This window comes from Ochotona curzoniae, unplaced genomic scaffold (genome assembly GCF_017591425.1).
Source record: "Ochotona curzoniae isolate NIBS_2020 unplaced genomic scaffold, NIBS_Ocur_1.0 contig_3643, whole genome shotgun sequence".
Lineage (NCBI taxonomy): Eukaryota > Metazoa > Chordata > Mammalia > Lagomorpha > Ochotonidae > Ochotona > Ochotona curzoniae.
Genome location: NW_024465933.1, coordinates 1375148 through 1503049, shown reverse-complemented (window position 1 = coordinate 1503049; position 127902 = coordinate 1375148). Strand labels below are relative to the sequence as shown.

At 45.9% G+C, this 127902-nt stretch overlaps 2 protein-coding genes across 2 annotated transcripts; one reads left to right on the top strand and one right to left on the bottom strand.

Moving 5' to 3' along the window:
- Positions 1-6896: 6896 nt before the first annotated feature.
- On the bottom strand, positions 6897-14739 carry MRPL44 (mitochondrial ribosomal protein L44). Its single transcript, XM_040982807.1, has 4 exons — positions 14541-14739; positions 11978-12446; positions 10063-10241; positions 6897-7186 (listed from the first exon to the last, which is right to left on the bottom strand). The coding sequence occupies exons 1-4, from the start codon at positions 14717-14719 to the stop codon at positions 7015-7017; spliced, it is 999 nt and encodes a 332-aa protein (XP_040838741.1). The 5' UTR covers positions 14720-14739; the 3' UTR covers positions 6897-7014.
- Positions 14740-35818: 21079 nt separating this feature from the next.
- On the top strand, positions 35819-102801 carry WDFY1 (WD repeat and FYVE domain containing 1). The gene is made up of 12 exons (XM_040982806.1): positions 35819-36021; positions 63393-63460; positions 68989-69062; positions 77673-77727; positions 81800-81950; positions 83489-83601; positions 85555-85681; positions 86504-86609; positions 91918-92019; positions 95195-95325; positions 98767-98875; positions 99598-102801. The coding sequence occupies exons 1-12, from the start codon at positions 35885-35887 to the stop codon at positions 99655-99657; spliced, it is 1233 nt and encodes a 410-aa protein (XP_040838740.1). The 5' UTR covers positions 35819-35884; the 3' UTR covers positions 99658-102801.
- The last annotated feature ends 25101 nt before the right edge of the window (positions 102802-127902 follow it).

Here is a 127902-nt window from a genome sequence, read left to right as displayed (position 1 = left end):
GTGCCCAGTGAATGCTGAAGGACGCTGAGTCCTTGTCGCAGCAGCAAGTCCACTGGGGGGCCCACAGAGTGTGGAGACAGCACTGGCTTGAAGCCCTGTCTCTTGGTCGATTCCAGACTGTCTCTTTGATCACATCTCTCTGATCTTGAAGGAGAGTCACAGATGTCACCATTTAAACAGCAAATTGCTAAATGTTAAGTCCCTGTTCCTCAACATAAAAAGTTCATTGTTAGCGCTCGCAGATTAAATTATTAAATATTAGCTAGCAAGATGGAAATGCATTTCTTTAGAAGTTTTCAATTCTATTGTTTTTAAAGGTTTATTTAATTTTGGGGCCCGGCGTGATAGCATAGCAGTTCAAGTCCTTGCCCTGAATGTGCTGGGATCCCATATGTGTGCTGGTTCTAATCCCGGCAGCCCTGCTTCCCATCCAGCTCCCTGCCTCCCATCCAGCTCCCTGCCTGTGGCCTGGGAAAGCAGTTGAGGACAGCCCAAAGCCTTGGGATGCTGCACCCATGTGGGAGACCTGGAAGAAGCTCCTGGCTCCTGGCTTCAGATTGGCTCAGCTCTGGCTGTTGTGGTCACTTGAGTGAACCAGAAGATGGAAGACTTTTCTTTTAGTCTATGCTTCTCTCTGTAGATCTGCCTTTCCAACAAAAAATTATATATATATATATATATTTATTTATTTATTTATATATTATTTTATTTATAAAATATTTTATTTATGTAAAATATATTTTTTATTTATATATTCTTTATTATATTATTTATTTATATATATAAACATTTAAGAAAATACATTTCTTACTGCTCTGCCTCCTTCACCTTCATGGAACCACCAACTGTGAAATTCAGCATCCCCTATTGGGACACCTGTTACAGTCCCAGCTGCTCTGCTCTCCATCCAGTTCCCTGCTAATTCAACTGGAAAAGCAGCCGACAATAGCCCAAGAGCTGCAGCCCTCACAATCCTTGTGGGCGACCAAGACGGCTCCTGGCTGCTGGGCTCCAACCTGGCTTAGCCGCAGCCATGGCCCGCACCTGGCAAACAAAGCAATGGTCAGACAATCTCTCACTCACTCTGTCCTTCCATCTCTGCATTCTGCCTTTGAAATCAAGAAGATATTCTTTTCCGAATTTGTAGAGACCATAGAGAAAGATGTCAGGCCTTCTGACTGTCCTTCTCATCCGAGCTGAGCTCCAGAGGCAGCCTCAGAAGCCCAGGGAGGAAGTGGCCAGGGCAGTGTGGCGGGGCTCAGCGGGCAGCGCCCTGGCCTCTACTGACATGCTGTCTGTAGGAAGATGTAGACGTGAAGAGTTCATGCAAAAGAAGCATGATCAGAAGGGCGGCCTCTCCTGTGGCGGCTTAGAAACACTCTTCCCCAGTTGTCAGTGACCTCACTGCTCACCTTTTGTGCCGAAAGACGCTCAGAACAGCCAACTCATGATTGTACCATCTCATGTGCAGTAGTTCTGATAAAAAGATTCTGCAGATTATCAAATAATGGGGTTCCTAGGAGAATTAAGCGGAATTAGTCAATATTTCTAGTTTTTCATTGCTTTTCTCCCATTTTTCTTAAAGCATTCGTCTTCTGTCGCTAGTCATTCAAATAAATGAAAAAAAACACGGCTATTAATAGGAAGTATATAGACTACCAAAGGCAAAGCAGCACTTTCAGTAGGATTTTTGTTTGTGGTTGTGATTTTTTTTTTTTGACTCATAAATTTTCTCCTGGATGTTTTGCTCATAGTTTCCAAGCTGGCCTCCAATCTGCCAATCACTCTTGGCATTCTAAAGCGAGAACAGTGGTTTCAGGTTGTCCCAGTATCCAACCAGAGAGCCTAAATCGAGATGCTGGGGGACAGTGGTGGGGGAGCTCAACAGCTCAAGGTCCAGAGAGGACGCAGGGGTCAGGTGCAGCCGCAAACTAGGGTAGGCTTGGGGATGCAGAACCCGCTGCCAGCCGAGCGCCCTCGCTGCATCTCAGCTGGGGAAGTCTGCAGGCTGTCCGCCTCCCCACCCCTCCACGTCCTCGGGAAGAATGTCACTATCTGAGTTGGGACACTAGGATCCCCTAGTCCCTGTAGTGCACTTTCTCCCAATCTAGGAAGGCAGGAAGGAGAAAGGAACAGCATATTGTCTTTGTCTATGACGGCTCTGCAGTGTTTTCTTTCCAGCAGATATAAAAGCAACTCAAACATCTCTGTCTTGGATCACGCATCAAATTCTTACAGCATCTAAGAGGCATGTGAGTTATCTGCTGCAGATGTTCTTATAGGACATGACAGCTGTAAAAGGCCTTGAAACGCCGTGTTACACCATAATTATAGCCCATATGCATGCATACTTTTGTATATACTTTTCCCATAATGGCGCTGAGGGCACTAAACTGCAGAACGGGACTAGAGCACCACCTTGTGGCCAAAAGTAATATAATGCTGAAAACATCTATAATTTTTGCCTTTTTTGGGAATTCTATTACTAATTTCAAATTTCTCCTAAATTGTAGTTCATGTTCTCCCAATCTAATAACACATTTTGAAAATAATAATCCACAACTTATTTGCACACATAGTAAAGTGTGAATTGAAAATGATAATGCAAAAAATTCATTTTCAAAAAAAGTTTTAGAAAAAAATGCTTATTTTTGAAAAAAAGTTTATTTGTGAAAAAAGTTTATTTTCAAAAAAGTTTATTTTCGAAAAAATGTTTATTTTTGAAAAAAATGTTTATTTTCAAAAAAAAGAAAGAAAAGTATAATGCTTGTATACTGAGTCCTTGGAGATTAATTTTATTTTTATGGTTAAAATATCTCAAATTTTTCTTAAAGATTTATTTATTTGAAAGGCAAAGCTACAGACAGAGCAAGAGATACAAATCCTCCATCTACTGGCTTAGTCCCCACATGGCTGCAGTAGCCAAGACTGGACCAAGTCAAAGCCCGGAGTCAGGAGCTGGATGAGTCGAGCAGGTGAGTCGCGAACCGGTGTCCACAAAAGATGCTGGTGCCTCGTGCGCCAGCTCTACCCGCTGCACCACGATGCCAGCCCTGAGGACATTTTTATGCAATTACACTCTCGGCTTTGGAAACTAGAAAATGGGCACAGGTGGGAAAGAATTTGAGAATTTCATTATTGGGCAACAACCCAAGTTTAAAGGTAGAGGGATATGGAGTAATTTTTTTTTGAGATATTTTATTTTATTATTTTATTTCATTTTATTTTATTTTGAAGGCAGATACAGAGACAGATGTAAAGACAGAGAGAAAGATCTTCCGTCTGATGGTTCACTTCCCAAGTGGCCACACAGCCGGAGTTGAGCCAATCCAAAGTCAGGAGCCAGGAGCTTTTTCCAGGTCTCCCACGTGGGTGCAGCATCCCAAGGCATTGGGCCATCCTCAACTGCTTTCCCAGGCCACAAGCAGGGAGCTGGATGGGAAGCAGGGCTACCGGGATTAGAACCAGCACCCATATGGGATCCCAGCGCATTCAAGGTGAGGACTTTAGCTGCTACACTACCGCTCTGGGCCAAGACATGGAGTCTTTCTGAGTGTCTTTAATGATCACTGCGTGTTGCTTGTCACAAAAGTGCACCTACATGTTACTCTCACTCACTTGTCAAATGTACGCACTGTTCATTCTCATGGCACAAATACATCATCCAAGTTTCAAGATAAAACAACAAAACTATGGACTAATGATCGTCTCCCTCCAGAGACACAGGTTAAGGCCCTGCAGACTGAGCCAAGCAGGGTCAATCTGGAATGTTCTCTGTTAACTGCACTGTCTTTGTGGGGTGAAAGGATGATCAAGTTAGCACCTGGATTCCTTAAAGATGTGTAATTGTCAGAGCCGCTGGAAGCGTGTGACCTTGGCACATGGAAGGGAACTGCAGACTGTTGGGCGAGAGGGGGGTCTGGGGGTGCGTGGGCGAAGGGGCTACCAAGGTAAGTGTTTGATAAATGTGGAATGACTTCTGGGGCATTCCATGGACCAGGCCACCACACTTGCAGGTGGGCAAGGGAGCTGAGACAGAGTGATTTAAGGAGGGAAACCTTAAGGCCAAGTCAGGCAACCAGAACTGGGCTAAGGAGCAGTACCGTCCACCCAGCAGAGCAGCTGAAAGCTGGAACTGGGGGGTCTGCCTGACAGGGTTAAGCCACAGGAGACCCCTGTGACTGTTGGTGCAGGGAGTGGGCCACGTCAGCTGGGTTGCGGCACCTAGCAGAATGTGAGAACCGGATCTGGGGACAGATTCTGAGGGGACCGGTGAGCTCTCCCAAGAGCAGGGGATGGTGATGGGCCAAGCCAGGCAAGACCAGAGGTCACCAACACTTCTAGGGGGTGGGGCTGGGAGTAGGCTGCGGTGTGTTAGCCCAGGCTGTGGCACCAATGGCAAGTGCCAGGAGTAGGTCCAAGTCATGTCAGGCTGGACTGCACTACACCCTGGCAAGTGCAAGATCTGAGCCTAGGCGTAGGACTTGGCAGAACTGTCAATCCTTCCCTACGAGGCTGCAGCTCCCACCGGTGAGCATGAGAGCCAGGGCTGGGAGAGGGCAAGGCTGGACAAGGCAACAGCGTCACTGTCAGCATACATGTGGGTCAGGTCAGGGGGTGGGTCGGGCTGAGCCAAGCTGCAGCACCCATGGGTATGCGAGAGCCAGACGGGATGGAGCACTGAACCGGCTAGGCCACACCACATGCATACATGTGCAAAAACCAGGGCTGGGTGCAGGCCAGTTGGAGGTTATTGGGGTTGCCCCAACTAAGACGTGGCACCCTGCTGTGTGTGAGGCTCGTGCCTACGGTGGGCTGGGCTAGGCTAGGCCACAGCACCCATGAGTTTGCGTGAGAGGTGGGGCTGGGGCGGAACCCACCAGGCAGCTGCATCCCTGATCCGTGTTTCGGCTGGTGCAGGTGATGGACCTAACCTGACCCCACACTAATTGATGAACACAAGTGTGAAGCCACCTCAGGGACGGTTCCCTGGAGTGCTCTCCAACTGCTCACTGGACTCAATCCCTGGCCCCAGGGAAAGTCACGAGGGATGTGGTCCAACTCGGAGTTCATGTACTGGGACTGGGCTGTGGTTGCTGTGCAGTGGAGAGCCAGCTCATCCAGAGCGCAGGAAGCAGGACAGACTGCACAACCCTCCTGCCCAAGCTTTGCAGCAGTGCCTCGGTCTGTGCACGCGCTACGGTGGCTGTGGAGAGCCAACAGGGCTTGGGAAGATGTTCTCAACCCTGGTGTAACACCAACCCAGTCTCATGACTGTCAAAACCACTCAGGTAGCAACATTTGTCCCATCGGGGTCTCTAAAGGTGCCATCAAATGACTGTCGCTCACCCATGGGTGCTGGTGTGCTCTGACAGCAAGGAGTGGCCCTCTTCCCTTCCCTGGTTGTGGACTCGGGGGGAAAAAAACAAGAAACCTGAAATGCTTGTCCCACCCACCTTGCTCCACACCTCGACCCTGTCCATCCTAGACAGAGGCTCACGGGGGCATGCATCCCTCTCAACGACATAAACAGTATTATGCATTAAAAAAAAAATTTTTTTAAAGATACTGCTCTGCTTCCCAGAGCTTTCCCAGCCTCGTTTCTCTTCGTTCCAACAGGATGCTTATGAAGCTACTTGCTGCGGATGACAAACAGCGGTGTTTCGCCACCACCAGGTCTAGGCTTGGTCCGCGTTCTCGGGCTTGTTACCTCTTAAGAGAAGTAGCTAAGGTTTCACCTAGCAGTCCAGCCAAGCTATCCTTCAACCTTTCCCACCCATGGTTCCTGCTCGCTGTGTAGCAGCAAGCTCCCCGAGCGGGCACTTGAGCTCTGCTGTGCCCCGTCTCAGGAAAGGAGCTGCCCGGGTCCTTCCCCTCCTATATGACTCCACAGCAAAAGCGTTGCTGGTGGCAACACTTCACATCTTCTCCCCTCTCATCTCCAGGAACTGCTTTTCCTGTTACCCCCGATGACTAGCAGACCTACACCTGTCAAGGGGAATCCGAGTCGGAGTACTGAACCGAACACAAAGCATTAAAGAGCCCAGAGTGCCGGAAGGCCTGCGCTCTGCTGTCTGAGGGTGCGCAGCACACGGCACCCGTTACTACAGAACATCAAACTCACTTGGTAAATACATCCTTTTTCCATTAAGCTGCTTTTGGATTTCATTTTCCTAATTCTTAAAACATAAAATTTACCTTTCCCATAAAATTTACCATTTATTTTATAGACACTGAATTACCAGGAGGTATATTAAAAGTGCTTAAAATTCAAACACACAAAATGTAGAGAGCATGTAAGTCATGATCTGCTTAAAATCGGCAGTTTCCAGGAGCGCCGTAACAGACTGCCAATCCCATGCCAAGATCCATCAGCTTCCTGGCACTCTCGGGGAAACCGAGTTAAGTTGCATCAGGACATTTAGGAAGAGTCACTATTCAAAAAAAATTACTTCGTTTCTATTTGAAGGCAGATTTACAGAGAAAATGACAGAGAATGAAATCTTCCACCCACTGGTTCACTCCCTAAGCGCCTGCAAGAGCCAGAGCTGAGTCAACCGGAAGCCAGGAGCCAGGAGCTTCTTCCAGGTCTCCACGCAGCTGCAGCGTCCTGAGCTCTGGGCCGTCCTTGACTGCTTTCCCAGGGCACAGGCAGGGATGCCAGCCCTCCAGGCTGAGGACTGATATCCCTGGCACTGGCCCTAGGAAAAGTTCACTTTTTTCTTCGTGTTATAACAAACCTAATACGTCACTCAAGTTATGACATCACAAAACTTGAGGGGAATAGTCAACTGTGTAAATAATATATGAGGACAAAATGAAAGACTTCCCAAAAATTTCTTAAGAAAATGTTTTTTTAAAAGAGGACAAAACAAACAAGACTTAAACAACATGTCACTCACACGGATTTAATCTCAGTGACCAAGCACGAAGAAAAGACCAACATGCTGGGCCTGGAATGCCGGGGACGTCGGCCTCGGGGCGGGCTGGCCAGGCGAGGGCCACGTCGCCCGGCTAGCTGGCAGCGACGGTCCTCTCCACGCTCGGCTTCTCCACGGGCTTGGAATAGTCCCAGGGCCGTCTGTTCTCCGAGAAGCCATACAGCTTCCTGAGTGCCACTCGAGCAGCTTCTTCTTCCGCAAGCAGTACTGTTTCCCCGGGTCCTTCTGCGATCAACTTCTTATCACTGCAAAGAAGCGCAAACACCCTAAATGACACGGTGCATGAGACACAGCACAGAAAACAGTTACACCTTCTGAGTCGCACCTTAACAGTCACAAACAACACATACTTTAGATACTATCAACTTTTAGAATAAAAAAAAAAATTAGGGGCCAGTGTTGTGGCATGGCAAGTCAGGCCTGTGACGCTGACAACCATAGGACACCGGCTGCAGGCCCAGCCGCTCCACTTCTGATCTAGCTCCCTATTAAAGCCAGCAGCCGGGACAGCCGCAGCAGCCAGCCCGAGGACTTGGGCTCCTGAACTCATCTGAGACCGGGATAAAGCTATGGCTTCTGACTGGCTTGGCCAACTGCTATGGTCATCTGAGGGTGGACCAGCAGATGCAGATTTCTGCCTCTCCTCCTCTTAAAAAAAAAAAAAAAAAAAATATATATATATAGGTGCCTTTTTTGTTTTGTTTGTTTTTTAAAGATTTATTCATTTTCATTGCAAAGTCAGATATACAGAGAGGAGGAGAGAAAGAGAAGAAGATCCTCTGTCTGATGATTCACTCCCCAAGTGAGCGCAATGGCCAGTACTGCGCCGATCCGAAGCCAGGAGCCAGGAACTTCTTCTGGGTCTCCCACACAGGTACAGGGTCCCAAAGCTTTGGGCCATCCTCGACTGCTTTCCCAGGCCACAGGCAGAGAGCTGGATGGGAAGTGGAGCCACCGGGACCCTAACCGGTGCTCATATGGGATCCCGGACGTGCAAGGTGAGGACTTTAGATGCCAGGCCACACTGCTGGGCCCCGTTTTGTTTTTGTGTTTGAAGATATATGGGTGTCAGACACAGGCATGCCAGCAGACAGGGTCTGGAACACTGGACTCAAAACTGTCCACCTATGAGGGAAATTACGGGATCCAAGGTCTGACCATACAGTGCATATGGCAGAACTGGGTCTCCTCAGCTGATGAAGCCTGGGCAGGGACAGCATGTCCAGATGACCTTGAGGGACTCGACAACCAGTTCACTGAGGCCTGAGGAGGACATTTAGTACCGCGGACTACAGAGCAAACCGGACATCTTTCCCGGCCAAGCTTTGACAGCAAGTGTCTGGACGAATTGACTCAAAGGTTGCTCGTGTCAGCGGAAGGACCTTCCAAGGATTTCCTCATCCTTGGAGCAACAAATTCAACAGCATTTTAGAACTAGGAAAACCACCTTAGCAGTGCCCTCAGAACACGCTCCACACCGGGACCCTGGGACACAGGGCACCTGTCTCCCATCCCAGGGCAGGGATGTGGTTGGCTGCTGGGAGCGGCCCTTTCCCAACTCCCCAGATGAATAAAAGGAGACTGAAGACAGCTGTCTCACCCACTCTCCTCCACTCCTCCCCCCCCTCGCATCAGTGCTCCACATGGCCATGCATCCTTAGCTGTGTGAACATCCCCCCAAATCAATTTATTATAAAAATTATAAATACATTTAAAAGACTGGTAATAAAACACTGAAATACAAAATCAAAGAGTGGGGAAAATTTAGACTCTTGGTATTCTACCAAAGTTACTCACAGCAACAATGTACTTTTTTTTTTCCAGGTCGCAGTCTGTGAACTGCTGACAAAGGATGTGTTTGAGGTTTGTCAATGAGTAAAAAAAAAACCACTATCTCATTATTTGTCTTTACATCTGAATTAAGATGAAGCGTTACTATTTGCAATATCTTCCATTGCTTTATACAAATTGTTTACTTCTTGGAGAGGCACACAGACCAAGAGGGACTGGCAGTGACAGCCGCCATCCACAGGTTACTCCCCAAATGCCCCGGAAGGCGGACACTGGCCCAGGACACGGTGGGAAAACTGAATCCAGTCGTTGTGGGCTAGCGGCAGCAGCATGAACGGCAGTCAGCAACACGTGTCCCACAGCCTGCACCGACAGGCAGCTACGATAGGAGACGAAGGCTGCTTTCCACCCAGGCACCCCGATGGACAATGCAGCCTTAACCTCCAGGCCAAAAGCCACTTCTCCCACTGAGTCCTTCGTGGATGATTACAAAAACACCAGAATTGCAATCTGCTTATCTTAGACCATGTTTATATTTAATATTTCAACCAAAAAACATCTGAAATCAGTTTAGGGCAGGTCAACTTTTACTAACAAAATGAATAAGCTCTCAACATGGTACAATTTATATATTTTTCATGGACAATTAAGCCCTTTGTTTTCCCGTTTCAGGTTCATTTGAAGCTACCAACAAAAACAAATTAACATTTAAGAGATCTTTCATCTTTAAACAGAAATATGTAGGTGCCCAAATTATATAATTATAAATTATATAATAAATGACTGGCTCATAGAAGCTTTCATTTAAAAAAAATACAGGTTGGGGCCACAGCCATGGTGTCATAAGCTAAGCCTGCACCTGTATGTTGGGGACATCCCACACGGGCGCCGTTCATGTCCCGGCTGCTCCACTTCTGCTCCAGCCCCCTGCTTGTGGCCAGGAAAAGCAGCGGAGATCGCCCCAAAGCCTCGGGCCCCTGCACCCATGCGGAAAACCCACAGAAAGCTCCTGATTCCTGGTTTCTGTCCGGCTCAACTCCAGCCACAGCTGCCATCTGGGGAACAAGCCAGCGGATGGAAAAGCTCACTCTTTCCTTTTCACTGTAACTCTGCCAATTCTAAGTAAACATAAAATAAAACTTAAAAACATGAAAACTTTAAGAATAAGTTGCTTACCTTCCCCTAAGAGTGACTGGCAAGAGAGCCATCAGTCAACAGATAATATGTGGCAATCACAGGGTGAGATTTTAGACAATCTGCAATGCAATGTGGCTGTTACGGAAATGTCTTCCAGCCAAAGCTAAGAAACTAAGAATAAAAGCTTACTAACCAGTACAAGCCGACAAAGTACACAGGCAAAGCCGTGGTGCTCCCAGACTGCCTGGTGAGTCTAGACTCGGGAGCGGGAACGTTCCTTTTCTTCAGTTCTCCGACCAGAAGTCCCATGGGGTTTACTACCTTCCACATTTCAAAGAGCTCCTTTCCCGTCATTTGAGTAATTAAGAAATCCTGAATGTAGAAAATATGGTTTAAATATTTAAATTAGTAGAAACATAGGAGTCAATTCAAAGTACATTTTTAACACAAGTCCCGAACTTTAAAAGAAAGTAAAAATGTGCTATAGGTTGGGTATTCCTAACTTAACAATAAACAAAATCTACATTGCTGAGCACTGAGCATCCTCAGCCTCAGATTTCGGGGTTAGGGACCCTCAAGCAGTAAAGCCTATGCAAGCATTCCCAAATCCAAAAAACCCCCACACTGTAAGTTCATCCGCCAACGGGTTGTGGCTCTTTCTACTCCACTTTTGGTTCCAGGGCCAGGCAGAGTGCCTCGCAGTCAATACCAAGTAGATCAATGAAGGAAATACTACAGTTCCAACTTGTGGATTCTAAGGAAGACTTATAAACACCAGACACTACAGAAAGTTCTAGTCAAGCCGCCACCTGTGACACCCATCTGTCCATCTGAGTGGCTTCATTTCCAATCCAGCTTCTGCCAGCTAGTGGAAGAGGGCTCAAGTATGTGGGCCATGCCACCCAAGTGGGACTGGCTGAAGCTCCTGGCTCCTGGCTTCCGCCTGGTCCAGTGCTGGCCACTGCAGCCCTATGGGTCATAAACTAGAAGATGGAGGATCTTCTTGTCTGTAACACTTCCAAAACAAATAAATCTTTAAAAAAATTCTTTTTTTTTTTACAGTTCAGGGAAAATCGAAATAAAAGTTTAGTACTAAAATTTTCTTGCACAGGTTTTTAATAACACATTTTTCATAAACATAAACATGAAGATCCTTCATGTGCATGGACTTCAAAAAACTTTGTAACGCAAATAAATTAGCTTTCCAATTTTATTTTCCATTAAGCTTCTGAGGTATTCTGGTTTACATCCGGACTGTCAATGTTTAACAGGATCTTTAGCTGAAATTGCTAATGATGGTCTAAAAAAATGCATTTCCCAAGGAGTCTCTTGAGTATCCTGTAGATTTTTCAAAGCTGTGACCAAAATTTCTTCACCTTTAAAATCCCACAGAATCTATAACGATAAAGAGACTAGAAATTAAGAAAGGACTTAATGAGAATTTATTGAGAAAAAGCTGTAACTGTAGGACTAGGGTCTGAGGCAGGCGTGGCCTACCCTACTTGAGATCCTAGCCAGGACAGGAGGCAGTTGTCACCAAGCAACAGAGGCCAACCTGCCGGTCAGTGAGGTATCCCTCCCGAGCAGGTGACCAGGCCTGGCACAAACACGGAACAAGCAGATTAACACAGCAAGGGCTGAAATCCAAGGATCTGACAGTCAAGCATTTGAATCGAGACCTTCTCAGGACTCAGTGCGATCATGTGGCCTCTTTGCCATGAGAAAAAACTGTTCTCTAACAGCAGATGGTTAAACTGCTCCCACTTCATAAACTCCAGAACAACCAAGCTATACCAATTACACATAAAAAAAATATTGAGTTAAGCTCCTGGTTAACAAAAATCTGTACTTCCCGGGGACTTACAAGAGCCGAACAGCAGCTGCTAATTCAGCATGAAGTTCCCAACCTGCTAAGTCCTTGCAAAGCGTTCTCGGCCCTCACCCACTCCTGGAACACCCAGGAAGCACTGACCACGCACCGCCCTTGACCCTGAGGATCCACTGCTTAACGGCCTTGACATTTCCAAGGAACACACCTCAGGGAATTTCACAACCCACTTCTCTTCCCCTCAAGCCCAGCCAAGCATGCAGGACGAGTAACCACCCACCCTGATGAAGACGGCGGTCCTCTGGGGTCCGCTGCTCTGCAGCAGCGCTCCGAGGACGGCAAAGAACGTGCGCTGCAACACCGCGGCCGGCACGGGGAAGGCGGCGCTCAGGGTCAACTGCTCCACGGCCAGGTTTCTCGCCACGTGACACACGGTTTCCTCACCAGCGAGGAAGTCAACCAGACTCTGGATGCCTTCCGCGGGCAAGTCTGGGAACTCATCTTCCAGCAGCTGCGTGAGGCAGGCTCGGGAGAAGCGCTCCCCCTGTTCCGCCAGTTCCTGGTTGTCCTTCAGGGTCAGCAGGGCAGCCTCTTTGTCCACCCCGAGCTTTTGGCGTCTGGCCTCCTCGCTTTGAATATAGCAGCGATTCACAAATGCGGTTTTCAGAAGATCTAAGGAAAAAGTCTCTTGCAAGCGAGGCCCGAAGGCTTGTATTTCTGCGTGGTAATCCCAGTTGGGCTTCTCTGAACTAAAAACGTAAAAATGGAAAGAGATGGTTAAAGCATCATTACTAAGACGCTTTCAAGGCTCAAGCTGTTCTCACCTCACCAAGGGACAGAGAGGGCTCCTCGTGGCACGCCCTTCTGGTCCCTGGGGTCCCTGAGCGCTCAGCCGCCTGCTGCCCTTCTGATCCCTGTGAGACAAGGCAGGCAGCAAGAGCAGCCTGTCTACTCATGTTTGGGGGAACTCTTACCTGAGGGGATGTGGAATTGAGGATTGCCGGGCCAGTGCTGGAACACTCACCAAGCTCTTTCCCTACTGTTGAGTGCCTACTATTCTTATTTTCTTACTTTCTTTCTTTTTTTTTTTTAATTTACTTGGGCCTGGCATGATAGCATAGTGGCTAAAGTCCTTGCCTTGGATGCACCAAGGTCCCATATGGGCTCCGGTTATAATCCTGGCAGCTCCACTTCCCATCCAGCTCCCTGCTTGTGGCCTGGGAAAGCAGTCGAGGACGGCTCAAAGTCTTGGAACCCTGCACCCGCGTGGGAGACCCAGAAGAAGCTCCTGGGTTTGGATTGGTTCAACTCCAGCCATTGTGGACGGAAAATCTTTCTATTTCTTCTCCTCTCTGTATATCTGCCTTTCCAATAAGAATAAATAAACCTTTAAAAAAAACTTATGCATTTTTATTGGAAAGACAGAATTACAGAGAGGAGGAGAGACAGAGAGAAAAGATGTACCAACTGCTAGTTCAGTCCCAAAATGGCCCCAACAACCTGAACTGAGCTGATCTGAAGCCAGGAATTTCCTCCAGGTCTCCCACACAGGTGCAGGGTCCCGAGGCTTTGGGCAGTCTTCGACTGCTTTCCCAGGGAGCTGGATGGGAAGCGGAGCAGCCAGGACACAAACTGGCACCCAAATGGGAACCCAGGACATGCAATGGGAGGATTTTAGCTAACTGAGTCATTGTGCTGGGCCTTGCTTTTCTTTTCAGTATGTGACTGCATTAGCTCCTTTCGTAAGAAATAGTTTTCCTTACCTATATCTAAAAAATGTTTTTGCACTGTATTGTAACATTAATTACTAAGAGGAAATTCAAAACTTTTTTTTTTCAATGTTAATTGACCTGGAAGGAAGTGTGAGGCGGTCGGTCAAGAGGGAGACACACGGTCCCATGTACACGGTCCCTCAACAAACACCCAGAACTCAAGGCGAGTGACCTCTGTGGACGGCAAGAACCGGCCAGCTGGGCCACCACCTGCTGCCTCTGCGGAAGCGGGAACAGCGTCCAGCTGGTCTACCACGAGCCGCGGGCATGCTTGACACCAGAGGTCCAGCCGGCTATCTTCCTTCCTCCCTCGTGGCAACCCTGCCCCTGCGTGGGAGACCTGGAAGGAGCGCTTGGCTCCTGCCATTGTGGCCACTTGGGGAGTGAACGGGCGAGCCAATGGATGCTCTCTCCTCTTCTGCAAATCTGCCTTTCCAATAACAATCAATAAATCATAAAAAAAAAACTTCATTTTATATCTTGGTATGAAACCTAACTCATAACACAGATTGAGGTCCTGAACAGTAAATACATTATCTGATGTTGAACCTTATGGCGTTTTGAAAGTTGCTCCTGAAATCAACCATGAGATAATCTACTGTCGACAGCATGTGGTTGCAATTCATATGCAGGAGGTAAGTTCACAATCATAACCAATAGTGAAGTCATATGCTAAAAAGGTCACACCTAAAATAGGTTCTCTGCCGCTGGACCTAACCTCCCCTCGCTGCGCTGCCGTGGGCATGCACTGCCCTTGTACCTGAGCCTGACGACACAGGACCCCTGCACCCCATGTCCACCAGCGACCCCACAGCAGGAGGCCACGGCACGTCCAGCACATTCCCGCACGTGTGCACCCCGCCAAAAACACGCTCCCGCAGATGTCCACACATCCCACAGGTGTCCGCGCCACCCACCCACGCATCCCATGAGTGTCCACGCATCCCGCGGATGTCCACGCATTCCGTGTGTGCCCACGCCGCCCGCGGGTGTCCACGCATTCCGTGGGTGTCCACACCTCCCACAGGTGTCCACACCGCACGCCCCAGCCCTCCCGCAGCACGCTCCTACCGGCGCACCGGCGGCGGCGGGCACCGGAGCAAGCGCCAGCGCTCCAACTCCTTCTGGAAGCGCCAGGCGGCACGGAAGCCCTTCTTCACTCCGCGAGCCGGCGGGGCGAGCGCGGGGCCAGCAGGGCCCAGGAGGCGGCGAGGCCCCTGCCGGAGCAGCTGCACCAGCCCAGACGCCATCGCAGGGGCAGTGAGCCACCGCGGACGGAAGGAAAGACATCGGACCGGTGCCCCGGGAACACAGCCCGGCGGAACTGGGCAGCGGAGGCGGGGCGGCCGCGCGGCGTCGTGACGCGACTGCGCAGGCGCAGGCGCCGGCTGCGCTCCTGGCGAGGCTGACTGACAAACTTTGGATCCTGGCTTTTTGTCCAGTCGGTTGCTTTCTGGTCCCTTTTCTCGTCAAACTGAAACAAACAAAAACTTGTTTCGCGCTTGGTTTAAGCACTTAAAAAAAAGAAAACATTGCATGTTTATGAAGTTTGATGAAGCGGTTCCAACCGACGCTGCAACCACTACTGGGCAAATATTTACTGACTTTGCACTTTTTAAGCTGACATTCAAAAATCCTTCCTTTCAGAAGCCCCTAAACTCATAAAACGTTTGCCCCTTAGTCAAAACACAGCGAACTGTGAAGATTTTAAACCATTCTGGGATTTCAGATATTACTTGGGGTTTTCTTTGTTTTATTTTAAAGTGTTTTATTTTGGGGGCCTGGCACAGTAGCCTAGCAGCTAAAGTCCTTTCCTGGAGTGCGCTGGGATCCCATATGGGTGGTGACTCTAATCTCAGCAGCCCCACTTCACTGCCCATCCAGCTCCCTGCTTGTGGCCTGGGAAAGCAGTGGAGGATAGCCCAAAGCTCAGGACCCTGCACCTGCATGGAGACCTGGAAGAGGCTCCTGGCTCCTGGCTCCTGGCTTCAGATCAGCTCAACTCCAGCCACCGTGGCTGCTTAAGGAAGGAACCAACAGATCTTCCTTTCTGTCTCTCCTCTCTGTATGTCTGACTTTGCAATGAAAACAATAAATAAATCTTTTCTAAAAATAAAATGTTTTGCTTTTTATTTTACTTGAAAGACAGTTCCCTCTGCTCATGAACTCCCTTCAGTGCCCACAATGGCCTGGCTGGACGCCACGGAGGCACATGCCGGAACAAAGAGGGGTCTTCCATCTGGGAGGCAGAAATCCAAGCACTTAAACTCAGCACTACCTTCCAGAATATGCATGTGCTGGAAACTAGATCAAGAGTGCAAGAACCGGAACTTGGGCCAGGCACGCTGCTAGGAACCGTGAACATTGCTGGCAGCATGTTAATGGTTACACCAAAAGCCCAACACACTTTCCACTCTACTCAGAAACGTCACGCTGCCTACTTGTCAGATAATGTAAGTTTTCAAAGATCTTATGTGAATGTCCTGAGGAACTTCCATACTGCTTTCCACAGTGACATCACTAGTTTCCGATGACACAGCTATCCTGGTTCCAAGCCACATGACTCAAACAGCAAGCAGAGGCAGTGGGACCTTAAAGGGCCAGAACAGCCAGTGTCTATTGTTCTATCCCGTTCCCTCTGTGTTTCCTCGCAGCCCTCCTTCCCAGGGAGTGAGAACCAGGGAAGGCAGTGACCCCGGAGCTACTCCAGCGCCCGCCCTCCTCCCATTTCTCCATTACCCTCTCAACACTCCAAGACCCTCAAACTACAACAAGCGCAGCCTGCTGGGAGACCGGGCTCTGTCATATGCTGCTTCTCTCTGCACATCAGTAATTCGCCTCTTCTGTGGGTTTATTAAACTTTAATAAATCTGATCTAGTTGTGAATTTGCTGCCTGTTTCCTCTCTGGTCTGTGCCTTTTTCTCAACAATTTTCATTCCCATAAGTCTGCATAAGAATCCCTTTTGGGGGCCGGCTTGTGGCATACTGGCTTAAACTGCTACCTGTGACACCATCATCCCAAACAGGTGTCAGTTCAAGTATTGGGTGCTGCACTTCCAGCCCAGTTCTCTGATGATGGCTTGGGAAAGCACTGCAGGATGGTCCAACTGCTTGGATCCCTGCATTCAATGACGGACCTGGAGGAACCTGCTGACTTCTGGCTTTGACCTGTCCAGACCATTGGATCATTTAAGAAGTGAGCCAACAGAAGGAAGATCTAGCTGGACAGAAGTTATTTCTCGTTGTGGTTTTAATTTCTATGTCTCTGTAAGGAATTAGATGAACTAATAGATTGGGTCAAACATCTGTTGGAATAAAGGTAGAGTTTCTTTTTTAAATTTTATTTTATTGGAAAGGCAGATCTAGAGAGAGAAGGAAATACAGAAAGATTTTCCATCCACTGACTTACTTCCCAAGTGTCCGCAGTGGCCAGAGTTGAGCTGATCTGAAGCCGGAGCTTCTTCTGAGTCTCTCATATGGGTGCAGGGTCCAAAAGTGTGGGCATTCTCTACTGCCTTCCCTGGCCACAAACAGGGAGCTGGATGGGAAGTGGAGCAGCAAGGACACAAACTGGCACTAATAAGGGATCCCAGTGCATGCAAGGTGAATATTTAGCTATTAGCCTATTGCACTGGGCCCCAAGGAGTTTCTTTAAATGTTTGTAAGATTGGGACTATGTCAGCCAGTGGACTCTGAATAGATTTCATCGCGATTGGAACGGCAAGATTGGCAGCAATTCAGAACTGTTGAGGAGTTCCAAGAGAGGTGAGACCTAGCAGTGATGGAATGTGGGCAGAGAAGCCAGGGAAAGGTGAGTGTCTGCAGCTTTGTGTGTCCAGGTTATTCATCGCATGTCTCTTAGGACAACGTATATTGTTGGCAAAGCTGGGACATAGGTCTTCAGCTTAATGGATGGATGTAAGGATAATGACCAATTGTTCCTCTTTGGATTATGTTTGGTTGGATTATGATTGGTTGGATTGCCATATGGACTTGTGATTTGCTATTGTGCTCTATTGTCACCAAGCTAGATTAATAAAGACTCCTTAATAAACCATAGACATGTCTGGTGTGATCTCGCTCGCACCCCGCAACATTAGTGCAGTTGTTATGTAACTATTTTTAAAGATTTGTTTTTATATTTGAAATGTAGAGTTGCTGTTTCACTTTCCAAATGGACACAAAGGCCAGGACCGAGCCAGCCTGAGACCAGGAGCCAGGAGCTTCTTCCAGGTCTCCTGTACTGGTGGCGGGTGACCGAGGACTCGGGCCATCTGCTGCTGCTTTCCCTGGTGTGTTAGCAGGGAGCTGGATTGAAAGTGGAATGCTAGCACTTCAGGTAGCAGCTCAACCAGTAGGGCCACAGTGCCAACCCCTTGATATAAATGGTTTGATTCCTAATTTAAAAAGGATATGTTGTAGGCTGAGTTGATTAGTGCTCGTTAAGCTGGGCCAGAACAGGAACTGGGCTTACTGTAGCTAAAAACACCCAGACTAATTGGACTCATTTGTATCCAATTCCCTGGCTCAATTAGGAGGGGAGAGAGCGTATAAGGAGGGATGAAGAAGCAATAGAGACTTTGGAGAGACTTCTACTGGTCTCTTGTCAGTGCTTCATCTTCAGACCCTCTCCCCGTCCACGTTATGGTCAGAGCAAGGATAAACTTCTTTGATGTGGTTGCAGAAGGCAAGCTGACTTTCAATCTATCATAGCTTTATATAGTTCTTTCTCACACTGTGTTAGGATTGTTCTATGCAGTCAATATACTATCCAAGTTATACCTCTTTCTGAGGTTTAGTAATACACCACAGGCTCCTTTTAGGTAACGTGCCATGTGTGATAATGCTCACCAACCCATGAGTAGCCAAGACCTTTTGCCAATACCGCGTGAGAAAGTCGTACTAGGAATCGGTCTTCAGCCCAGTCAAACCTTCAGTTGACTGAAGCCTTCTGCGAGGTGCTGAGCCATAATCCCTCAGCTAAATTGCTTCCGAATTTCTGACCTTAAGGACCAATGTGAAAGATCATTTGTTACATTGAGTCACTAAGCTTTGAAGGAATTTGTTACTCCAAATAGTAAGTTGCAATAAAACTGTACTAGTAGTAAATTGTTACTCCAAATATTTCTACTGAAATAGGGAACTAATATCCTTGGGATCAAATCAATTGGAAGAAAATGAAAAATGGAAAAATAAATATTATTGTAGTACCCGTTGGTTCCAATGGAAGACAGGGATGAAAACAGAACCAACCCAGCAATTGCAACCACCAGCTGATCAGGACAATGGACTGTGCCAGGTCCTGTGCTTGCTAGTACATACAAGAATCTGGTCTGGGAACACCTCAGACAAAGTTTCTTTGGGGAGCCCCCCAATCGCACTTCCGGACTCAGAACCCTAACCATCATTGTCACTGTCCCACAGCGATGGACTTGGTGCACAGAGCCAATAATAACACGTGCGGACCCTGACTGATGGTCAAAGCCAAAGTTTGTTAGTGGCATCAGACTTTATACATTGAGGGTCATATGGGATAAGGGAGGAGGTATTGAGCTTATCAACAAAACCCATTAGCTATTTCTATACTTTTGTTTGGAACTCCTTTTGTCTTGTATATTCCACCAAGTGTTGTCATACACATGAGGTCCATTCAACTGTTTTTTCTTTAAGATTTATTTTTATTATTTTTTTATTGGAAAGGCGGATATACAGAGAGGAGAGACAGAGAGGAAGATCTACCGTCCAGTGATTCACTCCCTAAGTGAGCGCAGTGGCCAATGCTATGACGATCCGAAGCCAGGAGCCTCTTCCGGGTCTCCCACGTGGGTGCAGGGTCCCAAAGCTTTGGGCTGTCCTCTGCTGCTTTCCCAGGCCACAGGCAGGGAGCTGGAAGGGAAGCGGGGCTGCCGGCATTAGAACCGGCGCCCATATGGGATCCCGGGCGTGCAAGGCGAGGACCTTAACCTCTTGCGCCACTGCGCCGGGCCCACATGGAGTGTTTTTATACAAATGATATCCAATCAGGAATATAAAAGGTAGCCATTTGGGTGTTTTCATATAAATATTATCCAATCAACTGTAATCCTGTGCTCACTGACCTTCTAGGGTCACAGTGTCTTCCTACACATAAGACAGAGGACAGAACAAGTCAATCAACCACCTCAGCAATATGTTGGCAGTGAAAAACTGGGCCAATGGAGACTTTATGATGGACTATGTCAATCAGTGGATTCTTCAACGACCTCATTGTGCTTGGAGTGGTGAGAGAGGCAGCAATTCATAACTGTTAAACTATCAAAACCACTTGATTAAGACCCTTGGAGCATGCCCCATATCGGGGACCTGGAGTGGGTGGGAGCCTAGGTGGGGCTTCTCCCTTAAAATCCCCTTTTACATCAGATATATTAAGGAAACAATATGGAACTAGTTGTTTTGCCCATCTTCCTGTAGTGCTTGAACCTTTTTACCCTAATTATGTCAAGATTGTCAAAAAAAATTTTTAAAAAAAAGAAGAGGAAAAATCATATCCCATACTCAGGGATCTATTTGGAAGTAGTCCCCTAACATGAGGTATTAATGAAAGAGGCTTTTGTAATTTATGTGGAAATTATGGTTCCTTTGGGAATCTCATTACAGAATTTGCTGACTTTTGTGAAATTAAATCTAAATTCTATAATAAAAAAAAGAAAGAAAAATAAATATTGTGTGTTTGTGAGACCGAGGGGAAGGCCTTAGAATAGTAGAATGAGTTGGATGGGGAAATTTTTCTAGATGCAGGAAAGATGCAGGAAGGGACAGCCTTGCAGAGCACGTGCAAAGGCATTGAAGCAAGAACGGTTATGACTCAATTAGCAAAAAATATTCCAGAAAGAAAACGGCTCCACCCTCCGATCACTGTGCTGCAGGTTCACTTTCCAGTCACTAGAAGAGCTTCCAAAAAACAAGTTCAAGAAATGTTGAGGTTGGGGAGGTGTGGTGACTCAACGCTTTTTTTTTTTTTTAAGATTTATTTATTTTTAATTAGAAAGGCGGATATACAGAGAGGAGAGACAGAGAGGAAGATCTGATGGTTTACTCCCCAAGTGATAGAAATGGCTGGAGCTGAGCCAATCTGAAGCCAGAGCCTCCTCCGGGTCTCCCATGTAGGTGCAGGGTTCCAAAGCTTTGGGCCGTCCTCGACTGCTTTCCCGGCCCACAGGCAGGGAGCTGGATGGGAAGTGGGGCTGCTGGGATTAGAACCGGCGCCCATATGGGATCCTGGGTGTTCATGGCAAGGTCTTTAACCACTACACTATCGCTCCGGGCCCTATTCAACAGCTTTAATGTTCAAAGTGCAAATGCTGGTTCTAGTCCAGGCTGTTCTATGCCAATCTAGCTGTCTGCCTATGGCCTGGGAAAGCAATAGAGGATGACTTAAATCCTTGAGCCCCTACACATGCGTGGAAGACTAAGAGGAGGCTCTAGGCTCCTGGCTTCAGATTGGCTCACCTCAGGCCATTGTGGCCTTTTAGGGTATGAACCAACATATGGGAAATTTCTCTCTGTTTCTCTTTGTTTCTGTAATCTCTCTGTTTTTCTTTCTGTAAAACTGCCTTTCCAGTAAAATAAATCTTAGATCTTTGACATATATATATATATATTTCTAGTAATCTTACTAAGTTGATTAGCGTACAAAGGGTCAAGGGCTACAGGGTGAGAGTGGGTAATGCCATTGCTTCCACACTAATATTATTTTTCCCTATATCTGGGGTCAGGGGAAAAACAAAGAAAAAAGCCCCACCCAACCTCTCACCCATCCCAGATCCCCAACAGGAGGCGCGCTCCAAAGGTCCTGCTCAAACAGTTTTGATAGTTCATCAGTTCTGGATTGCTGCCAATCTCGCCATTCCAATCAAAATGAAACCTATTCAGAGTCCACTGGCTGACAGTCTCTTTGTGGTTGGGGTTCTAAGATCAGCACTTCAGTTGAAGGGAACTCCAAAGAAACTTCATCTAAGATGAACCCAGACCTGATTCTTGCATGTGTTGGCTCCTACAGAGTCCAACACCATCCGTCACACCAATCAGTTTATGCACATGCAGGTCATTTCAATTGCTGGGTCTGTTCTGTTTGCAGCCCTGTCATTCTCGTGAACCAACAGGTGATGTAGTCCAGCTCAATCCTACCCACTTCATACTCGGTCCTCACACAAACCAGTAGGAGCTGTAGGCTAGTTGGGGCGACTCCCCATAACCCCCACCAGTTCTGCTCCCTACCCTGGTTCCCATGCTTGCCAGTATGAACCGCAGGCTTGTCTAGTCTGCCCCACATCCCATTTAGCTCTCGCACATGTCAATGGGCATTGAAGCCTAGTTCAACCCAACCAACCTACTAACCAGCTCACACACCTACTGGCAGGTGCCTTTCTGTCTAGCCACCCCAGCCCCTGTCCTGGTTTTTGTGCTATGCAGTGAGAGTGGTAACCCGTGAGGGAGGTGCCCACTATTTCCCTTCTAGGCCACATCCGCTCCCAGATTATGCACTCTCCAGGTGGTTCTGGCTTTTGACTTGACAGAATTGGCTCCCATTGCAAGCCTCTGCCAGCTAATGCTGCGGCTAAGCCCAACCAACCTTTACCCAGTCTAATTTTGGCTTGTACCAGTTGGAACAGTCAGCCCACCATAGCCCTTCCCTTATCTCTTTCACATGAGGCCCACAGGTGTTGTAGCCCTGCCTAGTCTGATCTGCACCCAACCCAGCTCACGCTTTCCAGCAGGAGTAGCTGTCCAGCAGGGGAGCCCACATTCCCCTGCTGACTTTGCCTCCTCCCCCTGAGTGTCACATGTGCTGTTTGGGTGCTGCAACCATATCCGGTACGGCTCATCTCACCTTGGCATTCCTTAATGTGTCCTGGTATGTGTCGCAACCGAACCTGGCTCGACCCACACTGTTCTGGTGCTCGGTTTCGCCAGTGGATGATGTGAACTGATTCAGCCTGGTCTGCCCCCAACCCATGCCATGTGTATGCCAGTGGGTAACTTTCCATGGCTTGTTCTGGGCTATTTCCTATCATGTTTCTTGCTCTTACCTGCTCATTCTGTGTCCTGCCAGAGGAGTTGCCCAGGCTCCTCCATCAGAAACCCTCCCAGTGCCAGATTTCACACATACCAGTGTGTCCATGAGCCAGCCCTACTCAGTTCACCTCTTGTCCTAGCAGGAACAGTGACTTTTCCTGACTGGCCTTCAACCCAATCTGGTTCTTACTGTTGGATGTTTCAGCCCAGCCAAGGCTCTTCCATACCCCCATATAGCTCACACATGGTTCAGTAAGGGCTGCGACCTAGCCTAGTCTGTCATACATCTTCCCTGGTCCTCCAGAGCACCAGAGGGTGTTGGAGTCTGGCCCGGCTTGGTGCTTCCAGTCCCAGTCCACACTTATGCCAAGTGAGATTGCAACCGTATCCTGATCAGATTGCAGCCCCAATTCCAGCCCATGCACTCTTTGGTGGGAAACTCAACCCAGCTAGGGCGTCCCCTTAGCTCCCCAACCAGGCCTATTCCCAGCCTTAGATCATGTGCAGGTCAGCAGTTGCTCCTATTTAGCTTGGCAGAGCCCCTCACTTGTCCTGGCCCATTAGATGCTGTGGCTTACGTCCCTGTCTCACGCAGATCAGTAGGTGCAAGGACCTACTTGGCATGACCTGTGCTTCAACCTAATTTCTGTTGTTTCTTGTGAGTTAAGGTTTGTTCAGCCCTGCCCATTCTGCCCACTTCCAGTGGCAGCCCGGCCCACCCCACATCCTGTTTTAGGATGCACATTCAGGTGCTGCTGCCTTGGCCTGCTCTGACTGTTGTGTGTTCCTTTACCCGTGAGTGATGGCAGTTGGCATGGTCACACCTAGCTTAGTCCATCACAACCCCAGCTTGCGAGCTAACCAAGGGGACTTCTATTTCCACAGGGTTGGGCCCACACAACTCCACAGAGTCTACCCCCAGACCTAGTTCTCTTGCGTGCTGGATAATGTCTTGACCCTGCCAAATGTGACCACTCCAGCACTCTACCACCCAGTCGGGCAATGGTATCTAACACTGCCAAAGAGGCCCCCATCCATAGCTTTGGTGTGGCAATCAGTGATGTTCTATGCTAACAGCCCATCTCTGGATTCCTAATTGGGCTGGTGAATCTGTCTAACCCAAATTATTTTCTGCATACTTCTCTCCAAACCACCAGGTATCAGTCCCCACGCATGCCTGAAACTTTCATGACCCTGTCACTGGGAATCACCCAAAATTCACTCTCACCTACACTCAAACTGGCCTTAGTCATGGATGTCCCCCGGCAGCAAAGCCTAGCACCACTTGGTGTACTGGCCGCCCAAGGCCGAGGACTCGTTCACTGCCTTGCGGCAGTGTCTTTGGCATGAGTCCCCAGCATTGAGTCCAACAGCAGGAACACCCCCCCACAGCTGCCACACTGCAGGGAGCAGCAGTTGCCTCCAATCCCAAGGCCCGAACGGCTGAGGTCAAAGATCTCAAAGACAATATCTCTACCACCTTTATGGAAGCAATGAAAAATGTTTCCAATAGTGATTTAAAAAATAAAAATTAGCAAAGAGGGAAATTATAGATATTAGATCACCAATTTATAGACTTAAAGGTTTAAATCCCACTGTGTCTAACTTCAAAAAAAAATCATTCACAAAGAAGCAGAAATGATTTCAGTTTTTCTCTTTGTAACGTGGCTTTTTATGTTAGCTTACAGAATAAGCCTTTGTGACACACAAAGAGCCATCTATAAGAAATCCTGGCAAAGTTTCTAAATAAGCGCACACAGGCTTCCTTCCTGTCTGGGATGAGACCATTTCTTCAGATGTTCTGGCCAGCTCTGAGGAGACCTTGTCCCAAAACAACAAACCTCCGTAGGTTCCATTTTAAGTCTGTTCCCCAGATTTCATGTATTCTGAACAGGCATAAGCGTTGATTAGCACATTTAACAATAATGGCTGAAAGATGCTGATGTTAACAGAGGTTTATATCAGCCAGAGACAAGTCAAGAAAACAAATCCCACATGTAGAAAATTTAATACAAAGAAGTAGTGACAAAGCTGTCAGAAAAACTGAAAGAGTGTGGCCAGCACCACAGTGGAGTAAGCTAAGTCCCCACCCCACTGCCACACCATGCCAAATGGGTGCCAGTTTGAGTCCTGGCTGCTCCACTTCCCACCCAGCTCCCTGCTTGTGGCCTGGGAAAGCAGTGGAGGACGGTCCAAAGCTTTGGGAAGCTGCACAAGCATGGGAGACTTGAAGAAGCTCCTGGCTCCCAGCTTTTGATCAGCTCAGCTCCAGCCATTGTGGTCTTTTGTGGATGGAACCAGAAGATGGAAGACCTTCTTTGTTTGTCTCACGGTAAAGTCTGCCTTTCAAATAAACAAATCTTTAAAAATAGAGGGCCTGGCACCATGGCCTAGCAGATAAAAGTCCTTGCCGTGAACACGCCACGATCCCACAAGGGCATCGGTCCTAATCCTGGCTGCCCTACTTCCCATCCAGCTCCCTGTTTGTGCCTGGGAAAGCAGTTGAGGATGGCCCAAAGCCTTGGAAATCTGCACCTGCATAGGAGACCTGGAAGAGGCTCCTGGCTTTGGATTGGCTCCGCTCCAACCACTGTGGCTGCTTGGGGAGTGAATCATCAGACGGAAGAACTTCCTCTCTGTCTCTCTTCTTCTCTGTATATCTGATTTTGCAATAGCAATAAATCTTTTAAAAAAATTTTTAAAAAAGAACCAATATACTTTAACTTATGTCAATATTGAAGGTAGGACCCCTATATTAAAATGAATAATAGTGGTTATTACCCTGAAACTGTAAAACACTCCTTCAAGGAGGTCCAGAATAAGGCACAGGTGTATGGAATCAGAGGAGGTAATTTCTGGATGGACATTTGGAAGTCAATTTCAAGGTAAGGAATCTGAATAAAAGTAATAGATACTACATGTGATTGATACCCCCTATATCACCAATAAAAAGTATGTATTATTCTCATTTCGGAGATGCAAATTTGGCAAAGACTTTACTTAAATTGCCAACAGTTTCTCTGTTAGTGGGAAAGCTCTGTGACTCTGCAGGTCGTCTCTTCCCACATGGTTGGCAACCACCAGTAGGAAATCTGCTAACAGACGGTGTCTTCTAACTCAGTAGTCCAGCTACCAAGAAATCATATCCATCCATTCTTTTGTGTGCCTAGAGTCCATCCACTTTAAAAGACTTAGTGATCTACTACCACCATTTGAAAGTTTGTCCTTAAGGGCCCAGCACAACAGTTCAGTGACTAAATCTGGCCTCGCACGCACTGACATCCTAAATGGGCACTGGTTTGTGTCCCGGCTGCTCCACTTCCCATCCAGCTCCCTGCTTGTGGCCTGGGAAAGCAGTCAAGGACGGCCCAAAGCCTTGGGACCCTGCACCCATGTGAGAGACCTGGAAGAAGCTCCTGGCTTTGAATTGGCTCAGCTCCAGCCATTTCGGTCACTTGGAGAGTGAACCATCAGATGGAAGATCTTCCTCTCTGTCTCTCCTCCTCTCTGTATATCTGCCTTTCCAATAAAAATAAATTTAAAAAATGTTTGACTTCTAGGCAAACTTTTAGTTTTCATTTGTATCTGCCCATTTGTTGAGAAAAAAAATTTCATAAGAAATCATTTTAAAAATAAATTATATACTAGTGACAAACCTGACAACCAAACTGCCATAGCTATATGATTCTAGGACAGACCAATATACTGACTGAAATAGTGCATAAATAATTGTAAAAGATTGTAGCCTATGTTATCTCATTTAGGCCTCAGAAAAACTTGTGCTAAAGAAAACTGAAATTGAGAGAATTGGAGTGAAATTTCCATGCTAAATGGTGTTATTTTAGCTAATAAAACATAGTGACATTTTATTTGTTTGAAATACTTAGGCTACACCTCCCCCATGCCTTTCACTAATTCTGTCAAATGTACCAATAGTAACAGGTCTGGATTTTCAAGCATAAATGAGAGTAGGTAGCAAGGTACCAGGGATCATTTTCATACGCTGTGACATGATGAACGCCAGTCTTCGAAGATGGAGTGGAGAACTCGTGGTGAAGGAGACAAAGGCCGCACAATGACAGAGGAAGCAGTTCTTCACGTGCATGATGGTTTCATTCTTCACGAAATTCAAACCGTATTTTCCTCTGTGGAAATTCAGTGCTATTCTAGTTTGTCTACTACTGTGTCTAGTTTTCTGTCTGGAGGTGACAATGAATGATGGCATTGAAAATACATTTACTTAACTCCAGTGTGAGATTGTGATTTTTGAGTCTTATTTGTCATCTGAAACATTGTTTTCTAAGATTTGTTTATTTTTATTGGGAAGTCAGATTTACAGAGAGAAGGAGAGACAGAGGAAGTTTCTGTTCTGGTTGCATATGTATTTTTTTTTAATATTTATTCCATGAACTTTAACAAATTGCGCAAGGAAAATATTTGATTGCAGTTATGAAGTGCCATATTGTACCTGTCCTAATGAATAGTTCTAGTTATATTAAGTGTCTTAACTGCTTGTGATTGGTTGAATTTATGTTCTGTTGCTATTTAGAATAGGCAGTTAAAACAATGTTCAAGTTAGGGCTGGTGCCAAGATAGTAGGGCAAACCTACAGCATCCATATCGCATATTGACACTGGTTCAAGTCCCACTACTCCACTTCCGATCCAGTTCCCTGAAAAGGTGCCTGGAAAAGCAGAGGAGGGTAACTCAGGCCCTTGATCCCAGGTACCCACATGGGAGACTTAGAGGAGCACCCAGGCTCCTGGCTTCAGATCAGCCCAGCTCTGGCCTACTGTTTTGGTCATGACCCAGCAAATGGAAGATCTGTCTTCCCTCTCTGTAAACAGTTGGATTTCAAATAAAAATAATTTTTTTAAATGTTTGACATTTTCTTTTTAATATCGTTTACCAAATTGACAGGGGTGCATTCCCATGTGGGCAGCATTAGGTTGGGGAAGGTCAGGAGTGGAGGAAGGTGGGCGGGACAAATATTTCAGGGGTATTTTTTTCCTCCTATGTCTTCAGGGGAGGAGGAAGAGAAGGTTGTACCTTGCTGTGAAGCTATATCAGCACCCCAAAATTGGGAATGGTCCTCTGATGGTGTCTTACTGACCCTAATGTGGGGAAGAGTGTTCTAAGGATGTTACTTGAGTGGTTATTTTTTTATTTAAAACTTTTTTATTTATTGATACAATTCCATAGGCTCTGGGATTTCCCTTACCCCCCAAACTCCCTCACCACTACTGATTTTAACAATAGTATATTCCTTCATAAGCAGTCTTAAGTCCATCATTCTGCTAAGTGTATCCTGACATTGCGGGTACGGACAATGGCAGACGGTCCAGCATCCTATTGTCAATATATATATTTTCACAGTTTCTTTGGGAGTTATGAGGAGGTGTTGGTTTCATTGCTCCAGAGTTGAGAAAATCTTTCCAAAGGTCTATTAGTTGACAAAGTCTACCTTAGTGCATCCACAGGCCCAGGAACATGCTGCAAAGGTTGGCCAGGAGAATTGTCCAACCTGTTCTGCTTTCTGTCCTCTAATGAGGCAACTGAAGTCCCCTGCTGGCCTAGATAAGCTGGTCCTCATGTCCCCTGTGTGCATTTGGGCATGCTGTCTACTGTGCAGGAATGAGCAACTGAGGAGGCCCAGTTCTGATACATGCCCTCTAAGGTCAGATCACATATCCTGTGATTTTCCCTGTGGCTGGGGTGTGAATCCAGCGGTCTAGCTGGGGAATCCCCAAGACACCTTCCCCAGGGTGATTTCAGACTTGACTCTTCTGTGCACCAGACAGTCAATGCAGGCTCAACTTTGATATGTCACCTGTTCCAGCCAATACACATTGCAGTGGATGCAGCTGCCTGGTTAATTCTTCCCTAGCCCCACATCTCTCATGAACCGATGGGCACTATAGCCCAGCCCAGCCATCTAGCCACAGATTTGGTTCTCATGCACATCAGCAGATGCTATAGCATAGTTGGCTAAGTTGCAACCCATTTCACCCACAGACCAGGCCCACATGTATGCCTACAGGTGCCACTGCCTTATCTAGCCTGACCCAACCCCAGTCCCAGCTCTCACATTCACTTGCATAAGCAATAGGCAAGCAGGGCAGTCCAAGAGACACCTCCAACTAGGCCCACTCACTACCAGTCCTGGGTCTTACACGTGCCAGTGGGTGCTACGGCCCAATCTGAGATAACCTGCCCCCAGTCTTGACATTTGGCACCAGGTGCTACAGCCTAGCTCAGCCCAAACCTGCTTCCAGTTTAGCTCTTGCCAGCGGGTACAGCAGCCTAGCCCAGCCTGGTCCACATCCAGCCACATCCAGCCCTCATGTGAGCTGGCAGGTGTTGTGCTCCCACTTGACCTGGCCAGCAACCCTTCCTGGCTCTCACTTGTGCAAGTGTGTGCTATGGACTGACTTGGGGGCCAGGTTGGGGTGTCCCTGCCCAGTGTTCCCTACCACCCCTGTGGGGAGCCATACAGTTGGGTCAGATGGCATGGGTGTGTGATGAGCACCACTCCTCAGTTAGCAAGGCTGCGAGGAGTTTCTGGCTGCGAGGCAAAGGCCCGGCAGAATGTCTCTGCTCAACTCACTGCTGCCTCACCCCATTGTATGGACACTCAGTCACATCTCTGATGTTTCATAGAATTCTTTTGAGGGTGTTGTTGTTGTTTTTCTGCTAATGTGAAGTGATTCCTGTAACTGGTGTAAAACCTCAAGTTGATCAATCATGTTATGATACAAACATCTTTAGCGATGTGAGGCAAAGACACACAGCTAAAAGTATACAATAGTACAATTGAGGCCACAATGCTTCCAAACATCCTGTTATGTGCCCACCTTTGTCCTGAAGTTTGCCCTAATATAAGTAATGTTTTCCTTAAGAAATGGCTTGATAATATCTTGGAACAGATGGCAATCATGGAGGTACAAAGAGTTTGTTTACCATGTGCCTCGAATTGTTACAACGCATGATATGACACATTTTGGTTTCTCACAATGGAAAGCAGAAAGTATATGGGGCATTTTCTAAAGGGAAACAAATGTGAAACCCTGCCCCCCAAAATGGCTTAAATTATCAACCTTTTGGGCCCAGCGCGGTGGCGCAGTGGTTAAGGTCCTTGCCTTGCACACCCAGGATCCCATTTGGGCACCGGTTCTAATCCCGGCAGCCCCGCTTCCCATCCAGCTCCCTGCCTGTGGCCTGGGAAAGCAGTCGAGGACAGCCCAAAGCTTTGGGACCCTGCACCCGTGTGGGAGACCCAGAAGAGGCTCCTGGCTTGGTTCGGATCGGCATAGCATCGGCCGTTGCGCTCACTTGGGGAGTGAACCATCAGATCTTCCTGTCTGTCTCTCCTCTCTGTATATCCGCCTTTCCAATAAAAATAAAATAAATCTTAAAAAAAAAAAACCAACCTTATATTGGCACTTATATTTAGGGAAAGAAAACAGTTTATAAAAACTTCTATCTTATATTGGCACTCATATTTAGGGAAAGAAAACAGTTTATAAAGATAAAAGGAAGTTTCTTGTAAAGGCCCTCTGTTTGCAGATTGGCTGAGCTGCCTTGATCCCTTTCACTGCCCTTTACCAAAAGAACAAAAAACAATTAAATCAGCATTAAGAACAAAAAACAATTCAATCAACATTAAGAACAAAAAACAATTGAATCAGCACTAGGTGAAGGTGATGGTAATTAATGCATGATTTGATTATAAGATTCAGCAAAGAATCTATGTTATATACTTGTATAAATTCTTTTCCTTTATGATCTTTTAACTCTGTACTCTTAATATTTTAAGCAATATTAGTTTGTGTTTAGTAAAAATTGATTTTGGATATAAGTAAGCCATTTGTCACTATGTAACCGCATGTGCTGCCAACCGTGGAGTTCCTGGCTTCAGCTGAGTGACTGCAGGTTTGAATGAGTAATAGCTCACTGAGAATATTTTCTCTAAAGTAAAATAATAATAATGTTTTTTAGGATTGATTTTGTAATTATTCTTTTATAATGAAGTAAAAATGAAACAATTGGATGTTGTGCAAAAGCTTGTGATGATTTGTGTATAAATAAAGAAGGCAGCTTTTCTCAATTGTCCATTATGAGCATCATGCCATAATGGTCCACACCTCTTCTGCCCCTGCTTATCTGTTCTTCAAATCATCTCACCGATCCACGATCCACACATCCTTTGATTCACACATCCTTTGCAAGCTCTCCGCCCGGAGCAGGTCTCTGGCACACGCTGACATATTAAACAACAACAACAACAACAACAACAAAAGTAACTGTTGGCATACTGGTATAGATAACACAAATTTGGCATTAACCTGACTCAGAATGCCCACCAGCTACTAGCTGCTCTCAGGGAAACCCAGCCAATTATCTACAACAGGGGAAAAATAAATCTTAAAAAAACAAAAAAAACCCCACAATAATTCAAATAACTTTTGTTCATGCTTGCAATCAAGCAAGGTGAACCTAATTATCAGGAGTTGGAATTGTGAGTAGTAGGTAAAACTACTGCCTTCAAGGTCAGCATTCCATGGGAGTGCTGGTTCCTGTTCCAGAAACCCCACTTCCTATTACATTCCCTGCTGATGGCCTGGGAACAGCAGTGGAAGATGGCCCAAGTTTTGGGGTTCACTGTCACCCACATGGAAGACCTGGGCTGGGTCAGATCATTGTAGCCATGTGGGGAGCTTACCAGAAGATGAAAGTTCTCTGCCTGTCTCCCTGTCTCTCTGTAACTCTTTCAAATAAATAAATTAATTTAAAAATGTAGTGCATTCATCAGACCTAATGAGATCTTTCTGCCCAGGGCTACTTAAACAGGCCAAAGACCTGAACACATATATTTGACAAAGAGAGAGAAAGGATGAGGGAGGAGGAGGCGGAGGGAGGAAGGCCCCTCCCTTCTACCTGAGTGGTCCTTGCATGCCTGCAAAGGCCAGGGCTGTGCCGGGGCCAGGCTGGCACAATCTGAGTTTGCCAATCCTGATCTCGCATCCTACTACTTTCCAGAAGCTGCACTGGTAGAAAGCTAGCGTCGGGAAAAGGAGCAGGAGGCTGTGATTGAAGCCAGGCACTCCAGTGTGGGGTGTGAGCACTTAACCATTACGCTGAAAGCTTGCTCTCTGGATAATTTTGAACAACTTTTACACTTGGTTTCTAGCTCATTTAACCCACATAGTCCTGCTGCTTTGAGACCTAGCCTCATCTTAGGTCCTCCCCTGGCTGCCAACCGGTGAGCATCTGCTGAGCCTGCCAAGAGCAGTACACACACTTCCTAGAAACTTCCAACTCCTCTCAAAGTTAATGAGGAACATTAGGATGAGAAACCCAACCATTTGCTCATGGCTCATTGCTAACTAAGAAACTGTGTGAGCTTGTAGGCCAAACGGCCTAGGTGAACTTTAGCACCAGTGGTGTCCAATTCTCATGAATCAAGGCCCACCCAAGTCTGATTACCCCACAGGTGGCTCCAAGTAATGCAGTGGGTGGTTACGCTGGACCAGAGAAGAGCCAGGCATAGGATATCCAGCTGAGGTAGGTAGGGAATGTGTGGCCTTTCCCCCTCACCTTGCAGGCTACCGTGAATTGCCCCTTTTCAAGCTATTGTGGACTGCCCCTATAAAAACCCTGTGATTGTACTGTTTGGGGCTGCACTCTCTGTAAGGGGTTTTGGTCCCAGTCAGCCAGCCAGCCCATGAGTCGGCTGTCTGCTCTCAACCAAGAACCCAAGCTCAGACATGCCGAGCTTGAATAAACCATCCTTGTGCACTTTCATTGACTTCAGACCCCTGGTGATTTCTAGGGATCTCAAAATCTGGGCACAACAAATGGGGGCTCATCAGGGATCCCCAAGATCATCAGGACTCCTCTCAGGCAGTGTGTGTGTGGTGAGTCTCACCTCAATTCTTTGCCAGTTAATTACTTTGTCTTGTTTTTCTTCTCCTTTTCTTTTTGGCCTGTCAGCAACGCCCATGTTGCCACGTACCCCAAGCTGAGCAGAGGGACTAGGGTTACAAAAAAGACAACACACAGTGGATCATTCTTATAAAGAGAATGCCACTTATTTGAGGTTAGCCTGCCTCTTTTATAATCTGCCTAGTTCCTCCCAGTATTATCCCAATCAAGCAACTCCCAAGCTCCCCTGAGGGCATCTTAAAAAAGGGGAAGCAGGGAAGAGGGAATTTGTGGTCAAGCTAGGGGCTAAATGTATCAGGCCAAGATTGCCCATCCTGTTACACCTTGAGAAACAAGCTAAGCTGTGGAGTTAACCCTTGGGAGAGCGGGGCCTACATCAGGCCAATTTTTGGTTTATTTTGCTCCCAGTGAGGGGTCTGGCATTTTCGCCTAAGGAATGGGGACGTCCCCTCCAGTTTTTGTTGTTTGTTTTTTTAACTTGGCCTAAGCTGTTTGTCCTTGTCTTGTCCTTAAATTGTTGCGTGTTCTGTGCTGGCTAAAGGTTAAACATTAAATTGGATAGCCAAATTAGGTGCCAAATTTTGAACTTTGAGGGACTGTGAGAGACCCTGTGATGATTCACTACCCAAGTGATTGCAACAGTTAGAGCTGCACTGATATGAAGCCAGAGCCAGGAGTTTCCTCCAGGTCTCCCACATGGGTGCAGGGTCCCAAGGCCTTGGGCCATCCTCTACTGCCTTCTGAAATCATAAGCAGGGAGCTGGATGGGAAGCAGGGCCACCGGGGTTAGAACTGGTGTCTATATGGAAACCTGGCATGTGCAAGAGGAGTTTAGCTGCTAGGCTACTGCACCGGGCCTAAATATTATTAATGTTTGTATGGAGGTGAGGGGATTGCAGACCCAAATGGATTACTGAGTAGGATGGGTGGGGGGTGGTGAGTAAGGGAAAAGCCTCTGCCCTCTTTCCTGTAACCGTGGTGGTGGTCATGGTGACATGAAGTGCCCCCCTTGACTGCCAGACTACGCCAGCTGCAGGGGACGAAGATGGGTCCCCAATATATTAGCCCAGGGATCTCCTTGGCTGTTCATATCTATCTTGGTGTGTCCACTGACATAGGTACTTGGTACAGCACTTGGTCTGAAGTACTGTTCCACTTTTAAATGAAGCGCTTGAGGTCTTCCATTGAATTAGAGCGGCCAGCGGTCCTGTCTTTCATGTGCTTCTGGGTGTGTTCATCCTCATGGAAACTGGCAGCAGAGGAGGGCCAGCCTTACAGCATGCGCTCTGAGGGCACGTGACATCCCCTGGGCTTGGGGGTTTGGTGGAGCAGTCCAGTCAGGAAGACCCCCCTCTAAGAATCCCTAACTGGGCTGGTCCTCAGACCTGACTCCTTAGCTTGTTGGCAGGTACAGCGACTTGCCCCTCACCCCTACCATCTTGGCCATGCACATGCTGGTGGGTGCAACTGCCTGGCCCTGCCTGCCCCTAGTCCTGGTTCCTGTGCTTATGGTGTAACAGCAGCATAGCTAGGGAGACCCCTGAGTACCGCTACCAGTCTGGTCTCCAGACCCTGAGCTTGTGCGCGGCAACAGGAGCATTGGTGAGATCATCTTAACTTTAATACCATTTTACTTACCTTGATATGCCTGAAATAGTATCATTTCAACACGTCATCAATATGATTACTAATTAGATGTCTTATATCCATTTTTCTGTGCTAAGTCTTTCAAATTCAGTGTTCGTTGTGTACATATACCATATCTCAATTTGTGCTAAGCACATTTCAAGAACTCAGTAGTCAGACGATCCAGTTCTAGTGCAATCATGATATAATACGTTTGGGGAGGGGAGAGTCAGGAGTGGGGAACTTTCTGGATTCATAGACTTTCTGTGTCCCCATCACACCTCTTTATCACCTGACAAGCTATTACTATCGGGCCCAGCGCAGTGGCACAGTGGTTAAGGTCCTCGCCTTGCACGCCCCGGGATCCCATATGGGTGCTGGTTCTATCCCAGCAGCCCCACTTCCCATCCAGCTCCCTGCCTGTGGCCCGGGAAAGCAGTCGAGGATGACCCAAAGCTTTGGGACCCTGCACCCGCGTGGGAGACCAGGAAAAGGCTCCTGGCTTCGGATCGGCATAGTATCGGCCCGTTGTGCTCACTTGGGGAGTGAATCATCGGACGGAAGATCTTCCTGTCTGTCTCTCCTCTCTGTATATCTGCCTTTCCAATAAAGAAAATAAAAAAATAAATCTTTCAAAAAAAAAAAGCTATTACTATCCTCAGAGGGTTTGATTTTGGCTTGTGTCATTTGGGAAGAAGGAAGTGGGACAATTCAGACACTGGGTATCTCAGGAGGTCATGTCTAGATATTTGAATAACTCCTACAGCAAGACCACGTAGAGGCTAGAGGCTGTCATTGGTAACCGAGTAGGGGTCATCTATGCGAGCAGGCTAAGGGGCTGTCTGTGCAGTTCTGTTTATGCAGGCTCATGTCGCGGCTGTGCTGAGACAGGACTGCAGAGGCCCTGTCTAACATCTACATTCCACAAGAAGAAGTGATGGCACGCAGCCACCTGCTGGCTTGGGCGACCGTTCCAGGCCGGCCTCTGGAGGCCCAGGGCTCCTTTCCATTTCTCATAGCAATGGCTTTCAGTAGATGAGCTTTTCTTGTCTGTGAGTGGGAATACATGAGCACCTACCTCTCCATCTCTTTGTTAAATTTTACTTTGTTTTTACTGGAAGGCCAGATCTGCAGAGAGAAGAAGAGACAGAAAGATCTTCTGTCCGATGATTCATTCCCCAAGTGGCTGCAACGGCCAGAGGTGAGCTTATCCGAAGCCAGGAGTTTGCTCTGGGTCTCCCACGCAGGTGCAGAATCCCTGGGCTGTCCTTGACTGCTTTCCCAGGCCACAAACTGGGAGTGGCCAGGATTAGAACCGGTGCCCATATGGCATCCTGGCGTGTGCAAGGTGAGAACTTTAACTACTAGGCTACCGCAGCAAGCCCTAGCTCTCCATCTTTTAAGACTATCGGTACTAAATAAGATAATACACATAAAGAAACGAGGGCAGGGGCTGGTGCTTAGTCACCACTCAAGGAAGGTCATCTACTTTCCAACATGCAACAGATCTTTCACATTTCTAAAAGCAGGGTGTATCTTGTAAACAATGGCTTCTTAGGATTATTTTCTGAAAGCTCAGTAACTGCTCAATGCTGAGTGAAGCCGCCCTCCCAGGCCCACCCCCTTGCTGCGCGCGGCTTCTCCGCGCAATACGGGCGCGGGGCGCGGCGGTACTCGGGAGCTTACGGCGGCGCGGCGCCCACGCGGCCCGGGTAGTCCCGGACAACCGGCGCGTCCCCGCCCGCCCGCCGTCAGCTGCTGGGCCGCCCGCCGGACAGGCCGCGCGAACATGGCGGCCGAGATCCACTCCAGGCCGCAGAGCAGCCGCCCGGTGCTGCTGAGCAAGATCGAGGGCCACCAGGACGCCGTCACGGCCGCGCTGCTCATCCCCAAAGAGGACGGCGTCATTACCGCCAGCGAGGACAGGTAGGGCCGGGCTGGCGCGCGCGGGGTCGGCCGGGGCTCCTGCGCGGGGTGCGGGCCTGGCAGCGGGGTGCGGGCCCCGCCGGAGCCCTCCTCTCGGCCGCGGTGGTCTCTCCGGCCCCCCGACCTCGGCTCCGGCCCGGCACCCCGGGGCCACAGCGCTCCTCCAGCCAGGGACTCCGCACCTGGGACTCCGTGCCCACCACGCCCCTCCGGAGCTCGGTCCTCACCCCACGCCTCGGCTCCCGCCCCTCGTCCGCCGTCTGTCTGTCCCTTCCGCAGGACCCTCTCCGGGCGCGGCCAGCCTCCCTGGGCTCAGTCCCCCCGGCGCTGCTCTCCGGGGACTCCGGAGTTTCGGCTCTGCCCTGCCCCCCATCGGTGCCCCAGAGGACGGGCCCTGGCTGCTGCAGGTCCCGGTGTCTCGAATTTCCTCATTGCCAGGATCCTTCAGGGCTTGCCTCTCTCTTCCTTGTAGTTTGCTCTGTGGCTTACTCCCAACTTTGCCCAAGGCCAGGCCACCAGGTGAGTTATTTTTGCCCCAGCTGCTAGGACCAAGTGAATTCTTACTTACTATTTTTTTTTTTTTAAACTACAACTCATTTAAAAATAGGTGCGTTTACTTTAAAATTCTTTTTTACTTACATCTCCACTATTGGGGAAAATTACATCACTTTACCCTAATGGAGGAACTAGTAACTGCACACAGGGCCATTCTTGAAATAAAAAAGTCTCTGCTTTTGAAATTTTATTTGTGCTTTATTGGGGAGACAGAGAGCGAGCAGGCGAGCTAGCTCCCACGTGCTGGGTTACTCCTCTGATGCCTACATTGGCCGGAATGGACCAGGGGGATGACTGAGCCAGGAACCCATCCTGCTCTCCTGCGCAGGCGACAGGGGCGTTCCCTGGGCCATTGCCTGTGGCCTCCCAGTAAGCTGGACTGCAAAGTAGAGCTGGCAGTCCGGGCCGGGCGCTCGGTGAGGTCCTGTGGGCACCTGCCCGAGGGCTGGCTGGCATTGCACTATTGAGCATCTTGCCCTGGACGGCCAGCACAGCCGGAGAAGCCCCAAGTTTTCTCGTTTTACGAGAGAGGGGACAGAAGCCTGCGGGGCAGCAGTGTTGAAGCAGAGGTTGGAGAAACTGAAGAGGCTCCCTTGGTGCCCCCTGGCTGTGGGATTGGATGGGGTGGCTTTCTAGTGGGCATCTATAAAGGCAGTAGTAACTGGGGTTGCTTGGTGAAGCTGTGCAGTGGTCTTGGCCTAGGGGTATGTACAGGCTGCACAGAAGCAAGCAAGGAAGGTTGCTGTCTTGAACCTGGACGTGGGGTCCAGCCTGTTGCAGTGCAGCCTTTTGAGGGTCTGTCCTGGAGGGGAAGCCGGAATCTGAAAGGGCCCAGCTCCCGTTTGACTTTTGCCCTTTGCTTTTGAATGAGTACAGGCCTTTTTCTGTCCATGACTGAGCTAGGGTGCCCAGCCGCCACAGCAGGTCTGTCCCCCGGGCAGTGAGCTGCAGTACCCTGTGAATGGGGCATGCACAGGGGCGGGGTGGGAGAGGGAGGAGTGTAGAGGATGGTGAAGGGTACGAGACAGAATTAGGAGATTTGCACAATAGGAACTTAGATGCAGGCAAACCTCTCAAAGTGAGCAGTCTGTTCAGTACGATATTTTATTCATGACTCATGCATGTTGAGTAAACTGCTGAATATTCGAGATTACTGGCCAGGAGCCGTGCTGATAAATGTTTTATGAAAAGTTATTACTAAGCTGTCCTGGGACCGAAATGTTCTGGCCAGCTCACTTCACTTGGACACAGCTGTTACTGCGGGACCCTGGGGAGCTGGAGCTGGTGCCTCAGCTTACCCAACTAGTGTTACAGACCCGTGGAGCACCCGTGAAGGTAGGGTCCTGTCTGGGTGGTGCCGCACTGTGAGATTTAATGGAAACACACAGTGGAGGCGTTTTTGTTGCTGGTGGTCATGTTGGTTTTCAGATTGAATATGACAGAAATATGTGCCATATTCTTCATTCATTTCTGCTGTATTTATTGAGAGCCAAGCCCTGGGGAAGCCACAGGGATCAGAAAACCACACTGTCTGCCCCCGTTTCACTTGGGATTCATCAATCTTGATGGCTCTTGACTTGATGAAACCAACTTGTAGGTCTAAGAACGCCCTCCCTCCCCATTCATGCAGGGCCACACTGGCCTTGAGGGAGGGAGAGATGGTTGACTCCATAGTCGCTCTCTCCCAGGGGCTGGATGGTCCCATGATGAAATGACGCCGTGTGCCTAGTGTGAAGGATGCTGGGAGACACAGAAGAGGAGACTGCTAGGCTGGGGCCAGGGCTCAAGGGCGTCCTGCCAGGAAAGCCATTGGTACCGGTCGTCAGGGATGGAGCCATGTTCTGTTGCAAAGCAGGAGCATGTGTGTCCCTGTCCCAGGCAGGAGAGGCGGGAGGGAGCTGTGGATGTAGACCTAGAGCTGCTTGCAGGGATACCTTGGTCCCCGCTGTTTGCCGGAGAGGACCAGGTGGAGTGTCACCCCTTGCTTTGGCCTCACCCAGCCCTTGCTCTTGTGGCAATTTGGGGGAAGTGACCCAGTGGGTAGATCTTTCTCTCTCCATCTGTCTCTGTGTATGTCCCTATCACATACATGGAGTATTTTATTTTTTTTAAAGATTTATTTTTATTATTTTTTATTGGAAAGGCGGATATACAGAGAGGAGAGACAGAGAGGAAGATCTTCCGTCCGATGATTCACTCCCTAAGTGAGCGCAACGGGTCGATGCTATGCCGATCCGAAGCCAGGAGCCTCTTCCAGGTCTCCCACGCGGGTGCAGGGTCCCAAAGCTTTGGGCCGTCCTCCACTGCTTTCCCGAGCCACAGGCAGGGAGCTGGATGAGAAGCGGGGCTGCCAGGATTAGAACCGGTGCCCATATGGGATCCCGGGCGTGCAAGGCGAGGACTTAACCACTTGCGCCACCGCGCCGGGCCCACATGGAGTATTTTAAAAAAGAAATCGCAAGGCATTTAACTGCAGCTGTTCTCTTATGTTTTGTTGGAACTGTTATGGAACATAGGATGCAAGTATATGCGTCGCACTGTAATGGCCATTTGACAGAAGACTGAAACACAGAAGCAGTAGCTGCACGAGATCCTGGGGTCGTCAGCGGTGGGACCGAGGACTGGCTGTGTCCGACTCAGGCCCCGCCCCTTTCTGCTGTGTACCTGCTTTTCCTGAACATCCAGGGGAGCTGGCGTCGGGCAGTGTTGACCAATGATAGACTCCTCTGGAAGCAAGGGATGAGATGTCAGGATTCTTCCTGTTTATTACTGCGTTTCACCTACTTCTTCCTTACCAGGATTTCTTTTTTTAAAGATTTATTTTTATTTGAAAGGCAGAGCTACAGAGAGAGAGAGAGGTCTTCCATCCCTTAGTCCACTCCCCAAATGGGTGCAATGGCCAGAGCTGAACCAGGAGCTTCTTCTGGGCCTCCTCTATGGGTGCAGGGGCCCAAGGGCCTGAGCCATCCTCCACTGCTTTACCCAGGCCATAGCAGAGAGCGGGTTTGGAAGTGTCACAGATGGGACTGGAAGGTGTGCTCGCCTGGATGCCAGCACTGCAGGTGGAGGATTTTAGCCTGATGAGCCACTGTGTTGGCCCCAGGAATTCTTGAGCCTGTCAGAGCTGTCTTTCTGATCTGGATCCTGTAAAAACAAAACCTCAAGCCCCTTCAGTAGCGAGTTTACCCAGTGCAGCTGCAGCAGAAACTGCTGATGAGAACAGAAACCGAGACCCTGCGTTCAGAACAGAAGTGAGACGTGGTGAGACAGCAGCCACCTGCGCCCTGGATAGATTGGCCTTTTGGACTCTGCTTGGGAACAGCACTGAGAATTTAGGCAATTGGTGGAGTGATGGACTTTTGGAGTAAGAACTTGATCATAAATCCTTGTAGGTAAGTTCAAAGTGTAGGCCTACTGTTCTCAGCCCCCACAAGTAGACGTGGGAGGTGAGCATGTCCACTTTGCCCTCAGGTTTCCGTGAGGCTGTGATTAAGATGGGCTTCTATAGAAAAGAGTCTGTGGCCCAACAGGCAAAGACAGCTTCTCAGTGTTAACTATTTTAGGACATTGTAATTAAGCCAGTAATCAATGGAATACAGAAAAAGAACTTTCAGGACCCGGTGTGGAAGCCTAATGGCTAAAGTCCTTGCCTTGAACGTGCTGGGATCCCAGGATCCCATATGGTCACTGGGTCTAATCCCGGCAGCCCTGCTCCCATCCAGCTCTCTGCTTGTGGCCTGGAAAAGTAGTCAAGGATGGCCCAAAGCCATGGGACCTTGCATCCGTGTGGGACCTGGAAGAGGATCTGGGCTCCTGGCTTTGGATTGGCGCAGCTCTGGCCGTTGTGGTCACTTGGGAAGTTGAATCAGCAGATGGAAGATCTTGCTGCTCCCTGTCTTTCCTCCTCTGTATATCTGCCTTTCCAATAAAAATAAATGAATCTTAAAAAAAAAAAAACAACTTTCAAATATTTTAAAATCATATTTGTTTTATTTAAAAAGGTATAATAAATAATATATTTCTTTTTAGGTATTTCTAAATGCGTTGAGATGACTTGGGGGAAATAGGTGTCTTTTCTGATTGTTAATGTAGAAACATCCCAGAATAAACATGTTGAATGTTGAAGTGTTGTGCCCAAGACGGAATCTGGTAGAGCTGGCAGTTGATGGTTATGTAGAAGGCCAGGGTGTTAGCTGGCATATTTTAATTGTCAAACAGTGTTAAAAAGTGGATTCTTCAATTTGTCCTGTAAAATCAGTGGACATGAGAAGGCAAGGAACTGGGTGCAATTGCATTTATTCCACTATTGTTAGTGAGTAATCCTTTATTGTCACACTTTTTTTTTGTTGTTGTTGTTGTTATTGTACAGTTAGTAACATGGGTTTACAGTTAAGAGGTAGCGCTGGCAGGCTTGAGTCTGAATCCCAGGCGTGTGACTTAGGCCTCTCATATTGCGATTTTCCCATCGGCACAGTGGAGATAGTAAGAGCGTCGCCTCATAGAGTTGATCGGGTGTGGTTGAGTTCAGTGGAAGAGCCCAGCCTGGCACAGGGCACTGTACGTGTAGTACCTACAGTGTTATTATTTGCATTTCTATTTATTTTCCATTTAATTATTTAAGTTTTATCAGATGCTAAATGTGTTTCTACTTTGTATATACGTATGTTGAGAAAATAACACTTCCCCAAAGGGAAATAGCATTTTGGGAGCTATTTATAAACTTAAATTCTTCTCATTGACTCATGCCTTTTGTTTGTTTCCATATTTGGTCACTTACAAGTCATGTCAGTCATGCTGGCTTCTCTTAAGAAATCTCCCTGCTCTGTTAGGGGTCTCTGAGACCAGTTTTGTTAATTCACTAATTCGCTGGGAGAATGGCCCCTCTCCCTCCTCTTCCTGTCCGGCTGTGTCAGAGCCAGAGGACATAAAAGGAAAGAACCAGTGCGTGGAACGCACTCCCCAGCACAGGACATGCTTAAGTCCTCCAGCACTTAGCTGTGACAGCACGAGGGAAACATGTATGGGGCGGAGCAGGTCATTAGAATCTCGCTACTTAAGGTTTCTGTTGGGGGCTGGATCTGTAGGCACCTTCCTCCTGGCATGTATCAAAACTCAAAGCCCCAGAAGGAAGGCCAGTGTTCAGTGTCCAACACTGAGCGCAACAGGCCACCCTTGGCGTTATAGAACGGTGAGACCCCTTTATGACTCGGAGGCTGAAGACACCAGCCAAGGGCCGGCCTTGTAGGCCCGGCTTTCTATGGACAGCAGCGCCAGACCTTCCTTAGCTTGTTCCTGCATGCTCGCCCCTAATTATCTAGGGCTTGGCTTGGCTTGTCCCTGTCCTCTTTGAAACCTGCTACTGCAGTGTCCTATTAATCAGGCTCGCTGAGTTCAGAAATGCCCTACTTGAATTTGTCTTACCAAGCCCATCTCTTCAACATGACTTTTATCATGTCTTTTTCCTGTCTATAACCCCTCATTTACTCCTTATTTCGTGTCTGTAAAAGAAACCCTGCTCAACTTTTCTTTCCTTTTAAAAAATATTTATTTATTTTTGTTGGAAAAGGCAGGTCAGGTTTACGGAATGAAGGAGAGACAGAGATCTCCTATCCCCTTGTTAACTCCCCAAGTGGCCACAGTGGCCAGAATGAGCCGACCCAAAGCCAGGAGCCTTTTCCAGGTCTCCCATGCAGGTGCAGGGTCCCAAGCCAGGAAGCAGAGATGACCATCCTTGAGGTGCATCCTAATGGTTCCATCCTAGGCGTTTCCCCAGCCGTTGGAGCCAGTCCAGTCACTTCCCAAGGGCCCCGCCTTCACATGCTCAAGCATCCTTCCTGGATCTGTTCCCGTGAAGCCCCCAGGACATGGGCCTTGGGGAGAATCCAAAGTCCTAGTGGTCTGTTTTGTGTTGACTTTCTTCAATATTTACAGTATCTCATCAATTATGGTTCATTAAGTTACAATCAGGAGTTAGTGTTGATTTGTGTTTATTCTTATCTTCCTATGTGGTCGCCATCGCCCCAGGACAGATCACGTGCCTCTCCTTATGGAGCCGCCAGCTGATGGATAAGTCCTCAGCCTGTGCTGTGTGGCATGCGTTTCCCCTTTGTGATTAACTTGAATAGTTTATCAGTTTTTTTTTTCCATGAGAAGCAAATTATAATTCAATAGGTGGTGTTTGCTTTTAGAATTCAGGAACTTTCTTCCCTTTTTACAATGTGTGTTCAGCAAAGCTTTCTGAGGGTTGGGGCATTAATGAACAAATTGACACTGATGTGATGATATGTTTTTGTCATACTTCGTGTTGAAGCAGTATTCTCGATTATTTGTTTTTCTTTGCTAAATTTATGGCAGCTTGCTAAAAAGAGTTAGCTTTCAGAAGATCAAGGTGAATCTACAGTGGACTGTTCTCAGAGAGCTCTTAGGGGCAAGTCATCGGGGCTTTCCTGTCCTCCTCATCCTCTTCCTGTTTGATCTCCCTGCCTTCCACCTGCAGAGTCCAGGTGTGAAGCCTCGTAGGAGAGCAGGCATGCTGGGGGTGCCAGCAGTGCCAGCAATGTTGATGAGGTGCGTTTTGGTTTCCAGGCTGTGAAATGTGGAGAAGCTCTGCTAATAAGGCCTTGTGCGCACACCTGCCGCTCCCCGAAAAGGCTTCTGTGCTGTGCTTCGCTCCCTCCTCGGAGCGCTCTTTTGTGTTATGTAAGCTTGACTCACTCCTCCTGCACGTGAACTTGGTAAAGTGGCATTTCTTTTCAGGCAGCCTTTGCCAAATCCCCAGTCCACCACGCCACCATTTCCTGACGTTAACCCCTTCTTGCCACACTATGTTATTAATGTTTATCTGTACTAATTAAATGATGACCTTGAAAAAGTTTTAGTACCTCCCCAGGTGTAGGCACCTGCCCAGCTTGCATTGCACCTAGGCAAGTGTTACACTGCTGAGAGAAAAGCAGCCAATAGCTTGTGGGCATTCTGGGCCTCGTTAGTGCCAAATTTGACTGTCAGTATACAAGGCATAGTTATTATTATTATTATTATTATTATTATTATTATTATTAAGATATTTAGGGAAGGGGGAACAGCAGCCAGAGCACATCACCCCGGCCTGCTGGGCACATCACCCCAGGTTTGGGGGTGTTGCAGATTACCCCGGAAGGGAGGTCTGGGGACAAATTGGAATGGGAGCAGTTTAGCGCATGTTTGACAGGGAAGGCATGACTTCTGATCTTCCATGGACCAGGCCACTGCATTCGTAGGTAGGCAAGGGAGCTGAGAGAGGATGGTTCAGTGGGGGCAACTGGAGGGCATGTCGGTGTCAGGCCAAGGCATCCACCCGTGTGAGAGACCTGGACTGGGCTAAGTAGTATTGCCTCCTGCTGCCTGCTAGCATATGCAAAAGCTGCAAGGGGAACATGCCTGGCTGGGATAGGCTGGGGTACCTGCCATGTCAGACTTGGCTGCAGCAGCTCCTGGCACATGTAAAATCCTGGGCCTCAGAGTGGGCCTAGTAGGGGAACCTCTGGGACTGCCCTACTGGACTGCTGCTTCCTTGGGTGAGCAGGAGAGCTGGGACTGGAGTCAGGCCAGACTGGGTTGGGCCAGGCTACCATACCACTGACATTAGAGAGCCAGAATGGATGTGAGCCAGTGGGCTAGGATATAGTATCAGCTGGCAAGTGCTGGAATGGGGTGTGAGCTATGTCAGCCAGACCACGGTATTCTTTGGCAAATACAAAGCCTGGGCTGGGAACATGCCTTGCAGTAGAATGTGGTGTTGCACTGTTAGGCTGAACCCTGCTTCTGTTGAGTACCAGAAGCAGAGCTGGGGAGGGCTAGGCTAGACAGGGCAGCAGCACCTGGTGGCATATATAAGGACTGGGTCTGGGTGCAGGTCAGGCTGGGCTAGGCTGCAGCAGCCATGAGTGTGCATGAAAGCTGGATGGGGTGTGGGTTGGGTTGGGCTAGGCTCAAAAGAGGCTGGTATGCAAAAACCAGGGCTGGGTGTGAATCTGGTGGGGACTATTGAGACTCTCCACAACTAGGCCACAGCACTCGCTGTTGTGTGTGAGGACCTTGTCTGTAGTGGGTTGGCTGGGCTGGTTTGCAGCACCGATCAATTAACATGAGATGCTGGGCTAGGGCAGAATTGACTAGGCAGCTCCATCCACTGGTATCTGTATTGGCTAGTGCAGGTGAGGGACCGAACCTGACTCTGCAGAAACTGGCACACACTGGGGTCACTGCAGGTGAGGTTCCTTGGGGGCCTTCCCGTGTAGACTGCTGGACTCAGACCCTGGCCTCAGGGCAAGTCTCATTGTATGTGGTCTGACCTTGGAGTGCATGTATCAGGACTGGGGCTGTCTTGGTTGCTGATGCCTGTCTAGTGGATAGCATGCCCAGAAGCACCCGGGGGACATGATGCCTGGCTCCTCTGGGCCAGCAGGGGACATCAGTTGCCTCTTCAGAGGATGGGAAGCAGAACCGAGCTGGACAGTCTGGCCAACCTTTGCAGCATGTCCCTGGGTCTGTAGATGCACCTTAAGATGATCTCTCTGAAGCAATAGGCTTCTGGAAAGGCTTCTCAACGCGGGTACAGTGAAACCAGCAACTTCTCAGAACTGTCAAAACCTCACATACCACCTTCAGAACACTCTTCCCCACATCAGGGTCTCTAAGGCGTCATCATGACTGTTCCCCAGCCCCAGGTGCTGATGATGTAGTTTGACAGCAAAAAGCAGCCCTCTCCCCCACTGCTACCTAGGAGAGAGAGAGAGAGAGAGAGAGAGAGAGAAAGAGAGAGAGCTGAAACATGTGTCCCACTCACCTTTCTTGGTATCTGACCCTCTCCAACCTAGTCAGCAGGCCACATAGGCGTGCATCCCTCTCCACTGTGTAAGCAATATTGCAAAGAGAATAAAACATAAAAAAAAAAAAAAGCTTCAACACCCCATAGTGTAAAGCTCCCAGTAGTGTTTTCTGTACTAGGTTGGCAGAGCTGTTGGATATAAAGCATGGACTAAAATTAAAAGTAGGCTCTTCCTTATGGCCTCCAACTGCGTTTCTGTAAGCTTGTTTCAAGACTTCTAGGCTGTGGAAATTGAGATTTTTTTTTTCGAAGAGTTTATTTATTTATTATTTGAAAGGCAGAATTAGAATCTTTTGGCCTCTCGTTCACTCCCCGGAAGGCCATAGGGCTGGCGCTGGGCTGGTCCAGGCTGTTGTGGGAGGTCCTCTGGGACTCCCATGTGGGTGTGGGGGTGCATTCAGGTCCTCCTCTCTTGCCTCCCTGGCCATTAGCAGGACACTGGATAGGAAGTGGAGCCACAGGAACGCCTCCCCCTATGGGAAGCTGGTGTGCAGGTGCCCACCCCTCCCCTTTACACTTTAGCGTGTTGCATGGGCTCCATACTTATGCAGCTTCTCTAGATTCCTTGAGTTCTTCAGTACTTGGGATGGGTTTTAACCACCTTTGTGGCTTAATACCTGGAAAAATCATGTTGAATCATGCCCATGGTGAAAAGGATACAGCAGGAATGATCCCTTGACTTAAAAGCAAACATTTGTGGTAAAAGAGCGAGCTTCTGTCTTCTGAAGGGTGGTACCCACTGGGGAAGGTGCAGATGTTGGGGTCATCTAGAGACCCTCCTCTGATAAAAATAGGTGAGGAAAAGAGCAGTCCAACTCAACCGAACCCGTGCCGTGGATCCTAGAAGCTGCCATGGTGGTTGCTGGAAGGAAGGGAAATTTTTCTTTTTCTCAGCTAGTTGTCTACTCTTGTATGAAAGACTGGTCTCTGTGCCTTTTAGTTTAGAAGATCAGGTTGACTCATGCCTTGCTTTTTCTGTTGCCAAAGGAGAAAGGATGCTTTCTGCAGGAGGAACCAAGTGCTGGAGGACTGGCTATAGGAAAGTCGCATAAAATATAAAAATGCATTCACCCAGGACCTGTTGTACTCATGGTTATTGAAGCCATGTGCGGTACTAGAATTACTTTTTTTTTTTGGTCTGTATTCTCTGGATATGCTGTCAGAGTGGAAAGAAAATATCCTTTTCCATAAGGGATAGAAATATTTGGAGGTATACCATGATATGAAATAGTAGCAGTATCCCTAAGAATAATTAGAAAATCACATTTCTTCAAAATTAGTGTTTTGCCCAGATCTTAAAAAAAAAGTCAAGCCCATAGACTTGATTTGCAATTTGTGTTGTTTACTCTGAAATTCTTTTTAATTAATTGAATAATCCCTAAATATCAGGTGAAAACTTAAAGATGCTAAAACTGGTAGTTTAGGATAACAATAGTTTTTGGAAAAGTTTTCAAAACATGTTAAATGAAAATGCTAGGGCCTGCTGCAGTGACTCAATGGCTAAATCTTCCTCTTGCACGCGCCAGGATTCCAAATGGGCTCAGGTTCATGTCCCAGCTGCTCCTCTTCCCATCCATCTCCTTGCTTATGCCTGGCGGGACAGTAGAGGATGGCCCAGAGCCTTGAGACCCTGCGCCTGTGGGGGAGACCTGGAAGAGGCTCCTGGGCTCAGACCCGTTGTGGCCATTAGGAATGACTGACTGATGGGAGATTGTTCTGTCACTGTCTCTCACCCTCTCTCTGTAAATCTGATCTGCCTTCATAATGTAAATAAATATATATTTTAAAAATGACATAGAACTTGACTTCGTGATTTTTACAGAAATATTGCATGCTTTTGAGTTTATCAAACCATGAGCATCAATTTCTTTTCTTTCTTTCTTTTTGCAAGTATTTGAAAGTTACAGAGCAAGAGAGTGAGAGAGAAGGGGTGGGGAGACACACACAGAGGGAGGGAGGGACACAGAGAGCGAGGTTGGCAGAGAGAGTGAGTGAACGCACACAGAAGTGTTTTCATGCTGTTGTTCACTCCTCAGATGGCCACTAGAGCTGGGCTGGGCCACACTGAAGCCAGGAGCCGGGAGCTTGGTATGGGTCTCCCATGTGGGCTGCTGAGGCCCAAACACTTAAACCTCCCTGCTTTCCAGGCTGATATCAAAGAGCTGCATCAGACGGGGCAGCCAGGATGTGAACCTGTTGCCCTTGCCGGCCGATGTAGCAGGCAACGGCTTACGCTGCTATGACACTGTGGACATGGACATGATTTTTAGGGTAATCATATCAGTAATACATACTGAAACACATGTATTGAACTCAAATGTATGTATGTCTTTGTGGAATTGCAGATTTGAAAATACTAGCTCTTTTTTTTTTTTTTAAAGAATTATTTTATTGGAAAGTCAGACATACAGAGAGGAAGTTCTTATAATTCACTCCCCAAGCGGTCATAGTGTCTGAAGCTGAGCTGATCCAAAGCCAGGAGCCTGGGGCCTTTTCTGAGTCTCCCACATGGGTGCAGGGTCTCAAGACTTTGGGCCATCCTCGACTACTTTCTCAGGTGGACATATGGGAGCCAGATGTGTGCAAGGCAAGGACTTAAGCCACTATGCTACTGTGCTGGACCCAAGCTGGTGCTTTTCAAAGGGGGGAAAAAACCCCCTTGATTCCCCCTGTGTTCCTATTACATGTGAACTGAAAACAGATGAGGCTTTACAAACTTGGCTGTTTTCTAATGTATATTTTAAAATTAACTCTTGAGAGTCAAGCAATGGGACTATGTGAAATTTTTAAAAGTCCCTCCACTTACTCTGTGTTCCAGGTATCTGTCTGTTTCAACATATCAAAGATCAGACTTCCTCAAATAAAATTGCAGTCTTACCCAGGACTGTGATCTGATAGATGCTGTTCCTAGATGTGCTGTGAGAAGGTGAAGGCACATCCGGAATCAGTACCTTCCAGAGAGGATGGAAAACCTTACTGCACAAGCGTGCTTCAAAAGCCTTGTGCAAAGTGGATTAGAAGACAATGAAAGATTGGAAAAGCATACATAGTCTTTTACATTTAAAAGTTCATGGAAACGCATACGATTAACAACTTACAAGTAGATTTCAAAAACAATTTTCCTAACAGAATAGTTTTTGCTGCGGTTGCATTTTGAGTTTTTCCCATGTATTATTCAAGAGTAAGAACTTTAATTCTGCTTCTCTTTTGGCTACTTTAACTTTCCAGAGACTCAAATTAGCACCTGGACAAAGTGAGACTCATACTTTATGTACTAACTTGCTTCTTTCCTAAGCACTTGGGCAGCCGGTAAATGCCAAAAGCCGGCTTGCTTTCTTTCTTGTTTTAACTTTTCCCATTTCTTATTATATTTTTGACAATCCTTACATAGTTAATTAGGGTAAAAAGGTTCAAGCGCTACAGGAAAGTGGGAAAGACTATCATTTCCACATTGTTTTTCTCTGTATCTGAGGTAAAGGGGGAGATGAAGGGACAAGTCCCACCCAGTCTCCCACCCATCCCAGGTCCCCGATGTGGGGCATGCTCTGAGGTTCTTGCTCAGGTGGTTTTGATAGCTCAACAGTTCTGAATTGCTGCCAGTCTCTCCATTCCAAGCACAATGAGGTCGCTGAAGAATCCACTGATTGACATAGTCCATCATAGAGTCTCCATTTGCCCAGTGTTTCACTGCCAACATATAGTTGAGGTGGTTGATTGACTTGTTCTATCCTCTGTCTTTTCTTGGTTAGGGCTCTGAGGCCGGCAGTTCAATTGGGGATATTCCCAAAGAAACTTTGTCTGAGGTGTTCCCAGACCAGATTCTTGTATGTACTAGCAAGTACAGGGCCCGGCGCAGTCCATTGCCCTGATCAACTGGTGGTTGCAATTGCTGCGTCAGTTCTGTTTCCAGCGCTGACTTCCACTGGAACCACTGGGTGTTGCAGTCCAGCCTGATTCTGCCCAGCACACACTTGGCCCTCACATAAACCAGTGGGAGCTGCAGCCTGATTCTGCCCAGCACACACTTGGCCCTCACATAAACCAGTGGGAGCTGCAGCCTGATTCTGCCCAGCACACACTTGGCCCTCACATAAACCAGTGGGAGCTGCAGCCTAGTTGGAGCGACCTACAATAATCCCCACCAGGCCCGTCCCCACCCTGATTTTCCAGTCTGTGTAGCAGACTAGTCCAGTCTGTCCCACATCCCATTTGGCTCTTGTACATGTCAGTGGGTATTGAAGCTTAGTTCCATCTAATCAGCTCCACTATCCAGCCCTCCTGGATGTTGTTGGGTGCCAGCCACCCCAGCCCCTGTTCTAGTTTTTGTGTCCTCCAGTGGGAGTGGTAACCGAAGAAGGATGTGCCCACTATTTCCCTCCCAGGCCACTCCCACTCCCAGATTATGTACTCTCCAGGTGGTTCTATGGTTTGATTTGACAGAATTAGCCCCCAATGCCAGCTTCTGCCAGCTGATGCTGCAGCTAAGCCCAACCAACCCTCACCCAGTCTAATTTTAGTTTGCACCAGTAGGAATAATCAGCCCAGCCTGGCTTTTCCCTGATCTAGTCCACATGAGGCCCACAGGTGTTGTAGCCTTGCCTAGTCTGGTCTGCACCCAACCCAGCTCATGCTTTCCAGTGGAAGTAGCTGTCCAGCAGGGGAATCCCCCCATATTTCCCCTGCTGGCTCTGCCCCCTCCCTTCCTGGTTCTCAGCACTGTGGGCACATCTGGTACAGGTAACTTCACCTTGCCCTTCTGCATTGTGCACTTGTTTTTGTTGCAACTGAACCTGGCTTAACCCGCACTGTTCTGGTGCTCGGTTTCGCCAGTGGATGATGTGAAGTGATTCAGCCTGGTCTGTCCCCAACCCATGCCATGTGTATGCCAGTAGGTAACTTTCCATGGCCTGTCCTGGGCTATTTCTTATCATGTTTCTTGCTCTTACCTGCTCTTCTGTGTCCTGCCAGAGGAGTTGCCCAGGCTCCTCCATCAGAACCTCTCCCAATGCCAGATTTCGTGCATACCAGTGGGTCGATGAGCCAGCCCTACTCAGTTCACCTCTTGTCCTAGCAGGAACAGTGGCTTTTCCTGACTGGCCTTCCACCCAATCTGGTTCTTACTGTTGGATGTTTCAGCCCAGCCAAGGCTCTTCCATACCCTCATTCCAGCTTTCTTTCTAACTTCAAGGTTAGATTGCTAAATCGTCTTGAAGGGATGCAAGTTATTTGGAACAGATAGCATTGTATTAGTTAGCTCCCGTGGTGGAACCAGCCACCTCAAAGCTCCCTGGTGGCATGGTGCTTGTCATTGTCTGTGAGCCTGTGGGCCAGCTGGGCAGTGCTCACTTGGACTGGGCTCACTCATGCTTGAGGTTCGGCGTGCTGATCACATCTGGTCTCATTCCCACATACTGGCCACAGGCTGGAGAATGACTCAGCTGGCACAGCTGGCTCCCCCTTGCCATGGTTCACCCTGCAATAGGCTGTCTACTCTGGCTCCTCGCACTCCGGCAAGGGTGAGTGCAGGCTGGGCCTCCGTGCTGAGAAGTGACTTGGGCACACTCTGCTGCCAGTGCATTGCCAGCCACCCATAGCCAAGGTCAGAGAAGTGGATTCCATTCTTGTTGGGAAGAGGGGAGAGGCACAGGGTGGGGAGGCGTTTTGTAATGTAGCCACTTGTCCACACTTCCTGCTTAGCAATAGGCAGGATTTCTTTTAACGAAGTAGCAGCTTTGGAGGGAGAAGACCTAGCCTTTAGCATGTTCTGGAGTTATTTCTGAGGAAAAAGTCACTTAATGCTTTGTTTCGTTATTGTTAAGGAGTGATTACTTTGAAGGATAAGGTATGGCAATAAAGTAATTTATAAATCTTATTGCTTAGGAGTTGTTTGTATTTTTTCAAAATTTGCTGTAGAAGCTGCTTTTCTTTTTTAAAGACATGTATATATTATATGTTTAAGAAGGACATGACTGTATTTACTTATTTGAAAAACGGAGCGACAGGATTGGTGGGGAAATAGAGAGATCGAGAAGCTGATTCAGTCCCCAGCTAGGTGTATGCCAGAGCTAAGAGCCAGGAACTGCACCGGGGTGGCCCACCTGTGTGTCCCACCAGGGGTGGCCCACGGGGTAGCCCACTGGGGTGGCAGGGGTCCGAGGACTTGAGTCATGCTCTGTCTTCCCAGATGCTTTATTCGGGAATTAGTTGCACCGTATGGGATGTTGGTGGCTTAACGTGCCAAGCTGGCCCCTGCTGCTTTGCTTTGGATGGCTGGCTTCTGTAACATTTTGAATCTGAATTGTAAGCTTCTTCTAAGAGATATGAAACTGAACAAAATAAGCGAGTGGAGTCAATGGAATGCCACACTGACATGGGTTTCTGCCATTTCCGTGCTGGTTCTCGCCTTGCTTCTGCCTCTTGGAGTACAGAAGGAGGCAGAGGTGTCTGTCGTCTTGCCCTGAAGATAGATCGTCTGGTCCCTGACAGACCACAAGTCTTTCATGAGCCGCGGTGTATGTCTGTGGTGCAGGAAGCAGTCTGGTGTGTATGGCCACAGCTGTGACCTGGGACTGAGTTCAGCAGAGGCACCTGTTTGAAGAAGCTTCGATCATGTACTACCCCTAGTCTCCTAGGATACAGAGCCTCTTTCTCCCTGCTTTTCTGCGTCTTTGCCCAGCTCTGCAGCCTTGCCCTCTGCTCTGGACTCCTTTGCACCTTCTACTCTCAAGGCCTCCGTCTCCCCAGGCACCTCCTGCCACCAGCTACCCCCACTGTGTCTGGGTTTGTTCCGGGGCTCCCTTGCCCCTCTGCACCGACCTTGACCGATGCGGTGGATTCCCGAGGCTCAGGCTGGCCCCTTGTAGTACAGACTCAAGCCTGACCCCAAGGCCTGAGTTCATATCAAAGGCAGTGTGGACCCACAGCTCCAGTCTATCTTGTTAGAAAAAGAAGTTCTAGGGCTCCCAGCTGGGCAAGAGCTTTAGACCTTGCCTACTGGTGTGCTCCTCAGTCCGTGCCCTCCCTGGCGACCATTTAACACGCACCCTCATTGGGAGTGCAACATTTCTTCATTTGGAATTTTAGTTAGCCATACTTGCAGATTAAATGAAGTAAGTGCCGGTGTGCTGCAGAGCTGGCTGCTAGACATTTAGTCATGGCCATGTGGGGTGGTCACCTGTGGATTCTTCAGCTCTCTGAGTCTCCAGCCGCCCACAAAGAGCCTAAGTCGTCTCGTGCCCTGCAGGTGTGCCCCCTTGGCCTCATCGTGCAGCTGCCACATGTTAACTTCCAGCCTAACCATGATTATGGCAGCCATGTGATTTGATCTGCCTTCCAAAAAAATTTCGCAAGCTTTTTTCCTATCTCTAAGGCTGAAAGCTGTTGTTAATGATTATATAAGCCTTTGAATTACTGTATCACATAATTTGATACATTTTCCCCAATATTTAGTTCTTGTTTTAGTATAAATTTATTTTATTTTTGATGATGTTTACATAGTTGAGAAAGATGTATACCCATGTGGACCACATGCTAGCTTACTGCCCGAGTGGCTACAATGGCCAGAACTGAGCTGGTCTGAAGTTAGGAGTCAGGAGCTTCCTCTGGGTCTCCCACATAGGTGCAGGGGCCCAAGGTTTCAAGCCACCCTCGGTTGCTTTCCCAGCACACAAACAGGGTGCTGGATTGAAAGTGGAACAGCTGGAACGTGTACTGGCACCCAAATGGAATTCTGGTATCACAGGTGGTAGATTAGATTACTATTCTGCTCTGCCCCCCCCCCCAAAGAAACCATTTAATTTAATTTTTGATATTGTTTTCATGGTTGAGAGGAATGTATGCCCGTATGGGTCTCTGATTTGGGGAGGCAGAGTCCAGGTTTGGAGGGAGGTGAGTGGGACAAATGTTTCAATTCTTGTTTTTTTCTCCTGTGTCCACAGTGAGGGAGTGAGAGGGGCACTCCTTGCTGTGGAATTACATGAGCATGCATGGATGGGGAGCAGTCATTTGATGGTGCCTTAGAGATGCCAATGTGGGAAAGAGTGTTCTGAGGGTGTTATTTGAGTGATTTTGATAGTTCTGAGATGCTGTTGTCTTTGTCGTCAGCTTTGTTGCACCATGATTGAGAAGATCTTTCCAAGATCTGTTGGCTGACTAGGTCCATATTCATTCAATCCCAGGCCCAGGGACACATTGCAAAACTTGGCCCAAAGAGTGGTGCAGCTTGGTCCACTTTCCATCTATGACATCCTCTGCTGGCATGGATGAGCTGGCTCTCATGTCCCCTGTATGCATCTGAACCTGCTGTGCAGTGCATAGGCATCAGCAGCTGAGGAGGCCTAGTTCTAATACATGTGCTCCAAGGTCAGATCACACATCCTGTGATTTTCCCTGTGGCTGCTGTCTGAGTCCAGTTATCTAGTTCGGGAGTCCCCAAGAAATCTTGTTTGGATGACCTCAGAGTTGATTCTTGTGTATGCCAGCCTGTGTACTAATAGATGCAATTGGCTGGCCAGTTCTGTCCCAGACCCATATCTCATGTGAATTGATAGGTGCTGCAAACTGACCTAGCTTAGCCAGCTTACTGCAAGATGGTATTTATGCACACTAGCATGTGCCATGCCTAGTCCAAGTGACCCCACCAGGCCTGCCCCTAGCCTTTGTTTCTGTATGTACTGGTGTGTGCTGTAGCCTAGCCTGGTCTGGCCTGAATCCCATTAGGCTCTTGTGCATACCCATGGGTGCTTCAGCTTACTCAGTCCCACCCGCCCCCAGACCTGGCCCACAAATGTGCTTATGGGTGCTGCTGCCTTGTCCATACTGCCTGGCCCCCAGTCTTGGCCCTCATGATCACAAGTGGTGGTAAAGTCTAGCAAGGGAGTCCCCACAGTTCCTAAGCTGAGATCTTGTGCTTGCCAGGGGACACTGCAGTCCAGCCTAGCATGACTCATACCCAGTCCCAGCACTTGACAGTGAGTGTTATTGCCTAACCCAGCTGGCCTGCACCCATTCTGGCTCTCTTTCGTGTCAGTGGGTGCTCCAACCAAACCTATCCTAGCCTGGCCCACGTCAAGCCTTCATGTGAACTGGTGGGTACTGTGGTCCAAACTGACCTGGCCTGCATCCCATCCTGGTTCACCCCAATACTCAGCCACTCGCATGCCAACAGGTGCTGCAGATCTTCTGACATTTGTATATGTTGTACTAAAGTTTCAGTCTGTTCCATGTGGGTGTTCAATTTTTCGGTACCACCCATTGAAGACACTTTTCTCTCCCTGGTGTGTGCTCTTAACAACTTTTGTCTAAGGTCTATTGGCTATAGGCTTGTGGGTTTACTTCTAGGTTTTAATTTTTATAACTTTGCTGTATATTTGAATTTAGGTGGTACAGTAGAGTTTTTACACTGTAGTTACACATGTATAACATTATAGTCTTACATGAACATACTTCATCTGTTCATGGACTGTATTGCCACAATAGAAAAGGACCCACTTCTTCAACTTAGTGGACAAAGGGACTGATGGCAGAAGGCCTCCACAGTAGCCTGGGAAAGTCTGAAGAATGTTTATTAAGGCTTTGAAAGAAATGGCACATTTCCTTTCCAAGTGCCTCTAGAAAATTAAGCTATTATTTTAAAACAACTTAGCATAGAGCTTGGAAAAGAATGAACATTTTTCCAAGGTTGATGTAATAAGAGAATTTTTAAATTCAGATTGGCATGGTCATGGAATGTCAAAGGAATCCAGCTACCGGAAAAAGCAGTAGAATAAACAGCAGGAAAAGTATAAAATCAGTTTTGATGTGTGAGCGCAAAGATGTCAAAATATTTTTTTTAAAAATTAAGGTCTTGTTTTCCTGGTAGAAAGATCAGCTTAAACATTCATCTAGCCAGACAGTATTTTGGTTTATATAACAATAAAGCTATCTTATCTTGACACATTTTGTGTTAAATGTTTGTTTATTTAATAGCACCCTGGAGTTTTTAACAATACTGAATTTTTACCATCTTGCTTGCAACTTACTGAATCACAGATTTTGCTTCCAATTTTGGAATAGTAAATTGTTCTTAGTTTAAATTTTTAAAAAAGATTTATTTATTTATTTGAAAGGCAGAGTAGTAGGGAAAGAGGAAGAACTACAGAAAAAGATTTTCCGTTTGATGATTCATTTCCCAGGTGGTCGCAACAGCCAGAGCTGAGCTGATCAGAAGCCAGGAGCCTGGAGCTTCTTCCAGGTCTCACACGTGGGTGCAGGGTCCCAAGGCTTTGGACCGTCCTTGATTGCCTTCCCAGGCCATAGGCAGGTTGCTGGAAGGGAAGCGGGAAAGATAGCTGGGACACAAACCAGTGTCCATCTGGGATCCTGGTGCATTCAAGGCAAAAACTTTAACTACTAGACTACCATGCTTGGTTCAAAATTGTTGATTTTTAAAAATAAGTGGCTTAGTTGAACTTAAAAAATATTATTGCATTGATGTAATAGTGCTATAATTTAGAGGTTATCTAAATGTTTTAAAGATTTTCTATTTTATTATTTTCATCTGAAATGCAATTACAGGATGGAGAGACAGAGAGATCTCCATCTGCTGGTTCTCTCTAACGGCTGTGGTGGCTGGAGGTAGGCCGGTCCCAAGCCAGGAGACTCTTGTGCATCTCCCATGTGGGTGCTGCAGCCCAAGCATTTTGTGGCATCCTTGGTTGCTTTTCCAGGCCGTTGGCAAGGAGCTGGATCAGAATTGGAGCAACCCAGACTCCCGAGCTACTGTTGCTGCAGACTGTAAACTGTGACTTTACACGTTCTGCCACAAGACTGGCATAACACTGGCCTGGAGATTGTTTTTCTTTATTTTTGACAATCTTTACATAGTTAATTAAGGCACAAAGTTTCCAGGGCTACAGGAAAGTGGGAAAGACTATTATAATAGTCCACATTGTTTTTCTCTGTGTCTATGGTAAAGGGGGAGATGAAGGGAGAAGCCCCACCCAGTCTCCCACCCATCCCAGGTCCCTGATGTGGGGCATGCTCTGAGGGTCCTGCTCAAGTAATTTTGATAGCTCAACAGTTCTGAATTGCTGCCAATCTTGCCATCCCAAGCACGATGAGGTTGCTGCAGAATCCACTGATTGACATAGTCCATCTTAGAGTCTCCATTTGCCCAGTGTTTCACTGCCAACATATGGCTGGGGTAGTTGATTGATTTGTTCTATCCTCTGTATGGTGCCAGGTATCCTCTGCAGGTTCTGATAGATTGCCGTATCCTCCATGTGCAGCTGGTCATGCTCTCCACTGCTCTGTCTCCGCCTCTTATGAGGCTTGGCTCTGGCAGTTGCTCTCCATGGCATGCAATGGCGCCTAAACTTCTCTTCAAGGTTAGGGTTCTGAGCATTTGCTAAACCAATGATAAAGATTCTAAACATAAGACAAAATTCTTGGTTTTTTTTTTATGATTTATTTATTTTTATTGGAAAGTCAGAAATACAGAAAGGAGAGACAGAGAGGAAGATCTTCCATCTGCTGATTCATTCCTCAAACGGCCTCAGTGGTCAGAGCTGAGTGTATCTGAAGCCAGGATCCAGGAACTTCTTCCAGGTCTCCCTTGCGGGTGCAGGGTCCCACGGCTTTGGGCCATCTTTGACTGCTTTCCTAGGCCACAAGCAGGGTGCTGGATGGGAAGAGGAGCAGCCAAGACACAAACCAGAACCCATATGGGATCCCAGTGCTTATAAGGCAAGGACTTTCGTCATTAGTCTTCTGAGCTGGGCCCAAGACAAGACAAAGTTCTTTTTTTTTTTTTTTCTTTTAATTTAAAAAATTTATTTTAGAAGTTGTTTGCATAGTTGATCAGGGTGATAAGGACCCAGGGTTAGGGGAAAGTAAATGTTATCATTGTTTCCAAATTTCCTATTTCTTCTCATTTTTTTTTATTACATTGCATTATGTGACACAGTTTTATAGGCACTGTGATTCCCCCACCCTTCCCCAAACACCACCCCCCCCATGGTGGATTCCTCCACCTTGTTGCATTACCATAGTTCAAATTCAAATTCAGTTGAGATTCTTTCATTGCAAGCATCTACCATTCATAAAGTCCAGCATCTTATTGTCCAGATAAGGTCAACGGTTTCTTGGGGAGACCATGTCTGGTCTGACACAGTATTACCCCATTCAATTAAAAGCCGGACATTACATCAGTAACAACTTGTAACATTATGGAATTAGTTGACATGGTATTGAGTAATCAATGTGTTAAAAGAGAGCAAAAAAACAAAAAGAGTGCAAGTTCTGAACCACATCCTGTGACTTCTGCCTTGACATTTCGATTATTAGTTTATATACAACCGGGTGCTAAACACCTTAAAATGGCTATAGATTACTATTCAGCTGTCTCATGTCTATTTTAATTTTAGTATTTAGCAGTTTGTAGCATTGAAGCATGATTTTGCAGAACCTGGCTGTTTTTCAGGTAGTCTGACTCTATAACTCTAACAAGGCATATGTCAACAGTTTAGGTGAACAGTTTTAGGAGGGGTGTGCAGAGAAATCTTCCATCCCCTAGTGAGGAGTAACTAATCTATGTGTCCCACACAGTGAGTTATCAGTGCATCCCAGCTGATTGTTTCCTGTCTGTTTCTATGCTTGCTGTTCTTGGTCTATCTATTCTAGTTTTTTTTGTTGTTGTTTATTTGTTTGTTTGTTAGTTTGTTTTGAGGGGTTTCTGGAGCTATCCTGATGGCCATTACGAGAGAGGGTGGGGACCCAAAGTCTGGAACCAGGCAAGGATCAGAGAAAGCTCCTCTCCCTAGTCCCGAAGGAAGTTTACTGTTCTGTTTCTGTGGACCACTCAGTGCTCCTGGTTGTTGTTCCGATGACCTTGGATCCTGCAAGGCAGGGTATGGGCTTCTTCCATCCCATGTGGTAGATCCAAATGGGGGTGGGTGACCTCAGAGTTCTCGGCCTCCGAAGGCACTCCAATTCCCCGTGGTCTGCTTGGCAGTTGGGATATAGTCCTCGGAGCTCGTACTGATAGTCCTTGGTGAGGATCTGGGAGTCTTCAGGGTTGGGATACAAGCCTCCTCCTGCCAAGACAAAGTTCTATACTACTGAGATTATACAACTCTGTTTAATACACACGGCTTTAGACGGGCTGGATTGTTGGCTGCCTAACTTACCATGAGGGTTGATTCACTCTGGAAGAGGAAGGTTTTAGAGCAGGAGGGGAAGACTTGGTTTGAAGACATGGGAGATAATTCCAGATGGAAGTGTGAGTGGAGAACTCCAATCATTAAGATTGAGTGCTAAATTTGGAATCCGATTCCCTTTCTCTGAGCTGGAAGTGATCACCAATTTTCAAATGAAACACTATTAAGAGGTCACACAGATTTTGCTAATCAGTCTGTGTTAATTGGGTCCAATTTGTGAAGACCAAGTTGTATGGTGATATTTGTCCTCCAAAGGAAATAATATTGTTGTAAAATACTGGAGTCCTAAGTAGGTTTTGTATTTACTTGGGCTCATTTTGAATCTATGCAGAATTACGGTTTTTGACCTGCTGCGTTAAATGACTAGCTGGAAGAGATGACTTTTAGGATTTCTCCCTTACAGCAGGGTTCTCTGTTATGTGAATATTACTCTGCTAAGAGTTCAGAGGGATCATCTGAGTTACCTACAGGTCCCTGACCCAAGATTTTTGGAGTCGATGTGAAAGTTTTTAGGAAGCAACAGCACTCTGTTTGTCCTTAGCCCAAAAGAGCCCTGACAGACAGGTGGCTGTGATGTTTAATCCCTTACCTCGCAGAAACCAGTAAGTTTAAGTGGTACTGTGTGATGTCTGAAAGTGTTGAGAAGGAGAATCCTTTGGCAGATGTAGTGCTTAGCCTGGATTTGGCCATTACTTTATTACAGTTCTTCTGTCTTTATCTCCTATGCTGAAATGTATGTGTTTGTGAAGGCTCTTAGTTTCTGTAACATACAGTATAGTCAGCATAATTTAGGAGTTGTTCGGACTCAGAGATCATCATTATAATCTTGCATTGATCTTTTTTTAAAATTTATTTTCGTTGATGTTTCCATAGCTGATCAGGGTGGGAAGGATTGAGGGTTAGGGGAAAGTGAGTGAGACTGTTGTTTCCAATTTTCTTTTTCTTCTTTCTGTATCTGGGAGAAAGGGGAGAAAATGGGAGAAGCCACACCCAGCATCCTAACTACATCAGTACCCGGGGATGGGGAATGGCCACCCGACGTAATCCCGGGGTCCCTGATGTGGTGCATGTTCCAAGGGTTCTGCTTAAGTGGTTTTGATAGTTCTGAAATGGTATCAGTCTTGCCAATCCAAGAGTGAGGAAATCCTTCCAATATCCATTGACTGACTTGGTCAACCTTAGTCTCCATTTGCCCTGATATTTGCTGCCATCTCTTGGTTGGGGTAGCTGTCTAATTTGTTCTGCCCTCCTTCCTCTGGCATGGCACCAGATGTCTTCTGAAGGCCTTGATGGGCTGCCATATCCTCCAGTGCATCTGGGCCTGCTCCCACTGCTCCCTCTTTTCCACTGAGGTGCCCAGTTCTGACACATGTACTCTGCAGTCAGATTACCAATCCTGGGTGTGAGTCCTCTTGTTCCCACACTCCCCACAACTGTGCCATACCCCAAAGTCCCTGTAGCACCACCCACCAAGTCCCCACTAGTGTGCTGCTGAGTGGCCAGTGGGGTTCACCCAGTGCAATTGGCTCCCCTTGTCACCCAGCCTGGGCTCTGCCAGATCCCTACACTCTTGGAGCTCAAGGACCTGGCACCCACTGTGCAGGTAGGCCTAAGGACCCAGGCCAGGCAGCCCAAGCCAGGCGACTCAAGCCCTGCTGGAACCATCACCCCGGGGCTCACAAACTTGGTACTCATTATACAGGTGGGCCTAAGGATTCTGGCCAAGTGACCTGGGCCCCAGTGGACACCCTGCCATTGTGGTTCACAGACCTGGCACCCACTGTGCTAGCAGGCCTAAGGACTCAGGCTAGGTGATCCAGGCCCTGCTGGACACCCCATCCTGGGGTGGGCCTGAAGACCAGGAGAGGCAACCTGGGCCTTCTTAGAACCACCACCCCAAGGAGCTCACAAATCTGGCACCCACTGCCAGGCAGGCCAAAGGACCCAGGCCAGGCGACCTGGGACCCACTGAATGCCTGCCCTTGGAGCTCATGGACTCAGCACCCACATATCTTTAGGGGAAAAAAATAGAACTGGTAGGGTTAATGTATATTTGGCTTAAACTAGACCCAGGATGCCTGCCAGCTCTTAGCTGCTTTTTTCCCCAGCAGCGCAACACTTGCCTAGGTGTAAAACAACCCAGGCCGTTGCCCACAGCTGTGGAGCATTGATTCTTTTAGATGGAAGAGTTATGTTAAAATGTGTCTTTTATGTCACCTTTCTAGAGAACCACTGGATGGAGAGAAGAGTTTTGATAGGCTGATAAGGGTTTTGGGCTTAGTGCAGAACTTGAGCTGGACATACCTGGGGAACTTGAGGAGGGGACAGCTCACTGGAATGCAGTCTCTGGTTTGGGGTGTCAGAGGAACTGAATTTGTCAGCTGAACCCAGGGTTTGAGAGAAGCACTGGTAGATTCTGGTGGGGGTGATGTGTGATATCCCTGGCAGGCGGCACACTAGAGGTAGACCAGTAGACAGTGTGTGCGGGGACTGGCAGTGGTGTGAATGATGAGGACCTGGGACATGCCCATGGTGAGAAGGACCAAAGATGAGCAATGTGATGTACAGTAATTATTTACATCTTAGCAATAAAATGCCATTATTTTAAATCAAATATCTAGTCAGTGATCATATTTCCAGTTGTTTCATGATATACATATTTTAAGTTTTATTGGTTCTTTTTTCTTAAAAGATTAATTTTTATTGGGAAGTTATATATACAGAGAAGAGGAGAGACAAAGAGGAAGATTTTCTGTCTGATGATTCACTCCCTGAGTGACCATAATGGCCAGAGCTGTGCCAATCTGAGGACAGGAAATCGGAGCCTCTTCCTGGTCTCCCACACAGGTGCAGGGTCCCAAGGCTTTGGCCCGTCCTTGACTGCTTTTTCAGGCCAGAAGCTCTGCTGAATGGGAAGTGGGGCTGCCGGGATTAGAACCATGACCATATGGGATCCTGGTGCATTCAAGGCGAGGACTTTAGACTCTAGGCTACTGTGCTGGGAACTGTTTTGTTTGTTTGTTTTTTGTTTTTGTTTTTGAGTGGCAAAGAACATGAGCAAGAGAGCACTTTGACTCACTGCTTTGCTCCCTGAATACCAGCGATAGACAGGGCTGAACCTGGGCCAACGCCAGGAGCCAGGGGCTCAGGCCAGGTCTCCCGGGTGGATTCCAAAAACTCAAATACTTGGCCTGTTACTGCTGCCTCCCAATGTCTGCATTGGCAGAAAGTTCAAATTAGGAGCTGGTGCCAGGAACTGCATACAGGTACCACAGGGTAAAATGTGGGTGTCTAGTCAGCTAAACTAAAAAACTATTTGAATTAGAATTAATTCGTTTGTTTTAATTAGAATCCAAGTAAGTCTGTTCACTGTAATTGCCTGCTGTATCTCTCATCAGCTTGCACCTCATTTCTGTTTTTCTCCCTTGCGAGTTATTTGTAGAAGATCTGGGTCATTTGTATACAGAAGTAGTCTTGCCTTTGCTGATACTCATGTGATGGTGTTTTACATAGATCCATGGTTGGGTCTAGAGACATGATCAGATTTGTATTAGGTCAAAAGCCTGCATCTCATCTATGTACAGTTTATCTTATTGTGATGGATGCAGACCGATTGCTACTTTTAATTTTCTTTTAATCACAAATGATAGTCTGTCCAGGTCTCAAGTGTATGTAGACAGGTTCTAATAAACTCAGGTACCTAAGCTAACCACTTTGCAGGGCTCCCCCATTGTTCTAGGACATTCTCTTACATGCTTTTGCCCTCTGTCCTTTTCTTCCCCAGTTAAAACAAAACAAAATAGAACACCCCACTGTTCTAACTTTTGCTCTCATAGACCAGTTTTACTAGCCAAGAACTTAAAAAACAAAATAGAAGCATATTGCACTGTCATTTAATCGTGATGTGTCTCAGTCTTAGGCTTTAGACTTGTTCAGCACCTACTCTCTGCCAGAATCGAGGTTGCTATTACGTGTGCAAATGTCTGTCAGAATGGACAGTGAGGATGGTAAGATGTTTGTAAGGACTAAGGCGGGGTGGAGTGAGTACCCCAGGAATCCGAGTGTCCTGGGAAAAGGAGCGGCCTGCCTCTCCGTGAGGTTCTGTGAGGGCACGAGTGGGGGCCGCGTGCTTCCCGTTCCTCTGTCCTGTTGGATACACCCACACAGGGCACTTGGGCTGTTTTGGTCATTTGTGACTTCCCTGCATAGGCACAGGATTTCCTCATCGCCTTGTGTATTCTGATGCAACGGCGACCTGGAGCCCTGGAGTGGCTTCCTCCCATGGGCACAGAGCCTGGGACTGCGGGCTCTGCCACTGAGGCAGCTCCTCCCTGCCAAGTCCCACCCACCAGCCCGGCGTACTCCTCTCGCTCGCCTCTGCCGCTTCCTTCAGTGTCTCCTGTTCAGACGCTCCAGTGACCAAATCCACAAGACCAAGTTCACATTTTTACAAGAAAAGCAGTTAATGGTTCACAGCTGGAATTTGTTTCTAGGCACTACATAATCTCTAAAGATGACATCATGTTAGTACATGCTATGAATGTGCATATTTTCTGCATATAAACAAATATTTCCATGTATGTGTGTAATGCATATATGTGTGTATATAAATGTATATGTTTTTGTCCAATACGTAACAACTAACTTGATAGGATCAGTTAGGGAATAATATTGAAAACATAAAAGTAAAGTTTTTCTGGAACAAAAAGAGGATAAAATTAGTAAAGTTGTCCCTTTTTCTTTTTTTTGCACAGAACCATCCGAGTATGGCTGAAAAGAGACAGCGGTCAGTACTGGCCCAGCATTTACCACACAATGGCCTGTAAGTAGCTCAACTATGTACTTATGGAGTACATCTCTAATGTCTTTGATTATTTCGTTTCAAAATAGTCAATCAGAAATTGCTGCTGACTTTCAGAGTGAGTTTCTGAGTTGCCCAATACCTCTGGTGATAAACTCCAGGAAAGCTCCTTTTTTTTTTCAGAGGAAGTGGGGCTGAGTGGCTTAACTGACACTGAAATTGACTCTTACAAAACTGAAAACACAGAGAGAGAGAGAGAGAGAGAGAGAGGGAAGGATGGAGGGAGGGGGGAGAGGGAGAGAGAGGAGAAAGGGCTTGTTCTCCCCTGCTTTTCACTTGTCTCCTTTGGCCAACTCAAGGGTAACCTTGTGATTGGCTGATGCTGGCCTGGCAGGTGCCCTTTTCATTGCCAGGCTCACGGCCAGTCTTCTGCCTGCCCTTACAACCTCCTGGGAGATGTGGGCTGAGGGACAGCATTCCAAGGAGAGAATTTTGTCTACCTAGAATATTCCAAAACTGAATCTAGAATATAAAGCTTCTTCCCCAGGATGTAAAGTGACATAAAACAACGTGTAAATACTAATCTTTCATGCAAATGGAAGGTAGTGTTGTCATCATTTTCTGACATCTTTGGCGATCCTGGAAAGGAAAGTCCTGCAGAGAATGCCTGGGTCCTACGTAAGCCCTAGTGGGGGGTTGGATACCGCTATTCCAGACAGCCACATGGAAACCATCTATAAATACCAGTTTCTTTGAAGTTTTGGTCCTCAGTGAAGGATTTTCCTCACTTAATTGCTTCACTACTCTGCGTCCCAGGAAGAGGAGAGACATAGTGCTTGCAAGACAGCTTGCTACTGCTACTGCTGCATTGTAAATGCCTCCTGGGAAGAGTGCTTGGCCAGTGCCTGGATGCTGCCGACGCTGCTCACGGGCTTCTAAAGGGACACTCCACAGCTAGGGAGTGTGTTACAAACACAACAACCGATCTTTCAGCAAACTGCATGTAGTTAGTTTGAATACCCCCCCGTCTCGTGTGGCACGTTCCCTGCACATGCATTCCTGCGTGCATGCAGTGTTTGGATGCCATAGTCATTTCCACAAGAACTTAAGGACTTATTAGGACTTTCATTTGTTCTATCTTCCACCAGCAGCTTGGGCAGGCTCATCAGCTTCTTCTTGATAATCATTCAATGAAAATGAAATAGACATTTGGGAATACTATTGTAATGATAATGATTATAGAAGAAACAATAAAATTTTACAATGCGTAGAACATTTAGATATGATCATAATTGTGCCAGGCAGTTTTCCTTTTACTTGTGTCTGTACATACTGTGGATGATGGATGATAGAGCTTGCTTTCTTGCTCTGACTTCTGACGTGAAATACAAAGACAGTAGTGTCTCAGTAGAGGTGTTGATGGAACTGGTTTGATAAATTTACCGTGGGAATTTTTAGCACAGTGCAGAAGTAGATGAGATACCTTGGGCCTCTGATCCCATCTGTTATTCACAACCCACTCCCTATCCCCGACTTTGGTTAAGTTAATAATTCTTGGATCTTTCCGGAAAGTTTTATTTATTTCTACATGAAAGGCAGATTTACAGAGGGGTCTTCCATCCACTGGTTCACTCCCCAAATGGCCACAATGTCCAGAGCTGAGCTTGAAGCTGTGAGCTTCTTGCAGGTGTCCCATGTGTTACACTGTTTTCCAGGGGCCTTAGCAGGAACTGGATCACAAGTAGAGCTGCTGGGATGCCAGCTGGCGCCCTAATGGGATACTGGAGCCACAAGTAGAAGCTTAGTCTGTTATGCCACGGTGCTTGCCCCAGGTTGATAATTCTTATATCCCAAATGGCTCAATGATAGATCTGATGGTTGGAAATAATGGCAGTAGCCTGGGAATTCATCTCAGTGCTGGGGAAATGTTTTGCTATCATTGTGGAAAACTTTATTAATAATATTGTTGCTGCTAATCCCACTTCTAGCTTCCTCTATAAATAAGTTTTAGAAAAAATACGTTTATTTATTTTGCTTGAAAGAGTGAAAGGTAGGGAGAGAGAGAGAGAGCTCGAGATCCTGCGTTCTTGCATTGCTGGTTCAGTTCCCAGATGACCATAATAGCAGGTGCTGGTCCTGGATGAGGCCAGGAGCCCAGACCTCCTCCTGGCTCTCCAGTATAGGTGATAAGAACCCAAGTATTTAGACCATCCTCCACTGATTTCCAGGTACAGTAGCAGGAAGATGGATCAGAAATAGTGGTGCGAGTTGAAAAGTGGGATGCTGTATTGCTTAGCTGACTGTGTGCCACAACAACAGCCTCATAGCTCGTTTTTGTTACGGTTTAATCTCCTTCTGTCCCCAACCTGAAGTTCATACTGATGAGAAGAGAGGCAGCAATTAATATAGATTTTGTCCTTTATGTAGTTGTTACTCCTCCAGTTATATTTCCACCAAATTTATAAAGTAACTGTAATTAATTTCTCTCTGGACACCAAAACTCTACTATGCTAGAGCACACTGTGGTCTGTCTGTTCTTGACCTTGTTCACCTGAGAGTAACCATTGCCCCTGATGGAGTTCTCAGCACAGGAAGGGACCGGGAAGGAACAGCCACAGCGTCTCTGTGTTCAGTAGCTGGGACCTGTGTGCCTAAATCTATTTATGTTCAGCTTATAACTTCCGTATGCTTCTCCATTGCTCCATCTCAGCCTGTGTCTACTGATGAAACTGCAAGAATGCTATCACAAGAAAGCTGAATGAGCATAAGAAATAAAGGCTTGTCTGTTTCGAGTGACTTTTATTTCAGCAGAGAAGTGCTGTGTTGGTTCTCGGCACTCAGCAGATGGCCCACATTCAGCTGTTTCAGTGTTTGCCTTCCTGTGACCTGATACGGTGACCAGTAAGCCAGGCCTTCATATGTTGCTGTGTGCAGTCTGGTTATATGCTACAACATCACTGCCTTTGACAAAATGCCGTTTGTCTGCGTTAATTGAGGGATTCTGGGCCACCTTCTTTCTTAGTAACCGGATTTTGTGAAAACGGCCATATAAAGCCGTAGGAAGAAGGTGGTGGCGATTTTCCTGTTTCGCTGATGAGGATGTTGAGATCAGAAGAGTTAAGGCAGTCTCTGTGTTTGGGATTTGAATCCGTGCCCAGTTTTGACTCCAGAGCTGTGCCGTGGTAGTGAGGAAGTGCTTCCATACGCTTCTTTATGCAAAGGAGCAGACAGTAAATATTTAGACTTTGTGGGCTAACCTGTCTCGATCTCTGGGCAACCGTTTGGCTCTGCTCTCACAGCCTGAAAGCAGTTGGTCATAAGCAACATGTAAGTGAAAAGGAGCTGGCTGTACTCCACATAGCAGCAAGATTTAAAGACATTGCGTAGAGAGCTTGATTTTCCTGGCTGTGAGCCAAAGTTTTAAGCATGCAATTTTGGAATACAGTGATGCCTTGTATAAAGTCTACTAATTTGAAAGATGATTTGATTTTGCTTGTTTAGAAAACTTTGAGAATCTGATGCCCGCTTCTTCTTTTTGAAATTTATATCGTTTAACTCCATAGAAATGTTTTTCTGGGGGAAGAAAAATGGGTATCATTAAATACAAAATAATTCAGTGAAGCTTTTGTCTGTGTTTAAGTGTAAAGATTCTCTGTCCTAATAAAATGACTCATTTTAATTTTCATATACAAGAAGGATTTTAATGTATTTCTGTAGTTTGTATAAGGCTTTACATAAACAAAATTGAAAAATGTTTAAAAATGATATGTGGGGCTCAGCACGATAGCGCAGTGGTTAAAGTCCTCACCTTGAATGCACCAGGGTCCCATGTGGGCACCGGTTCTAGTCCCGGCAGTCCCGCTTCCCATCCAGCTCCCTGCCTGTGGCCTGGGAAAGCAGTTTAGGATGGTCCAAAGCTTTGGGACCCTTCACCCATGTGAAGAAGCTCCTGGCTCCTGGCTTCGGATTGGCTCAGCTCCAGCTGTTGCAGCCACTTGGGGAGTGAACAGTTCAGCGAAAGATCTTCCTTTTTGTTTCTCCTCTCTCTGGATATCTGACTTTCCAAAAAAAAAAAAACCTAATAAATAAATAAATATTTTTTAAAAAGATATGTGAAGATTTAATACCAACTGAAAAGTTAGCAGAAATGATGTCAACGAACTTTTTATGTCAGCAAAATATGTTTGACTTGTTAAAGAGAATTTTATGCATGGTTGTGAAAGCACATTTAGGTTGTGTCAGTATACATTTATCTTTGTAGTAATAAGTAGAGCGAGAGTGAGAGAGAGAAAGGGAGAGAGTGAGAGAGCGAGCAAGTGAGAGAGAGATCTTTCATTTGCTGATTCACTTCCCAAATGGCTGCAGCTGCCAGAGTTAGGCTGATGCAAAGCTGGCAGCCAGGAGGCTTTTGGCCATCCTCCACTGCTTTCCCAGACTGTTAACAGGAACTCGATTGAAAATGGAGCAGCTGGGTCTGAAACTGGTGCCCATATGGGATGCTGGCACTGCAGGGGGAGGAGTAGTTTGCTAGGGCACCAGGTTGGCCTCCAGCTCTCTGGTTCTTAAATGCAACTGAAAGAGCTTCTGTTGGCTCTCCTGCTGTGAGTTGTGTGTCTGCCTTTGGATACAATCCAGTCATGATTTACTCTCTCCCCTTGGTAGACAATATCAGCCCATCTCAGAGACAATGTTAAGCTATTTTCAAACAATGCTTTCACTAAGATATTTCTTTTCTGATTTTTTTTTAAAATGAGAAGTTTTATTTGAAAGCTCAAGTTGTGTGTGATTCTCCCCACTCCCACCCCCCACCACCATCTTGTCCTGAATTTCTTTTAGTTTTTCTGTTGTTAACTAAAATTTTTTAGGCCAATATAAAGTCACACATTTCTTCTTAGGAATGTGCCAGTATATAAATCACTTAACTCTGCTTCCCAGCAGAAAATGATAGTTGAGTGCTTCTCTCTGAAGCACGGTCTGCCTCCCATGAGCTCTGGGAGAGGGCTGAGTGTGCCTGACATGAGGCACACGCCGTCCTGGGCACCTACTGCTGCTGGGGGCCATGTGATGTGCTGCTCCACACTGTGTCAGCTGCTTAAATGGGGTTGTGCGTGTCATTGGAAAGGGAGCATTTTCTGACCTCTGGGTAGCAATGTTCCCGGGTGGCTTTCCCAGCTGACTTCTAATTGCCATGGAATGGGAATTCTGGGGCTGGGATCTGCCCAGAATCCAGGCACTGTCTGGCCCGTGATGGGGCAGGATGACCTACTGAGCATTTGAGTAAAAGACCACGTACTCCCTGAGACCTGTCCCCAAACCTTTCCAGATCTCAGAGAAGGGTTTCAGTCAGAGGAAACTTCACACTGGATTGCTTTACCCAAAATAACAGTTATGAAATTGGGACTTAAATACAACAGACAGAACATTAAACACATTTTAAAGCTTGTGTGATGATTCGTATAGCCCTGTAGCCCTTGTTCATGATAATGAACCTGAAGTGATGGTTTCAGAGGTGCAGCCTGATGCTAACATTCGCTTTGTCTTTCCGGCAGCCCCTTGCTCCACCATGGCTTACCATCACGACAGCAGACGCATATTTGTAGGCCAGGATAACGGAGCCATGATGGTACGTAGCTTCCGGGATGTCTTTGCATGTTCTTCATGTCCCACCCCCCTGTTCACTTGGTTCAGGTGGTTTAAATTTAGCAGTGCATTCTGGTAGTTTGGCATAAACAACAAATATCTACTTGAGTATAGATGCTGTGTCTAAAGATGGATTAATTAAAGTGCTTAAACTAGTTTCGGGAAGTTTGGAGTGCTGTCATGACTGGTAAGGTGGTACTTGGCAAGCTCAGAGGGCACAGCCTTGGTCGGGTGACTGTAGAGCCGTGGTCACAGCTGCTGTCTCTCGGCTGTTACATGGAGAACCTCATCCCTAAGTGTTTCAGAGAGGAGCTGGAGGGCCGGTGAGGTTAGGGACCAGCCGTTCAGCCCACAGATCACGCAGAACCTGTAAGGCCGCACTTCTCATACGCTGGTGAGGCACTAGGTACTTGAGTTTTCCATCTGTTTTAGAATAGTGTTTTTGTGTCTCTAATTGGGTTCATACAGTTTTTTCCTTAATGGAGGTTTAATTCAATTAACCAAATATTCACCATTTGGAAGTACTGGTCAACTTTTCTGTAACTGAAGCACCTGTGAGGAGCTGCTTTGGAAGGGAGATATTTTTTCTGGGTTTGGGGGCTCACACTGCCACCTGGGCAGCCCCATTAGCTCAGGCAGCTTAGGAGGAGGTTGGAGGAGACCCCACAGTCAGGAAGCCGAGGGACCCAGGGAGCATGCTCTTCGGCTCCTCTCTACTCTGTGCTGATGAAGCCAGGGCAGTCTAATCGTGGATCTAATGAGATCGGTCATGCCTCCACCCTAATCAGCTACTACTGATATTAGTTTATTAGCCATTTGCAAGAGACTTGGGGGTTTAAATATCTGTGCAGAACAAATGACAAAAAAATTCAAAAAAGATAAAAAGAAAAAAAAAAAGAAAAGGCATAAAAAGAAATAAAAAATATCTTTGTGAGTTGAGGGAGCCCAAGTCTTTTTTTTTATTATTTTGTGATTTTTTTTATAAATTTCATTTTTTTTTTTAAAGATTTATTTTTATTATTTTTTCATTGGAAAGGCGGATATACAGAGAGGAGAGACAGAGAGGAAGATCTTCCGTCCGATGATTCACTCCCCAAGTGAGCGCAACGGGCCGATACTATGCCGATCCGAAGCCAGGAGCCTCTTCTGGGTCTCCCACGCGGGTGCAGGGTCCCAAAGCTTTGGGCCGTCCTCGACTGCTTTCCCAGGCCACAGGCAGGGAGCTGGAAGGGAAGCGGGGCTGCCGGGATTAGAACCGGCGCCCATATGGGATCCCGGACGTGCAAGGCGAGGACCTTTAACCACTTGCGCCACCGTGCCGGGCCCTAAATTTCATTTTTTAACAATAATTACATGGTGGATCAAGGTGGGAAGGACCAAGGTTTATGAAAATTGGGCGTACTCATTGCTTCCAAATTTGCTATTTCTTCTTTTTTTTTTTTTCCCCTGGGGAAGGGGAGAGACAAAGGGGAAACCACTCATAATTTTCCACATGTCTCAGTACCCAGGGATAAGGAACCGCCACCTCATATCAATCCAGAGTCTCCATGTGGACATTTTCCCAGGGTTCTGTCCAAGTGGCTTTTGGATAGTTCTGAAATGCTGCCAGTTTCACTAGTCCGAGGTTGATGTCACCCTCCCAAGGAGCCCAAGTAACACTGTTAGTTCCAGAGCACTTTCATCATCCCCCAACAAAACCCCAACACCGTCACTGGCCATGCTGCGTGTCCACACCCAGCTCCTGGCAATCACTGACCCACTTGAAGTCTCTGAACTTGCCTGCCTCAGACATTTGATGTAAAAAGAATGATCCAGTTGGCCCTTTGAGCCTGTCTGTTTTTGCTTTGAAGAATTTCAGGGCTTATCTAGGTTATAGTTTCACATATGAACTTAATTCCTTTTTGTGGTGGAATAGTATTACGTAAGTACAGCTCACTTTGTTCATTCATTTGTTAAATACGATCCTGTGAATTGGTCTAATTTTTGGCAGCTGTGAATAATGCTGCTAAGAGCACTCATCTATGGGCTTCTATATAATCGTACGCTTTCAGTTTCCTGGCTAGGAGTGAAACTGCTGGGTCATATGGTAACTCTCTTTTTAACTTTTGAGGAACTGACAAACTGTTTTCCAAAGTTACTGCATCATTTTGCAGCACTGGCAGCAGTGTGTGTGAGCTGCTGTCTGCCCACGTCAGTGCGAGCACTTGTTACTTCCCACTTGAATTTGCCTTGCTTTGTTTTTCTCATGGGAGTTTGGATGGTATCTTACTGTGCTTTGCGTGCAGGTCTCCCTGAGGGCTAGTCATGTCAAATATCTCACATGCTTCTTGGTTATTTATGTGTCTTCTCAAGAGAAATATCTATATAAATCCATTGCCCACTTTTAATTATGCTTTAAGAATTTTTCCTATGTGTTAGATTCTAGGCCCTTATCAGATATAAGGATTGCAGATTTTTTTTTCATTCTAAAGGTTGATTGTGTTTTACTTTATAAAGCTTGAGGAAGTTTAGTTTACCTCTTTTAGATATTGCATATAAAGCCATTGCCTAATCCAAGATCATTATTCCTATTAATAAAGATGTATGCTTATGTTTCGCTTTTATATCTAGATATCGGATTAACTGTGTTAATTTTTGTAAATGACACGAGAGAGGATTTCCTGTTTTGTCCTCTACTTGTGGTTATCCAGTTATCCCAGAACCATTTGCTGTAAATACTATTTTCCTCCCATTGAATTGCTTTGGAACAGCTGGCACAGAGCCAGGGAGCTGGAGAACCAGGGTGGAATTTTCCAGAAATGGGCATGTTGTGAAGGTTTATGGGGAGGTTGATCTCTTCATGTTTGAAGAGGTGAATGGATAGACCCAAGGGCATCAGGAGAATTGGGCAGGACCTTGTAGGGCTGGGGTAAGTTTTAAATCCCAATGCAGATGTGGTGAGAAGCTACTCAAAGGTTTTCAGCAGGCGAATGCCATGCTGTAGTGTACAGTTGTAAACAGAGTCTGTAGCTCCTTGGTGTAAAGTGGGTTGAGGGGCCATGGGGCCATGTGGTCAGAGTGGAGGAGCCCAGCAGCGCAGGTGGACTTTGAATGCATCCCAGATTACATACATGATGGTTTGGGTATGGGGAGGCCAGAAAAGAAGAAGATAGATAGCTTCCAGGTTTTGAACCTGAGCAGCTGGGGAAACAGGGACAGACAGCCTGAAGGAAAGCGACAATGAGGATGGTCCTGTGAGACATCCAGCATGTGGATGTATGAACTAGGCATCTAGCAGAAGGAGAGCCATCGGAAGGATCTCCTGGGGAAAGAATTTGAGAAGACAGTGGCAAGCATTGTGGTGCAGCAAGTAAAGGTGCTGCCTGCAATTTTGGCATCCCAGCTGCTCTAATTCCAATCTAACTTCCTGAGAAAATAGTATAGGGTGACCCCAGTTCTTGGGGCCCCTGCCACTCATGTGGGAGATTCCGATGGAGTTCCTGGCTCCTAGCTTCAGGTTGGTCCAGTCCTAGCCATTGTGGTTATTTGGGAGTAACTGACAGAGAATGTCTTTTCCCCCCCTTTCTCTGTAACTCTGCCTTCTGAATACATAAACAAGTTTTTATTTCTTTTCTTTTTTTTTTATTATAAATTTTTATTTTGACATTCTTTACATAGTTAAGTAGGGTAAGAAGGTTCAAGAGCTACAGGAAAGTGGATAATAGTAGTATGTTTTCCATATTGTTACCTTCATGTTTAAAGGGGGGTATTAAGGGAAAGGCCCACCCAATTTCCCACCCTCCCCAGGTCCCGGATGTAGGGCATGCTCTGAGGTTCTTGCTCAAGTGGTTTTGATATTGCAACAGTTATGAATTGCTGTCAATCTTGCCACTCCAAGCACTATGAGGTCTTTGAAAAATCCACTGATTGACATAGTCCATCATAGCTGAGCTGGTTGGTTGACCTGTTCTGTCTTCTCTCTTTTCTTCGTTAGGGTTCTGAGTCCAGCATTTAGATTAGGATCTCCAAAGCAACTTCTTGTATGTGCTAACGAGTACAGGAACTGGCACCGTCATTTGCCCCAATCAGCTGGTGGTTGCAATTGCTGGGTTGGTTCTGTTTTCACTCCCGACTTCCACTGGAACCAATGGGTGTTGCAGTCCAGCCTGGTTCTGCCCAGCACATACTTGGCCCTCACATAAACCAGTGGGAACTGCAGCCTAGTTGGAACGACCCACAGTAACCCCCACCAGGCCAACCCCCTACCCTGGTTTGCCAGTAAGTGTAGCAGTAATCCAGTCTGTCCCACACCCCATTCCACCCAAGCCGCTATCTTAGTTTTATGTCCTCCTGTGGAAGTGGTAACCCAAGAGGGATGAGCCCACTATTTCCCTCCCAGGCCTCTCCCACTCCCAGATTCCAGCTGATGCTGTGGCTAAGCCCACTTTAATTTTGTTTGCACCAGTAGGAATAATCCGCCCAGCCCGGCTTTTCCCTGATCTAGTCCACATGAGGCCCACAGGTGTGGTAGCTCTGCCTAGTGTGGTCTGTGTCCATCCCAGCCTATGCTCTCCTATGGAAGTAGCTGTCCAGCAAAGGAACCCTCCCTTATTCCCCTGCCGGCTCTGCCCACTTCCTTTCTTGTTCTCAGGCTGGTTGGGCGCTGCGGTCCCTTCCGGTACAGGCAACCTCACCTCGGCATTCCATAATGTGCACTAGTCTTTGTTGCGACCGAACCTGGCTCGACCCACACTGGTGCCTGGATTTGCCAGTTGGTGATGTGAACAGGTTCAGCCTGGTCTACCCCCAACCCATGCCATGTGTATGCCAGTGGGATAATTTCCATTGCCTGTTCTGGGCTGTTTTCTATTGTGCTTCTTGTGCTTACCTGCTCATTCTGTGTCCTGCCAGAGGAGTTGTCCAAGCTCCTCCATCAGAAACCCTCCCAGTGCCAGATTTCACACATACCAGTGGGTCCATGAGCCAGCCATACTCAGTCCACCTCCTGTCCTAGCAGGAACTGTGGCTTTTCCTGACTGGCCTTCCACCCAATCTGGTTCTTGCTGTTGGATGTTCCAGCCTAGCCATGGTTTGTCCATACCCACGTATGGCTCACACATGGCTCAGTAGGGGTTTGAGACCTTGCCTAGTCCATCCCACATCTGCCCTGGTCCTCCAGGACACCAGGGGTTGTTGGGGTCCGGCCCGGTTCGGTGCATCCAATCCTAGTCCACACTTGTGCCAAGGGAGACTACAACTGTTTCCAGATCAGAACACAGCCCTCCTTCCAGGCCACGCGCCTCTTGGTGGGAACCTCAGCCCAGCTAGGGTTGTCCCCTTAGCTCCCCAACTGGGTCTGTTCCCAGCCATAGATCACTTGCCTGCCAGTGGATGCTCTGACTCAGCTTGGCACAGCCCCTCCCCTGTCCCGAACGCTGCCTTAGACACTGTGGCTTAGCGTCCCTGTCTCACGCAGACCAGTAGGTACAAGAGCCTAGCTCGGCATGACCTCTGTTCCCTCCTGGTTTCTAGTTTTACTTGTGGGCTAAGGTTTGCTCAGTCGTGCCTGATCTACTCTGTTCCATTACCAGTTGACACATTAGCCAACTGTTGGAGCCACTTTTGCAGGACAAGCCCCAAGCCATAGCTTCTGCATGGACTGATATTTGGTGCTCAGCATTATTAGTGATTACAAGTTTTACAAAGAGTTACTGCCTGTTTCAGGTCCAAGAAGCACAATGGGTTCAACGTGGAGCTAATTAAGCAGCAACTCAAAGAATCAAATTCCCAGAGCTCCCAGCCGGGCGGCCAGCAGGCAGAGCCTGGCACCAAATGGTGCACTGGCTGCCTGGGGACAGCTTATCACATGCTTATGGTGGCTGTGGTCTGGGATCCAGGCATGAGACGCCCCGTCCTGAGACCCACCAACTGCCAGGAGGCTGCTGGAGGTTTAAATTCCCAGGCCCAAGGTCGCGCCCATCCCAAATCCCATTCACTGCCCCATGAAGGCGGCGGGTGGGTCCCGGACCTGCCCAGTCCCGGAGACCCTCCCCCTCGGTCTACTCACCCCCGAAGGAAGCAGCCCCTGGAACCCAGCAGGCCCGGGAAACAGCCCACCGTGTGCACATGGCGGCTGTGCGGGATCCAGGCATGAGACGCCTTGTCCAGAGACCCACCTATTTCATTTTTTTAAAGATTCATTTATTTTTATTTGAAAGGTAGATTTACAGAGAGAAGAAGAGACACAGAGAGATCTTTGATCCACTGGTTTATTCCCTAAATGGCTGCAATGACTAGACCTAAGCCATTCTGAAGCCAGGAGCCAAAAGCTTCTTTCTGGCTTTCCCATGTTGGTGTAGGGGCCCACCCTCCGCTGCTTTCCTCGTCTATAAGCAGGGAGCTGGACCAGAAGTGGAGCAGTTGGTGAATGAACCAGTGCCTGTATAGGTGTTGGTACTGCAGACGGAGAGTTAGCCTGGTGAACCACTATACCAGCTGCCAATTTTTTTTAAGATTTGTTTTTTTATTTGAAAAGTAGATTTATATGTAGAGAAAAAGAAACAGAAATCTTCCATATGCTGGTTCACTTCCCACATGGCCGCAATGGCTGGATCTGAGGCAGTCTGAAGCCAGGAGCTTCTTCCACCTCTCGCACACAGTCATAGGATCCCAACGCCTTGGGCCATCCTCTAGGGCTTTCCCGGGCCAGGATCAGGGAGGTGGATGACAGCTGGAGCAGCCGAGACATGAACTGGTTCCTGTGTGGGATCCTGAAGCTTGCAAGGTGGAGGATTAGCCGATTGAGCCGATACACTTAGCCCTAGATTTTTTTTTTTTTAATTTTTATTTGAAAGGCAAATGTGCAAAGATAGGAAAGGACAAACAGAAAATCTTCCATCCTCTGGTTCACTCTCTAAATCTCTACAAATGGCCAAGAGCTGGAGTGGTCTGAAGCCAAGAGCCCTGAGGTTATTCTAGGTCTCCCACATGTGTTTAGGGGCCCAAGAACCTGGACCATGTTCCGCTGCTTTGCCAGGCACATTAGCAGGGAGCTGGATTGGAAATGGAGCATCTGGTACTCAAACTGCTGCCTCTATGGATGCTGGTACTGCAGGTAGAGTTGAGGCTTTACATATTATGTCACAGCACTGGCCCCCATAAATAAATCGTATATATAAAAACTGTATATTATTTTACATTATATATATTAATGAGAAGATGGAGTCCAGATCCAACCTGGAACACTGCAGCATTTTGGAGTGGAGTTGAAGGGGCAGCCAGCCTGTTGAGAGTATGACTGTAGGAAGCCCGGACTACCTCGCAGAAACCAGATGACCCAGACTTTCACACAGCTGGCAGAGTCAGGATCCCTAGGGTGGGGCCTGAGGATCTTCTCAGCAGGTCTTCTTGTCGAGCCTTGGGACCAGGTGTTTTGGAGGATGCCATTGAAGAGCAGTGAGAAGGAGGTGATGGATGGCTATGTTTCTTGTTTTCTCCAGCTCCACCTGCCAGGATATGGAAGACAGGCTTGGGGGTACAGGGCTGAAGGTGGGGGTGCCAGTAGGAAAGCTGTTTTAGGGATAGGAACACAGGCAAAGCTTGTGAAACTCTGAGGTGGCGATGGGGAACTGTCTGGATGGCAGGGTGTGATGGTGACTGGATTGAGTGTTGCAATAGAGGGAACGGTGTTGAGATGGTGTTGAGACTGATGGCCAGGAATTTAGCTGAATATAGAGACAGAAAAGGTGCTGACAGAGGGGAGAAAATGGACACACTCAGCTTTGACACTCGGTAACACAAGCCTGGCTGACATTCAAGGGTCTGGTCCGTACTGGGCGAAGAGCTCAGCAGGAACTCTGGCAGCGGCCGCCAGGAGCCATGCAGGAAGGGTAGAGTGAGAAGAACAGAGGATACCCCAGTCCTTGTTTGTACAGCAACTACAAACTGTTAGTAATGGGTCTTTGTGGTTTTATTTTACATACTCATGGATTTCATGTATGTTTATAGCCAAGAGAGCAAAAGCGACACACTTTTTTAAAGGTTTATTTATTTTCATTGGTAAGTCAGATATACAGACAGGAGAGTCAGAGAGGAAGATCTTCCATCCTGTGGTTCATTCCTCAAGTGGCCGCAATGGCCAGAGCTGAGCTGATCTGAAGCCAGGAGCCCAGAGCCTCTTCTGGATCTCCCATGTGGGTGCAGGGTCCCAAGGCTTTGGACCATCCATGACTGCCTTCCCTGGCCACAAGCAGGGAGCTGGATGGAAAGCGGTGCCACCAGGACACGAGCTGGCACCCATGTGTGATCCCAGCGCGTGCAAGGCGAGGACTTTAACTGCTAGGCTGCCGTCCTGGGCCCTCAACATACTTTTTGTAGTCAGAGGGGAGAAGGAATGGGTCAGAAATTCCCTCGCAGGTCTGCAACACTTGATTCCACTTGATCTGGTACCTCACAGAAACCACAGTGTGCGAAGTCTGTTGAAAGACGCATCCGTATGCCTTGAACGCTCCCCGGAAGTCCCTGAGCTTGGGTACCCACTTTTGGATTTTACTTTGAAATTTTGGATTCATTTTGAAACCACTGCTGCTTTCTCATTGTATGTGTTTACTTTTAGGAATTTCATGTTTCTGAAGATTTTAACAAGATGAACTTTATCAAGACCTACCCAGGTAACAGCACATACATGTGTGCTTGAAAATGCTTGAAAATACATACACATGAAACTAGAACATTGTGTTTTATGACCAAAGTTAGGTTTCTGCATTAAGCTTGATGTTCCAGTTAAGTGAGAGACAAGTTGCTGTTGAGAATTATTTACCAATCTATTCTGACTACTAACATCCCAAATCACGTAAATTGGGTATGCACATGAGATTTAAATTAATATTTGTACTATCAGACATGCGCACTCAACCCACTTTTTGTTTTCACAATTACTATTGTATTTGTGTATATAATTGAGTGTTTTTATAATTTACAAAAATATGTGTATAAATGTTACACACACACACACACACACACGTGTTTCCCTGACTGTTGGTCTGACTCTCATTGTTTAATTCTGTTACTTCTTTTTGAGGCAAATTCCTGTAAGTGGAATAACTTCGTCAAACATTCAGAAGTTTTTAGTGCTTGGATTTCTTCCAGCTGTTTCCCAGCAGCAGCACACAGTCCCCTGAATGAAGGGTCGGGGGGAAACTCATTAAACAGAACAGCATTGCTCAAATTCTTGTCATCATAATGTTAAGGAGCATGGTGGTTCCCCTGGTTCAGTTGGTACACATGGATGTATTGAGCTACTGCACTTCAGCTCATAAATATGTATAATTATCAATACATTTTTAAAAAGAATGTGTATTCTGATAATTTGTGTAGTAGTCAGAAATACGTATGTAGCGCTCATTGATATTTACAAGAAGCAAAAAGATCTTTGCAACATTACTGCGTTATAAATTTTTTTTATATTTGCAATAATTTTTCATATTGAAAATAATGTAACTATTTAATGTTAACCATTTTTCAGCTTTTGTGAATGTTTAGGACTTTTCCATGCTCCTAGGAATTGTCATATTTTCTCATTGAGCTGTAGTGATTCAACCAGTGCTCGGGAACAGCTGTGGAATGTATATTTTTTCCCACATTTCAGTGTGCCTAGTAAACTTCAGTATTTTTTAAATTACCAAAGGCAGGTCCCAGAGTTAACTTGGAATTGGGGTTGTGGGTCAAGGCCATGATTAGGTTATGGGTCCCATGAGCTCAGTTTGCAGGGTCCCGGAGAACTGCACCTGAAGGCCTCACAGAGCCTGGCGCTCTGGACTCGAATTTATGCCATACGTAAAGGTGAAAATTGGAGTCTAACTGATCTCCACATACAAAAAGAGGTTTTAGATTTTTTTTTAATTGGAAAGGTGGATATACAGAGAGGAGAGACAGACAGGAAGATCTTCCGTCCAATGATTCACTCACTCCCCAAGTGACCACAACGGCCGATACTATGCCAGTCCGAAGCCAGGAGCCTCTTCTGGGTCTCCCACACGGGTGCAGGATCCCAAAGCTTTGGGCCGTCCTCGACTGCTTTCCCGGGCCACAGGCAGGGAGCTGGATGGGAAGCGGGGCTGTGGGGATAGAACCGGTGCCCATATGGGATCCCGGGCGTGCAAGGCGAGGACCTTAATCACTTGCGCCACCACGCTGGGCCCGAGGTTTTAGATTTTAATAAAGACAAATCATTGTTCCTTTCACCTGTTCCAAATTGAGAAACAGAAAAGTAATACAACCAGGACCATACATTTGAAATTGGAAGATACATGGAAGATACATGGAAGATACATGGTTGTGACTGTGAGTGATAAAGCTTTCCAATATTGCACTGTTGAAGAATATGCGAGCATTACACACAGTGTTGTTATGACAGTGAAAATGACTTTGAATTCTCAGCAGTCATTTACAGATTTATCTTAAAAATAATCAAGGGTTCATGCCCTTTTATGCTGCATATACTTAGGAATTTGACAACCCTTCTTGTATATCTGATTACTATTTTTTTTCAAAAAGCTAATTTTTAAGGTTTATTTTTAAAGATGTATTTATTTTTATTAGGAAGTCAGATATACAAAAAGGAGGAGAGACAGAGAGGAAGATATTCCATCTGATGATTCACTCCCAAAGTGACTGCAACAGCCGGAGCTGAGTCAATCTGAAGCCAGGAACCAGGAGGTTGGTTCTTCCAGGTCTCTTATGTGGGTGCAGGGTCCCAAGCTTTTGTCCATCTTCGACTGCTTTCCCAGGCCAAAGCAGGGAGGTGGATGGGAAGTGAGTTTGCTGGGATTAGAACCAGTGCCCATATGGGATCCTGGCATGTTCAAGATGAGAACCTTAGCTGCTAGGCTTCCATTCCAGGCCCCCAAAAGCTAATTTTTTAATAACTTGTTTAATTTGTCATTAATCTTTTCCAACCATAGGCTCAATGAGGAATGTGCTAGGGGCACATGGAACAAGTTATGCAATGTTGGGCAGCTGTTTAGTTATTTTGTTAGTTAATTCTTTAATATCTGCTTCTCAGATTTCTTATCTGAAAGTGGGCATAATTCAGACTGTGAGAATTAAAAATGTCCCTAACAAAGCAAAAGCACGAAGCACGTATCCTTCTAAAATGAGGCATCACCTCTGGTAGTTCCTGTTAGCTGGAGCTTGGTATACTAGGATTGAAGAAGGTTAGGGCTCTTAGAATATCTTTGCAATTTCAAGTTCCTTCATGAATATTTGCTTGATTGAATCTGACTTTCATAGAGACTTTTTAGGGAGGCTCCTGTGATCTGTGCAACTGAGAGGAAGGCCAGAGGCTTCTCTGCCTCGCGGCGGGCCTCATTCCTCAGCAGGGACATTCATTAAACACTTACCAACATCCTGTAACAGATGAAACAGGGCAGCATATGCTTTGGTGTGGTTTATAGTTCATCAGGAAATATTTCAGAAATTAGGTTATGCAATACCTTTCTTATTCCCTACTGTTATCTGTAAATAGAGAAGTTTATAAATATTTAGTTTTCATAAATAATGAAAGGTTACACACAACCAGAAATTACTCCAAAAAACATGATGCATATCATGACTTTAATTTTGGACAATTACATCTGTTTACAATGTCAATATTTCTTACAGGATACAAATGCTGAAGTTACCGAGAATTAAGAAAATACTGCTCTCTTTAAAAACAAAACAAAAACAAAAACAAAAATTGGGGCTGGCACTGTGGCACAGGTCCTCCAACATAGTGAATGCTCAATTGGGTCTGGATTTCTTTTGCTTCATTTATTAAGACAAGATTTGATCCAATTTGCAAATGAGATGTAAAAGTCTATTTGCCCCATGCTGCCAGCTGACTTCTGTGACGTCATGTGATGTGATTAATACAAAAACTAACATTAAGAGAAGTGGAGGCATTGTTTACTGCCGTTCCAGAGATTGCATTGCTGAGGGAAGTTTCATTAGAAATGCTAACATAAAGCTTGCATTTAAGAAAGTTGTGGGCCAGTGTTGGGGTATATCAGGCTAAGCCTTGGCTGCTCCACTTCTGAATCATCCACCTGCTAATGTGCCTGGGAAAGCAGCAGAAGATTGCCCAAGTTTAGTTTAGTTTTCATAAATAATGAAAGGTTACACGCAACCAGAAATTACTCCAAACAACATGATGCATATCATGACTTTAATTTTGGGCAATTAAATCTGTTTACAATGCCAGTATTTCCTACAGGATACAAATGCTGAAGTTACAGAGAATTAAGAAAAACAAAGACCCATGAGGGAGACCAAGAAGCTCTCGGTTCCTGACTTTGGCCTGGCTCTGGCCTGATCATTGCAGCTATTTGTTGAGTTACGACAGCGAAATGGAAGTTTTCAGTCAGTGCGTGGAAGGTTTTTTTCTCTGTAACTATGTGTTTTAAAAAAAAAACTTAAAAAAAAAAAACCTCTTGCCTTATATATAGAACTTTTCAACAATGAAGGTTTTGTAGAGCTAAGTAAAAAATGTTTTCTTGATGACAAAAAATGAATTAAGAAATATATATTCTTATTGTTTGAATCACTCTTGAGCGTGGCTGTTTGTGATGTGGGAAAGGCAGAGGATGGACCTTGTGTGCCAGCCCTCCTGGGATGCTGCTGAGGGGCCTGGCAGGTGGCGCCTCGGCGTTTCCCCACGGAGGGCTCCCCATGGACACAGCCTCCTTCGCTCTCTTCCTGCAGCTCATCAGAACCGGGTGACTGCGATCATCTTCAGCTTGGCCACGGAGTGGGTGATCAGCACCGGCCACGACAAGTGTGTCAGCTGGATGTGCACCCGCAGCGGGAACATGCTGGGCCAGCATTTCTTCACTTCCTGGGCGTCGTGCCTACAGTATCCTTCCATGTTCCCCTGCCCTCTCCTTCCCTCAGTAGTTGGTTTCCAGGTTGAACATATATTGTTCATTGAGACTGAACGATTCATTCATATTCATCTAAACTCCAAACACTTGCATGTCTTCTTTGGTATAAAATGTTTCTCAGTGATAATGATTAGTTGAATTGCTATTCTGTTTTCAGAAATACAGTGCAATGAAAGTCTTCCAATCTAAATGTAAATTTACTAGTGGAGAAGTTTGCATTAATAAGGCATGGGTTTTCCAGTTATTCATTAAAAATATACTGTACTGATCTTGTAGTCATTGGGTATATGCTACAAACCTTACAAGAAAATAAACCAAATAATAAGATTTTTCACCCCGGGATTCATAAGTGGACTGTAAAGCATTTCAGGATAACGTGTTTCATGCTTGCACACACTTTTAATTCTAATTCAGAATTCCTCAAAATGTTAAATATTGCTGCTTAAAAAGTTCCCAGTTATTATATGGCATTTTAAAGCTTTGCAAAAGTGTATCTCTACTTGCTGTGTATCTTAGCGACAGAGAGGTCAAGGCTGCCATGGGCAGGCTATGTCCCTGCACTAATTTCTCTCCCAGGGTCAAATGTTTGGCGTAGTAGTATTCTTTCCATTGACGACCTGTATTTAAAATGTGTGCCACAAATTAACTCTTGTATTTAAAATGTTTACTACTTATAAATATTTAAAATGAGCATTCAGGATGGTACCCTGTGCTTTAGGATCAGAGAAGGGAAACATTGATAGATTGTGTGATAGAAAGTGTTTCTGTTGTGCAACAGATTTGTGGAAGCTGGCACAAAGTGACGTAGTCAGGACGTGGCTTGCTGTGCTCCTTCTGAAGTTTGTTTTGGAATGTTAGCAGTTATTATGCTGCAAATAGCAGATATCCTGTTGTATGTAAGTGACTGCTTTCCCACAAGTCTGTACAACCACAAACCAAGAACATAATGAATTGTTACTAATTGTTAATGTATTTTTAAAAATTTTAATGTATATGTACCATATATAACTGCTTTTTGAGTAATGAATAATTCTCTGCATTTAAAACTAAATGCCAGACCAAATGCTAGACCAAAAGCCAGACAAGATTTATGTCCTGTGTTTATTGTCAGTTTTATATTATTTGTGGAGGAGATATTTCATTAGCTGTTTTGTTCCTGCGCTGTTTTCATTAGTGAGCACTCTTCCTTGTTTGCACTTGATTGTAACAATTGTTTTCATGTCTGTCTGCTCTCCTAGCTCTTAGGGTTTTTATTTCCTGGCAGTTCCTTAGGATACTGCTTGATGTGCTAATTGGAGCCCAGTGGATTCCTGTTAAATGAGTGTTAGCTTTCCTGGCAATTTCAGTTGTTTCGTAGAAGTTTCCACTAGATGTTTCCCTTCTATTTACACTTTAGGTTAAGGCTTATTCTCTGTGAGATGGACGGTCTTGTAACTGACCAAAGCGCTGCACTTCCCCCGGGAGGGGGGAGGGGTGGATTTGTTAGATGCCCTTGACTGCTGTTCCTCAGGTATGATCATGACACTCAGTATGCTTTTGTTGGCGACTATTCCGGGCAAATCACCCTGCTGAAGCTGGAGCGGAACTCCTGTTCAGTTATTACAACACTCAAGGGACATGAAGGTAGGCTGCACCCTCGCATCTGAAAATCCAGTGAAGATAGGGTGTGGAGTGGGTTTAATGTTACCAAAACCCTTTCTAAATTGCTTAGGTGAATAATACTTTACACGTTGCTTACTTTTTGAATTTAAGTTACTGATTTCAAAAGCCCTTTAAAGTTTCCTTCAAGTTGCAAGGCCTTGGGTGGAATTGTTATTAACGTTGTTTGGTTTTGTTTTGATTTGTCAGATTCGAGGACTCTAAACAAGACTTAATAGATCGCACAGTTAGAAGAAATGTATGGGCTGGTTCCATCTCTGCGGACCATACCGAGAAGGCACCAAGGGAGAAAAATTCCTGGGTGGGATTTTTTATGGAGCAGAGTTGTGGTGGGGCCTTAAAACGCCATTGGCTCTTTTGAATAACTTGCTCTATACACACATATGCATAATCCAGAATCTTATTGTATGCTCAAACCTACTGTAATGCAATCTTTATTCCAGTCCCAAGGTCTCATTCTGATGTGACTTGCTTTGAGATAGAAGAACCTGGGGTTTATTAAAAGAGTTCAATGATGTACTTATACCACTAGTTACCACTTTAACAAGTTAAAGGTACTCAGTGTTTTCTATTTTGGGTGTAAGAGGGACTCTGCAGGGGGAAAAGAAAAAAAAAACAAACCAGCAAGTTAGAATAGATCTAGCCAGGAAAGCAGAGGCCCCTTTAAAAACCACTTTCTATTTATGACTGATAATCTCATGAGTCCCAAGTGCTTAAGGATTCTCTGAGTTGCTGAGGGAAGATGGTTTCTGGTAACTACTTAGTCATTTTTAAATTGGAGAAGCCATATTTAGCTGCTCTTCTGCCTCTAGCGGAAGTGCTTGGGATGTGGGATTAAACAGGATGAGAATTCCTGACCACTGTCGCCACTTTTACAGAATATGTCATCATTTTCATTTCTCTGTGCTTTCTATGTTTTTGAGAACTTTATGTGTGAAACTTGTTTCTGTTCAATGTTGTTTTATTAGTTTCCAATATTAAACTTATATGACTCTCAATTTTATGAAGTTTAACAATGCCTTTTTTCTAGCAAACAAGTCAGTTTAAAATTAGGAAATATGTTGAAAGAGAAACTGCAAACTAAGGATATTGAATTTCTTAGCCAAAGTAGAGTATGGAATATAGGATTTAGATTTCTTTTAATCTAAGTTATTTGGCATAATCATATGGTGTATTTGCAACCCTCTGTCTTCCAAGCAAGGCATTTAATTGAATTTTCTTTTTTAAAAAGCATTGTGTATTTATTTGAAAGGCAGAGTTACAGAGTATAGGATAGATAGAAATGTTCTGTCAGCTGGTTCACTCCCCCAGATAGCCACAACAGCCAGCACTGGGCAGGTTAAAGCCATGAGCTAGGGGCTTCATTTGGGTCTGCCAGGTGGGTGGCATGGGCCCAAGCATTTGGACCATCTGCGTTGTCTCCAGGTGTATTAGTGGGGACCTGGATCCGAAGTGCAACAGTCAAGACGAAAACTGGCACCTTTGTAAAGCCCTATGGCAAAGCACGGCCTCTGAGTTGCCTTAGTGTAAAATGCTAGAGAGTCCCGGAGCCCTGGAATACTGTAGACTTTTATCTAGTACAACAAGAAAATCATACTGGCAGTTTCTACTGGATGTTAGCTGCATTTTTCCCCCCCTAAAGACCTTTCTGAACTGACAGTTCATATATAACTGTTTATTGTTACAGTACAAGGAGGACTTTCTTTGAGAATCTCTATATGAATATAAAAAGTGATTTGAGGTACAGTTGAAAAATCCCAGTTTGGACAATGGATGTGCGATGTGTTTTCTGTGTGTCTGAAGATCACTTGGTTGAATGACTTGTTATACAGTGAGGATATATTCTTATTTGAGAACTCAGGTGGTCCTCGTTCTGTCCTGATGAGGTCTACACTCAACCTATCTTAAAATCCCTAGGTAGCATCGCCTGCCTGTGGTGGGACCCCATTCAGCGGTTACTCTTCTCAGGAGCATCTGACAACAGCATCATCATGTGGGACATCGGAGGCAGGAAAGGCCGGACGCTCTTGCTTCAGGGTCATCAGTATGTGACCATTCCTGGGGAGAGGAAAGAATATGAGTTGTCAGGGGGCCAGGGTGTTGGTGCTTAGCTACCACTTCTCTAAGCCTTGTCTTTTAAAGCAAGCACGTGATAGAATTCCACCCACTTCTGTCTGCTTCCCCTCAAATTCTAAGAGACCAGTGCTTAGAGGAGGCGGAGGGTGTACTACAAGGCTTTCTTGCACGTGTCACTTCTCTCTGCCAAGGAGCTGCCTTGTTGAAGTATGTGTGTTCAAGCGAGGTAGGAGTTAGAGATTGCGGGTGACAACTTCAACCTTGCAAAAGTATGTGTCATGCAGTACTACGCTATTCTTGACCTGGTTGTCTAAACTCCTTTTTGTTCTAAAATACATTTCATTCAGATGTAGTGTCATATTTGCCTAAGTTCCAACATTGTAATTCTGGGGCTCTTCTGATTTTGAACAGGAAAGGAATGTAACTCCCCTCCCCCAGCCCGGCCTCTTTTTCTTTCCTCTTTGTTCATTAGGCTGTAGCTGTTTGCTGTAATAACAGTCAAATTGACAGCCAGCCAAGGAAAGGTTCTGTGCAAAAGTAAACAGGCCAGAAGGTTGTTTTCAGACATCCAGAGGCCAGTCCAACCAGCACATAGGAAGGGGGCAGGTTCCTTTAACTATGACTGTGGGATAAGCCAACGTTTATGTACTGGAATCCCTGTTGCATACAAAGCAGTCAGTGATAAAATGCCACTTGCTTATTCAGGTGAGAGGAGAGCTGTGGGTATAAATGAAGACAGTTCCTGTTTTGCCTTAATGAGTCAAGTAACCCTTGTGTGTGCTGTCTGCAGTGACAGGGTCCAGTCGCTGTGCTACCTGCAGCTCACGAGGCAGCTGGTCTCCTGCTCCTCAGATGGTGGGATTGCGGTCTGGAACATGGACGTTAGCAGAGAAGAGGTAAGACTGGAGCAGGTGCAGCTGGCCAGGAGAGAGGGTCGGAAGCTGGCTTCTCAGCGCCCCTCCCCTGCGGGCTGTAGATAGCAGTCGTGAGTGGGACTGCCCCAGCTTCTCAACATACTGCCCATGGATGGTTGTCTGACAGGGTCCTGCGTGTCATTTTGCACTGCCTGCTCTGCGCTCTTGAGAGCCTGCACCCCTGATGGGCCTACATGGTGTCAGCGTGCAGGCTGATTGACGTGGAGACACACGGTCTCCCAGCACATCCAGGGGCTTGGGCCGCGCGGCAGTCCTCCGGAGCACTCTTACACTTACCTAGCATTCCTGTGTGGAAACCTGAGAAGTGTTTCCCTGGCAACTGTCAGGGACCTTGGTAGGCAGTTGATTCCCCCCCCCCCCCAAGAAAATGTCTCTGTTTCTCTGCTTTTGTTTTCCATGAAGTTCTGTTCCATTCAGTTCATGCTGACATCATGTCGTTTTCCAGGCACTTGGTTTCCAGCTGGGCCCGGTTAGGATGAGTGCTTTAACTTCTCAGCATCTGTTCCCTCTTTCATAAAATGAGCTGGTGGAGTAAGGTGGCTTCTGAGCCTCTTCATTGCCTCAGTGACACCACTCTGACCAGCCACACGATCATTCTGCCGTATTTCAAGCAATTCTGTAGTGTACTTGTGGTCTTTTGTTGTGTGATCCACTGTTGATTTCAGAAAGATTTCTGAAAATACAACTTCTGGGTCCAGGAATGTGGTTCGTTCTGAGGCTTCTATAGATGTCATCCCAGGATTTCCCGTACTCATTTCTGCTGTTCCTTGTGTGTGTGTGTGTGTGTGTGTGTGTGTATCTTTTTAAAGATTTATTTATCTTTATTGGGAAAGCAGATATACAGAGAGGAGGATCTTCCAGCCACAAAGGCTGGAGCTGAGCCAATCTGAAGCCAGGAGCCAGGTGCTTCTATTGGGTCTCCCACATGTGTGCAGGGTCCCAAGGCTTTGGATCGTCCTCAGCTGCTTTCCCAGGCCACAAGCAGGGAGCTGGATGGGAAGTGGGGCTGCTGGGGTACAAACTGGCACCCATATGGGATCCCGTGTTACTTGTGTTTTCTAAAGAGCATCTATAGCTTTTGATTTCGATAGCAAAAGAAGTGATTCCAGTGAAGATTTTAGAGTATTAAAGATATTTTACTTCACTAGTATATATTGAGCACCTGCAATTTGGATAGCCGGACGATCTGGAAGTGTGGATGCCTGTGATAACTGGTATATTGATGTTGTGTCGCAATACTTGTAATATGTGATGTCATGCATTGGTCAGTGAAGTCACAGCACTTGTTTGATGTCACATGTTGGTGCAGTGTAGTTACAGTACCTGTGTGCGATGTCACACATTGGTTCACATTGAATCAGCGTAGTCATAGTACTTGTGCTGTGCGATATCGCGCATTAGTTCAGTGTGGTCACAGCACTTGTGAGATGTCACATGTTGGTTCGATGTGGTCACAGCACTTGTGTGATGTCACGTGTTGGTTCAGTGTGGTCATAGCACTTGTGTGATGTCACATGTTGGTTCAGTGTGGTCACAGCACTTGTGTGATGTCACATGTTGGTTCAGTGTGGTCATAGCATTTGTGTGATGTCACATGTTAGTTCAGTGTGGTCACAGCACTTGTGTGATGTCACGCATTGGTTCAGTGTGGTCATAGAACTTGTGTGATGTCACATGTTGGTTCAGTGTGGTCACAGCACTTGTGTGATGTCATGTGTTGGTTCAGTGTGGTCACAGCACTTGTGTGATGTCACGCATTGGTGCAGTGTGGTCATAGCACTTGTGTGATGTCACGTGTTGGTTCAGTGTGGTCACAACCCTTGTGTGATGTCACGCATTGGTGCAGTGTACTCTTACGGCAGACCCTGAATGCAGGAGCTGACTTCCCACCGACCCTTGCCCATGAGCCTGCTTTGTTTTGCCTCTGATTGTGAGTCTAATCGTCACTGAATAAACCTTACCCCAAGAGAAATAATCAAGGGAGTTTGATCTTTTTAAAAACATGTGACATTACTCATTTCCAGGCCTTGTGGCTGCCGTCTTTCGTATAAAGAGATCCTTATCCTTGAGAAGCACGTGGTGTAGTCCAGACACAAACTGCTCTGTAAATAATGACATGCAGTCATGGTGCAGAGATGTCCTGCTTGCTGGAACTGTAGACTGTTAGTGCCTGATAGGACAGGTCCCAGTGGATGAATTTCAGTGAACTATGCACTGGAAGATTTTTCTTTTTGAATTTTCTAAGCAAAAAATTGGTAACTTATCAGACATACATTAGTTCAGTATTTCAGCATGTATAATTTCTTTGAGCTGTGTTTCATACTTGCGAGCCACTAGTTAGCTGCTGTACACTCAGAAACACGAGGGCACTGCTCCATTTTCTTCCATTTTGTTCTGACAGAGCAGCAAATTCAGAGAACAAGTGTTCCCTGCGCCAAGAACGTCAAAGACCTCCGTAGCCCAGGGCTGCCGTAGCATTGGCAGTGGAGGTTGCGATGTGCTCTTGTTCTCAGGGATCAGTTCTTTCAGTAAAAGTACTTAGATTCCTACCTTCAATGCAGTGTACTTGTGAAATGTATCTGCATGTCTAGGGAGAGTCAAGGTGCTTCCTGTGTGGTCGGTTCATGCAGTTCCAGTCATCTGTCGGGGAGGTAGGGAAGCAAACCGTGTTTAGAAGGCACAGTATTTTTAGTAAGGTTTCTTTTTTACTAGTTGAGTAAATGTAGCACTAGACAAGCAGCATGGGATCTCTTTAAGCATGTCCAAAATAAGAAATAGGAAGTCTAAAAGCTTTGATGCAATAGGAAACAAAATAAAGAACCAGGACCATTCATCTGTTAAGCCACCAAACTCCCTCGAGAGCCTCTGTCAGTCTACCCATCAACACTGCGTGCTTTTGAAATGTAGGTATTATTTAGAAAGTCTGATTCTACTGTCATCATCTCCTTTTAACGCATTTCCCCCTGACTATTAACTTTAAAGATGAAAAGAAAGCTATTGCATTTTCTTGAATCAGTTTATAAGATACTATTTCCTACTATTTTTATTGATCTGTGTGACCCTAAGTGGAGTTAAACAAACTTTTAACAGGTTTCAGTTTAGACTTAAATACAGTTTGTGTTTTGTTCAGAGAAAGAATTTTTAAGTTCTTAATACATTTTGGGACTTTGATTTATTGTGTTTGGATTTTTTTTAGCTTTTTAAAATTTTATTAATATACAGAGAACAGATTTCATGCATTCAGTGTAATTCCGAGGAGACAACCCGACTTCCCTCACTCCCCGGATTCCTCCCCTGCAGTCCCCTTGTGTTCCTCTCTTTTTTTTGTCAGTTTTTAGACATAATTTTATTTTTTAAGACAATTTCTTTTTGTTCTTCCTGTATCTGAGAGAGGGGGGATATAATGGGAGAGACTATACCCAGCCTCCCAACTGCCTCAGTACCCAGTGTCATCCCAGGGTCCCCACTGTCGAGCATGTTCTGAGAGTTCTGTTCTAGTTGTTTGGATAGTTCTGAGATGCTGTTGATATTGATGAGGATGAGGAAATTCTTCCAAGGTCAACTGGCTGACATAGCCCATCTCAGGGTTTCTGTTCGCCCAGAAGTTTGCTTGTGACGTTTGCTGTCAAGCTTCACTGGGGTAGTTGTCCAATTTGTTCGGCCCTCCTTGCTCTACAAACCAGTAAATGCTGTGGCCCAGCCTAGCCCTGCCAACCATACACTTGGCCCTCAAGTTCACTAGGGGGAGCTACAGCCCAATCAGAGCAACTGCCAGTTACCACCACTGGACTGGCCCCCAGCTCTGGTTCCTGTGCCTGCCAGCTTGTGCAGTGGATTGGTCCTGTCTGTTCCACATCCCACTCAGAACTTGTATACATCATTGGGCACTGAAGCCTACTTAACCCAACTGACTCCACCCTCCATGTGAGCGAGTGCCACTGCCTGTCCAACCAGGCCTACCCCAATTCTCACCAGTGGGAGCTGCAGCTCATCAGAGAGGTACCCCACAGCCTCCTCACTGGACCCAGTCACTACCCTGGACCTTACACACTCCAGGTGGTTCTGCAGTCTAGCTTGATAGGACTTGTTCCCAGTCTCAGCACTTGCCAGCTGATGCTGTGGCAAAACCCGACCAACCTGCACTTACTCTGGCTTGTGCCTGTACCAGTGGGTACAGTTGGTTAACCTGTTCTGCCCCAGTCCCAGCTCTTACACTCACCACCAGGAGCAGTGACCCAGCAGGGGAGTCCCCACTACTCCCCTACCAGGTTTACCCCCAGCTCCAGTCTCATGTGTGCTAGCAGGAGCTGCCTCCCAACCTGGTACAGTCAGCCCTGAGTCCCAGCCCTAATGTGAACTGACTGGTGCCACAGCCAGACTCAGCCTGTCCTGCCACCATCCTGATTCTCAGATCTGCCAATGGGTGTTATGAACTGACTGACTCATCCTGGCCTGCCCCCATATCTGAGCCACATGTGTGCTGGCAGGTACTATAACCTGGTCTGGTCTGGGCTACTCCTTGCCTCGGTTCTGCGAGTAACAGAAGGGAGTGAATTTGGACCTCTCCAGTCTATGAGCTGCTGCCCCGTAGGTGCTCCCAATTGGTGGTTCATCAGATGCTCCAAGAAATGAGTTTCTGCTCAGTGGGATATAGAGCTCAACAATTTTGGCATAGAAAAGAAATACATAAAGACAACATTTAAGAGATCATAATCAAAACTGAATTCTTTCCTTTTGGCTATAGAGTGTAAGAGAAGTATTCTATAAGCATTGGTAAAATTGTAACAATTACTCAAAGCACTAGCATAATATTGAGCATGGTAACCAAGTGAGTTAAGTGTTAAGGAGCAGAACTGGGATATTTTTTTAAATTTTTTTTAAAGATTTATTTTATTTTTATTGGAAAGGCGGATATACAGAGAGGAAGATCTTCCGTCCGATGATTCACTCCCCAGGTGGCTGCTGTGGCTGGAGCTAAGCCAATCCAAAGCCAGGAGCCTCCTCCGGGTCTCCCACGCGGGTACAGGATCCCAAAGCTTTGGGCCGTCCTCGACTGCTTTCCCAGGCCACAGGCAGGGAGCTGGATGGGAAGCGGGGCTGCCGGGATAGAACTGGTGCCCATATGGGATCCTGGGGCATGCAAGGCGAGGACTTTAACCACTGCGCCACGGTGCCGGGCCCCAGAACTGGGATATTACTGACTAAAAAGGTCAGTTGAAACATCCACAAGCATTAAAGTTGGCTTTGGCCTTGTCCTCCCATCTCCCAGGCTCCTCAGTGGCTGGAGAGCGACTCTTGTCAGAAATGTGAGCAGCCCTTTTTCTGGAACATAAAGCAGATGTGGGACACAAAGACGTTGGGAATGCGACAGGTGAGTGGCGGTGCTGGACCATCGCTGGATCTCATGCATTTTGTTATTTGTGTAATTCATGTCTTTGTGTGTTTCCTTTTTAAAATCACATTTGTAAAAAAAAAAAATCACATTTGTTTTTGAAAATGCTATTGATTTCTACATATTTAAAAATCACTATCATTGTACTACTGCAACTCACGATGAATAAACCTTTCACAGGGCCAGCAAGAATGTTACCTGGCTATTCCATTGCATTCCTACATTGGGAAAACAGGGCTGCAGGGAAAGTCCAGAGAGCCTGTTCTGAAATGGCCAAGGTTCCTGAGAGATGGGCTTTGGTTTAGGGTTTCAGACATTGGTTGGTCTGCCCACGTTTTGTTTCAGAGTGCCTGCTTTCCACTGCTGACTTCAGCTTCATGGTATTGCACATCCTGGTAGGTCACAGTTGGTGGCTCAAATACTCACAGCCCCGGCACTCACACTGCAGACCCTGATTGTGTTCCCAGCGCTCGGATTCGGCCTGCTGTAGCTCCACTGGCTCCTGGTGGGCATTGGGGAAGTGAACTAGGAGATAGTAACTAATTCTCAACTAATTCTCTCTCAGCTCTGTCACTTCTCGCCCCTCTCCCTTCTGTCTTTTCGCCCCTCTCCCTCTTCCTTGTCTCTGTGCTTTCAAAATTAAAACTCCTATTTAAAAAAAAAGAACAGCTCTTTCAGTCCCAAACAAAAAGTAATAATCTGCTCGTTGCTGGGATACTCAAACCCTATGGGTTTCAGATTATTCTGAATTGTTCCATTGTAAGTATACCTGAAGCATATAAATGTATGCAGCAGCCTTGAAGGTAATCACTTATTCAGGGTGAATATAAATTTGTGCAGGTGAGCAAAAGATGCTAATTTTATTTCCCTTATTACTACTGGTCGTACCTCTAGGGAGATTCGCCTGCAGTTTATATTTATTAATAAACTTATTTGGTTATACTCATACTCATAAAGCTGTTCTATAGTAACTTTGATGTGGGACTTTATATATATTTACACACACACACACACACACACACACACACACACACACACACAGGACTAGTTGCAATGCAGGGGTTATTCTAGCCCTCATGGTGTTCTCACATGCCTGTCGAGTGGTAGCTGGTGCTTTGTAATTAATGGCGAAGTGTTGAAGTATCTCCTCTTTCTAAAGGATACCGCTAACAACTAGTAGAAAAAGTCCCAGTCACTAAAGTTTTATTGGTTTAAAAAAATGTTAAAACCAGTACTTGTGACTGCACTATTTGGGGGTTTTCTAAAACATTTGCAAAAATCATAATTTGAAAGATTAAAAGAAATAGCAAATGTGTGATTTTGAATATTTGCTTTTTTTTTTAAACTGTTAAATATATCTTTTTTTAATTGATTACATTGCATTATGTGACACAGTTTTATAGGCACTGGGATTCCCCCCTCCCCTCCTCAAAACCCGCAGCCTTCCCCATGGTGGATTCCTCCACCTTGTTGCATTACCACAGTTCAAATTCAGTTGAGATTCTTTCATTGCAAGCATCTACAAAGCATAGAGTCCAGCATCTTATTGTCCAGATAAGTTCATCTCTGGTCTGAAGGTAGAACCGACAGAATATCATCCCAATCAATTAAAAGCCCCGATATTACATCAGTAACAATTTATAACGTAATGGAATTAGTTGACATGGTATTGCGTAACCAACATGTTAAAAGAGAGAAAAACAAACAAAGTGCAAGTTCTGAACCACATCCTATGACTTCTGCATTGACATTTTTTTTATTATTGATTACATTGCATTATGTGACACAGTTTTATAGGCACTACATTGACATTTCAATTATTCGTTTATATATAACTGGGTTCTATACACCTTAAAATGGCTATAGATTACTATTCAGCTGTTTCATGTCTATTTTAATTTTAGTATTTAGCATTTCATAGCATTGAAGCATGATTTTGCAGAACCTGGCTGTTTTTCAGGTAGTCTAACTCTATAACTCTAACAAGGCATATGTCAACAGTTTAGGTGAACAGTTTTAGGAGGGGTGTGCAGAGAAATCTTCAATACCCAGGTAAGGAGTAACTAATCTTTGTGTCCCACCCAGTGAGTTATCAGTGCATCCCCACTGCCCATTTCCTGTCTGTTTCTAAGCTTTCCTTGCTGTTCTTGGTCTATCTATTCTAGTTTTTTTGTTGTTGTTTATTTGTTTGTTTGTTAGTTTGTTTTGAGGGGTTTCTGGAGCTATCCTGATGGCCATTACGAGAGAGGGCAGGGACCCAAAGTCTGAACCAGGCAAGGACCAGAGAAAGCTCCTCTCCCTAGTCCCGAAGGAAGTTTACTGTTCTGTTTCTGCAGACCACTCAGTGCTCCTGGTTGTTGTTCCGATGACCTTGGATCCTGGAAAGCAGGATTTGGGCTTCTTCCATCCCATGCGGTAGATCCAAATGGGGGTGGGTGACCTCAGAGTTCTTGGCCTCCGAAGGCACTCCAATTCCCCGTGGTCTGCTTTGTAGTTGGGATGTAGTCCTCGGAGCTCATACTGATAGTCCTTGGTGAGGATCTGGGAATCTTCAGGGTTGGGATACAAGCTTCTCCTGTCTGCCTGCTCCACTCTGGGGTCCCCCCTGCTCTGTGCATATGACCTCCTGTTAAGAGGTTGTTGGGATTGCTCCTGATTCCCCCCATATGCCTTTGTAGTTTTGCTATTGTCTAATGCTGATTTGAGTCTGTTGTCTATGAGTTACCAGTTATGATCCTGGTAGGTTATACTTCCCATCTTCCTCACACCTTCTAGGGTGATGTAAGATTTCTCTGCTCTCCTTTACTATTTCCAAGTAGAATATTTGCTTCTTAATGAAGTTGATATACATTTAAAAAGGCCTAATCCATTCAAAGCTTATTTTAAAATTCCACCCTCCTTTGTGGAGTGATTAAGTTCTTAACTGAACTTGAACTTAGTTTTAATGTTGGACATGTAGATAGCTAACAAGTGGAACTATTCGGCCATTAAAGTGAGGTTATTTGGAAATCCTTGACTGGTGGATGCGTTGAACCGAGGTGATCACAATTCAAGGCATGCCTTCTCCACTCGTGCTGCCTTGCTCTGAGGAAAGGCTGTGGGGCTGAAAGCAGAGACTAACCTGCTGTGTCCCTTCTTCCTGTCACCCTGGAAGCATCACTGCAGGAAATGCGGGCAGGCTGTCTGTGGGAAGTGCAGCAGTAAGCGGTCCAGCTACCCTGTCATGGGCTTCGAGTTCCAGGTCCGCGTCTGTGATTCCTGCTATGACTCCATCAAAGACGAAGAGTGAGTGTTCGTCCATCGCTTTGTCTTACTGTGTCTTACCACATCTGTCTGCCTCGTAAAGACCCTGAGAAATGATAACGACGTGTTTGTACGTGTGCGTTTGTCTCTTCCGAATTATGTAAAACATCTCTGTTCTAGTCTTATGGCGACTGCTGTTTTATCTGAAGCTGGCCTCCTTGGCCTGAACACTGTGAGGAATGCTAGCATGAGTCCAGTAATGGAGTGGATGTTCCCGAGTCCCTGTGTCCCAGCATGCTGTGTAGGACATGCACAACAGTGGCTGAGCTGACTCTGCTGAAGCATCAAGAACTGCAACCTTTGCTCATGTGGAAACATAAATGTAATTGCTGAGAAAACTCAAAAGACCAATGTTCTTTCTTCCACAAAAATCTACCTTGGGACATTATTTACTTTTATGTAACTACTTGAGTAAGACACATCTGTATGAAAACCTAGCCACCGCTTTCTTTCCTCTTCCTCTGAGTCATATTTTAAAGTGCAGGTGGAAAATTCCTGTTGCCTAGAGACATCATAGCCATGGTATGCTCAGATAAACAAATCGCATTGTGTTAGAGTTGCCTACAGGATCCAGCACAGCATCCTGCTCCATGTTTGTTGTACAGGGGCGGCAGGATGTTCCACTCGCCCTTGATGTGTAGTAGGTGGCACAATCTAGTTTGGGTAAGTGAATTTCTTGGTGTTGGCAATGACAAATTTGCCTAATGACACACTTCTCAGGTGACTTTAGTAGATGCTTTTTATAAAAAGATTCATTTGTTTTAAAATATCTTTTTTGGATTTGTTTATTTTTATCTGGAAGGCAGATTTTAAAAAGAGAAAAGGAGAGTAAGAGAGAGGTCTTCCATCAGCTGGTTCGTTTCCCAAGTGACTTCAGTGGCCAGAGCTGAGCCAACACAAAGCCAGGAGTTTCTTTCAAGTCACCCACATGGGTTCATGGGCCCAAGGACTTAAGCCGTGCTTGGCTGCTTTCCTAGGCCGTAAGCAGGAAGCTGAATGGGAAGCCTAACAGCTTGCACTTAAAACAGGCTTAGCGAAGAAAGAAAAGATATTGTGTCTTCCTTGACCTATGGTAACCAATTCACAGAACACAAAAAGAAAAGTCGGTGTGAGTGAGATTCATGTGTGTGCATTGAATGTTGGTTATAGGCTTTGCTCATACTCTCGAGTAGCAGGGTGTTTCTCTGCTTGTTATGTGTTGAAATATTTACCTAATGGAGTGTTAGGCCTGTGTTTGCAAGGGAAATTAAAGTGTGCCTTGTAAACATTTTTAAAAATAAAGAACTGGAAGGATGGGCAGGAGGGCAGGAGGATGGAAAGTATCACTATGTTCCTCAGCCTGCACTGTGAAATTTGTTAGTTAGGTAAATAAAATCAAGCCAAAGAGAAATTAAATACCAGGAATTTGTTAATGTAGATTTGAAAGGCACAGTTACAGAGCTAGAGTTAGAAGCAGAAAGAGACCTTCCATGTGCTGCTTCATTCCGCACAGGGCTGCAATGGCCATGGCTGGGCCGGGCTGAAGCCAACAATGTAAGGACCCAAACGCACAGGCCCTCCTCCACAGCTTTCCCAGGTGTCAGCAGGAGGCTAGGTCAGAAGGGAGGCAGCCAGGATTCAAACCAGTGCCCGTATGTGATACCTGCATCGCAGGCAGTGCCATTCCCTGCTTCATCACAACGCCCGTCTTGTAGTAGTACACTCTCTAACCGTAACAAAGGCACGATTTGGAAAATTATTTTATCATCACTGGTGCAGGTAAATGAACTATGATGTGTCGGGGGAGGTGGGGAAGGGTGTTTAGAACCTGTGCTGTGGAGAGCATGCCCCTGTGGGTGGCAGAGAGGTTTTGAGAAGCTGGCAGCTTCCCCATGAGTGCTGCCTGTGCCACTCAGTGGTTTCATCCAGTGCAGCACCATCTCTTGCATATAAAAGGCTTGTGTTTTTATGGTCCAAAAATATATCAGGTTTTGCAGTTTTTTTAAAAGAAAAAAAAAAAGACATTTATTTTGGGAGTTTCAAAAAACAGTCTTGCAGTTTAGTTGGTTTTTAAAGCTGTTGCCACATTTAAAAATTTTTTACTTCATTATTATTATTATTATTATTATATGATACAGTTCCATAGGCCCTGGGATTTCCCTTATCCCCCCCCATATTATTACTATAGTATAATTCTTCATAAACAGCCATGTATCCATCAATGTGGGTATGCACAGTGGCACTGTAAGCATTTCTGATATATCAGCTTTCATTTGACTCATTTCCTATGTGACATATTCCTTAAATTACTTGAACACCTGCTGTACATGCTTCTCGTTGTTGATAAGAAGCTTTATAGCAAGTGTTTTGAATTCTCAATGTCTTTCTCAGTTAACTCTGAAGTCGGCAAAGGCTTTTGATCCTGTACAACCTTTCTCCCACTTCTGGATAGAGCAGGTCCCAGAATTAGGGAGACACCAGGTGCCCTATATAGCTAGGTTGTTGTTGGTGCTGATCTTACTGGAACCTGTTGGCCATTGGGTCTGAGGGCCACATGGACCTATTTTGGCCTGTATGATGCCTAAGTCAATATTACTTTCCCTGTGGGACTAGTCAATGCACTGAGCTCAGTGAGTTTGCTCCCATCTCAGTGCATGCGCAGCTCATTCTTGTCTTAGAGCCTTTACCATACTGTACAGAATGTGGCCTGATGTGCCACTACTAGAGTTCTTAATCTGCTGGCCGTCAGGAATGAGAGCTACTTAGACCTATTTTGGGTGGAACCTGTAAGATGCCATGTTATTGCAGTTCACTGAGCCAGAAATGAATTCACTCAGTGCATCCACAGCCTTTGCCTCCTTAAACAGAATGGCATCTGATACAGCTCTAGGAGGTGGACTGGGCTGTGAAATACACCCTGTTCCAGGCTGTCTGGGACCTGCCGCTCTGTTTCTGCTCCTGATCAAACCAAACAGACCAGCAGGACGAGCAGTTCTTTGTCTAGGTTCACCTCCTCAGCTCCTGGTGAACATCCCTTTCCACCTTGCTAGTAGAGTTTCACCTGCCAGTGCAATGCAGATTGCTGCTCATTGAATACCACTGGGGTATCATTGGGGTATCAGTCACTGCAACACCACACCATTGTCTCTGCTGCTTTGCTGTGTCTGTCAGTCTCCAGGTACCCCTCTGCTGTTGTTCTGTCCTCTCCTATTTCCTGGAATGTGCCCTCTGCTTCACACTAGCTAATGTTTCTCCATCTGTCTAAATGTGTCCTTACCCTGTTCCACCATCTTGACTCTCCTGTTGCCACATTTTAAGGAGCAAATCTTTACACTGCTTTTGAAAGTATTCTTTTACATTGCTAAAACAAAATCTCTTAATTCTAGGTACAAGCTGGTGAGTTTTAAAATGGTTTTTTTTTTTTTCCCTCTCTCTCTTTATTAGTCGGACTTCTCTAGCAACCTTTCATGAAGGAAAACATAACATTTCCCATATGTCTATGGACGTTGCTAGGGGACTAATGGTGACCTGTGGGACCGATCGCGTGGTGAAGGTAGGCTGGCTTGGGCTCCTCACTTGGCATCTCAGCATCGTACTGTGCCCTGGCTTAGGACATTTCTAGTACACTGCCTTTTCTGAGTGACAAGCTTGCCTTGCCCTGAGTCACAAATCTTGTTCCTTGTGTATTTGCATGTGATAAGTGGCAATGGAGCCTAGCGGTCTTTTCCCTTTGCCATGTGGGTCTGGCAGAGTGAGCCAGTGAGGCTGCAGGAGCTGAGCTGCCCCTGGGATCTCCCCAGTGAACCCGGGCCTCTGCCAACCACTGCCTCGAAGGTGGTGTTTGTTTTTGTCATTGTTCCTTTGCATGCTCTGTGGGAGACATCCTAATTGTCTGGATTACCCACACATTTTGGTGATTAAATCTCTAGGTCACTAACAAGGAAAGTGAAGTCTTAAAACTCGGCCACCCCCTTGAATTGTGAAACTATGTGAAATATTTTATATTCCTGGATATAACTTAAAAAGTCTGCAGTGGAACATCATTATGAAGTAATTAGCAGATGTCAAGATACTACTTACATGCTTTTTCTGTATTTTAGTGACTTGCATTCCCTTAGCTCTGAGATTTCTTAAGATTTCACATTCTAAATGAGAATGGGGGAATCCGTTATCTTGACGTTCCGCGAAGCTTGCCAGCGCTGTTTGCCAACTGCCTCTTGCCGTTAGGCCATGTGACCAAGGAAGCCTTCTTCATGTGTCTTTTCTCCCTTGCAGATATGGGACATGACACCTGTGGTGGGCTGCAGCCTGGCAACTGGATTTTCTCCGCATTGATCCGGGAACTGGGCATGTCTACACCCTAGGAGCAGCGACGTGTGCCAAGAGAAGCTTCCCATGTGGCCCCGCGGTCCCTGTCATGTGAATGGACACTAGCCACTTAAAACAGTCCACACTTAAAAAAAACTGTAAAGGTGTGTCTTTGGGGACACCTGTGGAACCTCCCCATGGGGACTGTGACGGGAACAGTCCTGCAGTGGTTCCCCATGGAATGGGATCTCTTCAAGGAGGCTTCCTCCTGAGCAGGGAGCTGATACATAGTCAGAGAATCCCCTAATCAATGAGGGTGTTAGAGGGGGATGCGCTGAACAGAAACTTTAATATTTGGGACTTCCTTAAAGCAGTGCCGAGTGCGAACTCACTGGCGCTCAGACCAGCAGGCCCTCCTGGCTCCCCCCGGCTCTCGTCCGGGCAGGAACGGCCCGCAGGAGGACTGAACCTCACTTTCCTGGGGGGTGACAGTAGGAACTTAACAAACCAGAGATTCCTCCCGATACGCTGGCTGCGAAAGAATATTCTCTACACTTAGTTAACCACAAACTTCTCAAAGCTACCTGCTTTCTCCGAGTAGTGCCATCATCTCCACCTGGCAATTGTTTGCTTTACTTGTTCCGTTCCCAGCCAGTGTGCCATGGGCAAACCATTCCAGTTGTAAGTTGTGGAATTTCTAGAATACTGGCAGCCCATATTCTTTCCTTTCCCCCAAATGTGCTTTGAGGGCAAATATTTTCTATGGTGCTGTTTTCCCCTGAGTCACATGAATCGCCTGACTTTTTCTCACTGCAGTTGGAAAGGACTGATGGCAAATACAGCTGAGGGGAAATGACCAGTCTGTTTCATGAACTTGTCCAGCACTCCTGACACCTGTGTCTGGCCCCACGTGAGCAGCCACTCCAAAGCTTTTAAGCAATGTTGACATTCGTGGTAACTAGCATTATTTGTGTCTGGTGGAAGGAAATTGGTGACCCAGACTCTGCAGCCGTCAGTCACATTGTGCAGAGTTGCTGCTAAATCATTGCTTTCTTAGCAACTGGCCTAAGTTGTCCAAAATGGCATTCTTTGAAGCCTTTTGCCACAGAGCACCAAGATGAAGAACTGGGCAATGGCGAGCCTATTTTTTTAATATCAAATATTTATGTATGTGTGTGGGATTTTTTTAAAAAATAATAGTAAATGTATCATTAATTTAGGGCTATGGAAGTGAGTGAAGAAGAGCCTGCTTTTTAAAATAACAAAAGTGTGTATATCAACAGTATTTTTGTTAGTCTTACTTATGGGTATTGGTTAAAAAAAAAATCAACCCTACTACTCCAGTGGATTGGGATCACACCAAGACAGCATGACTAGTTTGTGAGATGAAACCAGGGGACTAGATCTGTTTTATATAACAGTTCCTTAAAGGGACTGAAAAGCTTATGAAAAACACAGTAAGATGTCTTAAGGGATATGGGGCATGGATGATTTGAAAAGAGAAAGCAGCCAGGCACATCATGTTCTGGATCGATCAACATTAAAAGTTGGTTTATCTTCAAAAAAATAACACTGAAAGCTTTTGCTGTTCCTTCTAATTTTTGTGTCATATCACTTGAAAAAGCGGTCTCCTTTAAAAACTTTAACTTGGTCCTTCCTAAAATGTAAATTACTGACAGACTTTGGAAGAGAAATTGAGTGATGCAAAGTCACTTTTACACCCGAAGGCCAAACGTGAAGCCTCATAAATGAACTTTGGTTTGATCTGTGGGTCAGCCCATACGAAGGTGCTATCCTGGGCATTTTTGTTGAGCCCTGAAAGGAAAGTTGAATGTAACTGATTCCTTGCCCTGTGGAAGAGTGCTAAACTGTATTTTTGTTTTCCTTGAACTTGTATGTCTGAGGTAGAATGAACAGAGAGCTGCTGAGAACATGCCCCAGCTGTCTGGCCCTGTTCCTTTTAAAAAGGTCTTGGTGACAAAACCCTAGGTTTCATAGAGAACATAAAATTGTAGTAGGGCCTCCTAAGGGACGAAGTTATTACACAACAAGAAGGAAATATGCATGTTAGGGAAAAATTGGAGTAGCTTAGAAAGGAAAGAAAATGCTTGAATGTGATCTGCTTTCCACAAGCCTGTGCCAGGCTTGTCTCGTCTCTGATACGCACTAGGTATGGAAGTGGGAAAAGTTGTTCCCTCAGTTTTTCTGACTAGGCACACATAAAGGTACAGATGCGCTTCTGGTTAGAGCCTCGTTTGGACTGTGATTCTCATCACAGTGTCATTTATAACAGTGGTTCAAGTAACTATTGACGTTTCTGTTCCTGAATACTCAATTTGTACAAAGAGGAATCGACAAGTCCATACTAGCAGAGAAGATCCTTGTATTTCGATCTAGTGTATATGTGATTAAGAAATACCTTTTAAAAAAATAGAGAAATGCTTTTAGAATTGCCCTTTCTTAGTGCAGGTGAGAGCAGTACCCCTACACATTACTCATTACTTGGTAAATCTCGAGAGACGGACACCCCATCTCTGACCTGCTATCTGGAGGACATAAACAAAAATACTGCTTTATGTCATCTGACTTGGTTTTTCCCATAAGGAATTCATTGCATCGGTACCTCCATGTTTTTTAAATCATTAAAACGGGCCCAAATATATACCACAATAGCTCAGTCCCAAGGAGATATTTTCTAAAATCATTCTTCCTTAAAGTACTTTCTACTCCCATAACTGGATCTGGTATCATAAAATCCAAGAAGCCAGTTACCATTAATGATTAGACTATCTGCTCATTGTAAATGTAAGGTTTAACAAATAAGTAATACATTCTATATTTTTCAAGTATCTATTGCTTAATTGTTAATTGTGAGCAGATTGTTGAATGCCTACTCTATTTTCTGTAGTTTCCTATATAATAACTCTTTGTGTAAGCTGAAGTTTAATTGTGCAGCAAATTTATATTTAGAGTACAACCAAGTGTTTTTCTCAGCACCCTTTTTTGACATGGTAAGCAAAAAGTAATGTTATTCGTAACACTTGTTCTTTGACTAGCGATGTTTCTCGTGTGTCCGAGAGAGGCTAGGAGACGTCCTTTCCTCCCATTTCTGTGTTCCATTTTTGTGCTTTTGAGGGAATATGCATACAATAAAATATTCCTTGCTTGTTACTGTGTTGTTGCGTTTGGACACGAAGCAATGCTGTTAGTGACCATGTGGTCAGCGCCCTCTGTGTGCTTGGTACTCTGCGCAGGGTGTCCTGGTCAGTCCTTGCAACACCTCTGCAAGGTATCGTTTCCTTCATTTTACACATGACTCACCAGCCTTCCCCGTTCCCCCCTTCATCAGGCAGCATGCCACGCTGCTGTCCTTAAGGAAAGTGACCTTGTTTTCTCAGGTGAAGTCTGGGGAGGCCTTCCTGAGCGATCCTTTGGCACAGCGCAGAGCTACGAGAGGTGCCAAGACCCGAGCCCTCTGCTTCCCGCGGGCAGCTCTGTTTCCTGAGTCCACCCAGAGACCCGACACCTGCCAAACCGGGAAGAGACTGACTTTGTTTTCTTTCATCATCATCAGAAGTATATTTTGATCCAATGAGAAGAGTAAAAGAACACAACACTGTCCTTGGCTTGCATGAGCGAGTGATAAATCACTAGTTTAGTCCACAGGCCACAGGCATGCAGGGAAGGTGTGTGTGTGTGCGTGTGTGTTGGGGCCTGAGACTACAGCTCATACGAGTGCGAGTGTAGCCTGTATGCCAGTATTCCATGGGTGTAATATAACATAAATCATCACTTATTTCCCCCAATACCATATTAAAGTTAAATTACACTGTGGAAAATTATTTTAAAACCTGTGCTTATTTTTCTAGTACCCCTTCAGGCATGTTCATATTTGAAAAAACTTTGGAATATGCATTTGACATTCTAGAGAGAAAGCAACAGGAATGACTTTTATTATTATTGTTATTTGTAAACACCATTGGTAGAGACAGGAGTGTGTGAATGTCTCCAAATCAAACCTTGCATTTGCAAGGATTTGGGAACTGCTTTTCTCCAGGGAATTGCTGTTAAACCTAGGCCACCCTCAAAGGACTTTCACTAAATCTGCCCTTAAAACAAGCATCATCTATGGGGAAGGTGGGCGTTGTTTTCTCAGATGAGGCTTGGGAAGGCCAGTGTGACTCATCGGGCAGCACAGCAGAGGCAGTGCTGTGCTCTCTGACCTCACCTGGATGGGACATGCTGTCCCACATTTACAACAGCAAATGCCTGGCAGGCTCGACCATGAGAGTAAAGCCACAAAACAGTCACATGATTACAATAGTTGAGGATGCCAGGCACGCTTTTTCTTTCTTAAGTAAATGTGATAGTCAATTTTGGTGAGATAATGGTGAGCCAGCAAATAGTTTCATGATTAGATTTCTTTCAGTTAATCCTGCAATGTCAGGGTTTATGTGATTTCATAATTTGCTGTAATCAAAATACCAAAAAAGAGAAAGAAAGAATTATTTTCAAACAATTGCAAGTGTTTTTAATCACTTTTCTGGACCGACCCCAGCGTTAGCTTGCCTTGTGATTCTCAGCGCACCCCGTGAGAGGCCTGCGCCTCCAGCTCCCGCACGCTCCCTCCAGAGGAAAGGGCGCCTTCTACCGTGTCCTCACTGCCTCTCACACAGGCTGCTGAAGGTGTGTAACCTTTGGATTCTTTACAAATTTTTGTCCCGTTCATTTATTCAATAGATAGAAAGCTAAACTCCGTGTGTTCCTTATACTTTGAAAATGCCACATGTGGCTGAATACGTTGAAACTTCTGTTGTGCACTTTAATGAGCTGTGGGAGTCACAGAAAGTAATTACAGAGAAATTTATCTAAGTAGAAACATCTGTTTGAGTCAAACCAGTATGCTATTAAGAGGAAGACAGAGGGAAGAGGCGTATATGATCAAGGAGAAATTGGTTCATTTGTGGGTGTATCCTAGCGAAAATTAAAAAAAAAAAACAAAACTGGTCAATTATATGGGGATTTTGCTTCTAGTTTTTTATGCAGCGTGCTGTTTTCTGTGATCTGTTATATGTAACATCTGATAACTTTGGCTACAGCAGTCCTGGTAGGCTGTCAAATGATTCCTGATGTTTGTGTGAAACATTGGTGAGCTTGTAAACACAAACCTTGGCACAAGCCTATTGGCTGTGCCTTTCAAATTTATCTCCCACATGGCCACTTCTCAACATTCAGCTGCTGTCATCTTCTGGATTATTCCAGCAGCTCCCCATTCCGTTTCATGATCCTACACCCAATCCTGTTTTCAACACAGCTGTTAAAACACCATCCAGTATCATGACATTCATTTCCACAGAACCCTGACAGCCTTCATCCCACTCACAGAAGGTCATGCCCTAAAATGATTCCTCATTGCTCCTGTCCCATCCCCCCATCCACAGTGATATTCTTGCTTGCTCCTATCTAGCCACATAGGTCTTGTCATTCTCCCTCTAACTCTTGTGAGGATGGGGATTTTGTGCACATGATAGTATGAGCAGTGTCGGTCACACGTCAGGCCCTGAGTGAGTCATGAAGGTGAACGTGTACAATGTGGCTGCATTTTGAAGGATTTGTAAGACAACTCCACTTTGCAGCTTTGTGGGGAGGAGTGTGGGAGTGAATGTGGAGACAGTGTTTCAAAAGATCTCTCCGAGCTTTTAGGCCTTCTTCCTAGTGAACAATGGGATCTATGGCTTTTCCCTTTGAGATTGGCCAGATTGACTCTTAACAGGATGCGGTGGAAGTGAAACTACATAATGTCTCAGGCTAGATTGGAAAATGAGTACTATGATAACTATTGAGTGCTAATCATGTATAGTAGTATTCTAGATCCTTGAAAAACACATTCTAGAGAAAACAAAGGTCTTTGCTTTTGTAGATTTGCAGAGGGTGACAAACAAGCAATGGGCCTAAGTGTACAGGATGATGTAGTCTTTAGGGATAAGCATGCAGGCAAGGAGGCCACTGAAAAGAATATAAGGGGGTGGGTGAGGAGTAGATATATTCTGGGAATGTTTTGACAGGAGAATCAGCATGATTTCCTGATGTTTGTATGTGCAGGAGAAACTGAGAACAAAATAAATGGAGGAACTAAAACCTCCTCCTAGGTTGTCCTTGAGCAAATGGAAAGGCAGAGCTGCCAGAAAGTTTAGAACGTCTAAGCTAATCAGGTGTTGAACTGATGAATACGTGCTAGGAACCCTGCTGCACATTTGTGCTAAGGAAAGGGACCTGCATACTCGGACCATATGCCATCTATATTGCGTATGTGTTTCCTTTTCCACACATCTACTGAACATTCAGGGATGACATTAATGATAACTCCAATCCAATGCCACAGGGTTATTGCTTCATTTGTGCTTTCAATTACTGCCTTCTCCAACAGTGAGGAACATGTCTCAGGTTATCCACAGTATACTTACTGAGTTCCAGAATACAAACAAAATAGTTTCAGAATTCCTAACCCAGAGTCCAGTGACTGACACAATAGGTTAGGATGCCACCTGGGTTATCCTTGTGCAGGGGCCATGCTAATTTCTTACTGTTCCAGTTTTAGTTCATGTCCTGCCAAAGTGGGCACAGGATGCCACCTGGGATCCTGCATCCCATATTGGAGTGTTTTTTTCCCCTGCCATGAATATTTAAGATTTCTTTGTAGCCAAACATCAACAATTAAAGATCTAGGGCGTCTGCTAGAAACTGCATAAGAGGAGGTTTAAGTGCATTTTATGTTTTTTCCCCAGAACTTGTATGGCTTTCTTTTCTATTTTTGCATTTAGATTCCTGACTCATGGAGAGTTTATTCTCATATGGGATGTGAGGTATGGATCTAGGTTTTTGTTTTTTTGTTTTTCAAATGGCAAATCAGTATGCCAGCACCAACTACTAAAAGGCCCATCTCTGTCTTGGTGATTTGCTGTAAAGTTTCAAGTGTGCAAAAGTCTACTTCTGGACTTGATAGGGCAGTCCACTGGTCTGCCCACTCATGTGACAGTGTTATTCCTCTTCAGGTATAAAAACTTCATGTTTCTCTGTCTCTTTAAGGTTTATTTATTCTTACTGGAAAGGTAGATATACAGAAAGGAGGAGAGACAGAGAGCAAGATTTTCCATCCTCTTATTCATTCCCCAAGTGGCTGCAATGGCCGGAGCTGAGCCAATATGAAGCTAGAAGCTTCTTCCAGGTTTCCCACAAGGTGCAGTGTCCCAAGCTTAGGGCCGTCCTTGACTGCTATCCCAGGCCACAGGCAGGGAGCTGGATGGGAAGTAGACCTCTGGAACATGACCCAGTGCTCATATGGGATTCCATTGTTTACAAGGTGAGAACTTTACCTGCTGGAATACTGTGCTGGACTCTCATATTCTCTTAATGCCTGGTAGGCTGATCCCATATTGTAGCTCCTTATTTTAAATGCTTCCTGGCTATTCTTGCATGTTTGTTTTTCCATATAACCTTTGTTCCTACTCATTTAACTTCATCAACAACCCTTGGTATTTTGACATCTTTATAATGTTGAGAAATTTTATGTTAAAACAAGTGTCTTCAAATCAACTTTCGTAGATGAATAGACTTTCAAGAATTATGTCTTTTCTCAAGTAGGGCTTCATCTACTTCCTGTTAAATTTCCTCTAAAAATTCTTCCAAGTGTTGTTTGTTTTCTTTATAGATAGAGGAAATAGGGATTTCTCTGTATTCTCCAACTACTAATTATGTCGAAGTTATTTCCTGTACTGATTTCAGTACCCTGATTCAGGACCGGATTCTCTCGTGTGAGTGCTGAGAGCTCTTCAACAATATGTCTTCTCCCTCCCAAACTGAGGAAACTGTTTTTCCTAAAACCTGGGTGCTAGTGGCACAGTTTAATGTATTATTTGCAGGTGTATTTCTGCCACAGCTTGTGAAGTGAGAAATGAAAATTTAGATATATACATCCTAACATACTGCTATTTATGATAAGTATAAATTTCTAATTATATAATGTTAGATTTTTTTTTTACCTGTACCTTGGGACATGAAGTATCTAACTTTCATGTGGTTATTTAAAATCTATTTTTAAAGTTAAATTAAGTAAAAGAGTCTTCCCATCCATTATTTCATTGTCCGAATACTTGTACTCTCTGGCCAGGTCCGAGCCCAGAATCAAAAGCCAGTTCTAGAGGGTGCAGGAAACCCATCACTCACACCCCCACTGATGCCTCCCGGTGGGTGCATCATCAAGAGGCTGGAGCTACGAACGGAACACAGGCACTCCGATGTGGACCACGAGCATCTTCTATCTGACAGGCCAGGTGCCTGCTCTGTTTGTTTGAATTTGAGTGTTTCAATTTTAATAACAAGAAGAGAGAAAATGATGTTTTTCACATTTCCACAAGGCATTTTTTTTTTTTTTACTATATTCTGTGACTTCTTCATAGACATTTCAATTTTTGGTTTATATTCAACCTGATTCTATAAAGTTATCAGTTTAGGTACAGTACATTTTTTTAGGATGGGTGTGCAGAGAAATCCCCAATACCCCAGTGAGGCGTAACTAATCTTTGTGTTCCACGTAGTGAGGCATGTTTGGATTCACTCTGGCCATTTCCTGTCTGATTCTAAGCTTTCCTTGTTGTTGTCTGTCCATTCTAGAGTTTTTGTTTGTATGTTTGTTTGTTTCGAGGTGTTACTGGAGCAATCCTAATGGTCATCGTGAGGGAGCGTGGGGACCCAGAGCCAGAGCCAGGCAAGGACCAGAGAGAGCTCGCCTCCCTAGTCCCGAAGGAAGTTTATTATTCTTCTGTTTCTGCAGATCGCTCAGGGCTCCTGGCCGTCGTTCCAGTGGTGCTGGTTTCTGCACAGCAGAGTTTGGACTTCTTCCATCCCCTGTGGAGGCTCCAGATGGCAGTGGGTGACCTCAGAGTTCTTGGCCTCCAAAGGCACTCCTATTCCCCGTGGACTCCTTAGCAGTTGGGATGTAGTCCTTGGTGTCCGTGTTGATGGTCCTTGGTGAGGATCTAGGAGTCTTCAGGATTGGGATGCGAGCCTCCTCCTGACTTCCCGCTCCACTCTGGGGTCTCCCCCCTGCTCCATACGCATGACCTCCTGTTAAAAGGCTCTCAGGGTCGCTCCTGATTCCCCCCTTATGCCTGTGTAGCTTTACTATTGTCTAGTGCTGACTCGAGTCTGTTGTCTATGGGTTATCAGATTTGATCCTGATAGGCTATATTTCACGTCTTCCTTGCACTTTTTAGGGAGATGGAAGATTTCTCTGCATTCCCTCCCCATTACGGAGTAACATAGGGTATTAAGAGTGTTTTAGGTTTTACAGTTCATTGATGTAGATCATAAGCATTCTGACTCACATTAATTGTTGTTTTATAGGTTACAACGCATTATCTTATTGCATTGGATACATGTTATCAGAGATTGCAATAATATTACAATGTGTAGGTATTATTTTCCAGATTAACAACTTTTCATCTCAGATTAAGGCAAACGTGGTATTTAACCTTTTGGGATTGGTTCATTTTTCTTAGCATAATGTATAAAACCATGTAATATATGTGTTAAAACAGATTAAGTAAGGTTAACATACTGTTGGGCTCTTACATGTATTGAAAATGCACGTTTAGGAAAGTTCACCCAAGTTGTGGAAGTGGTTTCTATGCTCCTATAATAATTTCAATTATTCTTTAATGCTACTATTTAAACTGTTTGCATTCTGATGAATGGCATTCAAGTTTCTGGTTATGTCATGGTGCTGGGCTTATTTACACCTCTTACCTGTGCCTCAGCACCAAGTCACAGTGGGATCCAGAGGATCAACCGTGTCAGAAGCCACATCACACAAATCATCTCAGTGTTCCCAGTTACCTTTTAGAAATCAAATTCTAGAAGGAACATAAAAAGAAGTGTACAGGGCCTGGCACGGTGGCACAATGGTTAAGGTCCTCGCCTTGCACGCCCGGGATCCCATATAGGCACCAGTTCTAATCCCGGCAGCCCCGCTTCCCATCCAGCTCCCTGCCTGTGGCCCAGGAAAGCAGTCGAGGACGGCCCCAAAGCTTTGGGACCCTGCACCTGCGTGGGAGACCCAGAAGAGGCTCCTGGCTTCGGATCGGCGCAGTACTGGCCGTTGCGCTCACTTAGGGAGTGAATCATCGGATGGAAGATCTTCCTCTCTGTCTCTCCTCTCTGTATATCTGCCTTTCCAATAAAAATAAAATAAGTCTATATAAAAAAAAAAAGAAGTGTACAGTCTTCAAATAAGTGTTGAAGCCTAGTTCTTTTTTTTCTGGCACCAAGGGTCAAAAAAAATTTTTAATGGAAAAAAAAAATGCCTTGTCGTATCTAAGCATTTCTGATGGAAGAAAATTGGCTAATTAGAGGCAAATGGTAACTTTTTTTCAAAGATTCATTTATTTTTATTTGAAAGGCTGAGTTAAAGAAAGAGATGGAGAGCCATACTTTCCATCATTGGCTCATTTCCTAAATGACCTCAATGGCTGGAGCTGGGCCAATTGGAAACCAATAACTACCCTCCCTCCCAGGTCTCCCACATGGGTGCAGGGGTGAAAGGACTTGAGCCTTCCTCTGATGCTTTCCCACACACATTAGCAGGAAACTGGATTGGAACTGGAGCAGCTGAGGCTTGAACTGGCATTCCTGTGACATGCTGGTTCCCTAGGCGGTGGGTTAACTGACCATGCCACATCAAATGAAAAGATAGAACTTGAAAGAGCAAGTGTCAAGGAGGATAAATATCTATTCATTTATTCAGGTATCCTCTTTGCCTTTCTAGGTGTTGACACTATCTTAAATAAAACACCAATGAGAGGCAGGGAGCAAACTAACTGAATCCCTGTCCTGTTGGACACTACCTTATCTGCAAATGAATCAAAGAGAGAGAAATATCTAGCTAAAACTTTAATAGCAAGTGAGTATTGCCACTTAATCTGGACGTTCATAAAAATTCCAGTCTTCATAAGAAAAAGCCTTGGGAAAGAGCAGTTAGAGACAAGGCCTTACCTGGGTTGGATGGAGACATGAAGACAGTGGAAGACTGGTTGGATAATTTAGTAGGAAAACTTTCTTTATTTTCAGTATTCTGAAATTCCACAGACAGTTCCATAAGTGAGTCTTGTAATTATTAGACAGGACATTCAGTGGGTCCCATAATCTGACAGCTTGTGTCAGAGTTTGAAGACATTTCCTGGAATCATTTCCTTGATCATTTGTTTCCAGACATGTTCTTTCCTTGTGTTTTCAGACAGGCTATCTTGGAGGAGCTGTTTTCTCATTTTCCCTGCCTTTATCCTTGGTTTATTTTCTAAATGATTGCCTCAATTTAATCCTCCAACTTTTCCGTTGAATATTTCATTTCAATTTTTGTGTCATTTCCATGAATCATCTGTTTTCTCTGAATTTAAAAAATGTTATGTGGTTCAGTTTAGCAAATACAAGTTCTTCTGTTTTATTTCTGAAGAGTTAAGATTCTTAAATCTATTATCTGGGAGGCAGAGAAAGAGAATGAACTCCCATCACTGCTTCTCTGCCCAAGATACCTACAATGCCCCCATTTGGAAGTGAAGCCATGCACCCAGAACCCATCCGGGTCTCCCTGGTGAGTGCAAGGTGCCCCGTGTTCTTGAGCCATCATGTGCAGTCTCCCAGGACGCCGGCCTTAGGAACCAGAGCTGGTGTCAAGCCGGGTACTCCTGTGGGGAATGCATGACCCTTACCAATGTCCCAAGCAGCAGACCAAGTGCCCACCCCTCCTGCAGATCTTAGTAGCTGGTTCTCACCTGTCATCTCTCCTTTTTCACCCCTTCCCTTCTTTCCTCTTGTGTATTTCTGTCATTCAGAATCTATCCTGGAGGGTCTGTCTGCTCATATTAAAAGCCAATCACTGGGCCTACGCAATATCCTAGTGGTTCACCTTGAACGCACCGGGGATCCATATAGACACCAGTTCTAATCCCAGTGGCCCTTGCTTCCCATCCAGCTCCCTGCTTTTGGCCTGGGTAAACAGTGGGGGATGGCCTAAGGCCTTGGGACCCTGCACCTGCATGGGAGACCTTGAAGAAATTCCTGGCACCTGGCTTCTGATTGGCGCAGCACCGGCTATTGTAGTCACTTGGCAGGTGAATCATGGGATGGAAGATCTTCCTCTCTGTCTCTCCTCCTCTCTATACTTGACTTTGCAAGTCATGCAAACATTGTACTCATTGGCTTCATTGCTGGTAAGACATGTATAACAACATCAAGAGTGTAAAGTAGCTAGCTTAGAATCCATTCTTCCAATGAGAAAGGATGGAGGTTATGGTTGTTTGAACTTGCTTTGGGGAAGGAGAGAGAGAGGGTGGGTAGGAAGACCCTCTGGAAGCAAAGCTCGTTCTTCTGGGAAGGCTGAGGTGTGCAGCTGGGTGCCTCCCCGGATTCCTGGTTCACGTCCTAGAAGGAGAATGAAGGGTGCACCCACCAAAGATAGGTCCTAGGCCCTGCGACTCAGGAGGTCTGTAATGTAGTGCCTGAGTTGTTTGATACTGAGTTTCTGGAAAGAATCTAAAAAGACTGAGGAGTTGGGGTGGGGATGTGGGTGAGGCCACTCTGCAAGGGCAGCCAAGATTGCCCAGCAGGGGAGAAGTCCACCAAGAACAGGGATTTGTAGGACTGCTGGGATGAGGACTTGGAGAGCTCAGAAAGGAAAGGAGAGCCGGGGGAGAGCCTGGATGGAGCCCAGGGGTGCTTGTTCTGGAAGTGTCATTTGTAGCCACTCAGCATTGTTCATTGAGGGTATGCTGGGTAGTGGTTGGGGGTTGGACTAAACAGAGGTCAAGGAACCCACAACTGGACTGGAACCCTCTCAGGAGCCACATGCACCTGGGCTGGTTATTCAAGCTCTGGTCTTGGATGCTCTCCTCTGCAACTGGGGAGAATGATAACCTCCACTATATGGTGTGCAGACAATCCGGACAATGTGTTTTTAATAGCACCTGCCATATACACATGCCCAGTAAACTTGGATTGTGTGTGTGTGTGTACTAGATGGGGCCAGAAGATTACAAATGTAAAGACTAATGAGTCCCAGGGGCCTTGACCCCAGTGGCTGATGGAGACTGGATATCCTTGTCTGAACTCCGTTTCTAACACTGCTTTGTGGTGTGGGGTTTAAAGTGCCCAACTTGTCTCCTATGGTTTCCTGCCTGAATCTCTCTGCATGAGAGATTCAGCATGAGCTTGACCTTTTGTCATGATATTACCTAATTTGGTGGAACACGATATAATAGGAGTGCCCCCAATCTAAGACTCGCGTTTGAGCAGGGCCATGAACTTAGACAAAGGGCATTGGTGACTCTTTTGAGCAGTAGAAGTTGGATGGAGATTGGAATGTTACACATGCAGCAGAAGTAACTAAGAGAACTTTGAATTCACACCCCGACCTCTTCTCGGGACCCTGAGAGAGGGTGAGGGGCAATGACTGGACTACCCAAATGCCAGCCAAAAAAGGCACACTTGTGTCCTTGCCACAGGATCCCAGGACTTTGAGTAAAAATCTCTCTAGACAGGAAGTAGTCCCCAAACTAACTTCTCAGACAGCACTTGGAGCCCAGTTAATAAATACCTTGCTTCATAAGATATGTTAACAAAGCCATATACCAAATACACTCAAGGAATGAATGAATGAAGCTCCCCCAAAGGCCCTGGGCGTTAGAACATTTCCCCATATTGTTACAGAGTGAAGTGATCATGCTGGACACAGGGTAGGATGTACACTCCGGGAACCACCATCATGTCTGGAGTTGGATCTTCCTAATACTAGCCACGGTTACCAGGCAACCATTCATCTAACAATAACAGAAGTTAGTAAAGAGCAAACCCCTGAGATGGAGAAATGGTCATTACTGTGAAACCCATCCAGACCTGTGCAGTATCCTAGTGGCTAAAGTCCTCATCTTGAACATGCCAGATTCCATATGGGCGCTGGTTCTAATCCTGGAAGGTTCTAATCCCAGAAACCTGGTTTCCCATCCAGTTTCCTCTGGCCCGGGAAAGCAGTAGAGGACGGCCCAAAACCTTGGAATCCTGCACAACATGGGAGGCTCTTGTGGTCACTTAGGGAGTGAATCATTGGATGGAAGATCTTCCTCTCTGTCTCTCCTATCTACATCTGACTTTCCAATAATAATAATAATAATAATACTTTTTTTAAAAAGAGAAACCCATCCATCAAACTGAAGACCTAAATTATAGCTTCCCCAGCGATATAGATTATCCTAAGAGATGCAAAAGAAACAACCTGGACACATTTATAATACTGCAAACATGCACAAACTCATTCAGCTTTTCCTGTCTTCTCTGCACACGTTCCATTAATACTAGTAGTTTTCCTAAGCTTCACCTCTGCTGAAACTCTTGGAATTACACAAATCAGATATACAAAACATCTTAGCATTTGCATCTTCACCGGCTCTCCTAAGCAATGAACAGAGGGTGAGGTATAGACACACGTGGGCCACGTTCAGGGGCTACCTCTGTCTTCCGAGTCTGTCCTCAAGAAACCAGAGAGCAAGCAGGTACCTGAGAGGCCAAGAGCCCAAGCACTGACCTGTGTGAGGAGACATGAAAGTGAGAGATGGGGACCCCTCCCAAACTCAGGCTTCCAGGGGGTTGGGAGGGGAGTGGCTTTTCAACAACACAACAGCGCCTCCCTCAGGTTCCAGGCAATGAGCTCACCTGGTTTACAAGTGGGCAAAAGGGATTACCTAGGGGGGATGTGGCCTCCAAACTCAAGACCCTGAACTAGCTGCCTAAGACCATACCAGTGTAATTCCTTTTAGTTGTCCTCTGACCAGGAGGGGAAACAAAGTTCTTACAGGGAGCTATTATTCACAGTGGGCACAGGAGGTCTCCATTGCCATGTTTTGGTCTAAGATGACTTCAGTCTTCCATAAATCATTCACAAGGAACTCACAAAACTGACAAAATCTAGTTCTTTAAGTCTAGCTTGGGTCCCCGCAAGGTGGCCTAGCGGCTAAAGTCCTTGCCTTGAATGCACCAGGATCCCATGTGGGAATCAGTTCTAATCCCGGCAGCCTTGCTTCCCATCCAACTCCCTGCCTGTGGCCTGGGAAGCCAGTCAAAGATGGCCCAAAGCCTTGGGACCCTGCGCCGTGTGGGAGACCTGGAAGAAGCTCCTGGCTTCGAATGGGTGCAGCACTGGCTGTTACAATCACTTGGGGAGTGAATCATCAGAAGGAAGATCTTCCTCTCTGTATCTCCTCCTTTAAAAAAGTCTAGCTTGAAAACAGGGAATGTTTAATTACTGGGAGAGGTCATAGTATTTGAAAAGATTTTCAATTAGAAAGGGATGAGGGAGTGTAGGATGATTCAAGTGGTGAATTCCTTAATGATAAGAACTGATAAGAATTATTTCATGATAAGAATTACTTAATGTTAAGAATTCCTTAATGATAAGGTTTGGGCAACTTTTTAAAAATGATCTTTACACAGTTGATTAGGGCCACAAAAGGTCAAGGGCTACAGGAAAGTGGGTAAGACCATTGTTTCCACATTCTCTTATTTCCTTCCTGTATCTGAGGGAAGGAGAGAGGCAAAGGGAGAAGTCACACTCGCCCTCCCAACCATCCCAGGGTCCCTGATATGGAGCATGCTCCAAGAGCATTGCTCAAATGGTTTTAATAGTTCAACTGTTCTGAATTCCATTCCAAGCATGATGAAATCTCTTCAGAATCCACTCTCTGACATAGTCCACCTTAGCATCTCCATTTGCCCAGATTTTCGTCAACACTTGGCTAGGCTAGTTAAGCAATTTGTTCTGTCTTCTCCTGGATATGCTGTCCACTGCTCTGTCTGAGCCACTAAGGAGGCTCAGCTTTGACACAAGCACCCTATGGTCAGACCATTGAACCTGCAATTCTCTTCATGGTTTGAGTTCTGAGTCCAGCAGTTTGATTGGGAGTGTCCCCAAAGAAACTTCATCTAAAATGATCCCAGACCAGATTCTTGGGTGTGCTTGCCAGCACAGTGCCCAGTACAGTCCATCGTCCCTACTACGCATATTTTGGTGGTTGCAATTACCGGATCGGTTTTACTCCCAGCCCAGTCATTTACGCAAACCAATGGATGTTGGAGCTCATCCCAATCCTGCCCACCACACACTTGGCCATGTAAACCAGTGAGAGCTGCAGCCTAGTTGGGGTGACTCCCAATAACCCTTACCATGCCCACCCCCTGTCCTGGTTCCCATGCTTGCCAGTATGTACAGCAAACTGGTTCAGTCTGTCCCACATCCCATTCAGCTCTGATACTTGTTGATGGGCATTGAAACCTAGTTCAACCCAGCCAGCCCCACTATCCAGCCCACACACCTGCCGACGGGTGCTACTCTGTCTAGGCATGCCTGCCCAAGTCCTGGTTCTTATGCTCACCAGACAGAGTGACATCCCAGGAGGGAGGTACCTGCTGTTTCCCTACTGAGCTGACTCCCAATCCCAGATCATGCACTCCCCAGGTGATTCTGCAGTTTGGCTTGACAGAATTAGCCTCCTGTGCCAGCATCTACTAGCTGATGCTGCAGCAGAGCCCACCCAACCCACACCCACTCTGACCTATGCTTGTACCAGTAGGAACCATCAACCCAGCCTGGCTTTTCCCTGGTCCAGCCCACATGAGACCCACAGGTATAATAGCCCTGCCTAGTCTCATCTGCCTCCATCCCAACTCAATGCTCTCCAGGGGGAATGGTGGTCCAGTAGGGGAGCCCTCCATATTCTCTACCAGCTTCGCCTCTTTCCCACCCCTGGGTCTTGCATGTGCTGGTTGGGTGCTGTAGCCTGGCCCAGCCTGGCCCTGTCCACCCCCAATTCCAGCTCAGGTTGGTGGGGGCTAAAGCCTAACCCAGCCTAGCCGCCACCCGGTCCAAGCCCTCATGTGTACTGGTGTGTGTCGCAACTGGACCTGGCCTGACCTACACTTTTCTGGTGCTCAGATTCGCCAGCGGGCGATGTGAACTGGTTCTGCCTGGTTCACCCCTGACCTGTGCCAAATATGTGCTGCTGGGTACCGTGCCCTGGCCTGGTCTGGGCTGCTCCCTATCACGGTTTTTGTGCTCACCTGCATGGATTGTGTCCTGAAAGAGGAGTTTCCCAGGCTCTTACATCAGAACCTCTTGGGTAACCTTTGATGCAAAAAGCTGAAAGATTTTTTTTCCCCCAATAAAACCCAGTTCTTTATAGAACCTGGGAGACCTTCTTTACCAGGGACCAACATGCTCTCCCACTTGTTTTTTCCTGGATAGGGCCTCCCTCTCGCCCCTCCATTGGGTGCCTCAAGCACCCACTCACCCCTCACCCCTCCCCTTGGCCTAAGTAATACACATAAGCCTTCAGGCTAAATCTCTCCTCTGAGAGTGTCTTCCTGGACCCCCTTCTAAGCAGATTCCCAAACAGTTCTTATCAGTGATGCTCGGTTTCACCCATCACAAAGCTTACACTCTCCAAGGACACTGTTTTTGTTTGTGTGCTTGTCTTTTGGCCAAGCCGTGGTCTTGGACAACATGCAGTGGTGACTCTGCTGAGATCCTGGGCAGCAGGCAACTGTTGCATTTCCTGAATGCATGCTGCATTTGCCCTAAACACCCAGCACATAGCAGGCACTTAGCATAGAGTTGTGGACTTGGCCTCACTAGGGAAGTAAAGGTGGATGAGTCTGCAGCTTGTATATTAGGAAGGCTGGTATGGAAATGTTTAATCAATAAAATAAGCTTTATCCATAAATTCACAAATTATTATGAATATCCTGCCATTTATATTAAAAAGATGCATCTATTTTGTTTTTAATTTAGAAATCTCTACCTGGGCAGAGTTAATGAGTTCCTGTCTTAATTTTTTTTAAAAGATTTATTTACTTGGAAGGCAGAATGGAGACAAAGAGAGAAACACAGAGATCTTCCATCCACTGATTCACTTTCCAAATAGTCCCAGTAGCCAGAGCTGAGCCAGTCTGAAGCCTGGAGCTGGCAACTTCTGGGTCTCCCACGTGGGTGCAGGAATCCAAGCACTTAGGTCACCTTCTGATGCTTTCCCCGGGCACATTTGCAGGGAGTTAGTTGAAAAGTGGAACAGCTGGGACTCACACCAGCATGCACACAAAATGCCAGAACTGCAGCATCAGTGGCAGAAATTCTCTTTTGGTTAATTGAATATAAAGCAAGCCACTGATTGTGTGGGACTGAATTTGGGAGCCTGTTGAATGCGGTTTTCATAAGCAGAGTGTAAGAGTAAGCAGATGTGTTACAAGGGAGATCTTTATTTGCTTAGTACAAAGGTTCACAAACTTTGGTATCAGGAAGAACAGTTAATTTTTAATAAATTCCTACAAGGTACCTGGCACCAGGTTGAACACTTTTTAGGTGTTTTTATTATTGCTAATTCACGCACCGAAACTATGAACCAGGTACCCATATCATCTCCATTTACAAATGAGGAGACAGAGGCACAGAGCAGTTAAGGAGTTGGGCCAAAGCTCCACAGGTAAGTGGGGAAGCAGGAGTAGAACCAAAGTCCCCCGTGATCTCCCACACATGTCCCCCGAATCTGCACTTCCTGAGGAGGTAGGGCTGAGTGGAGCATGTTGAGTGCAACAAAACCCCAGCCCACTGGTTGTAGGGAGTGGGGCAGAGCCTGATGGGGACCCCCTGCACTCAGCTGCTTTGCAGGATGTTTCTAGGTGCAGCTTCTTCCTTCTTAGCAGAAGGACCCTGATGCAGGTGCAGGGTGACAACTCCACACCTCAGGCTGGAGGAAGAATATGTGTGACAGAATGTTGTCCACCATCACAGGGACCAACAGGACAAGGACTGAGGGAAATCAAGGATAAAACCTCTGTGGGAGGTTGCAAGAGAAGAGCAGGAGGAAGATGATGGACCTAAGGACCCCCAACTTGGAATTCCAGCAGCATCTGCACTTTACTAAGGAGATGGTTTCTCTCATATTTGATCTTTCCATTTGGTCCTCATCTACAAAAGAGGAGTAGTAACAGAATGTCTGGACCAATCTCTGTACTTTGAATGTATAATTGAGAAAAGAAAATAAAGGGAAGATGAGTTGGCAGAGAAAACCAGTAGCGCAGAGTGAATTCCTGGAAATGTTTGCTTTCCTGACATGTTAACCCTAGAGCAAAGGAGCAGAACGTCTGTTTGAAAGACAGATTAGTGCTGGCTTTATCGTGTAGTGAGTTAAGGTTGATGCCAGCATCCCATGTGAACGCTGGTTCGAGTCCCAGCTACTTGGTTTCTGATCCAGTTGCCTGCTAAGGAGCCTGGGAAAGCATCAGAAGATGGTCCAGGTACTTGGGTCCCTGCCACCCTTGGAGGAGACCTGGATGGAGTTCCAGGCTCCTGGCTTCAGCCTGGCCCATTTGAGGATCCATTTGAGGAGTGACCAACAGATGGAGGAGCTCAAATTATGACTTTCTAATAAATAAATCTTCATTTATTCTTTAAAAAGATAGTATTAATAAACAAGACATTGCTTAGTGACATTGCTTTTAGGTTGACATTAGAAAAAGGCGACACATAAATACATGGTCATGACGGAAGAAGAGATAAGAAAGACACTTGGAAAGCCAAGTTCCTGAGCACTTTAAACAGAGGAAGGGAGTGCTTCTTCACACACCATTTCTCAGGAACAATTAAGCTCTGCCTTTGCAGGTCCACCACACACCATTATGCACCTGAAGACTCTTGTACCATGGAGTCACCCAAATACCACTCTGTGTGGGAAGATCACTGTTCCACTATGTTTCATGTAAAATTCAAGTGTGGCTTAATTCTATTCTGTTCAGCCCTCACCACTATTTTCAAACATGAAGGCACTTTTTAACATGCTTTGGAAAAGGCAATTTGATCAGTGAGCATGCAAGTCAACTTTTTAAGGATTTATTTTTAATTATTTTTTTATTGGAAAGGCTGATATACAGAGAGGAGAGACAGAGAGGAAGATCTTCCGTCCGATGATTCACTCCCCAAGTGAGCGCAACGGGTCGATACTATGCCGATCCGAAGCCAGGAGCCTCTTCCGGGTCTCCCACGTGGGTGCAGGTTCCCAAAGCTTTGGGCCGTCCTCGACTGCTTTCCCAGGCCACAGGCAGGGAGCTGGAAGGGAAGCGGGGCTGCTCGGGATTAGAACTGGCGCCCATATGGGTTCCCGGGCGTGCAAGGTGAGGACCTTTTAACCACTTGCGCCACTGCGCCAGGCCCCAAGTCAACTTTTTAATAAGGCTAATGCTAACATCTACTGGAAGTAGCAATAATAACTGTAATTATGGATTGCTGAATATTTGAATGCAGCCAACATCTTCATGAGTCGTGAGAGTTGTTTTCATTCTACAGATGAGGCAACAATAAGATGAATCATCATTCCTAAAGTCACTTGTCTAGCCCAGCCGGCTGGGTTGGGATTCATGGTGTCTTACTGCAGGTCACCACCCTCCTAGAAGATAGTTTGTAGACCCAGCGTTGCTCTGTGGAGCCTCATTGATCTGGGCAGGCTCCCACTCCTTCCCTGTCTCAGCTTACTGGAGGGCTACATGATTCTTTATTCTGCCCCTTCATGTTCTGGATTTTGCATCGCTGCCCAATTCATTCACCTATCCATGGACTCTACACTTCAGCCTAGCTACACACTGGAAATCTATATGAAATCTACACAGCCGAAGGCTCATACTCATCAGGAGCACCAGGCCTGACATTTCACTGGTTGATGCTGAAAATTAAGTATGTCAAGGAGTTCAGCATATGGTATTAGAGGCTTGTAGTGTAGGACACCAACATGGCATCAAGGCTCGGGCAATACTGAAGGCCTTTCACATACGAAGCTTTCTCCTTCTACATTAATTTTAAAGTTGGTCCAAACATCACTTCTGCATCTTAGGCATTTCACCAAAATCTCCTAGAACTTCACCCTTGGAACTGTAGCCCTCTGGATCTTCTGAGCAGCCTCCAGCACATCATGCAGTGTGTACAACGCATGCTGTTCTGTTCTTAGGAAACATTCAGAATTCCATCATAGGATGGATGAGTACAATAAGGCAGTAAAAATCAGTAAAAAAAAAAAAAAAAAGAATTGTCATTAATCCTTTCAGCTTAAGATATGTAGAAGGGGTCAGTGCTGTGGCATGGTAGCTTAAGCTTCTGCCTGTGACACTTGCATCCCATAGCAGTGCCAGTTTCAGTCCTGGTTACTCCATTTCTGATCTATCTCCTTGGGCTGGGGAAGCACCGACCGGAGGATGGTTCAATTTCTTGGGCCCCTGTACCCAAGTAAGAGATCCAAAGAAGCTCTTGGCTCCTGGCTTCAGATCAACCCAGCTCTGGCTGTTGTGATCATTTGGGGAGTGAACCAATAGACAGAAGATCTCCGTCTCTCCTTTTCTTGTTTAACCCTGCATTTCAAATACAAATTAAATAAATCTTAATAGAGAAAACTCAAGTTTTTCCTCAGTGCCCTAAATTTACTGCATTCTAAGTTGTGGCTGTAATGGCTAACCAGTATGTAAGGTGTGTCTGCATGCCCTCTTTTTTTTTTCTTTTTTTTTAAATTTTGTGTTGCTGTGATAATCATCAGCATGCTTTGTTCAACCACTTTTGTTCAGCAAGACTCAGGAGCAGCTCCTCCTGGGTCTACTTATCAGTTAGTTAGTTCAGTTAGTCTTTAACTTGATGACCATTATGGGCACTGTTCTGAAAGATCTTGTTCACTTCCTGGCAAGTTTTGTTTAATGAAGCCAGGTAAGTCTTGTCTATTTGTAGATCCCAAAGATTACTGTTAAAGATTAAGTAGCCTTTAGGAAGAACTTTGCAAAGAACACAAGAAAGCCTTCTTTGCCTTTGATCTTGCCCTTCTGCCCTCCCAAAGAGAGTCTGGCATTTACAGTAGATCAAACAACACTTGGTTGGTATTAATTAGTACCCATAGGTCATCTGGGCTAAAATGGCACTATGCCCTCTATAGCAGAGGTGAAGGTAACAGTAGGGATTTTTGCTTCATTCTCTGATAATTTCACACGCTCATGGGTTGGCTGTGTGATCGCACAGGTGATAAATGTATGCAGCCATGGGATTTTATTTATCTATTAGACAAATTTATGGTCTTCAGAGAGGATGGATAAAGTTAACTTGAAGACAGAGCTCCTGACCTGTGCAGTGCAGGCTTTTCTCTGCTAGCTTCCGTGTATCCACCACAGAGAGTGTAGCTGGGTGACTCCAAACACTGAGCACTGGATTTGCTGGTTTTCACAGCTTCCTCCAGGACTATCTCAACTCCCACCACATCTGACTTCAGGATCCACACCCATTATGTTGTAGATTTCAGCGGTAGAAAAGCATATGTAAACATAGTCCCTTAGAAATGAAAACAACTCAACACTTGTGTCCTGCGGTTTGTTTCAGCAAGAGACACTGTGACAACCTAGACAATCTGGGTTGCTCAAAGTGCACATATGTGTGTACACACAAGTGTGTCTATCAATGAAATTACACACAGTCTGACTTTCATTCTTCTCACATCTCACAAATGTGTTTCTGATGCCACGAGACTGGGCATGCAGCTGTGTGAGCTGCTCCTTCGGGCGCTGTGTCCTTATGCTCTGCAGCCTGATGCCTCTCCAATTAACCTGCTTGCAGCACAGTTTCTTTCCTGCTCTGAGTCACTCCTTGCCCCGAAGCCCAGTCTCCTTCCTCTTGCTGACTCAAACTGGTGGCCTACTTTATTGACTCCAAAGACTGGTCTAAAGTAGCAACTTTAAAATACTCAATAGTGCAACTTTCTCTACACTACATCTCTACTAGGTCCCAGGTAGGAAGACAATTTTGGTACAAAGATTGAGTGTGGGTATAGCATGTTACACAATTGGAAGACAAAGGGATTCTGCTGCCTTGTGGCAGAGTCAATTAAGCCACCACCATCTGAAAAAATCATCATCCCATATGGGTGTTAGCCTCAGTCCTTTTTTTTTGTTTTTTAAAAGATTTATTTATTTATTGCAAAGTCAGACATACAGAGCTGAGGAGAGACAGAGAGGAAGATCTTCCATCTGATGGTTCACTCCCTAAGTGACCCTCAACAGCCAGTGCTGTGCTGATCCGAAGCCAGGATCCAGGAACTTCTTCCAGGCATCCCATGCAGGTGCAGGGTCCCAAGGCTTTGGGCCATCCTCAACTGCTTTCCCAAGCCACAAGCAGGGAGCTGGATGGGAAGTGGAGCTGCTGGGATTAGAACCGGCACCCATATGGGATCCTGGCATGTTCAAGGTGAGGACTTTAGCCGCTAGGCCATGCCACCAGGCCCAAGCCACAGTTCTGATTGCTGCATTTCTGATCCAGCTCCCTGCTAATGCTCTTGGGAGAACAATGGAAGATGGCCCGTGGTCTTTGGCCCCAGCTACTCAAATGACAGACAAGGATGGGATTCCAAGTTCTTGGCTTTGGCCTGGCCCAGTCCTGGCTATTGTGGCCATTTGGGGAGTGAATCGATAAAGGTGAAAGACCTCTCTCTGTGACTCTTCCTCTCTCTAAACCTCTACTTTCTACATAAATGATCCAAAAAAAAAAAAAAAAAAAAAAAAAGACAAGGGTTAAGAGGTAGAAGAGAAAGAGCTCATTTCTGGAGGCAGCCAGGAGCTGTTTGAAGACGGCATATTGCCCACTGGGATGGGCCATGGAGCTCATTGTTGATCTTGCCAAAGTGGCATGGTGGAATGGTAGAGACAGAAGCCCACTAAGGTGGAGTTCAAAAGAATGCGGGGGTAATGCGCTTGCACAATGGCTTAACGGGCTCAGCCTTGACCTGCAAGTGCTGGCATCTCATATGGGTGCTCCTTCATGTCCTGGTTGCTCAAACTTGTGATCCAGCTTCCTGACTGTGGACTGGGAAAGCTACAGAGGATGACCTTAGGCTTTGGGACCTTGCACCCACATGGGGGACTTGGAAAATGTTCTTGGTTTCTAGGTTTGGATGAGCTCAGTTTTGGTCATTGTGGCCATTTGGGGGAGTGAACCAGTGCATGAAAGCTTTCTCTGTGTCTCTCTGTAAATCTGACTTTACAAAAATACTGAAAAACAAACAAACAAAAAAAACCCCTACAACGTGGTGGTAAGAGCAAAGATAGCAAGCCACGGGTAACTGAGATGTTACTCTACAGGGATTCATAGAAAACTGTCTGATATATTACTATAAAAGGGTGCAGAGAAGCAGGGCGATCACCAGAGGGAAATGACGCCAAAGAAAACTTTTGTTTGTTTTTAAAAGATGGAGGATATTCCTGCACACGTAGATGTTGCAGGAGACTGATCTTGTGCAGAGGAAGGAAATGTTGCTGAGTTAAGAATGGCAAATGCTAAGAGGATCCTTTTGGTGAGACAGAGCTTCAGACCCAGTGCTCATCCTATAGTATAAGCAGGGACAAGCCAATGGGAGAGATGAGAAGGCAGACAGAAAGGCTGGGACACTCACTGTTTTGAACAGGAGGAAGTTTTCTTCTGACTACTTTTGCTTTCTCAGTGAAAAGCTGAGAGGGAGAAAAGGAGAGGCAATGTTGAAGTTTGAGGAACGAAGGGCAGGTGGAAAAACCCTTTAGGAGAGGAGTGAAAGTTGAGATTGCCTGAGGCCATTCAGACTCCTGAACAAGAGTTTAAAGTGAGAGCAGCCAGGACTGGTGTGAATTTTCTCCAGCTAAATTAAACCGCAACGATTTAATATGGAAATGGATTCTGAAGAGGCATATAGGTTGTTTGTTGCTGGTGGAAATGTGGTGAGACAGGAAGTCTTTTTGTGCCAGTGCATACTACCACAGTTTTCCTTGATGGAGACAGTTCCATAAAGCCAAATAAACAGATCTTGGGACCTATAAAGGTTTACTTTTTACCCAGTAATTTAAAAGTTATGAGTTTATCTTGGTAAACTAGAAGATTGGGCATATATATTATGTATACATGGTTTGCATCATAGTATTTGTAAAATATGATTGGAAACAATCTGCACTTAGTTATAAAAACATGTTGTTTAAGATCTAGAATTTGGGTTATTTTATAAGGGAATGTACAAATAACAAAAAAAACTTTAAAAAAGGAAAGTTATAAGGAATATAAAGCAATGGATATGATGTTTTATAGTAGGATTTTTTTTCGAAGTTAACTATTTCTTTTACTTTTTTTTTTTCCAGTTGAGAGTTTCATTTATTTATTTGCAAAGCTAGAGTGAGAGAAAGAGAGTATGTTCATTGCTGCAAGTTATTTCACAGCTTCATTCTGCAGATTTCCCACGATAAGGAGGATGATATCGGGTTTTGATGGTTTGAAGGGACAAGGTACTTGACCTTTCTAAATGCTTCTAGGAATGCACAGAACAAGATGGAATGAAAATCGAAGGCAGGATATTTATGCACCTGATTTGGGGGCAGGATAAAGTGCTGGCTTCTTGTGGCACATATTGGCTTAGTTGTTGTTTTTATAGAATTGAATTGGAGAAAGACATTAGGAATTTGGTTGAAAAATCAGTGATGAAGGCCATTTTCTTTAGCCTCTTGTTTGAACTATTTTAGACATTGTTAATTCTTTCTAACATTTTTCCTACCAGGCTTTTTTTTTAATAGCACAGCCCTGTTCAGTAACTATCTCCCAAGCAGCATCTTGCCAGCTTTCTCATTTTGGTTTGTGTTGAATTTATGAGATCTCACTGGTTGTGTGATTGGACGGGGTGTGGTTTTTCTGGCTCTGAACAATCTATGCTCTGCTGTCTCCAGGTCTCAAGATGTTGTTTAGCTCCTTTGGAGTTATACATTTCTCTGTTGGTTATCTTCATCTCCCTCGGCTTCGTTTTACACGTCATTTCCTGGGATGTTCCTTCATGGATTTATGTTTGGAATTCATTGTTGAGTTAGTAGCAACAAATAGGCTAAATGGCAATCCAGGCGTTAGTATAGGTTGATTTGTCTCAAAAAGTTTAGGAGGAGGTCCGTCCACTGTCTGCCATTTGACTTAGTGTCATGGGCGTTGGCTCTTTAGGGAAGCTCATCCATCATGGTACAAAAATAGCTGCACCAGAGAAGGCATTAGTGACACAGTGAGTTAAGTTGCTGCCTGGGAAAGTGGCGACTCTCAGGTGGATTATGTCAGCCAATGGAACTTGGAAGATTTCCTCAGACTCAGACTGAGATCAGAGCATTAGAACTATCAAAACCATTCAGCAATAGTGGGGGCATGATCATTTAGGGGACGGATGACATGAGAGGTTTCCCATTCTGGGTAATGATTGGTTAGGTGCTGGGGAAACCTCTCCTACTCTCTCCTTCTTGATAGAGGAATTGTTCATTAAAATCATTTCATTTGCCTCATTCTAACTCCCATTTAGTTGGTGGTCGCATGGGATGGATCTTCTTAACATTTAACATCATCTGAATAAATATTAAAAAGTTGTTGTTTGATTCGAATTTGCACTTACCTTAGTTTTGTTGCTCTGTTTTCCAGACAGCTTCCTACTGATGTATCTAACAGAGCAGTAGAAGATGACCCAAGTCCTTGGGTCCCTGCCACCCAGGCTCCTAGCTTTAACATGGCCCAACCCTGGTGATTGAATTGAGGCCATTTGGAGAGTGAACAAACTGATGGAAGATTTAAAATATATATATATATATTTTTTTTTTTTATTGAAAAGGAAGATATTACAAGCGGAGAGGCAAGAGGAAGATCTTCAATCGAATGGTTCATCCCAAGAGCACGATGGCTGGAAGCTGAAGCATCTGAGCAGGAGCCAGGAGCCTCTTTCTTGGATCTCCCGTGGGTGCAGAGTTTACAGGTTTGGGGTCTCGGGAATTCTTTTCTAGGCCAGAGGCAGGGGAGATGGATGGGACAGGGGCATAGGATTAGATTGACACAATAGGGATTTGGGTGTTTCAAGGTGAGGATTTAACACTATTGCTATCACGGAGGTACCTGATGGAGATTTTGATCTCTCTCTCGTTCATCGTTTATGCTCTCTTTAAATATAATAAATAAAATAAATAAATAAATAAATAAATAAATAAATAAATAAATCTTAATGAGAAGAGGGGTGTTCACAGTAGCTTCAGCTTCCTCTTTCACATTTAAAACTAGTAGGAGGAGTAGCTGAACTCCTCCAAGAAGATCTTGAAAACTGTCCCAGGGTTTAGTTTTCTTGGTATTGGCTACTGCCTGTTGTCTATTACTTTGGGCATATGCCTATTTCACAAGCAACCCTGGTTGCTGTGGAGAGCAGTCTTCCATCTGGAGCTGGATCACACATCTTTCCCAAAGTCAAGCGTTCATGTGTGGATTGGGTCCTCTTCCCAAACTGGGAAGTGCAGGAGTGGGATCCTGGAGAGAAAGTCACCAAATGTCTGCCAGGAATTCCTTTATTGCCAGTTCCTACAGCGTCTGTATTTCCCTTTCCTAGCACTTGTGTCAATCACACTTTCATGGGTGTTCTTTGTCTAGAGAGGAGCTGTGCTTCTTTACCACACCCAGGGTTCATCATGGTTCTTAGCAGAGACCAGAGATGCTCAATAAACACTTGCTCAATAACCAAGCCAAAGGGTAGGGTACAAAACAGCATTTAAGACAGTGTCTCAGTTCACTTGGGCTGACACTGGGTGACTTATGAAGGACAGACCTTCGTTTCTCACAGCCCTGGAGGCCGAGCGTGCATCAACACACCAGTGAAGGCCCAGTCCTGCTTCTAAGATGGCGACTTATTGCTGGAGCCCTTGGAGGGACAGACATTGTGTCTTCATGTGTCATAAGGGAAAGAAGGTAAAACAGTGGTTAATGTAGTTGCTTTGATTCCCCAATTTAATCATGTCCCCAAAAGTTCTACCAGTACTTAAAAAATTTTTTATTTGAGCTTATTGGAGATATGACTGCCTTTGAAGGCTAAGAATTTCAGGGTCATTCATTTTCTATTGGGTCCTCCCGCACAAGACTAAAGCAGCCCAGGACCCTCCTCACAGGCTCTGGCGAAACAGACCAGCACCTAGCAGTCTTGGATGGTTCTCACAGTGGAAGGGAAGCCTATAAACTCCGTTCTGGACACAGGAGAGCAACTTTCTCTGTTCTTGGCTCTAGATTTGGCCCCTTTCCCTCTTACAGTGACCATAAGGATCTCTCAGGAGCCCCAGATTAACTCAGATGAACACTGTTCTTGGGACTTGGCATGG

Bases quoted from the DNA above. Each gene is read 5' to 3' on its own strand.
- MRPL44 (XM_040982807.1), bottom strand. From the start codon at position 14,719: ATGGCGTCTGGGCTGGTGCAGCTGCTCCGGCAGGGGCCTCGCCGCCTC. The intron at 12,447-14,540 runs GTAGGAGCGTGC...TTACGTTTTTAG, and splicing joins CCGCCGCCGCCGGTGCGCCG to TTCAGAGAAGCCCAACTGGG. The intron at 7,187-10,062 runs GTTAGTAAGCTT...GCTTCTTTGCAG, and splicing joins TACTTTGTCGGCTTGTACTG to TGATAAGAAGTTGATCGCAG.
- WDFY1 (XM_040982806.1), top strand. From the start codon at position 35,885: ATGGCGGCCGAGATCCACTCCAGGCCGCAGAGCAGCCGCCCGGTGCTG. The intron at 81,951-83,488 runs GTATCCTTCCAT...GCTGTTCCTCAG, and splicing joins TCCTGGGCGTCGTGCCTACA to GTATGATCATGACACTCAGT. The intron at 98,876-99,597 runs GTAGGCTGGCTT...TCTCCCTTGCAG, and splicing joins GGACCGATCGCGTGGTGAAG to ATATGGGACATGACACCTGT.